Genomic DNA, 144,179 nt, shown 5'->3' with positions numbered 1-144,179 from the left:
GAGTGCAAAACCTTTTTTTAAAAATTTGCCTCTTCAAAAACTTGGTGCATCTTATACTCCGAAAAATACGGTAAATGTTCTTTTTTCCTCTGAAAGTTTTCTTTTCTTGGATTTATCCGCAGTTGGCCTACTTGAAAAGCTCAATAAATTGCATACCTGCAGGTGTCACTCATTGGCGGTTGTGACGCATATTTTGAGTGACAGAGAGCCGCAGCAGAGAGATGAAAGACACACATGTGGCTCCAGAGCCGTAGGTTGCTGACCCCTGCCCTACTGGGATTCAGGACTGGCTGATCCAGATCCCTGCAATATTAAGTGTCATTTTAAAGCATCCTTTAGATAACCTTGCTACCTTTAAAAACAATCCCCCCTGGGTCATGTTTGGCAATGCTATTTTGGTAAAAATAAAACCACCCGGGTTTCAGAAACTCGACAACCCGGAAACTGGAGTCTTGTTTTTGTTTTTGTTTGTTTGGTTTTGGTTTTGGTTTTGACAAACTCTCTTGCTAATGACATTGTAATTCAGACAATCCTTCTCATATGTTCTAAGGCTGCATAAATGTCTCTCAGTTCAAGTTTCCTCCCTCCTTTTATCAATTTTCTCCTTTTGGGACAAATGGGGATCTCATGTGAACCTTTGAGTGTATTGATAGAACGCAGGACAATTTAAAAAAATAAACAACTTCAAAAGCATGAACCATTCCTTCTGAGCTTTCCATTCTTCTTCTTCTTCTTCTTCTTCTTCTTCTTCTTCTTCTTCTTCTTCTTCTTCTCCTTCTCCTTCTCCTTCTCCTTCTCCTTCTCCTTCTCCTTCTCCTTCTCCTTCTCCTTCTCCTTCTCCTTCTCCTTCTCCTTCTCCTTCTCCTTCTCCTTCTCCTTCTCCTTCATCTTCATCTTCATCTTCATCATTTTCCCACGAGTCCTGGGTCCACTTTTTGGATCTGTATGCTCAAATGCATATATGCCATCTTGTATGCTCAAATGCAGCATCCGTGTCCAATTGGACATTTTTTATGTCTGCATTTATTGTATCTCACCATTTTTGCTTGGGCCTTCCATAGGGGCACTTGCCATCTACATAAAAGTGAAGGCGATGTAAGGAACAGTTACAGTAACAGAGCTGGAAGTGACCTTGGAGGTAATCTAGTCCAACCCCCTGCTCGCGCAGGAGACCTGTACTAGAGATTCAAATCACTAAACTGCCAAGCTTTCTGATCGACAAAATCCATGTCTTAGCCACTGAGCCACCTGTAGCCTTATCACTGTAGGTGTTTCTCCCACATTTTTTTCTGATATTGGCATTTGCTTTGCTCCCGAACTGAAGTTTTTTGAAAACTGAACTTCTCCAAACTAAACTTCCAACTTCTTGTTTATGTATTTTATTTATTTTCTATAGCCACCCATCTCAAACAAGTGACTCTGGGCAGAGAACAATGCTGAATAATTAACTCAATTTCAATATGGTACAAAAATGGATAGGATAGGGGTAGAGTAGGGGAGGGAGAGGGAAAGAGAAGGGAAGGGAAAAGAAGAGAATATAGAATAGAAAATAGAATAGAATTCAATTGTTAATTGGCCAAGTATGATTACACACACGAGGAGTTTATCTAGTGCATAAGCTCTCATTGTACATACAAACATGCAGGGCAGAGGTGGTATTCAGCAGGTTCTGACCAGTTCTGGAAAACCGGTAGTGGAAATTTTCAGTAGTTCGAAGAACCGGTAAATACCACCTCTGGCTGGCCCCACCCCCATGTATTCTCTGCCTCCCGAGTCCCAGCTGATTGGGTGGAAATTGAGATTTTGCAGTAACCTTCCCCTACCATGCCAACCAAGCCACGCCCACCAAGCCATGCCTTGCCCACCAAGCCACGGAAACAGAACTGGTAGCAAAAAAAAAATTGAATCCCACCACTGATACAGGGTACATACAAACATAAGCTCTCAGTGTAATACAAACCACAAAGTGATAAATCCTAAATCATATGATACAATCATAAATCATAAAAGACTAAATTGTAAGAAACCAATAGGACAAGGTAGTAGGATAGATGAGAAAGATAATAACAGCACAGCCCTACTACATACATAAATATCCTTACGCTAAAAGTAAATATATAAATGCCAAAAATAAATATTATAAAGCAACTAAGAAAAAAATGTTCTTAGATGATAATATAGCCCAGAAATGGGGCCCTGCATACGTTTGGGACCTCAGTCCTGGACACAGAACCAAATCATCAAGGCCTTACAAGCGGTCAATAGGCTGAAGGCAGTGGTGGGTTTCAAAAATTGTTCGAACTTACTCTCTTTTGTGGGAGTGGCTTGCCACCCACGTGACCGGATGGGAGTGGCTTGCCGCCCATGTGACCGGATATGAAGACGCCGACGACACTTGTCAGAACCACCTTAAATTACCTCACACACAGCATTGGCATGCATAAGAATATGATGTACACTTGTTTTTTAAAAGGCATCTTTGGTTTGCGTTAAAACAACTTCAACACACGCAATGTTCTGATTGCACCACAAATGCAGTAGTCATCCACACGTTTCACAGAGGCACTGAGTTTTATAAATATGAGCATGATAGTGTAGAATAATCATATCCAAGGACCAGTGGTGGGTTTCAAAAAATTTTGGAACCTCTTCTGTAGGTGGGGCCTGCTTTCCGGGTCCACTGTTGGAACCTCTTCTAACCGGTTCGGTAGATTTGACTAACCGGTTCTACCGAATAGGTGCTAACTGGTAGGAACCCACCTCTGGCTGAGGGCCATCCTGATCTCCAAAGAGAGAACAATAGACCGATGAGGCATGTCTCTTAGCCTTTTACCAAAGCCCTTAATTTTAACAATGTTAAAGTAGCATTTATTGTTTCTGGCAAGCAGCGAAATGTGAGAATATACAATGTTTGGCAGATGGAGATCTCCTTCTGAAACTTCATTTTATGCTAACGAACACCCACCTGCAAGCAAAATGTATTCTGATTTGGATGCCACCCTTTAAAATGAAATGTTAAAGAAAGGACGGGGGAAGGAAGAAAGAACAAGCTCTTTGAGAAGATGCATTACAGAATACACCGGAGGTCTTCTAGCCCAACTTGCTGCTCAAGCAGGAGGGCCTATAACCGTGATGGCGAACCTATGGCACGCATGCCACAGGTGGCACACAGAGCCAAATTTGCTGGCACGAGAGCCGTCAGCTCCCCAGTTGATTTTCAGCCTTCCGGAGGCTGTTTTCGCCATCCCCAGGCTTCAGGAAAGACTCCGGAGCCTATGGAGGGCGAAAAAACTCCCCCCTACACAAGAGGGTCATACGCATATGCGCAGGGGGCCACACATGCATGTGCAGGTGGGTGGGGCGCATTGGATTGTGGGTGTAGGTGCGCGCGCACAATTTTGACACACCTTTACAAAAAGGTTCTCCCTCACTGCCCTATTCCGTTCTGGACAAATGGCCCTCCAATCTCTTCTTCAAAAATCCAGTGATGTGGCACCCAAAACTTCTGAATCAAAATGTTCCTAAATTCTGGATTCTAATATTCTTGGTTGCTTTCCATTCAGTTGTGTCAGATTCCTAGACGTGTCTGCCTGGACATGTCCCTGTACTTTTCTTGGCAAACGTTTTCAGCAAGGCTTGGCCATGGCCTCCTGAGTTTGGAATGGTTTCAATCTATTTTTATTTCAAGAAGAAGGAGAACGGGAAGGGGAAGGGGGAGGGGAAGGAGGAGGAGGAGAAGGAGAAGGAGAAAAGAAGAAGAAGAAGAAGAAGAAGAGGAAGAAGAAGAAGAAGAAGAAGAAGAAGAAGAAGAAGAAGAAGAAGAAGAAGAAGAAGAAGAGATGAGCATGGTTTGCTTTGTTCTTCTTTGATGGGGGACCTTAGCATTACAGCTTTTCCAAGACAAGAAACAATGGATGGAAACTAATCAAGGAGAGAAGCAACCTGGAATTAAGGAGAAACTTCCTAACAGTGAGGACAATTCACCATGGAAACAGCTTGCCTTCAGGGGTTGTGGGTGCTTCATCGCTGGAGGTTTTTAAAGAAGACACCGGGCAGCCACTTGTCTGAAATGGTATAGGATCTCCTGCTCAAGCAGAGGGTTGGACTAGAAGACCACCAGTGTCCCTTCCAGCTTTATTCTGATTGATAGATGATCTTAGCACCACTTAGTCACTGCTGAGCTATCAAGGAAAACCAGTTGTCCCCTTACCTTGCATTGTATAGAAGAACATATACTTAAGGGATCATTGTTCTTGGGTACCATGGGATTGGAGGTGATGGTGTAGGGTTTCTTGCCTAAGCAAGGGGTTGGGCTAGAAGACCTCCAAGGTCCCTTCTAACTCTATTATTCTATTCTATTCTATTTTATTCTATTCTACTCTACTCCACTCCACTCCACTCTAATTCACTTCTAGTTGATTGCAGTGCTTTGGACAATGAATCAACAGGCAGTTCTTCAGCCTTGCTTAAAGCAGAGCATCCTAGTTCCCTCGCCTGTTCTTAATGTCAGTGGAGCTGATACATATCTGCTCTTTACTTGACAGCTGGGAAATAAATCATCACCAAGTAATGTTCCATCTAATCGAAATGATCTCCAGTAGACCAGCCATAATAAGTCTCCGTTCATTAAATAAAAGTGCTTATCCATAATTATCAGCAGTCCCGAAGTCAAAAATGGACTGACTTGGATCTCAGTAAAATATATTTTAGGAGGCCTCTTCAAAGCCAGTCTTGTGTGACTCTGGTCACTGATGGTTTATCCTGAGGATTTTTGAAACTTTTGAGTCAAACTAGGGAATAAATCGGTTTGAGGCACCCTGGAATAAAGACTTCCCTAGCTTTTCTGCTCTTCACACTCTGGGATCTTAACTCACACCGCAGTTGATTGTGTCCTGTTTTTCAGAAAGAACTGATAAGTCTGATAACGTTCCGGTATTATAAAGCGAAATTGGATCTTTAAGCTAGCAGCCATCTAATTGCTCTCCAAGAAACTCAAAGAGTTTTATCAGAAATTTATTCCACAACAAAAGAGGATTTAAAAGATTTTGGATGGTTGATTCATACAGAGCGATACTGAGACCAACTGAAGATTTGGCAAGAGTTTACGTTGAAATCTTTGGCTTAAACAGGACAGAGTTTCCTTGAAGGCAAAGAAAATTAAATAACAACAGCAATATTTTAGATAGCCAACTATGTGAAGCCTGCATTTAGCATCTTTCATTAATATAGTTTATTACTTCCACAAGGCCAATAAGATCCCATAGACTAGGCCTCCTCCGAATTCCATCAGCCGGTCAATGTCGACTGGCAACTACCCGGAGGAGAGCCTTCTCTGTGGCTGCTCCGACCCTCTGGAACGAACTCCCCGTGGAGATTCGTACCCTCACCACCCTCCAGACCTTCAGCGTTGCCCTTAAAACCTGGCTGTCCCGACAGGCCTGGGGCTAAAGATTTCAACCCCACCCAAATAGTATGACTGTTGTGCTTTTTAACGATGTATTGTCTTTATGTGTATAACTTGTTTTGTACTTCCCCCCCCCCCCCCCCGAATTGTGAGCCGCCCTGAGTCCCCTCAGGGAAAAGGGCGGCATACAAATAAAATTAAAATCAAAATCAAATCAAATTTCCCAATGCTTAAATATATTTTGATTTGATATAAATATATAGCAGGTATCTAATTATGCAAAAGCTGAATCAAACAATAATTATTCTACCTAATCTATTCTCTGTGTGTGTACTATCTAGTGCAGTAGTTTTAATGTCTATGTTTAGAATTTAAAAATGAATTTTTGATTAACTCTCTCTCTTTCACTTTTTTAATAGTCTAATTAACAAGATCAAACCTGGCATCATTAAAAAGATCAACCGTCTGTCAACACCAATAGCTGGACTGGTAGGTAGTAAAATTATATTTTTTGGCATTGTACGAGGAGGGATGGTTGGCACTGATTCTGATTAAAGCTTTATTGTCTCATAATTACATCTTACGTTGATGGAGCTAATGAAGGTTTATTGGTTGCCATTCATGCCAGTTAGCCATGACTAATAGTTCAATTTTGTAGTAGTTCCTATACACAAATGTCATCAAGGTGCAATATGTATCTTAACCCTAAAGAATATAATTTTTGTCTTCTGTTTCTCCTTTCAAATGCAATGTTTGGTCCAAAGAGAAGAGGATCTAATGAGAAATGTGGTTGTGGTCCATAAGCAGAAATAGCCCATAAGAATCATGAGTTTGACAGTTGTGGGTTCTTCCCTACTACTGCAACGTGCTCTACATGGGGCAGCCCTTGAAGAGCATTCGGAGACTTCAGCTGGTCCAGAATGCAGCCGCGCGAGTGATCGTGGGTGCACCTCGGTTCACCCACGTAACACCTATCCTCCGCAAGCTGCACTGGCTGCCTATTGGTCTTCGGATACGCTTCAAGGTGCTAGTCGTCACTTATAAAGCCCTTCATGGTATTGGACCTGGGTACTTGAGAGACCGCCTGCTGCCAATTACCTCCAATAGACCGATCAGATCCCACAGATTAGCCCTCCTCCGAATTCCATCCGCCGGCCAATGCCGACTGGCGACTACCCGGAGGAGAGCCTTCTCTGTTGCTGCTCCGACCCTCTGGAACGAACTCCCCGTGGAGATTCGAACCCTCACCACCCTCCAGGCCTTCCGCAAATCCCTTAAAACCTGGCTATTCCGGCAGGCCTGGGGCTAAAGAGCTTCTGCCCCCCCCTTCTCGAATGGTATGGTTGTTGTGTGTTTTTAAATTGTGTATTGTTTGTTTGTCTTTGTTATCCCCTGTTTGTACCTCCTTTCCCTTGACTGAGTTGTGAGCCGCCCTGAGTCCCCTTTGGGTGGCATATAAATGAAATAAATCCTAATCCTAATCCCTGATGGAAGAGGTGTTGGATACAGGCAGACTTTCAGTTAGATTCCTAGGCAACCTACCCAACTCAGTGGAAATGGTCCCAATTTAAATAAACCTGGATGATGTATACTCCAGCTGGTCCTCTATCTTGAGATGGCTTGGTGGCTTGATTTACAGCAGGCTCCTGGCACTTCAGGATTGGATGAGGTGGTCTCCTCCCTTCCGCCCCCTCTCTTCTTATGCCACATTCATTATCATTCCAAATGTTTATTCCCCCACCCCCCACCGCTTTGATGCATTAACCCCAATTCCACACTATGCATTTGTGAGTTTTGAAATCACACTCCCAAAGCCACAAGGAAGTATGTGAATATTTCCCAACAAAAGTAGGGTGGGGGAATCTTGTGAACTCTGACCATAATAATCATGAACCAGATCATGGTCCAGTGTACTTAAATTAAAAGGGGGGAAGGAGGAGGCAGCCTCTTCTTAAGCATTATACAATGCAAATCAACACATCAACTTCTAAATAGAGGGGAGAGCAGTGGTGAAATTCAATGTTTTTTTACTACCGGTTCTGTGGGCATGGCAGGGAAAGGTTACTGCAAAATCCCCATTCCCTGCCCACTCCTGGGGAAGGGTATTGCAAAATCTCTATTGATACCCCACTCTGGGGCCAGCCAGAGGTGGTATTTGTCAGTTCTCTGAACTAGTCAAAATTTCTGCTACCGGTTCTCCAGAACCTGTCAGAACCTGCTGAATTTCACTCCTGGGTAAAAGTTTCCTTAATGCTCAGTATTAAGAAGGCTTTTTAAAAAATTCATCCATCCATCCATCCATCCAGACTCTCAGATTATCTATCTATCTATCTATCTATCTATCTATCTATCTATCTATCTATCTATCTATCTATCTATCTATCTATCATCTATCTATCCCTACCTTTCTCTCTCATTTCTACCTACCTACCTATCTTTCCATCTTTCTATCTATCTCTATCTATCTATCTATCTATCTATCTATCTATCTATCTATCTATCTATCTATCTATCTATCTATCTATCTATCTATCTATCTATCCCATTCACCTGCCTGCGTGCCTGCCTGCGTGCCTGCCTGCCTGCCTGCCTACCTACCTACCTACCTACTTACCCACCCACCCACCCACCCACCCACCCACCCACCCACCCACCTACCTACCTACCTACCTACCTACCTACCTACCTACCTACCTACCTACCTACCTATCAATGAATAATTTTAAAAGATACAAGCATACTTTGGGTCATCCTATTCTCCAAAGCACCCGAGGGTAAAACAAGAAGCAATGGGTGGAAACTAATCAAGGAGAGAAGCAACCTACAACCAAAGAGAAATTTCCTGAGAGTTAGAACAATTAATCAGTGGAACATCTTGCCTGCAGAAGTTGAAATGCTCCAACACTGGAAGTTTTAAAGAAGATGTTGGATAGCCACTTGTCTGAAGTGATGCAGAGTCTCCTTCTTGAGCAGGGGGCTGGACTAGAAGACCTCCAAGGTCCCTTCCAATTCCGTTATTCTGTTATATCCACTGGACCACATTTTGGCCTTTCATCTGAAAGGGGGGTGTAGTTTTAACAACCACATATATGACCTTTCTCCAAAACGCTGCAAAGTACATTTTTGGGTGTGTGTTTGAAAATGTTTGGGGAGAGAATTGATGTCCTTGGTTTTTTTCAATTGGGCATTGTGCTTGCTGGGAGGGCAGCGTTCCAATTAGCAAACTCCATCTGTGCTGCTCTTTATATATCAAATGTTCTATGGGGTTTTAAAGCTGCAGCGAATAAACCCAGACGTTTGAGAAAAAGAAAAGAAAACAAGTGTTTGCCCAGAAAAGCTAGGAATTGCTGAAAAATAAATGATCAGGTCTACAGCCAGTGGTATGTTCTTAGGCAGCACAAGTTGTTTCTGAATATTCACCCCATGATCTCTTCAGAGTGACACCCCTCTGTTTTTCAGAGGAGACATTTAGGCGATGAAGTCATGTTTCAGCTTCCCCGAGGTCATGTAGGAAAAAATACTTTTTGTAGTTACTCATCGCCACCCAGCTCTTCCACTCTCAGCCCTAATAACACGATTGCAATAATTCCACCACTGCAATTCTGCTCCTGGGAATTACGTTTTGGGTTCAAAAAGCCCTTGAAACTTTCCGGGTATTGGGGTTTTTTGTTGTAGAAACTGTTCTGACCGAGGCTTTCCAAGAACTCCTGGTCCCAACAAAAGACCCCTTTTATTAATTTACTGTGAATTCTGCTCATTCACATCCAGCAAAGTCTTTCAAGGGAGGATTTACAGTCACAGACCTTATCTGGCTTGGAAAGCTGCCAGGCCGATATCTGCAAAACTTGGCAAGGAGTCTCGGAGAGTCACGAACCAATTAAGCGAACTAATTGTCTCCTGCAAACTCCACTCCCCTTTCGCTCCTCTTTTATTTCCTCTGGGAGGGGCCATTCCAGAGGTGGGTTGCTACCGGTTTGCACCTGTTTGGGAGAACCGGAAGTGGAAAATGTCAGTGGGTCACCGAACCGGTAGGGACAGCAGGCTGGCCACACCCCTAAACCAGTTCCCCACTCACTCATACCATTTCCGGCATGTTTCTTAATCCTTTTAAAATGTACGCATGCGCAGAACAATTTATAGGCAACTGTGCATGCATGCGTGCAGCCAACCGACAGTAACACCGGCAGCAACCCATCCCTTGGCCATTCATCATCCACCTCTGGTCTTACTCCCATGTCGCCCACTCTTCTTTCTTCTCTTCGTCTGGCAATTCTGTGCATGCTGCACCAGGAACAGGCTCCAGCTGTTCGTCTGACTCACTGATGTCTGAATCTGAAAGCAGCTGATAACTGGCATATGGCCCTGCCCCCCTCTCTGCCTCCGACGCAGAGCCCTCATCAGAGTCTTCGCCAGACTCCAGGACTGGCCCATGTTCCTCCCCAACCTCCTCACTCTCTGAATCTGGATGCTGGCGGACCGCAACAGAAACTCTTTTTTTCATGGAGCTGGAAGAAGGATATTTTCCCCCAAAAAACCTATTTAAAGGATGGTAATGCTAGGATTGCATAATGATGACTAAACAGATTTATTCTGCATGCATACACACAGAATGGTGCATAAATACTTTCCCGGCTTAGGTTATGATGTTATTGCTGCCCCCTTATTCACATCAATCAAATAAAAATCATCTCCTGTCAAGGAGGCAGGACCATCTGCAAGTGATTTCTGGGTGGTGGCTGTATTGGCCCTTTGATGAAAGCCAGGAGGATTTTTTTTAATAGAGGATAGAAAACATGGTCTCCCAACCCCCCAACTTCCCTTCCAAGGATTGTGGAAGCTACAGGGCTGTAGTAGGCAATCCAGCCTGGGAATGTAGAGGAATAGTCCTGACTTTGAGATAGATGAGTCATGTGAATTGAATTGAATAGAACAAAATAACAGAAGAGTTGGAGGAGGTCTTAGAGATTTTCTAGTCCAACCCCTGTTCAAGCAGGAGAGCTTATGCCATTCCAAAGCAAATGGTTGTCCAGTCTCTTCTTAAAAGTCTCCAGTGAGTGAGCATCTAGAGCAGAGGAGGTCAAACTCGATTTCATTGAGGGCCGCATCAGGGTTGTGTTTGACCTGGGGGGGCTGAGGTGAGTATAGTCAGGGTGGGTGTGGCCAGCTCGATGTCACTTGTGTTGGGGGGCACCTGTGGTGAAGAGGTGGGGTGCTCCTGGTTCGGCTGAACTGGTAGTGGTATTTTGGCCTGGGTCGTAGAAATGGCAGTGACCCAGGCTGGCCATGCCCCTGAACCGGTTCCCCGGTTGCCTCTGCCATTGCTGGTGCATTGTTCAGTAGTACGCGTGCATGCACAGTTCACTTTAAATTGTTCTGTGCATGCGCGAAGAACAATTTACATTGAAATGTGCAAAAGCACATGAAGCGAACTGGTAGTAAAACCAGGAGCAACCCACCTCTGCTGTGGTGTCCCAAGTTCTCTGCCAGCTAAACGGGCTCCCAAGCTCTGTTTTTGGCTGCGATGGCCTCCTGCAATCCTCTGCCGGTGAAAACGAAGCTCGCAAGGGCCATGTGCGGCCCTCCTTAGCAAGGTTTTCAGTGGCAGAGGCACCATGGGCCAGTCCAGGGCAGTCCTGTAGGCCACATCTAAGCACCCCATGGGCCGTATCCAGTCCCCGGCTGTTGAGTTTGACACCGTTGATCTAGAACTTCTGGAGGCAAGCCGTTCCATTGATTAATTGTTCTCACTGTCAGGAAATTTCTCCTTAATTCTAGGTTGCTTTTTTCCTTGTTTAGTTTCCATCCGTTGCTTCTCGTCCTGCCTTCTGGTGCTTTGAAAAAGCTGTAAAGCTACGATTCCCCCATCAAAGAAGAAGAAAGCAAACCATGTTTGTCTTTTCTTCTTCTTCTTCTTCTTCTTCTTCTTCTTCTTCTTCTTCTTCTTCTTCTTCTTCTTCTACTTCTACTTCTACTTCTACTTCTACTTCTACTTCTACTTCTACTTCTACTTCTTCTACTTCTTCATCATGTAATAAAAATAGATTGAAACCATTCCGAAATCAGGAGGCCATAGCCAAGAAAAGTGCAGGGACATGTCCAGGCAGTCTCTGGCATAACTGAATGGAAAGAAACCAAGAATATTAAAATCCAGAATTTAGGGACATCTTGATTTCAGAAGTTGTGGGTGCTCCATCATTGGTGCATTTCAATAAGAGATTAGAGGGCCATTTGTCCAGAGTGATATATAGCAGTGGTGGGTTTCAAAATTTTTAGAACCTCTTCTGTAGGTGCGGCCTGCTTTGTGCGAGTGGCTTGCCAGCCATGTGACTGAGTGGGAGTGGCTTGCTGACCATGTGACCGGGTGGGCGTGGTCAACTTGTAAAATGTGGTGAAACTCACTTAACAACACTCTTGCTTAGCAACCAAAACGTTGGCTCAGGAACTATGGCATTTGAAGCACACAAGTCTTAAAGCTGTGAAGTTACAAGACCCTTGCACCCCTAACACTTTAGGGAAAAAAACCCCAGGGGTGTTCAAACTTGACAGCTTTAAGATTTATGGACTTCAACTCCCAGAATTCCTCCTTCAGTCATGTTGGCTCAGGAACTCTGGCATTGAAGTGTGCAAGTCTTAAAGCTGTCAAGTTACAAGACCCTTGCACCCCTAACCCTTTAGAAAAAGAAATCCCAGGGGTGTTCACACTTGACAGCTTTAAGACTTATGGACTTCAACTCCCAGAATTCCTCCTCTCGCTCTTCATCTTGATGATGTGCAGATGGCCGGGGGAAGGGAGCTGGAACCGGTTCTAAATGGCACTGTAGATTTGTGGAACCTCTTCTACAGAAGAGGTATATAGGGTCTCCTGAAAATAGGTTGACCCCTTCTTCTTTGTGGCAGCCCCTCAAACATTGGAACACTGCTATCATGTCACCCTTAGTCCTGCAATGTGTTCTTCTTTACTATCTATGTAGGATAGAATGAGCAGGAAGGGTCCTTTGAGATCTTCTATTCCAGCTCCCTGCTCAAGCAGGAGAACCTACACCAATGCAGATAAATATCTGTCTAGCTAGACTCTTCTTTAAAACATCCAGTGATGGAGCGTCCCACAATTTCTGGAGGCAAGCTGTTCCACTGGTTAATTGTCCTCCCTGTCAGGAAGTTTCTCTTTAATTCCAGGTTGCTTCTCTCTTTGATTAGTTTCCATCCATTGCTTCTTGTCCTGCCCACCCTCTGGTGCTTTGGAAAAATAAATTGACCCCCTCTTCTTTGTGGCCACCTCGGCTCCTTTACCACCTTTCTTGCCACAATTGTGAAGTGGTTGTTACATTAGCCACACCGTGGTTAAGTGACTCTGGCTTCCCCATTGATTTAACTTGTCAGAAGGTCACAAAAGGTGATTATAGGCCCCCGGAGCACTGCAAACTATCATTAAAACTCACCAGACACAGCACTCTCCTCTCCTCTGTTTTTCTTCACAATAAGGAGCCCGTGAAGGAGGCTGGGCTGGGGCTGGGGAGATGTCAGGACTAGCACCCCACCCCACACCCCAGTCACGTAGGGCAGGGGTCCCCAATCCTTTGGACTTCAGGGACCAATAAATTCATAATTTTTAAATCCCGCAGACCATTAATATGATCTGGCTGGGTGGGCATGGCTAGGTGATCATGTGACTGGATAGGCGTGGCCAATTTGATGTCACTCACATCGAGGGGCGCCTTGCCGGTGTCTAGTAGCCCCTCCCCTCCCAGCCATTCCTTGCTTTCCTGCTCGGGCCCCTTAGGTCCCCAACAGGAAGCAGCTGTTGGAGCTAAGCAGCCACCATGAGAAAGAGTTGGCAAAACAGCTGTCTCAGTTCAAACTCGATCTGTCCGAGAAGGAGGCTCAGCAGAAGCACCTCACTGATGATTACGAGCAGAGGCAAGACCTGCAGGAATGCTAGGCCAGGTGCCGACACCTGGAGGCTCAGCAGACTGAGATGGTCAGCCAGTTCCAGGCCATGATGCAGTCCCACTGAATTAGGGCCCTCCGACTCTTTGCCACCAGCGGTGCTTCCCGCCAGCCTTCACCCAAAGCCCCTCACCAGGAGGCTTAAGCAGACCCCAAGTAAAAATTTCTGCCCCCCACCAACTGCACAAAAAGACCCCAAAGGGGGAGCTTCTCTGCAGCAACACAAGCGTCCATTGCACATATCTGTCCCAGGGGCCGTAGTTTGAGGACCCCTGATTTAGTGCAATATAAAAAATGCAAATAATTTTTGTGTGAACCATCAAAATTTTCTCGCAGACCACCAGTTGGTGACTGCTGCTGTAGGGAGCTGCTGAGAGGGAGGTGCTAAAAATGGGTCCCTCAATTGTAGTGCACCTGTACTTTAATCAGGATGTTGCTCCTGCTGGCCCTATTTTTGTGTAGCTACAGAAATGCCTGCACTTATTTTACAGGATTTTTTTAAAAAAAACTATAATATTTCCCACCCATGGGAAGGCAATGCCGTCTCGTCAAATTATAAAACCTTCAAAGACGATGTATAATTTGGTCAACTTTATACATGCAAGTTGTAAAAATTAATCTCCGCCATAACTGTCACGGTTTATGAACTGAAGTACTTCCAAATTCCCTTTTATAATCACGGGAAAAGATAAAAAAATGATGGAGTAGCCTCACTTGGCGCACTCCCTCCCTATGCAAAGCGGGGAAGGAGCATTAAAGCTTTAAAGGCTATTAGAGGCACACTTAATATGCTCCGAGGATTGCCCAGTAACTGTAAGACCTATTTGATTTATGTGTGAAACAAAAGTTGAATTGTAAATACTCTAGACCAGCCGTTGGCATTGGTAGCATAAAGCCCATTTTCACCATTAATACAGACAAAATAATGCTAAATACCAGCAACCAAGCCCCCAAATTAAGTACTGTATTTTTTATACTATAAGACACACTGGAGTATAAGACGCACCATGATTTTGAAGACGTACATTAAAAAAAGTTTTTGCACTCTGCAGGCCTCCCAAACCCTCTGCACACCTCATTTTTTTGCACACACAAAAAGAGCATACAGAGGCTTGTAAACTGCTCCTGGGGGCTGGGGGGGGGGGACAGCAAAAACAAGCAAAAAAGGCTCCGTTTTTTGCCCTCCCCAGCCCCAACGAGCGTTTTGCAAGCCTCCCAAATCTTCTGCACGGCTATTTTTGCAAATGGGCTGGGTTTCGCTAGGCCAAAAATGCTGTGTTCAGTGTATAAGACGTACCTAGATTTTCACACTCTTTTTTGGAGGAAAAGGGTGCGTCTTATACTCCGAAAAATACTGTATGTTTTCTAGGCATTACCAGGTACCAGGAGTGGGCTTCAAAAATTTTAGCAATGGGTTCTCTTACCCAGTTGCTGGGTAGGTGTCACCATGGTGGGCATGGCCTAGTCCGCCTGCTGGACTATGATGGGGAGGGGGGCATTTTCACCCTTCCCGGGCTCCGGAGGCTTTCCTCGAGCTTCTGGTCTCCCCCAAGGCTCTGGAGACCCTCCAAAGGGCAGAAATAGGCCAGTTTCCGGTCTTCTGGGAGCCCCATTTTTAGCCCTCCCAGAGCCTCCGTACAGGCCCTGAACTTTCCTGGCACCCCAAACAAGCCACGTGGAGACTTCTGGGTGGGGTGGGAGGGGCCAGATGGGTGAGATTTGTGGGTTCGCTGAACTGGGCAGATCCTTAACTAGAGGATCGCCCAAACTCGTGCAAACCCACAGCAACCCACTTTTGCCAGGTAATCCTCTAAAACTCAACAGATGCTTTGGAGAACCAGGATATGTTTCTGTACCCAAAAGTCCACATTGAATAGAATCCACCCGAGCATCTTTCTCAGGCCTTTTCTGTCCAGATGTTTCTTTGGTCCTGCCATGCCTGGTCACAAAAAAACTTTCCCACAATCCTTTCCTTCCGTTCTGCTCTAGCATGAATAGTGGGGCATGCTGAATAATTTAAATATTTCATCTGTGCTCAATTGCAGGGTAGTTGCAATTCCTAAGCCATTGCTATTAAAATTATATTTATCCCCTCCGGGATCCAATTTCCAAAGTGAGTGGTGAGACTAAGGTTTCTGGTTTAGGTTTCTAAGTTTGATCTTGTTGTGGAGAATTCCAGATATGACTGACATTGGACGGAGCTTGCCAGGGAGGGGAAGGAGATGGCCCTTCCTCTCTTGAGGTGCTTCTGGGTTGCCAGTTGAGCTTCTCTGTTGGTGTAGGGAAAGAGTGTCCTCACAACTCAGATTGGGAGGCAGCTTCCAGACCTTCCTGTCCCCGAATATAAAACCTGTTTGACTGTCCATCTCTAGGTTGATTGTGTTGTGCATGCATGATAAACATGGCCACTTCCTGAACAACTGGGATCACGTTCACCATGGTGGAAACACAAACAACTCAACATGTTGTGTTTGTGGCTGATTAAACCCAACAACGAAGGCATTCAAAAGTCCTGGGCGCACGCATTCTTGTTTTCCAGCGAGCCCGATGACAAGGGATTATGCCAGGGTGTTGGCAGCTCGTCCCCTGGCAGGCTTGAAAACCTAAACTGGTTTGGCCAGAAGTTGTGCATTCTAGTGAGTGCGAAGCAAAAAGAAAGGAATGGAGGACTGTCATCTTCTTTTTGCTGCCTCCTTGTTGTCGAATGTCCTTCAACGTAGGAGCCAGAGAGTAGGCGGCCCTGAGAATGGGTGAGTCAAGAATGCGCATACTTGCCCTGCCCTGAACACTTCCTGGCCAGCTCTCTGCCAGCCTGTCTTTCTTCTCCATTTCTAGTTTCAAAGTGAAGTTTTTTTATGATGTGCATCATTGGTGCTGATCAGCATTCCCTTCATTTTTGTTGGCGCTGGGTGGGGAGACGGCAAACTTATGAGCCAGCTCTGCCTTTATCGGCAGGCTGTGAAGGGTGGATTTGGTAAAGTTGGTAGCGGAGACAAAGGAGCCACCACCAGCTGCTACAGCAGCCCATGCCTCGGATAGAAATGTGGATGGGTCTCAGGGAGTGTCAGGATCCTCCAGCCCTCCATACTCTTAACCCCCTTAGATCAAGAGTCCCTAACTTCCAGGGCATGGACCAGTACTGGACCATGGCCTGTTAGGAACCAAGCTGCACAGCTGGAGGTGAACAGTGCGCGAGCAAGTGAAGCTTCATCTGTATTTGACGATGCTGCCCACCAACTCAGCTCCACCTCAGATCATCAGGTTTTTACAATAGGAGTGTAACCAGTGGTGCATTCAGCCGGTTCTATCTGGTTCAGGTGAACCCTTAGGTGTGGCAGCGGGAGGCTCCGCCCACCCACCTGAACGTCATCACATCCCGTTTTTTATGCTCTGTGCATGTATGGGAGGTCCTGCTCACATTTGTGAGCCAGTAGCAAGTGTTACGTTGATTTCACCCCTGAGTGCAAATCCTACTGTAAACCCCTACTGTAAACCGAGCGTGCAAGGGATCTAGCTTGCACATTCTTCTCTCCCCCACACATACACCCAGTCCATGGAAAAATTGCCTTCCATGAAACTGGTACCTGGTGCCAAAAAGTTTAGGGACTGTTGCTATAGAGCAGGGGTATCAAACTCACAGCCCGTAGGCCAGATGAATCATCCATTGGCCATGCCTACCCCCTGTTTACCAAAGGGGGGAAAAGTTGTGATACGTCATGTGACGACAACGTGACATAGCGAGTTTGACACTCCTGCTCTAGAGCGTGCCTCTCTGTAGAATCTGGCATCATTTTTGTAAAGTTGAGTTGAAAAATCCGGGCCACCCTAAGGAATAATTAGGAAAAAAGACTACAAAAACTTGACCTAAACTTTATTCCCAGCCACCCCTATAGCAATAGCAATAGCAATAGCAGTTAGACTTATATACCGCTTCATAGGGCTTTCAGCCCTCTCTAAGCGATTTACAGAGTCAGCATATTGCCCCCAACAATCTGGGTCCTCATTTCACCCACCTCGGAAGGATGGAAGGCTGAGTCAACCTTGAGCCGGTGAGATTAGAACCGCTGAACTGCAGATAACAGTCAGCTGAAGTGGCCTGAAGTACTGCACCCTAACCACTGAGCCACCTCGGCTCCTAATACAACGTAATAACATGTTGTTCTTGCAGAATCTGCGAATCCCTTGTGTTTCTGGGTCTGGAGTCTTGCATCCTAACTGAGGACATTGGAGAAAAAGAACTCCGGAGAATGAGCTGGGTCTTCTCCACTCCTCAGCCATAATTAGATCAAAGGGTGAGGTCAGGAGGATAAGAGAGAAAATGAAAGCAAGCTCTCTCAATTTCAGTTGTGTACACTTTCTCGGGTAGTTAATTTCTGTTTTCCTCTCTCTCTTCCCTCCCTCCCCCCATGGCAACAACTTCAACCTTTAGCCCCAGCCTCACCCTCCATTTCACCATCTGTTTGTCATTTCCAAGCCAATCGGTGGCAATGACTTTCCTTCCCAACCCCTAGGCAGCACTGCTGGGGAGGATGGTTGCCTAGTCTAAAACACCGGGTGTGTCCGTTTTGAACCTCCCTCTGGATTTGGCCTCCAATTGCACAACTGGAAACCTTTAGAAAAAGCCATAAAGACATGAAATTACATAGAATCTAAAGCTTTCATTAGGGCTTTCATTTTGGCTTTTCAAAGCCATTTGGGCAATATCTTTAAATCAAGCCATGCTCATTGTTGAGAAGTTTATTTGCTTATTAATCAAATTTGACATTCAGTGATGGCTGAAACTGCCAAGTCTAGTTTACATCAGTCTTGATTGTTCCTTTTCCTCCAGGTTAACTGGAGGCATTAGCAGATAATCACATTTCTGTTCATCCTATGGAAAGTCTTACTTGCCAATTGTTATAAAGCAGTGACAGATCAAGTTTCCCTGGGGATTTTTTTGTCTTCTTCTTCTTTTGTTTGTCTTTTCTTTTTTTTCTTTTTTTGCTCAAGTCTCGTTTTATCCTTTTGCCTATCTCATCTTGTTGAAGATAACACTGAGATCACAAGATTATTCGCTTTTTCAGCTGCTGGGCTTATGGAGGAATGTTTTGTGTTTTGTCTGTACAAATAATTTCAGACCCTGGAAAAGTGGTTCTTCAGTTCACAAGGCTGCGTTTTAAATCGGGCCGCTCACCGCCTTCAGGATGGGGGAAGCCACTAATTTGAGAGCTTCGCGAAGGATCAGGCAAATTAATAGGGAAGCAGGTTCTCAGTGATATCATGCTTCAATTATGAGCTGTTGGGAGGTTGAGTGGAGCAGGCCAATTCCTGTCTTTGAGACCCTTCTGGTCCTGGCCCTTCCCTGGAGCATGCTGATCCCAGCCAGCCATGTCTACAGCAGGAAGGAACCAGTGGCTTCATGACACCAGGCCTCTCTCCCCCTTAGCCAGGCAGACAGCAGTGAGTCTGGCTGGGTTATGGTAACCCAGTTGGGTTGGGAATTGCATTCATTCCAGTGGTGGGTTCCAGATCCCGTTCCAACCAGCGCCGTCCACACATGTGCACAGCGCGCACTTGCGTCTTAGCGCCTCCACGAGCCTCTGTGACACTCCAGCTGCTCAGCGGAGCGGAGGCGCTTTATGCACCATGCACATGCGTGGAAACACCGAAGACTTAAAAGACCGGTAAGGAGCTCGGGCAGGTGAGTCCTCCGGAGCACCATACCAGAATGGTATCCGGTGCTCCAGGCAGGCTCCGGTACACCCATACTGGGGCGTACCGCCTGCAACCCACCACTGATTCATTCTGTCCTCCTTTCACGAGACGAGATTTGGAGTTTTGTCTTTCCTCTCTGCCTTCAGCTCTTTCTCTAGACTGGGGGCATCAAACCCAAAGCCCAGGGGCCGGATCCAGCAGGTGAGGTGCTTAGATCTGGCTAGCAGGGCCAGGATTGGCCCATGGTGCTTCTGCCAGTGAAAACAGAGCTTGTGAGGGTCACATGCAGCCCTCCTGAGCTCGGTTTTCACTGGCAGAGGGTTACATATGAAAATGGCGCTCTCAAGGGCCGCTCATGGCCCCCATGAGCTCCATTTTCATTGGAAGAGAGTTGCAGGAGGCCGTCGCAGCTGAAAATCGAGCTCGCGAGGGCTGCTGCGTGACCTCCCTGAGCTCCATTTTCACTGGCAGAGGATTGAAGGAGGCCGTCGCAGCCGAAAATGGAGGTTGGGAGCACGTTTTCACTGGCAGAGCAGTCAGGCCACCACAGGCGCTCCCTGGCATAGGTGATGTCATGCTGGCAATCCCCATCCTGGTCATGCCCATCCCAGCTCCCAAGGTCAAACACAACCCTTGATGCAGCCCTCAATGAAATCAAGTTTGACACCCCTGCTCTAGGCCAACCGGGTCGACAGTGGGTGGGTTTTGGATTCCCTCAAGGTAGCCCTTATGGTGGAGTTAATGGAATCCTGTGCAGCACCCCCATGTGGATCATTTCTGATCCCACTGAGCCTTTGACAACCCAATAGAGTGCGCCAAGTTGAACTAAGTAGTAGGCCATTGGCATCATCCACCAGAGCTGTTCTCATGCTCTTAATAGGTAAACTAAATTACTAGGACCCGCCCTGAATATACACAGTGTATGCGCCGCAATTCAGCGCCAGAAAAATTGCAGAAAATTGCCTGCAAAAACTGGGATGGCTCACACAGGGAATACTGAATGGTTAGCGGCGCTTTTCATGTACGTCTTTCAGCTCCTTGGCAGCTGTCAAATTTACCGCTTCCTTAAGAAGAGGATTTAATCCCTGCAAGCCTCTCTTAGCACCTGGGTTAGCCCCTGATGGGATCTGGAGATGCATAATCTTTAATGCTACTGCACCTTCCTAAAGGAAGCAGCATCCAAAGCTGATCCTGGATTTCCCTGATCTTAGGATCAATTCCTTACTTCTTTGTAGGGAGTTGCCAAAAGATAAGTGAAGCTAGACCATAGTACCTTGGAAGGGGGAAAAAACCCAAAAACAAGGCAGTACAGTTTAAGTTAAAAAAATAGGGTGTGGCTGCAAACGCACAGCTTTAGCTTAACATGCAGCTCCACAACGCCATAGCTAAGTGCATGATTGTAGGGGCAGCCCAATGGATTTATTCTCGTCAAAGAGCTTGTTTATTATTTCACAAGCCTTAATTTGCTGGCCCAGATTCTACGGTTTCATGGCCAAACTTGTGATGTCCGTAGTACTTAAAACGAAAGGAATTCACAAAATAAAAAATGGCAGCCGCTGGGATATTTCATTATTGAGTTCAGTGATTGACATTTTAAAGGGAGTTAAATTTCTACCTATTAGCAGAATAGAAGGAAAGAGAATGATGGTCTTACTTGCTCTTTTTCTCCCTCCTTCCCTCCCTCCCTCCCTGTCTCTTTCTCTTCCTCTCTCTCTCTCTCTCTCTCTCTCTCTCTCCCTCTTTCCCTCCCGCTCCCCTCCCTCTCTTGGTCTCTCTCTTCCTTCCTCTCTCTCCCTCCCCCTCCCTTCCCTCTCTTGGTCTCTCTCCCTTCTTCTGTCTCCCCCTCCCCTCTCTCTTCCTCTCTCTCCCTCTCCCTCCCTCCCCTCTCTTGGTCTCTCTCTCCCTCTTTCCCTCCCGCTCCCCTCCCTCTCTTGGTCTCTCTCTTCCTTCCTCTCTCTCCCTCCCCCTCCCTTCCCTCTCTTGGTCTCTCTCCCTTCTTCTGTCTCCCCCTCCCCTCTCTCTTCCTCTCTCTCCCTCTCCCTCCCTCCCCTCTCTTGGTCTCTCTCTCCCTCTTTCCCTCCCGCTCCCCTCCCTCTCTTGGTCTCTCTCTTCCTTCCTCTCTCTTCCTCCCCCTCCCTTCCCTCTCTTGATCTCTCTCTCTTCTTCTGTCTCTCCCTCCCTCTCTCTCTATCTCTCCCTCTCCTTCCCTCCCCCTCCCTCCCTCCTCCTCTCTCTCAGAATAAGATTGATAATGGGGGATATTTCCTGGAAATGAAATATTGCTTAGCACACAGACATACAAAGATACAGACAAACACACATTGAAAATATTAACACTACCTTGCACCATTTTTCTTTAGAATACTAGAGAAATACAGGGGAAACCGTATGTTTCATTCAAGGCAGTGATTCATCAACGTGACGGAGTTGAAAAGGACAAACTACTGTTGAATTGACTGGGCTTTGAAGAGAAGGTGAAAGGGTGTAAGAGCTTGCAGGAAGGAAGAGAACAGAAAGGAACGAAACATTTATATAGCTAGAACTATGATACTGTCGTAAATGGAATTACATAAACTTGAAACAGCTTCAGAATTGTTGACTTTTCCAGAGATTTGTGACAAGGGTTGGTCAGTGTGTGTTTGTGTGTGTGTGTGTCTGTGTGTGTGTCTGTGTGTGTGTAAGAAAATATTTTTTGCGCATGTGTGAGGAACATGTCTGCCGAGCTCACCGCTCCGGCTCCGTACAGGAGAAACAACCAGTAGAGAGGAGAAATCGAGCTCTGGAACTGAGCCGAGAGAGGCTAAGGTAGAGTGAACTTTTTGCGGTCCTGGAGCTGGCAGTGGACTGGCGAGTTTTTACTCCCCAAGGCTGCCGCTTCTGAAAGACGCCGACACCGCTGACGCCGCTCAGCGCCGCGGCCCAGCTGTCTTGAGAAACCCGACCCCCCCGTGTCTGCTGCCTGACCGCCGCGGCCGCAACCGATGCTGTGCCGCTGGCTTGCCGACGCCGGCTCGAGAACGCCGCGGCTTGAGAACGCCGCGGCTCAGCTGTTATAAGACTCTGCGGCCGAGCTGCTAGGGGAGTCCTGATCTTCCCCCGATTATTGCTGGCTGCCGCGACCACTGTTGTCTGTTGGCTCGCTGGCCCGCTGGCTGTGAGACCGCCGCGGCTTAGCGGCTTAGCGGCTTGGAAGACCGTACGGCCCAGCTGCTTTTGGGGGGAGCCTGACTTAACTACGATTACCGCCCCGACTACCATAACCATCATTATGTCGCTGTTGGCCCGATAACTCTCTGGTTTGCTGAGGCCCCTTTGAGAACGCCGGGGCCCAGCTGCTGAATGGGGCACCCCCCCCCTCCTTCCACCTTGGATGAAGCTTTTTCAACCTTGGGCTTAGACTACTAGGGGGCTGGTACGATTGGTACGACTCTTGTTGTGAACTGACTTCTGCATAGGTGGCGCAGTGGTTAAATGCAGCACTGCAGGCTACTGCTAGATCAGCAGGTCAGCGGTTCAAATCTCACCGGCTCAGGGTTGACTCAGCCTTCCATCCTTCCGAGGTGGGTAAAATGAGGACCCAGATTGTTGGGGGCAATATGCTGACTCTCTGTAAACCGCTTAGAGAGGCCTGAAAGGCCTATGAAGCGGTATATAAGTCTACTGCTATTGCTATTGCTATATTGGGCCTTTGACCATCATGATTGGCCTTCCGGCTCTCGCTGCTGCTGCTGATATTTAGACCTACTCTGCCTTCACGCTGTAACCAAAAGAAGAGAACTGGTGAGGGAGGAAACTGCTTGAGGGGACGGAATTGAAGGAGAGTGTGATTGGTGATTAGAACATCTCCCCCCTGTCTTTTTCCATCAGAGACAGATATTCTTTCCCCACCCTAGGACTTAACCTGGAAATAACATCAAGGGGATGGCTGGAATTGAACTTAACCATCAGACTTTCTCCACTATGGTTAGCCCCTTGACTCCCCCTGTTACAGCCGCTGCCCAGATCCACCTTGTTCCCCATCCTCCCCTCCCTTGGACGATATTGGTCTCCTTAGCGGAGCTCCCATTAAGGTGCTACCCTCCTCAGGAGAGGTGGAAGGCACCTTTGGACTATTACGAACTGCGCAACTTTTTCCTATATTTCTTTTAATCGGTATGTTGAGTGCATGGGATTGTTTGAGATGATATGAATGATCTCACTTTTTATTATTATATAGTTGTATTGGTGTTTTTAACTTTTTTAGTGAGGACTGTTTGTGTGAGAGCTTGGGTATGAGTGATTCGGAGGACCTGGCGGGGTATGCGGGGGCCACCGGGGTGGTTGGGGGGGCTATATCCACGGGAGAGGGTCGGAGCATTGCGGTCATAACAGGGAGAGGCAGATATGGCGGGGACTTTAGGGCAGGCCATCATCGGGGAAGGAGGGCTCGCTGTGTTATAGAGATCCCTCCTTCCGGCCCTAGGAGTCCTACTCCAAGGTCAGATGGCGCGAGTACTCAGGACCCTGGTCTCAGGCTGCTGTCGCTAAATGCCAGGTCTGTCGTTCATAAGGCCCCCCTCATCCGGGACTTGATAACTGATGAGGGCGCAGACCTGGCATGTATTACTGAGACATGGCTGGGCACGGAGGAAGGAGTCCCCCTCGTTGAGATGTGCCCAGCCGGATTTCAGGTGCTACACCAGCCGAGAGCCCAGGGAAGGGGTGGCGGTGTGGCTATTGTAGTCCGGGAGTCTTTAGTACCTCGTAGGATCCCTGCTCCGGAGCTTGTCGGGTGTGAGTCCCTGCTGGTGAAGCTGGACCTCAAGGGTCAAGTGGGTCTGCTGCTTACGTACCTGCCTCCCAACTGCGTTGCAGCAGCCCTCCCCTCGCTCCTCGAGTCAGTAGCCGAGCTAGCAGTTGAGTTCCCTAGACTTATAGTTCTGGGGGACTTCAACTTGCCTTCGCTCGGTGAACACTCTGATGGAGCGCAGGAGTTCATGGCTTCCATGACAGCCATGGGCTTGACTCAAGTAATCCGAGGCCCAACTCACTCAGCGGGTCACACGCTCGACCTCGTATTCCTCTCGGAGCAGTGGAGTTACGATCTTGGTCTGAGGGGTAATGAGATCATACCCCTGTCGTGGTCAGACCACTACCTACTGAGGCTAGACTTCCGGAGGCCAAACCCCCACCGTAGGGAGGAGGAACCGATCAGCTGGTTCCGCCCCAAGCGACTGATGGATCCTGTTAGGTTCCAGACGGAGCTTGGGGTTATTCCTGATACCCTCGCCCACAGTTCGGCGGAGACCCTCGTCGCTGCCTGGCACTCGGCAGCTTCGGAGTCTCTAGACCGGATTGCGCCGCTACGGCCCCTCCAGGTCAGCGGCCCCCGGAGGCCTCCTTGGTTTACTGAGGAGCTCCAGGAGGTAAAGCGCCGGAGGAGACGCCTAGAACACTCGTGGAGGTCCGATAGGTCCGAGTCGAAACGGGCACTTTTAACAGCATGCACCAAGGAGTATATTCGGACTTTAAGAACAGCAAAATAACATATATTGCCTCCTTGGTAGCGTCCGCCGAGTCCCGCCCAGCCACCCTGTTTAGGATAACCCGCTCCCTCCTAAATAGGAGGGAGACGGGGGACTCCCTACAGAGTAAGGCTGAGGAGTATGTCCAGTTCTTGGCGGACAAAGTTGCCCGGTTTCGAGCGGACCTGGACTCCACCCCAGTAGATCCAGCCGAGACACAAGGAGAAGACTTGGCAAACCATCTCTGGGTTGAGTTTCAGGAAGTTGCCTCTGGGGATGTGGACAAGGCTATGCGAGCTGTGAGTGCCTCCACCTGCATACTGGACCCGTGTCCCTCCTGGCTGGTTCCCACAGCAGTGAGGTGACAAGAGGCTGGATCCAGGCGGTTGTTACCGCCTCTCTTCGGGAGGGGTACTTTCCCACCGCGCTTAAGACAGCGGTGGTAAGACCCCTCCTGAAGAAACCGTCCTTGGATCCAGCTGTTCTTAATAACTATCGTCCAGTCTCCAACCTCCCCTTTGTAGGGAAGGTTGTTGAGAAGGTGGTGGCTCTCCAGCTTCAGCGTACCTTGGAGGAAGCTAACTATCTTGACCCCTTCCAGTCTGGCTTCAGACCCGGTTACAGCACAGAAACCGCTTTGGTCGCATTGACCGATGATCTCTGGAGAGCTAGGGATGGAGGCCATGCTTCCATCCTAGTTCTCCTGGACCTCTCAGCGGCTTTCGATACCATCGACCATGGTATCCTTCTGCGACGACTGCGGGAGATAGGGGTGGGCGGCACTGTTTTGCAGTGGTTCTCCTCCTATCTCTCGGACAGGTCGCAGTCGGTGTTGGTGGGGGGGCAGAGATCGTCCCTGAGGCCCCTAACTTATGGGGTGCCGCAAGGGTCGGTCCTATCCCCCCTACTATTTAACATTTACATGAAACCGCTGGGCGAGATCATCCGAAGGCACGGGATAAAATACCACCAATATGCGGACGATACACAGTTGTATCTGTCCGCCCCGTGCCAACTCAATGAAGCGGTGGACGTGATGAACCGGGGTCTAGAAGCCGTTAAAGACTGGATGAGAGCAAACAAGCTGATACTCAACCCAGACAAGACCGAGTGGCTGTTGTGTTTCCCTCCCAAAAATTTGACCAACATACCATCACTCAGGCTGGGGGGACAAAACTTACACCCCTCAGAAAGGGCCCGTAACTTGGGAGTCCTCCTGGATCCACAGCTGACTTTTGACCACCATCTCTCAGCTGTGACCAGGGGGGCATTTGCCCAGGTTCGCTTGGTGCGCCAGTTGCGGCCCTACCTGAATCGGGAGGCCCTCACAACAGTCACTCGAGCCCTTGTGATCTCCAGGCTGGAATACTGTAATGTGCTCTACATGGGGCTGCCCTTGAAGAGCATCCGGAGACTTCAGCTAGTCCAGAATGCGGCCGCGCGAGTGATTGTGGGCGCACCACGGTTCGCCCACATAACACCGATCCTCTGTGAGCTGCACTGGCTACCTGTCGATCTCCGGGTGCACTTCAAGGTTCTACTCACCACCTATAAAGCGCTCCATGGTAGTGGATCTGGCTATTTGAGAGACCGCCTTCTGCCAATTACCTCCCTGCGTCCCATCAGATCGCATAGAGTTGGCCTCCTCCGTATTCCATCCGCCAGTCAGTGCCGACTGGCGACTACTCGGAGGAGAGCCTTCTCTGTTGCGGCTCCGACACTATGGAACAATCTCCCTGTGGAGATTCGTACCCTCACCACCGTCCAGGCCTTCCGCACAGCCCTCAAGAACTGGCTAGCCCATCAGGCCTGGGGATAAGTTTACTTTTGCCCCTCCCGAATGTTGAGTGAATGTTGAGTTTTACTATTTAATTTACTTTTGTGCACATTTCTTTTTGTATTGTCCTACACTCCCTTTCCTTTTTGACTGTAAGCCGCCCTGAGTCCCCTCAGGGAAAAGGGCGGCCTATAAATGTCTTAATAATAATAATAATAATAATAATAATAATAATAATAATAATAATAATAATAATAATAACTGCTGTAAAAAAATCGCGCAGACTGATTATAAATTGCGGCACAATTCAGTAGCACAAATGATCCATTGGAATTTGTGCAAAAATTATAATATTAAAACAGCAACAAACTGGTGGGAACATCAGCCTGAAAAAGTCACCGAAAATCAGATGGTCAAGATCTTGTGGGATTTCCGTATACAAACCGACAAAATACTGGCGCATAATACACCAGACATCACACTGGTTGAGAAAAATAAGGTCACAATCATAGACATCGCAATACCAGGTGATAGCAGGGTCGCCGAGAAGGAACATGAAAAAATCGCAAGATACCAGGACTTAAAAATCGAAATTCAACGACTATGGCACAAACCAGCAGTGGTAATTCCAGTGGTAATTGGCACACTGGGTGCTATTCCAAAAGCACTGGAATTACATTTAAAACAGTTAAAAATTGACAAAATCACCATCAGTCAAATGCAAAAAGCCGCACTGCTTGGATCTGCACGCATATTACGAAAATACGTTACGACGTCCTAGGCCCCTGGGTGGGGCCCGACTAGTAACCAATGCCAAATCCGGCGAAACAACTGGCCGCTGTGATACAATTGTACAACAACAACAACAACAACAACAACAACAACAATAATAATAATAATAATAATATGTATTCTACCAGTATATACAAACAAATAATTTGAAGATGCCAGAATTTATGGGGTTTTTAGGTATTTTAATTGCTTAAAGAATGTCAAGATTAACTTTCATACAGTTACAGATGTAGTCTTCCTCAGGTCACTATACAGGTAGTCCTGGACATACGGCCACAATTGGGCCCCCAAATGTATGTTGCTAAGTGAGACATTTGTTCAATGCTCTTTGGCCCCTTCTTACAGTACTGTATATCTGTAAGGGTTTACAGTTATTGTGGTGAGAATATTTTAGAGTCATTTTATTAATCAATTAAATATCAGCTCTTATTGTTATCTGTTAGAAAGGTAGGTAGGTAGGTAGGTAGGTAGGTAGGCAGGCAGGCAGGCAGGCAGGCAGGCAGGCAGGCAGGCAGGCAGGCAGGCAGATAGATAGATAGAGGGATAGATAATGGGATATACATGTATGTATGTATGTATGTATGTATGTATGTATGTATGTATGTATAGGGGTAGGGGTAGGTAGGTAGGTAGGTAGGTAGGTAGGTAGGTAGATAGATAGATAGATAGATAGATAGATAGATAGATAGATAGATAGATAGATAGATAGATATAGATATAGATATAGATATAGATATAGATATAGATATAGATATAGATAGATAGATATACTGTAGATATATAGAGAGATTATTCTACTTCTTGATTTTTGTTAATTAAAAGGCTTAATAGGGTACACCATACCATTCCCTTCAAGATTCAAAACCTTAAAACGCTGTGAAAAGAATTCATATGACCAAGGATTTAATCTTCTTTTTTTGATGGAGAAATCTCATGGTTACCATGATGAAATTTAGACTGCTGATAATCCAGAGCCACGAATAGGCTGTGACTATTCCAAAGAATGTCCCAAGAATCAGGTGGAAAGAAAAAATCGTATCAAAGGTAAATAGAAGGTTATGATTGTTCAGTTCCACGACAACTGTTGAGTAATGCAGCAAAATTGTGCTGAATAATCCCGTGTGTGGGCTCCCTCCCTCCCATAATTCTTTCTCTAACTAGATTTGAAAAGAAAAGAGAAGGGGAAGGAAGAAAAACTTCATTGTGCATGTTCATAATTTATTATACTCTGATTTTCTTGAAGAAGAAGAAGAAGAAGAAAAATACTTTTGGATATGTATTCTTAGCATCTACACAAATACACCATTTGCCCTATGTGCAAATATATCCATTCTGTAGAAGCTATAAATTAATTGATGCCGGGAGTGGGCTTCACATTTTGTTACCACCGGTTTGCCGCGCGGGTACCCGCCCGCTTTGCGTCCCTTCCACGCATGCGCCCGGCCTTCTGCACATGCGCTTTGCTCATGCGCCTGCCTACCACTCATGCGCCCAACTTCAAAAACGTGCCTAAATAGGACAGCATAGCGATTTCCGTTACCAGTTGTGTGATATTGGTGGTGGGGGGAGACACCCAATCCCACTTTAATATTTTAATTCGGCTTATTTGTTATCCGGTATTCATCGGTGTTCCTGTTATTACAATGCCATGATTTGTAAGGCTGTAATTGTGTCGTTCTCAGTATAAGCTACAGGTGTGTGCTGTTGAAGTGTTTCAGAATTAGGAAACACACACTGAAACAACTTGAAATCAGGAGAATAAATGCTTGAAGAGAAGTGTTTGTATAATTGACTGAAAGGTTTCAATTTGTTAGGGCCTACATATACTAACTAATTCACAGCTATTACGACTCGGTCTCCTTCCTGTCTGACTTTTAGCCCTGTTGAAAATCAAGTACGGTTTGTCCTTGACTTAACAACTACAATTGAGGCCAACATTATTATTATTATTATTTTTGCTTGTCACAGTTGTTACACGAATGGCTGTACTGGTTAGATGGGTAACAAAGTTGTTAAGGGAATCTGGTTTCTTCCGTTGACTTCGCTTGTCAGAAGGTAGCAAATGGGGTTGTATGAACCCCGGGACACTACAATGATGGCGCAGTGGTTAGAGTGCAGTACTGCAGGCTACTTCTGCCGACTGCCGGCTGCCTGCAATTTGGCAGATTGAATCTCACCAGGCTCAAGGTTGACTCGTCCTTCCGAGATGGGTCAAATGAGGACCCAGATTGTTGGGGGCAAGAGGCTGACTCTGTAAAACTGCTTAGAGAGGGCTGTAAAGCACTGTAGAGTGGTATATACATCTAAGTGCTATTGCTACAATGGTCGTAAATGTGAATCAGTTCCCAATTTTGATCACATGACCAAAGGGAGGCTGCGACGGTCGTCAGTGTGAAAGTCACACTTTTTCAGTGCCCTTATAACTTTGAAGGGTCACTAAATGAACTATCGTAAGTTGAGGACTACCTGTAGAAGCGTGAGTATGCGAATTAAGACAGAAGAGAAGCCAGCATTTGTGCTAGGACAGAGGTCAGCAGTCTTAAACATTCAAAGAGCCATTTGGACCCGTTTCCCACAGAAAAGAAAACACCAGGAGCCCCCAAACTCTTCCCGTGCCTGACTATTTCCTAAGCAGCTATAGAACTAGCATATGTAGTTGAATTAAATGTTCTGTGTTCTTCTGAAACTTCTCTTTTCTTGGATTTATCCATGGTTGGCCTTCTGGGGTCAAAGAGCTCAAGAAAATCACATTCTGGCAGGTGTCACATATTGGCAGTGACGCATATTTTGAACGACAGGGAGCCGCAGCGGAGGGATGAAAGAGCCACATGCGGCTCCAGAGCCGCAGTTTGCTCATCCCTCTGCTAGGGGATCAACTCCTGGTTTAGAGTGTGGTTTATCCCTTTCTCAAACACCTCTTTTCCCCCCTCCCGCCCCTGCTAAAAAAGCCCCCCACCCCCACCCCGGCTTGCAATGGTGCCCAGCTGGAGAAGGGTGATGTCAGTGGTTTGGTAGCACATTCCACAACTCGCATTGATGACGCGATTCCTGCCCATCCCTTTGCTTAAGCAAGTGAAGAAAGCAGCCAACTCAAGCGTTGCTCAGCTGGAATTGAGTGCAGGCCAGGAATTATTTTTTGTTTTGTTTTTTATTTTAAAAAAATACTTTACTGCATAACATGTCCTGTCTCTCACATGCCTTTCTCATGATAAGAGGTCCTTTTGTGCAAACAGCGCTGCCTCTTGCTTTGAGATCAAAAGAAATAACATATCGTCCCATGATTTGGTTGCTGGATTCAGACCGCCTGAAATCAATGGGGATAATTCTGCCCTGAAATAATAGGCAAGACTTATGGCTCGGGTTTTAGATTTTTGACAGTGGTTTGTTCTCCAAGCTTCTTTCAATTTAGTTTCTGGATGTTTTGTTACCAGACTAGATAACATCATCATCAGAATTTCCTTGTTCTATTCTGAGAATTTAAATATTAGCTGCAAACTAATAGCCAATCACATGACCAGCTGGCCACACTGGCGCACTGGGGCTTATGCTGTTATCGCTTCTCAGCTTCCCAATGAACAAGGGAGGAAGGGAAGGGTGAGAAGGAATGCAGACTCCAGACTTCGAGGAGGAGAGCCGTGAGAACTAAGGACACATCTGCAGGTGTTAGCCAAACCCAGACACTTTCTCATAACAATGCAACAAAACCTCAGTTGGACAATGTGACCTGCAATAATGGGGGGAGGGGGGAATTTCATATTGTAACTATGTGGCTTTGCGTGGGAATTAGGTAGAGCTGGTTTTGCCTTCAGTAGTGCCGAAATGATGTACTCGATGAAGTTTTGCACTGAGGCATTGGCATGTCTCGAATGTGGTTGTTTTGGTTGCGATTGTCAGTCGGGACATTGACACACACACAAGGCATTCATAAGCTAAGGAGAATAGGACAAGAAAATCCTGCTGCTGATTTTACCAAATGTTGAGAAATTAAATTGAAACAAGCTTGGAGATTAAACCACTCTCCAAGACTTTGGGAACAGTGCAGAGAAGAGCAAGTAAGATGATTAAGGGCCCGGAGACGAAAAGATACGAAGAACAGTTGGTGGAATTGGGTCTGACTAGTCTAGTGAAAAGAAGGAGTAGGGGTGACATGATAGCAGTGTTCCAATATTTGAGTAGTGTCCACAAAGAAGGGGGGTGTCAACCTATTCTCCAAAGCACCAGAAGGCAGAACAAGAAACCATGAATGGAAACCACTCAAGGAGAGAAACAGCCTAGAACTAAGGCGAAACTTCCTAGCTAGTGGAGCGGCTTGCTTTTAGAAGTTGCGAGTGCTGCCACAATTGGGAGCTTTTAAGAAAAGACTGCACCACCACTTGTTTGAAATGGCATAAGGTCTCCTGCTTGAGCAGGGGGTTGGACTAGAAGATCTCTAAGATCCCTTCCAATGCGATTATTCTATATTCGGTAAACACAGCTATGTGTCTTGGCACCTACAACCTCATGAGCGTGAAAGAGGAGGCGGGTGCATAATTCAGCGGGAAGACAGCACTCAGGGAGGGAAGCACCGAAGCTGCAAGATGGCGTGAGTGAGCCGATAGTTGTTCTTGATGATGTTATCCATTCAGTTGTGTCTGACTCTTGGTGACTCTATGGGCCGAGGTCTCTCTACATCTTGTACTACTTCTTTGAGTTGTTCTGTGCTCCGTGTTCTGTGTTCACCATGTTCTTCGGTGGCCCGATTTCCTTTTAACACGAACTTTCCAAACTTAGCTTTCTCCAGCCAGCCAATACTTATCTTTTGATAACTGCAAACTGGGAAGCTTTTAGGCAGCCCTTCGATGGATTGCTAGTTGGAGCCAAGCTTGAGTATCAGAAGCGGAAACATTCTGGAATCCAGGAATCTCCGAGATGTTTGCAGAGCAAACAGCAGTTGGTGGGCTGCCCTTTAGTATGGCTGCTTCCCCCCCCCAAACCATGTGGGAGTGTGCTGACACCCCACCCCCCAAAGAATTAGCATCCTGGGCACCTGCCCAGCTTAGCCACATGCTGTGCCAGGGAGCAAAGGCTGCTGGAGTTATTACAGCCCAGGGTAATCCGTAGACCTGTTTACAAGCAAAACTCCGACCTCCCCTCCGCCATGGACTTTGGTCCCTTGTCCTCTCTCAGCCCACAAAATAGGATCCAGAGAGGACAAATACAAATATTTGTGGCCACGGAAATGAATTTCAAGCGTTTCTAATCCCCGACTGGCCTGCACAACGGCCTTCTTTTTGTGTTTTCAGAGCAGGGATATTGAGTCCTTAATTGAGCGTAGTTTGTTTTCGTCTTAACCTCTTGTGCCTGGAGAGCGAGAAAACATCTATTTCCCCATTCCCCCTTTCCAGACACGTGGGAGGATTGTCATTTTTCAAACATTGCCAAACGGGGCTTCCCTTTGCCCCAGCTGGCCAGCCCAAAGGCAGGAAGGAGAGACCGTTACAACCATTTTTTTATTTTTTCGGTGCACAACATATGTGCAACGAGATTGGATGAGCTCCCTCAGTGCACACATATACACACCCAACACAATACAACTCACAGTGAAAACAGAAAACCCCTAACCCACTGATAGTGAACCCTTTCAGTGCGCAAACTGGAACATACGCGCATGCCTGTTTTTCGGCCATTTTGGCAGTTTTTCGGGCTGTTTTCAGGCCATTTTGAGCCATTTGAGATCATTTTTGGGCTGTTTTCAGGCTGTTTTTAGGCTGTTTTCAGGCTGTTTTCAATACATTTTTTGAGCCATTTTCAGGCCATTTTACCAATAGCAATAGCAGTTAGAGTTATATACCGCTTCATAGGGCTTTCAGCCCTCTCTAAGCGGTTTACAGAGTCAGCATATCGCCCCCACAGTCTGGGTCCTCATTTCACCCACCTCGGAAGGATGGAAGGCTGAGTCAACCTTGAGCCGGTGAGATTGGAACTGCTGAACTGCAGATAACAGTCAGCTGAAGTAGCCTGCAGTACTGCACCCTAACCACTGCGCCACCTCGGCTCTTTTCTGGTGCTCCAGTGCCCACGAAGACCAGCTGGAGCACTGGAAACCAGAAGAGCAGCTGGTGACAATACGCGTGCCAACAGAGTGGGCTCTGTGTGCCACCTATGGCAAGCGTGCCATAGGTTCGCCATCATGGCCCTAACCTTATAAATCATATTAACAGACACCCAGTCCTATTGCACCAGTGTGACCGTGTTACACATTGCACAGCCCCTGCAAGTCCATCGTACTACATAGTGGTGATGTTATTTTGCATTCCGGAGTCTTGACAGCCCACTGCTCTTCAGCCAGTTTGTGTGGCTGGCTATGCTTCCATATCTCCTTCCCGATGGTGGTAGGAGGGTAAGGAAGTGCCAACCAGGGTGTGAGTTTTTTGCTGAAGGGTTTTTGTTCTGTTAATGACTAGTTTTACTTCAATTGCAACATCACAAGGGCTATCAATAGATACAAACTAAATGCAATCCGTTCAAATCTTGATTGCCGGAAATACGATTTCAGCAATAGAGTGGTAAAAGTGTAGAACACCCTACCTGATCTTGTTGATAGTTCCTCTAACCCCCATACCTTTTACCTTCTATCATGGACCTTACACGTTTCTTAAGAGGTCCCTAAGGGGGCGTGCATAAGTGTACCAGAGTGCCTACCATTCAGTGGTGGGTTTCACTGGGTGGATGGGGCCAACTTGAAAAATGTGGTGAAACTCACTTAACAACGCTCTTGTTTAGCAACCAAAATGTTGGCTCAGAAACTATGGCATTTGAAGCACGCAAGTCTTAAAGCTGTCAAGTTACAAGACCCTAAAGGGTTAGGAAAAAAAACCCCAGGGGTGTTCAAACTTGACAGCTTTAAGACTTGTGGACTTCAACTCCCAGAATTCCTCCTCCAGTCATGTGGGCTCAGGAACTCTGGCATTGAAGTGTGCAAGTCTTAAAGCTGTCAAATTACAAGACCCTTGCACCCCTAACCATTTAGAAAAAAAACCCGGGGTGTTCAAACTTGACAGCTTTAAGACTTGTGGACTTCAACTCCCAGAATTCCTCCTCTCCCTCTTCATCTTGATGATGTGCGGATAGGCAGGGGGAGGGAGCTGGAACCGGTTCTAAACGGCACTGTAGATTTGTGGAACCTCTTCTATAGAAGAAGTTAGAACTGGCAGGAACCCACCCCTGCTACAATTCCTGTCCTACTGGCCCATTTATATGTACTCTTTTTATGTGTTTATGGCTATGTTTTGCTTATTTATATCCATTTATTTGTGCCATTTTTTCATGCTTGTTTCCTTGCACTTGTTGACAAATAAAACAAACTAAACAAGCAAACAGTTTATGATTGAAACGTTTTTTGGGAGGGGAAGGATCAGGGACTTACGCTAAAGAGTTAAGTCAGGTTGGCATTCCCAGCCATGGAGAACCTCGCTTCCTCCACCTCTCTCGGCAGGGCTGGAGGTAAGCTCTCCCTGGAGCAGGTGGTGGTGGTGCAAATAAATGCTCAGCCACACCCAGTTTGCCCAGTGAAACCACAGATTCTGCTCTGGCCTCGCCTTCTGCTTTGCCTCTTTCTCTCCTCTTTCTCTGCTCCGTCCTCTGGTAACCAAAACCCACTCGCAGGTGGTGCTTTTTGCAATCCTCGGTGGCATAGAAACGAGAGTTCCTCCTCCTTCGCTCCTCCGTTGGCAACCATTCCTGGGTGGGTGAATGTCAGCAGCCGGAGTTATTTTTAAATGTGAGAGGTGAGGCTTGTCATGCAAAGCTTTTTTTTTTTTTTTAAAGAGGGCGTTTGTGTGCAGAGCTGACACCGAGGGGGGGGGGATGCTGCTCCTCACTGGCGCTCCTCACTGGCCAGCCCCATATTTTTTTTTTATACCTGCTAATCTTTAACCTGCCTGTCAGTCAAGCCAGCTGCGGAGTGGCTACCGGGGGCCACAGGAAATGTTACGTGTTGTCGGCGATACTGAAGACCAGTCTGAACTTTGAGACCTGCACGCTTTCTGCCACGCTCCTAAACTAAGCGGACGCCTTCTGCTCTCTTCTTTCGCAGGATAATATCAACGTCTTTTTGAAAGCTTGTGAGAACCTGGGATTAAAAGAAGCTCAGCTTTTTCATCCGGGTGACCTTCAGGATTTATCTAATCGAGTTACCGTCAAGTAAGTACGGCTAAGTCCTCGGCTTTCTGTGTGTGCATGTTGTTGAATCTTGTTGAGATTGACAAGTTGAGATTTGCTGTTAAGTTCCAAAAAGCTAGCCCGATCTTCAGGATTCTCTCTCTCTCTCTCCCCCTCCCTCCCCCCTCTCTTTCTCTCTCTCTCTTTCTCTCTCTCTCCCTATAGATATTTCATCTTTATCTTTGTATCTCTCTATCATCTCTCCCTTTCTATCTATCATCTATAGCTCTACCTTTTTCTCTATATCTATCTAGCATCTATCTATCTCTACCTTTCTATATCTCTCTATCATCTCTCTCTCTTCTATCTATCATCTATCTATCCCTACCTTTCTTTCTCTCTCTCTTTCTACCTATATCTATCATCTGTCTGTCTGTCTGTCTGCCTGCCTGCCTGCCTGCCTGCCTGCCTACCTACCTACCTACTTACCTACCTACCTACCTTTCTATCTATCTCTCTATCATCTCTCTCCTAGCTATCTATCATCATCATCTATACCTCTACTTTCTCTTTCTCTCTCTCTTTCTTTCTATCTGTACCTAACATCTATATCTACCTTTCTATCTCTCTGTCATCTCTCTCTTTTCTTTCTTTCTTTCTTTCTTTCTTTCTTTCTTTCTTTCTTTCTATCTATCTATCTATCTATCTATCTCTACCTTTCTTTCTATCTCTCTAACTCTCTCTCTCTCTGTCTATCATCTCTCTCTCTCTTATCAATCATCTATCTATTTATCATATGATGTAAACTGTGGTAAACTACTTGACAAATTGATACAGGTAGTTGTCGCCTTGCAACAGTTCATTTAGCGACAGTTTTGAAGTTAACAGCAGCAAGGGAAAAAGTGACTGGTGACCCTTTTTCACACTTACGACCATTGCAGTATCTGCATAGTCACGTGATCAAAACCTGGGTGCCTGGCAACTGACTCACACTTATGACGGTTGCAGTGTCCTGGGGGGGTCGTGTGATCGCTCTTGGCCACCTTCCGACGAGCAAAATCAGTGGGGAAGCCAGATTCACTTAACAACTGTGTTACTCACTGAACAGTCGGAGCGATTCGATTAATAATTATGGCACAGAAAGTGGTAAAACGGAATGACAAAATTCGCTAAAAGAAATGTCAATCCAGAGAAGAAATGCAAAACTTGAGTGGAAAAGGTGCTTTTGCTTTAATCCTGAGTGGTTATTCTGGGCCGAGATTTCTATATTCTATTTCTAGGGTTGCCTTCAGACAATCTTTCTGATATAACCCCCGTAAAACTATACATAGAATGCAGGCTCTCTCCTCTGCAGAGAAATATGGGTGACATGCGAGCTACATGATAGCTGCTGGCTTCACTCAGCAACGGTAGACCAGGAAATCGTTTGGTTTTAACTTTTACCTCAGCTTTACCTGAAACTCTGGGCGACCACACCTTTAACCTATGACATCCCTTTTCTGAGATACGGCATTCGTCATCTCAACCCTCCCTAACGTTGACCCAAAAGTGACGAAGGAGAATTCCATTCTTCTTCCCCAAGGAGAGCTTTTTCTCTGCGCCACCAGAAAATGCTCAGAAAGTTTTCCTACGAACTGTCTATCTCGGTATGTGCCTGCTTCATTTCAGGAAGGGCGTACAGACCTAACAAAAACGAATGTCAAGGACATTGTAGCCAGCTTCAAAAAAAAAAAAAAAAAAGGACCTGCTTAATTGTTCAAACAATTATTTTAGATTTGCTCGTTGAAGCGCGTTGTGCAACCTGCTTGAGAATGCCAGAAAAGGCGTGCGTGGATATGTACATAAACGTACATGGTTTCTAAGTTTCAGAATAGAATAGAATAGAAGACTTGATTGGCCAAGTGTGATTGGACACACAAGGAATTTGTCTTTGGTGCAGATGCTCTCAGTGGACATAAAGAGAAATAAAACAGAATACATTCATCAAGAATCATAAGATACAACGCTTAATGAAAGTCACACGTTACTAATAAGCAATCAAATTATACTAGGAAAAAAAACAATATACATTTTAAAGATTCAACCAACATGGTTATAATCATAAGTGGGAAGAAATAGGTACTAGGAAGGAAGAGAAGAACAATAGTAATGCAATCTTAGTAGGTAATATGACAGTGTTGCGGGAATTAGTTTTTTAGCAGAGTGATGGCATTTGGGGAAAAACTGTCCTTGTGTCTAGTTGTTCTGGTGTGCAGTGCAGTTTTGAGGGTAGAAGTTGAAACAATTTATGTTCAGGTTGCGAAGGAACTGCAGATCCTTTTCACAGCCCTCTTTTTGACTCGTGCAGTATACAGGTGTGATGAAAGCAGTGACTGGCAAAATTCCTCATAGTTTGTCAAGACTAGGAATGTTCCTGGGGGATTAGGGAAGAAAACAATTCGGCAAACGGTGGCATTGTGGAAGAGGACACCAATGAAGGCTGTCACACTCTCTTTCCACTTTGCCCTCCCTTTGCTTTGTGAGAAAGCAGCACGTGAAGAAGGGTAAACACCTTTGCGAAATCCACCCGGCTAAATCTTTTGCAACCTGGAAAACCGAGTCATCGTAAGCCACCTGTCCCACAACCGCTGCTTGAGGTGTGTAGGAATTGCTCCCAGGCGACCAATCTGGGAACGCCATGGCACCCCTTCCTGTTAGGGGAGAAACAAAGCAACAGCCGGCAAGTTTCCCTAACAAGTTTCTTTTTCCAGGAGACAACGTGTGGGCCTGGCGAGAAGGCCTGGCAGCTTCAGATTTGCATTCCTGCCTCTCTCTCTCTGTGTGTCCCCTCCCGCTGCGGGAGTAAAATGAGAAGGCGGTGCAATTCCCTCTCGGACTGCTGGAAATGCTGTCAAACTGGCTGCTGCATGTATAGGCGATGAGAGTGTTTTCTGTCACAATCTTCCCTCGGTTGCGGTGTCAGAAGCCATGTATGTAACCATCTCGAGGACCTGTTTCCTTTTCCCTCCCCAAAGCTTTCGACCTGGGTGCAAGAGAGGGAGAGGAAGAAAGAGAGAAAAAGGGAGAGAAGGAGGGAGAGAGAGAGAGAGAGAGAGAGAGAGAGAGAGAGAGAGAGAGAGGTTCTCTGTGAATGTTGTGTTGCAGAAAAGAACTCAGAACGCAGAATAATAGGGTTGGAATGGACCTTGGAGGTCTTCTAGCGTCCAACCTGCTGTCCATGGGCAGGAGATCCTGTACCATTCTGGATTTTGTTTGAGCTGGATGAGATGCCTACAATTGTGGCCACACATGTCTCCTGACATGTGGCAGAACGTTTCATGCTCATATAGGCCTTGCACATTGGGGACAGCCCACAACCTGTTAGATGTCAAGGTCCTCGTCAAACACGATAGCCGAACATCATCACATGTAATCAGTGGTGGGTTCCAGATCCCATTGCAACTGGGTACGGTTGCAACAGGGCCTGGCGCTCTCCACATAACATATGCGGTGCGTGCCATGCGTCGTACCTTCCAACAATGCCTCTGCAAGCCTCCGTGACACTCCAGCTGCTCGGTGGAGTGTCGTGCAGGCGCTCTACGTGCCATGCGCATGCGTGGAAGTGCCGAAGGCTTTAAAGGACAGGTAAGAAACTCGGGCGGGTCCTCCAGAACACCATACCAGAATGGTACCCGGTGCTCCGGGCAAGCTCCAGTACGCCAATACCGGGGCGTACCGCCTGCAACCCACCACTGCATGTAATTATAGAAAGAATCATAGAACAGAATAATAGAGTTGGAAGTCAACGTGGAGGTTTTTTAGTCCAATCTCTTGCCCATGGTAGGAAATCCTATATCATTCTGGGCTTTTATGGGGCTTCCTGGCATGGATACGCGTAAGCATAGGAAGTCTTACAGAACAGAATAATAGAGTTGGAAGAGACCTTGCTCAACCCCCTGCTCAAGCAGGAGACCTTATGCCATTTCAGACAAGTGGCTGTCCAGTTTCTTCTTAAAAGTCTCTAGTGTTGGAGCACCCACAACCTCTGGAGGTAAGTCCTTCCACTGATTAATTGTTCTCACTGCCAGGAAATTCCTCCTTAGTTCTAGGTTGCTTCTCTCCTTGATGAGTTTCCATCTGTTGCTTCTTGTCCCGCCTTCAGGTGCTTTGGAGAATAGCTTGACTCGTTCCTCTTTGTGGCAACCCCTTTTGTATTATGGTCCTGTAAGAGTGTTCCAACTTCCCAGATCTCACCTCTTTTCCCCAAACTGGAAGGCAAGCGGCTTGCCTTTAACACTTTCAAAAGAGTTTTTCGAATCTTTCTTGGCCTTCATGAAGAAAAAATGCTCCTCTGTCCAGACTGTCATGGTTCAAGAATGATCGGCTAAAGCTGCTGCCCCAATTCCATGGCCATTCAGAAATGGTTCCTTTCTTCTGGGTTGGCTTAATCAAGGTTGGAATGATAAGTCTGCAACAGGAGCTCATCGGAGGTGGCAGTCCCTAGCAGAGAAAAGCAACGGAGATCAGGCAGCTTAATAGTAAATCCGTTGTGCAAGAGTTGTGTTGAAACTTTCCTAGGAACCGCAGGCCCAAGCAGTGATTGTGAGATTGCGGGCGAAACTGGACGAATGGATTGATATCCAGGCTACTGATAGTTCTAGAGAAAAGGCAGTCTTTGTTCTTGTGATGAATTGGTTCTGATTGAGGCGTCCCAAGAGCATGAAGCAAACTCCTTGTCCTGACAAAAAACCCTTTTATTAATTTACTGTGAATTCTGCTCATTCACATCCAGCAAAGTCTTTCAAGGGAGGATTTACAGTCACAGACCTTATCTGTCTTGGAGAGCTGCCAGGCCGATATCTGCAGAACTTGACAAGGAATCTTTAAGAGTCGTGAACCAATTAAGTGAACGAATTATTTTCTGCAAACTCTACTCCCCTTTCGCTCCTCTTTCATTTCCTCTGGGAGGAGCCATTCATCGTCCACCTGTGGCCTTACTCCCAAGTCGACCCCTGTTCTTTAGTTGTTCCCTTCATCTGGCAACTCTGTGCATGTGCACACTGGGAACCGGCTCCAGCTGTTTGTCTGCCTCACTGATGTCTGATTCTGAAGGCAGCTGATAACTGGCATACGGCTCTGCCCCCATCTCTGCCTCTGACACACAGCCCTCATCAGAGCCTTCCGCAGACTCCAGGACTGGCCCATGTTCCTCCCCAACTTCCTTACTGTCTGAATCTGCGGCCAGCTCTGCTGGCTGCTGATGGCCCATAACAGAACTCTTACTCCCACAGCTGTTTCCTTTACTCTCGAGCTGTGTTTGAAAACAGAGCCTCCCTCCCTCCATCTTAGCTGGGATATCTAAAGTACTTGGTGATGTCTTCCAGATATGATGGGTTGCAACTCCAGCCAGAACAGTGGAAGGCTGTGATGAAAGAAATAATGCATATCCTTCAAAATCCCCCCCACTTCCCCCCCAAGAGGGAATTTGGAAAGCTACTGCCTTTTACTGACATGGGTTTCCCATTTTGCAAACATTGGAACCTGACGCCTGTTTTAATCAGCTGGGGGGAAATATATATATACCGAAAACTAGATGGACAAAGAGAAGGAGGAGTGCATCCAGACTTTTCTTGGCACTGACTTTCCGTACAAGCAGCTTGGGCATTAATCTCCTCTTTCGGTAGGAAATGAGCATGTCTCGAAGTCAAAGAGCCAAGATTATTATAGGGTGCAATGTGAAACTCCAGCTAAAAATACTTGCAGGCGCTTGGAGAAAGCTACCCAACATCCTTCGGTCTTTTTGCGTCATCCTTTTAGGTGCTGCACCCAGAGGTTTCAGGACCTTGATGTGGTTTTTCTATTTTCCATGCACCCTTTTGTACATGTTGAGATGTTTAATTTGAATTATCATATTTTTCGGAGTATAAGACGCATCTTTTTCCCGCTTAAAAGAGCGTGGAAATGTTGGTGCGGCTTATACACTCAATACAGCCATGTTTGGCCTCCTGAAGCCCCAACCCAGCATCCCATTTTTGCAAAAAACGGGCCATTTTTTGCAGGCTTCAGCAGGGATGGGGAAGGCAAAAATGCCCCTGTTTTGCAAAAAATGGCTCGTTTTCTGCCCTTTTCTCGCAAAATCGGGGACGTTTTTGCCTTCCCCCAGCCCTGCTGAAGCCTGCAGAATGCTCTTGGGGCCCAGGGAGGATGAAAACTTTTTTTTTCTTACTTACCTCTTCGAAAACTTGGAGCGTCTTATACACCGGTGCGTCTTATAGTTCAAAAATACAGTATTAGTTTCAACGTAAGAAAAAATCTTGCTCTGAGGATTGAATCCTATATATGTGCTCTCATTAACTGTGGGAGTAACCAAAGATTTTTTCTGCTAGTTCTAAGCATGTTTGCTTTGAAGTGTTTCTTCAAAGATAGCCTTATGACCACAATTGATCCCAGAATTCCTGTCGCTAAGTGAGACGCTGGTTAAGTGAATTTTACAGTCCTTGCCACAGTTGCTGAGTGAATCACTGCAGTTGTTAGTAATGTGATTGTTAAATGAATCTGGTTTCCCCATTGACTTCGCTTGTCAGAAGGTCACAAAAAGGGGATCACATGACCCCGGGATGCTGCAACTGTCATAAATACGAAACAGTTGCCAAGCATACGAATTTTGATCATGTGACTGTGGGGATGCTGCAAAGGCCATAAGTGTGAAAAACAGTCATAAATCACTTTTTCCCGTGCCGTTGTATCTTTGAACAATCACTAAAATCATCATCATCATCATCATCATCATCATCATCATCATCATCATCATCATCTTTTAACAACCCCATAATCCCTTGCAGGGTGGAGTTTGGGCAACGGAATGGATCTGAGTGTTTTACTGGCCTGATACCCTTCCTGTCGCCAATGAGGAGTTTTGTTCAACAGATATATTCTCATTGTGTGCAGCGAGAGAAATATCTCCCTCTACCTAGGATGGAACTCACAGCCTCCTGGCTGTGAGACGAGAGTTCTACCTCTAGGCCACCCGCACCACTCTTTGAACGGTCATTAAATGAACTGTTATAAGTCGAAGACTTCCTGCAATTGGGCTGGATTCCCTGTGAATTCCTAGTGAATGGTGAGGAGATATCCCGAACGAGGCCTTAAGCCAGATGTCTCTCCCCATCTGGTTTGCCACACAAGTATTGCGAGCATTTCTTCATCTAAGGCAGTGTTTCTCAACCTTGGCAACTTGAAGATGTCTGGACTTCAAGTCCCAGAATTCTGGGAGTTAAAGTCCAGACATCTTCAAGTTGCCAAGGTTGAGAAACACTGATCTAAGGAATGCATCCGTATTAGGAGGTGACCGTCAATAGCTTATTGTCGTGATGACGAACCTCTGGCACGTGTGCCACAGCTGGCACACGGAGCCCTCTCTGCAGCCACACGAACCATCACCCAGCTCAGCTCCATTGCGCATGTGCATGCGCCTCCCACCGGCCAGCTGATTTTTGGGCCTCTGCAGTGCGTGCAGGAGACTAAGCGCATGTGCAGGAGGGTGGGCGGCTCGAACGTGCATGCGGGGGAGTGGGGAGCAGCACACACACACCCTGTGGCCTGTTTTTGGTCCAAGGAGGCTTCAAGAAGGCCTGCTAGGCCCAAAACACGGCGCAGGAGAGGGTTATGCACATACATGGGGGAGTGCGGGTGGGGGGCGTGCACGCATGCGCAAGAGGGCAGGGCACATTGTATTATGGGTGTAGGCACACGCGTTGATTTTGGCACGGAGAAGGAGGAAAGTGTTAGCCATCACTGGCTTATTGCATAATAATGCAAGACCTTGAATTTTCTGCCTCAGCCTGTCTGTTTCTTATTTTGATTTATGAACTCTTAAGCAATTCTCTTAATAATTAGTCTGAATTGCTTTAATTCTATAGATGTCTGACTCTGCAGTCTTCCACGGATTATAGTAATTAAGTACCTTTGAACTTTGTGGAAGGAATTTACCTGTGAAGCAGATTTAGGATGAAACTGTGAATTGTGTGTCCAGATGTAGGTTTATCGGCTAGTTGTTATCTTAACAGTGATAGTCCAAAAGCTCTTTTCTCGGATGGAGTATTAAATGCGTGCGCAGATCTAATGTGCTTGAAATTAAATTCTGAAATTCTGGAAGAGGAGTGGTGGCAAAACCGTAAATAAATTAGCAAAATAAATTGCTCCAATAGAAATTTCACATCTAAGCTGTTAAAGATTGGCAGAAATGCATATATGCACCAGTTGTTCAAGCAATAGGAAAATCTGAATAGAAGCCCAAAGGTGCTTTTCTCTGGAGGCAACTGGACTTTTTTTGTTGTTTTTCTTTGAAGACATTTTGCTTCTCATCCAAGAAGCTTCTTCCTGAACAGGAGACTTTTCCAGTTGGAATTTCACTGAGAACTTTGCCTTCCATGGTCTTGAACGCAGTCAGATGCAACATGGATGTCACAACAATTGTAGGAAATGCTTCCCAGTGGAACCATTAATAGTCCCCAACCCTCCACAGTAGAGTAATGTTTTCATCGTAGGAAGGGAAGGATGTCTTTCTTATTGACCTTACTGTGCCACAAATCCTCAAACATCTTGAGATGAAAACATTAGTTGGACTAGAAATTCACTTAGAACTGGGGTGGAGGTTCATTCTCCGAGCTGGTGGGTTGGTTTCTGAACATTCTGTTGCCATGCTAGGTAACATCTTCAGTGGAGTTAGGGGAATGTCGTTTCCAGTGTTCTTCACTTAGAATTACCACCACCCCTTTTAAAGGTTAGGAAGAACTCCACTGTTTCAATCCAGCCTTCTGTAGAACTGAAATTAGCTAATCTAGTGAAGAGAAGGACTAGAGGTGACATGATAGTAGGGTTCCAATATCTTAGGGGTTGCCACAAAGAAGAAAGGGTCAAGCTCTTCGCCAAGAGCCGAGGTGGCGCAGTGGTTAGGGTGCAGTACTGCAGGTCACTTCAGCTGACTGTTATCTGCAGTTCAGCAGTTCCAATCTCACCGGCTCAAGGTTGACTCAGCCTTCCATCCTTCCGAGGTGGGTGAAATTAGGACCCAGACTGTGGGGCCAATATGGTGACTCTGTAAACTGCTTAGAGAAGGCTGAAAGCCCTATGAAGCGGTATATAAGTCTAACTGCTATTGCTAAAGCACCCGAGGGCAGGACAAGAAACAATGCATGGAAACTAATCAAGGAGAAAAGCATCCTAGAACTAAGGAGGAATTTCCTAACAGTGAGAACAATTAACCAGTGAAACAACTTGCCTTTGAAAGTTGTGGGTGCTCCATCACTGGAGTCTTTTAAATAGAGACTGGATAAGCCACGTGTCTAAAATGCTATAAGGTTTTCTGCTTGAGCAGCAGGTTGGACTAGAAGCCCTCCAAGGTCTCTTCCAACTCTGTGAAGTTCTGTTAAATCCAGAGGGGGAGAAAGTTGCTTTTTGCTTGCTTTTTGCTTTTTCCGATTCTGTGGACGAGTCGAAATTGAGGGGAGGGGTTTAGGGTGGAGGGGAGAGAGTGACAATGAGCAAGCTTCATCTCTTTGTGTGACAAGAACTTATCTTGATAGCACTTCCCAAGTTGCTACAGTAATGAACTGTTAGCAGCAAATCCTTTTTAGAGGCCATTTTCATTCTAGATTTAATCCTAGATTCAGTTGTATTTGAATTATTAAAACAACCCCATGTTTTGAACTCATTCATTCACTGTAGACTGAAAAAGGAAAGTTCTCTTGATGTACTGTTAATTATGGAATCTAACATCGGCGTACTGCAGTATTTTTTTAAAAGCTTTACATCTCCATGTAAACGTTAAATGAAGTATAACTGAATTTCTAAATCACAGGAATTGTCAGAGAACGTCTCCTGTCTCCACAGAACTTTTCAACGCATTTGTCTCTCCTTCTATATTTCTACTTTACGGCTATTTATTCATGTGTAGGAATGTCACATGAGTACTTTCCATAGCTTATCTATACAATAGGATCATGAGATTATCCATGTTGATCAGTGGCTAAACATACGCAATGCATGTAGAATGTAGAGTAGGGAGAGATGAATAATGCTTCAGTGTCGAGATGAAGAGGGATAGATGTGTCATAGATTTATATAGCTTTGTCTTTGTTGTGCCTTGTTTTAATCTGACTACAAAGTTTGTTATCATTGAGTATCTTCCTTAATAACTGCCTTTGGCAGCCAGCTCTTCGGAAAGTCATAGCATCATAGAGTTGTGGAGATGGAAGGGATCATGAAGAGCCAAACTGCTGCAACCTGCAGAAAGACTAATGAAGAGGTGTCATATGCTAAATAAATGAAGCTTTGAGAGGTGGCTGGCCAGCATCCTTGGAAAAATCTCCCATGAAAGCCTGCCTCTCTTACTCTCAGTTTTTTCTTATATTGAAATGAAACTAAGTGGCTGGAGCTTGGATTATTTCTGGTACTAGTTTCTCTGGCAATGAAAAATAGCTCCTAAACATTCATTCTCTCTGTCTCTCTCTCCCTCCCTGCCTCCCTCCCTCCCTCCCTCCCTCCCTCTTTCTTTCTTTCTTTCTTTCTTTCTTTCTCTCTCTCCCCCCCCCCCAGTTATGTATACGAACACTGATATCAATTCTCTTCTCAGGTTCTTTTCCAAATGTCTTTTTGTTAGGAAAGGAAGAAACCATGTTCACTTACTATAATAAGAAAATGAATTTCACTATCAGCTGAGAATCCTTACAGGAGTTGGATGGCTGGAGGTTTTCTGTCTAATCCTCAAAGGAATGTGGTGCGGTGGACTAGAGGTGGAGCGCTCACCTCACAATCAGCAGGCTGTGAGTTTGATCCTAGGTAGATGCAGATATTTCTCTCTCTGGGCGCAATGAGAATATATCTGCCGAGCAAAACTCCGCATTGGCGACAGGCAGCGTATCCGGCCATTAAACACTCTGCTAGCTCCATTCAGTTACCCAGACTCCACCTAGCAAAGGATTATGGGGTCGTTAAAATATGATGATGATGATGATGATGATGATGATGATGATGATGATGATAAAAGCTACCTGCTTGATGTTGTTGTTTTTCAAAAGTGGGGACTCTGTGGCCCTCAGATGTTTCTACCATCATTTTTTTAAAAATATAGTAAGGTCATTCCTGGTGATTAGAAGGTTGACTGACCATGAATTAGAAAGTTGTGTGTATAGCCGAGGTGGCGCAGTAGTTAAATGCAGCACTGCAGGCTACTTCAGCTGACTGCAGTTCTGCAGTTCGGCTGTTCAAATCTCACCGGCTCAGGGTTGACTCAGCCTTCCATCCTTCCGAGGTGGGTAAAATGAGGACCCGGATTGTTGTTGGGGGCAATATGCTGACTCTGTAAACCGCTTAGAGAGGGCTGAAAGCCCTATGAAGTGGTATATAAGTCTAACTGCTATTGCTATTGCTATAGGAGTGGGTGTGAGAGACCTTGTCAGTGATGGTTACTACCCAAAGCAGGGAAGAAACGGAACCTGGATGGCTACTCCAGGTTAGTCTTATTCACCTTAACATATATGGGATGATGACGTTCTGTCCCAGTAACAGTTTTGATACCATCCAGATTCTGTTTCTATTCTTGTCTTTAAGTAACCAAAGGGGGAAAAAAAGAAGAATGTCCAGAAATGTCTTTTGAAGATCTTATAATGAACGTCCAATCAGTTTCCCTTCTCATTTAGCACGGTTTAATCCCAGAGGGTGTGGATCTGTTTTTATTCTGTCTATATGTGTATATGTTGGAACATGTTCAAAGGCTGCTTTTCGATCAAGCAGCTACAATAAGGAGGAAAGTATTTATCACCCAGCCCCTGTTTTGCTGACGGCAGAAATGTTTTGGGGCATGGAAACTGAAGAGTCTTCCACCCTAAATCAGCTTCTCTTGTTTTCTCTTGTTTTGAAATTTTCCCAGACAGTTCTGTCATTCTGATAATAATGTCTGTAGAGACCAAGTCACATGACAACCTCTGAAAGAGATTTTCTCTTTCAGAAAGTCACTTTATTTTTTTTAAAGACGTTAGTGGGGTACAATGGCAGGAGTCCTACTGCTGCTTCACACCCATTTGTGCACTTGAAGGTTGTTGTTGTTGTTAGTTGCAAAGTCGTGTCCGACCCATCATGACCCCATGGACAATGTTCTTCCAAGTCTTCCTGTCCTCTACCATCCTCTAGAGTTTATTTAAGCTCATGCCTACCGCTTCAATGACTCCATCCAGCCACCTCATTCTCTGCCATCCCCTTCTTCTTTTGCCCTCAGTCTTTCCCACATTAGGCTTTTCTCCAGTGAGTCCTTCCTTCTCATTAGGTGACCAAACTATTTGAGTTTCCACTTCAGGATCTGGCCTTCTAAAGAGCAGTCAGGGTTGATCTCCTCTAGGACTGACCGGTTTGATCGCCTTGCAGTCCAAGGGACTCACAGGAGTCTTCTCCAGCACCATACTTGAATGTCACTCTCCCAAGTTTTCTGCTGGTATCCTTAGAGGCATAACAGAAAATTCTTGTGGATGACTCACACACGATGCTAATTTCGGGCAGCAGAGTAGATCGATAGCTATGTGGATAAGAACATCAGTGTAGCTCCACCCATGATTGGCGTGTCTAAAAATAGGCCCACAAATCGGCCAGGACACTGGTGGGGACTTTAACAACAAAGTGAGATGTTTTGATCAATGGAATAGGGTGAAAGGTCTGTATTTCATTTTCTATTTGCCCCCAAAAATAAAAAGTGGCCTTAATACATTTACTAAAATCACATGTCAGACATTCTCCTGCACCAGAAGTTCTTCAGGAAATGCCAAAAAGTCTCACTGCAATGGATGGCTAATTTCTAACATTAGGGATAGCTGTGAAATTGCTTATTGGCTCATTTGAGAGAAAATAAGCCATGTATTAAGATTTGTAGATTTTTGTAGATTTTATTAATATTTGTAGGCCGCCCTTTTCCCTGAGGGGACTCAGGGCGGCTCACATAAAATCGGGGGAGGGGAATACAGACATTAAGATAGAAACATATAATAAAATAGTAAACAACATACATTCATCATTCGGGAGGGGTAACTGTCTTTATCCCCAGGCCTGACGGGCGAGCCAGTTCTTAAGGGCTGTGCGGAAGGCCTGGACGGTGGAGAGGGTACGAATCTCCACGGGGAGCTCGTTCCAAAGGGTCGGGGCTACTACTGAGAAGGCCCTCCTCCTTGTAGTTGCCAGCCGACACTGGCTGGCCGATGGAATACGGAGGAGGCCTAATCTATGTGATCTTATTGGTCGCAGGGATGTAATTGGCAGAAGGCGGTCTCTCAAGTATCCAGATCCACTACCATGTAGGGCTTTATGGGTGACTAATAGCACCTTGAAGCACATCCGGAGATCTACAGGTAGCCAGCGCAGCTCGCGGAGGATAGGTGTTATGCGGGTGAACCGGGGTGCACCCACAATCACTCGCGCGGCCGCGTTCTGTACTAGCTGAAGTCGCCGGATGCTCTTCAAGGGCAGCCCCATGTAGAGCACATTGCAGTATTCCAGCCTAGAGGTTACAAGGGCCCGGGTGACTGTTGTGAGAGCCTCCCGATTCAGGTAGGGCCGCAACTGGCGCACCAGGCGAACCTGGGCGAATGCCCCCCTGGTCACAGCCATTAAATGATGGTCAAACGATAGCTGTGGGTCCAGGAGGACCCCCAAGTTGCGAACCCTCTCTGAGGGGTATAGAATTTGACCCCCCAGCCTGAGTGATGGAATATTAGTCGAATCTTTGGGAGGAAAACACAGCAGCCACTCGGTCTTTTCTGGGTTGAGCACAAGTTTGTTAACCCTCATCCAGTCCATAACGGCTTCAAGGCCTCGGTTCATCACGTCTGCCGCTTCATTGAGTTGGCACGGGGCGGACAAATACAATTGAGTATCGTCCGCATATTGATGGTATCTAATCCCGTGCCTGCGAATGATCTCTCCCAGCGGTTTCATGTAGATGTTGAATAGTAGGGGGGATAAGACCGAGCCCTGAGGCACCCCATAAGTTAGGGGCCTAGGGGACGATCTCTGCCCCCCCACTAACACCGACTGCGACCTGTCCGAGAGGTAGGAGGAGAACCACCGCAGCACGGTGCCTCCCACTCCCACCTCCCGCAGTCGTCGCAGAAGGATACCATGGTCGATGGTATCGAAAGCCGCTGAGAGGTCAAGGAGGACCAGGATGGAGGAGTGTCCTCCATCTCTGGCTCTCCAGAGATCATCGATCAATGCGACCAAAGCGGTTTCTGTGCTGTAACCGGGTCTGAAGCCTGACTGGAAGGGGTCTAGATAGTTTGCTTCCTCCAAGGACCGTTGGAGCTGGAAGGCCACCACCTTCTCAACAACCTTCCCCAGGAAGGGAAGGTTGGAGACTGGACGATAGTTATTAAGAACAGCTGGATCCAAGGATGGTTTCTTCAGGAGGGGTCTCACCACCGCCGCTTTCAGTGCGGCGGGGAAGTTCCCCTCCCGAAGAGAGGCGGTAACAACCGCCTGGATCCAGCCTCGTGTCACCTCACTGCAGTTAGTAACCAGCCATGAGGGACACGGATCCAGTACACAGGTGGAGGTACTTACAGCCCTCATGGCCTTGTCCACATCCCCGGGGGTAACGTCCTGAAACTCAACCCAGAGCTGTTCTACTTGATCCTCCTGTGCCTCGGCTGGAACTGCGGGGGTGGAGTCCAAGTCCGACCGAAACCGAGCAATTTTGTCCGCTAAGAATTGGGCATAATCTTCAGCTCTGCCCTGCAAGGGTTCCCCCGCTTCCCTTTTATTCAATAGGGAGCGGGTTATCCTAAACAGGGCGGCTGGGCGGGACTCAGCGGACGCAACCAAGGTGGCTATGTGAGATCTTTTTGCTGCCCTAAGAGCCCTGGTGTATTCCTTGGTGCAGGTGGTTACCATTGCTCGGTTCGATTCGGACTTATCGGACCTCCAACGGTGCTCTAGGCATCTCCTCCGGCGCTTCATCTCCCGGAGTTCCTCGGTAAACCAAGGAGGTCTCCGGGATCCGCCGCCTCGGAGGGGCCGCAGTGGCGCAATCCGGTCGAGGGCCTCCGATGCTGCCGAGTGCCATGCAGCAACCAGAGTCTCTACCGGACTGTGGGTGAAAGTGTCAGGAATGACCCCAAGCTCTGTCTGGAACCTTGACGGTTCCATAAGACGCCTGGGGCGGAACCACCTGGTCGGTTCCTCCTCCCTACAGTGGGGGTTTGGCCTCCGGAAGTCGAGCCTCAGTAGGCAGTGGTCTGACCACGACAGGGGTATGATGTCATTCCCCCTCAGACCAAGATCACAAATCCACTGCTCCGAGAGAAATACGAGGTCAAGCATGTGTCCCGCCGAATGGGTTGGGCCTCGAATTACTTGGGTCAAGCCCATGGCTGTCATGGAAGCCATGAACTCCTGCGCCCCATCAGAGTTTTCACCGAGCGACGGCAAATTAAAGTCCCCCAGGACCATCAACCTAGGGAACTCAATTGCCAGCTCGGCTACCGACTCGAGGAGCGAGGGGAGGGCTGCTGCAACGCTGTTGGGAGGCAGGTACGTTAACAGCAGACCCACTTGACCCTTGAGGTCCAACTTTAACAGCAAAGACTCACACCCGACAATCTCCGGAGCAGGGACCCTACGAGGAGCTAACGACTCCCGGATAACAGCGGCCACACCCCCACCCCTTCCCTGGGCTCTCGGCTGGTGTAGCACCTGAAATCCTTCTGGGCACAGCTCTACAAGGGGGACTCCTCCCTCTGGGCCCAGCCAGGTTTCAGTAATACATGCCAGGTCTGCCCTCTCGTCTAAAATTAAGTCCCGGACGAGAGGAGCTTTATGTACAACAGACCTGGCATTTAGCGACAACAGCCTGAGACCAGGGTCCTGACTACTTACGCCATCTGGTCTCGGAGTGGGACTCCTAGGGCCGGAAGGAGGGATCTCTGTAATGTAGCGAACCCTCCTTCCCCGGTAATGGCCTGCCCTAAAGTCCCCGCCGTATCTGCCCCTCCCTGTTACGACCGTAATACCCCGACCCTCTCCCGTGTCTCTGGTCCCCTCAACCACCCCCATGGCCCCCGCAGCTCCCGGCAGGTCCTCCGAATCACGCATACTCATACACTCCCCACACAATCCCCACATAAGTTAAAAAACACAAAATTTTACAACAATATGATCATAAAAAGTGGGACATCCATTCATCTCATGCATATCTCATACATATCCCATACAAAGAAAGAAGAAAAGATGAAAGAAAAGAAAGAAATTAAAATTTGCGCAATTGATTAATTTAAGGTGCGAGTTCAGATGGTAAAAATTGGCTCTCAATGTTCAGAGTTGAAGTGGCTGGGGACCAGTTATAGTTCAAATACAGTATGTGGGGGAGTGACTTATAACCCCTCTCTTTTTCTATGACTTTGTTAGTCAGAAGGTCCTGTGGGGGTTCAAAGCAAGTACGCAGTGCAATCATCATCTGTCCACCCGCGGTACAAATCCAGAGTCTTCCTTCTGGAGGTAAAACCACTCCAAGAGGTTCCCAGAGGCACACCATTGAAAATAAATGGGATAGAGAGATGGAACAGGTGTTGTAGTTGCCAGGAGACACCGTCGCTGTTCTTAAAATGGAGCTTGCTCCCTCAGTAATAATTAGCCAAGGCAGCCCGAGAAGCACCGGAGTCTCTGAGGCCAATGGGATCATCCAGATCTGCAAAATCCAGGGGTGGTCTCCCCAGTTCCGCGATCCCACTGCAGGCAAACGGGGGGTAGAGGTGGGGGAGGCAAAGGGGCCGGCAAAACACGACACCACTGCCGCCGAGCTGCTATTCCTCTCCTCGCCGCCAAACAGCTGATGTAAAAGAAGCAGCACGGAGATCGCTAAAGCCGCCCAAACCCCCACAGTCCGCAGCTGCAGCGTCCTGACGGCCCGGAGATGGTCCTGGGGGTGGTCGCACAGTCGTGGGGCGCTCCCGTCACAAGCAGGCACAGCTAAAAGATGAAACAGGCGACGGAGCCACCAAAGAACGCCGCCGCCATTTCCAAGCCAAAATTCCCCTCCTCGCCGCCGCGCGGCCCGACCAGCACGGCAACCGCTGAAGACGCTGGAGCCCTTGCGGTTCGGGGCTGTCCCCAGAGAGGTAGCCCCTACCGCTGACTGATCTTTTTGGGCTCCCTGGGTCTTGGGCTTCCCAAACGAGCCTCTTATATTATGTTTTAAGGTTGTTACTCGCGGTTTTTCCTGCATTTCGTCGGGTAGTTTTTAGAGCGGACGGAGCCTTGCAGCCATCTTAATCTCTCTGTCGATTCTCCATCTTATTATTCAGCCACATCTTCAGCTGCCATCCATGAGGCTTCAGCCACATCTTCAGCAGCCATCCATGAGGCTCATTCAGAGAAGGAGGGAAATATTCAAAGTTTGTTTTCCCAGATATAGTAAAAAAATAATAATCCAAAATACATTAAATGCCTTTAATTTCCATCAACTATATTTATCCTCTGTTTACAATGTTTGGGTGAGCAATTATTATAACTGTGAAGCAGTTGAAATTAATGTATTGAAACCTTAATACGTTCATACATTGTTTGGGCTCCTCTAATATTTGAGGGGCTGCCACAAAGAAGAAGGAGACAACCTATATTCCAAAGCAGCAGAAAGCAAGACAAGAAACAGTGGATGGAAAAATGGATTGACTATACACAAAACAAATACGGGACTAAGAAATTCCAGATAGCCTATGCTTAAGATTAGGAATAATCTAAACTGCTCAAAGTTTGTGCAACAGGAAGAAGCTGAGTTCAATGCAGAGATGTTATTGACTTTCTTTTTTTTTAATTTCCTTTGTCTTAATATATTTTAGACTGTGTTTGTTATAAATCTACACCGTGTACGGGCTCTGGGAAGTCGGGGGGGGGAAGGGAGGTGGGGTCTTAGGGGGGAGGGGGGGTGGGGGATATATAGTATGTGTTAGATTTTAAAGTAACGTGATTGCACTTGTATACTGTTGCTCTTTAATTCCAGTGTAAAAATAGGACAAGCTGAATATATTAATAGATAGTAGAAATACACCGAAGGGAGGAGTAGAGGGATAGAAGAAAGAGGGGTAGAGAGGGTGGGAGAGAGGATTGGAGGGAGGGTGAGTAGTAAGGGAGGGAGTGTATTGGGAGAGAGGTGTGGTAGAGGGGGAGGGGAAGTAGGGTAGAGGGGAATGATGGTGGGAAGACGGACAGTTGGAGGGGGGCGAAAGAAAGGGTGTATGGAGGGTCAAAGAGGTACACTGGGTTTCTATTTTGGGGGGTATTATTGACAAGAGGAATGGCGGTGTTTATTGTTTAATGTTATATGGCCCCGGTTCTGTACAGTATATGTGTGACTGTACGAAAATGAAAATGGAAAATAAAGCATATTTACAACACAAGAAACAGTGGATGGAAACTAATCAACGAACAAAGCAACCTAGAACTAAGGAGGAATTTCCTAACAATGAGAACAATTAACCAGTGGAACAGCTTATCTTCAGAAGTTGTGGGTGCTCCATAACTGGAGGCTTTTAAGAAGAGTCTGGGGAGCCACTTGTCTGGAATGGTATAGGGTCTCTGGCTTGAGCAGCGGGGTTGCACTACAAGATCTCTAATGTCCCTTCCAATTCTTTTTTTTTTTTTGGGTTCTCTCTCTCTCCAAATCAAGAGAGACAAGCGTAATAGACAAGCAAGGAAATCCTGAAAGCTTATTTTCTTCTCTTTGAAGGAAAGATACAAATGGTTGACATGCATAATCTCATAACGGAGGCATCCTATACGCGGTCACTGTCAGCCTCTGTTTTGCTGCTTGCTTTTCGGCTGCCATTGAAACAGGGAGGGAGGGCATGGTATTTGGGTGAGGGAAATAATCTGTACAGGAGGACTGTTGATTGGGAGTTGTTCTCATCATTGTCTGCGCATGTGGAAAGGAGGGGAGGTTCCTGCCAAGGCTAACTGTCCGGCATACCAACCTGATGATGATTTTTGAAGATGTCTCCCACCTGACAGCTGTGGAGATATTGGATTGGACTATGGACTGGGGTTACCAAGGGGAGGGGAATGGGTCACGTATTGATATCTAATGCTTTCGCGCGCTTTTGCTCAGATCCAGCTTTGCTTAGCTTCTATTTATTTATAACCAGTAAAAGTACTCTTAATTCTGCAAAATGGAGTTGAGTGGTTTCTTTCTTGGTTATTAAATGAAGCAGCAATTGACAGTCACATGTCAGTTGCATAATGCAAATAAAGAAAAGCATAACATAATAAGCTGTACGTTATCAGCAGATGGCAAAGCAGGGATAATAAACCTCTATCTCCAAGGTTCAAAAGGCAAGAAATGCACAAACTAATTAAAAACTGCTCATCTTACAGGGTAAGAACCAAAGGTGGGTTCCTACCAGTTTGGCCCGGTTAAAGCCGAACCGGTATTGGCAGGCTGGTCTGGGTCGCAGCAGCTACCCAGGCTGGCCACCCCCCAAACTAGTTCCCCGGTTGCCGCTGCCGCCATCTTTTTTTTTTTTTTAGTTCTGTGCACGCACAGAACATTTCCCATTTAACTTTGCATGCACGCACACCAGTGGTGGGTTTCAAAAAATTTTGAAACCTCTTCTGTAGGTGTGGCCTGCTTTCCAGGTCCACTGGTGGAACCTCTTCTAACCGGTTCGATAGATTTGACGAACCGCTTCTACCGAATAGGTGCGAACTGGTAGGAACCCACCTCTGGTGTGCACAAGGAAATCAGCAGTAACACTGGCTGAAACCCACCCTTGATAAGAATCACAGTAATTTCCTTCCCCCCCCCCCAGTAGTTTCTTCTTTTAAATTCAGATTGCTTTGGGGGCATTTAAAAATAGGAAATCTCAAGCTTTTCTGCTTTCCAAGAAATCCTTTAGTGATATCTTTGCCTTCTCTTTTGTGCTTTTGATTTATCCTGCAATTTTTTTTATTTCAGTCTCTAGAAGATTAAAAAAAAAAGTACCATACCTATTTTGGGCAAAATGGATGGGTTTGGGAATTCACATGTTTATTGATGAGGTCATTTTTTTTGTCTTTCGTTTTAAAAACAGATGAAATGTTTGTTTTTAGCTTCTTTAGCAAATACAGATTTAGCCAACATCTAAACTTGTGATTTTTAAACCGTCTGTATTGAGATTCAACCCTGACTGCTCTTTAGAAAGCCAGATCCTGAAGAGGAAACTCAAATAGTTTGGCCACCTAATGAGAAGGAAGGACTCACTGGGGAACAGCCTAATGCTGGGAAAAACTTGAGGGCAAAAGAAGAAGGGGACGACAGAGAATGAGGTGGCCGGATGGAGTCACAGAAGCAGTCGGTGCTTAAATGGACTCCAGGGGATGGTAGAGGGCAGGAAGGCCTGGAGGAACGTTGGCCATTGGGTCGCGATGGGTCGGACATGACTTCGCAACTAACAACAACAAATTGAGATTCAAGTCTTTTCAGTATTCAAGGTTTTAAAGTTCCTCACTGTCTTGTGTCTGGACTCAGCAAGAGGCACTGTACTATAGTCTGATTGCCCTGGGTGGAAAATACAAATTTTGGTTTTATCGTGTGGGCAGTACTTTGTGTTCCAGCCCAACAACTTTTTAAGTGATAAGCAACGGGCATCCACATTTCAGAAGTTTAACGTTTTTGCCTTCTTTTGTGGAAATGGAGAGGACCAATTGTCCCAAAGGTGCTTTTTCAGGAGGCAACTGGACTTTATTTCTTTTTCTTTGAGGAGATTTCCCTTCTCATCCAAGAAGCTTCTTCAGCTCTGACAGGATAGTAGGGAATGAAAGGATTTATACTCCTTGCAGACAGCTGATCTCTTGCATCCTTTTAGAGGGTCGTTGAAGCACTTGGAGGTTTATCTGTGTCCTCAGGGTCACCTGAGTGGTGATCCTGATTCCTGTAGTCTGTAATTTTTTTCCCCTCTGGAGATCTGTTCCTATTCCCACACCATTCAAAGGGTGTTCATCCCAAATTGCATAGCTGAAAGTCAGTAGAGTCTTAAAAGAATCTTTAAGGCATCTATAAACAGGTGTGGGAATAGGAATGCCCATGGCCGGATGTGGATGTGAGGAATCTGTCTTCATGACAGTGAAAGATTGGGCCATGGGATGGACTTGTGGGTGTTGGGGCAGGATTTTGAACTTTCAACTGGAAGCTTTCAGATTCGGGTTTTCCCAGATGCACCAATATGGCATCTCTAATAAAGTGGAACTTTGAAGAAACTCAAGCCTTGGAGTTTTATTTCGTTGGGGGGTATTTCTTGGAACCCTGACACTAGGCTGCCTCCTGGTGTGATGAGGGGAAAAAATGGCAGAAGCCTTCCTGCTTGCATCCTTTTTTCTTTTTTTTTGGTTCAAAAGTTTTACTTCTTTTAAAACAAACATTTCATCATTCCTCAATCAGTAAAACATCGAAGTACAATTTTTTTTGTATGCCCCTCCCTCCCTCCACCCCCCAACCCCCCTCCTCCTTCCCCCCCCCTGACTTCCCAGAACCCGTACACGGTATGGATTTTTAACAAACACAGTCTAAAATCTATTGAGAAAAAAGAAACAAAGAGATTAATGACATTCTACATTGGCCTTAGCTTCTTCTTGCTGAACTAACTTTAAACAATTTAAATCATTTCTAATCTTAAGCATAGGCTAACTGGAATTTCTTGGTCCCGTATTTATTTTGTATATAGTCAATCCATTTTTTCCAGTCACGTTTATATCTCTCATTTGAATGATCTTTAAGATATGCCGATATTTTAGCCATCTCGGCTAAATTTGTGACTTTCAATGTCCATTCTTGAGTTGTAGGCAAGTCTTCCTTCTTCCAGTATTGCGCCACCAACAGTCTTGCTGCCTGCATTCTCCTGCTTGCAATCTTGAACTGCTTTCAGTGTGTGGGGGGAAGGGGTGGGGGGCTGTTTGTGCAGGCTAACCATTCTGATCAGAAATGGAGCATTTCCGGTATATTTTGTGTGTCTTTCTGACTTCTCGCCTGAGGTGAATAGTGAATTAAAATGGATTGAATATCCTTTCCATGAATGGAACTGCCAGTTGCCCGGAAGAAGGTTTTCTAGCCTGTGGATTGCTCTTCTCGTTCTGCCTCGCCCTCTTTCTTTCCTGCATTGGTCACCCAAGTGAGTCAAGGCACAAATGGATAAATTCATTACTAAATAGAAGGGGAACAGCAGATAACAGTTGTGATTAGTCAGATCAGCTCCCTGGGTGTAAAACAAACCACTGTTTGGTTTGGTGGCAGCCGCGCCTCAGATAGAAAGTCCATACAGAGAGTGGTAAGGACAGCAGAGAAGACTATCTTGCTTCCCATTATTCAGGATACTGCTTATAAGTTCTATGTGCTTAGAACTCAAAGCGTGGTTAAGAGATCCCACACACCCATTTTATGTTTTGTTTCTGTTGCTCCACTCTGGGAGGAGGTTCTGAAGTATCTACAGCAGGGCTACCAGATTCTGTAATTGCTTTGTTCTTTATGCCACCCGCCTGATAAACTCGCAAGATTCATTTTTCTGGCCATCTACATGCATACATCCAAACTAGACTGTGTCTCTGTGTTATATATTATATGTCGATATAGGCATATTTATTTATTTGTTTGTTAGTTTGCTTATTTGTCATGTTTATGTAGTGTATATTGGAGGTGGTGGCACTTTGAGGGCTGTATGTAATGAACTTTCATTTCAATGTGTACCGATTGATATACATTTAAAGCCACAATAAAGTTATTCTAAGTCTGAAGTCTAACCAGGGCATCTGTTCTGACCAAGCCCTGCTGACTGAGGGTATTGTTTGAGATTGGGGCGGGCGATGGGCAGAGGAATGTGCAGCTGTGCAGAGCAGTTAAAAGTATGGGCCAAAGCTGTGGGCAGAACGATAGGGAGACACTGAAGGACTGACCAAGTCAGCCTTCAGATGTCTGGAAGTTGAGTCATGGCAACTGACGTCTTTTCTTTCTGGTTTCAAACGCTTTGCTCCAAAAATTAGTCTGAGCAAGTTGGTTCGGGGGACCCCATATATGTCCTCAAGTAAGCCATTGCTCCTATCTCCTAGGTGATTCATATTACAGTGGTGGGATTCAACTAGTTCGAACCTATTCAGGAGAACCAGTTGCTAACTTTCTAAGCAGTTCGGAGAACTGGTTGTTGGAAGAAATCTCATTTTGTTTCCTCCCATTTTACAAGGGCTAATCCTGTAAGGAAGGCAGGAAGGGAACATTCTGGTGTTCTTTCTAGCCTGATCTTTATTGTCCTGCTTACAGAAATTGCCTCTCCAGTTAACCCTTATTACATTGTAACAGCTAAGGCAAAGCGCCCATCTACGTGAGTGATGTTGAGTTGGCCATGCCCACCCAGTCACATGACCACAGAGCCCCACCTACCCATCTGGTCATTAAGGCAGAGAACTGGTTGTTAAATTATTTGAATCTCACCACTGATCATTACGTGTGGTTTCCCTGGTGAACCTGTGTAATGGTCTTGAACTTCCGGGGAGCTGATACAAGAACAGCCTATATAATGGGGAACAGGTTATATCTTGAGGGTTAGGATTAGGGTTAGGCCTGTTCTAAGCAGATGGAGGGATGCGGTGGCTCAGCAACTAAGATGCTGAGCTTGTCGATCAGAAAGATCAACAGTTTGGCGGTTCGAATCCCTAGCGCTCACATAACGGAGTGAGCTCCTGTTACTTGCCCTAGCTTCTGCCAATCTAGCAGTTCGAAACATGTAAAAATGCAAGTAGAAAAATAGGGACCACTTTGGTGGGAAGGTAACAGCGTTCCGTGCTCCTTTGAGGTTTAGTCATGCCACATGACCACGGAGACGTCTTTGGACAGCGCTGGCTCTTTGGCTTTGAAATGGAGATGAGCACCGCCCTCTAGAGTCGGGAACGACTAGCACATATGTGCGAGGGGAACCTTTACCTTTTAAGCAGATGGGATCCATGCAAGATCTTGTTTGTGTCATCTGGAAGATAGTTGAGAGGCCACTGTTCTTCGGAGCCACTCATGATGAGACCCGTTTAGGATTCCGTATCAAGACCTTTGTCCATAACAGGCGGAGAGCACTAAGGAGAAAGCTTGCTACTCATTTCTATGGAAGCTACTGCAAAAAAAAAAAAAAAAAAAAAAAGCACTTCAGGGCCTTTGTCTTCAGTTTCATCAGTGACTCTCCAAGAACAGAAAAGCTTATATAAGAGCCAAGAGGAAATATCGTTGAAAAGAAAGAGAACAAAGAAAAAAACTAAGCAGAAATCCAGCACATTTTATAAACCCGCTGCCGTTATCCCAGTGGAAATGTTCCTAGCAATTTCAAGCATCTCAACAATTTGTTAAGCTGATGAGACTCAACAAACTTTTTAAGGGTTTCAGAAGGCTTCTGGATCCTCGATTAGCCATCTCAATCCTTCCCCTGAATGCCTGAGCATTTCCTTGAATAAACCCTATTTAAACCAGCCCCTTCAGCTCTCTATGAGTCCTAGCCTGAACTACCCAATGCAAAATCTGTTTTAACCAGGCCACGTGGTATCCTGCTGCTGAGTTCAGAGCAATCAAAAGAACATTCTTCTCCTGTTCCAACTGTAAATATAATAGAAATATTTGCATTGGCCGGGAGAAGGAAGCACTTTGAAGTCCTGGTGTCTTAATTTCCTTTTACTGTTTTTATTTCTCCGTTAAACAAACGGTGGGTTTTGCAACCTTCACCCTTGGGAACAATAATAAAATGTTCAGAATGTTAAGTGAGTGAAATTAAATTATGCGTGGATTTTCAACCCCCCCCCCCCCCCGTGCACTTGAATTAGTCAAATATTAATCCATCATCGGGAATAAAAAGTCACAGAAATGTTTATGGCACGCATAAAATCGTATCCTTCAGTGGTTATATAGATTTGCAACCGTGCGTAGAATATATGAACTTTCAACATATTTCTCCCCTCGGATATCCTGGTTTTTTTTTAAATTCTATCTATGTTTTCATTTATTTCATATAGTCATTTTATCAATCAATTATGGTATCTTGAAGTGAAATGGATCTCCTTCTAAGTATGATTTTTCTCTAAAATTGATGTTGCACATTCACAACTTGTATTCAGCCGGTTCGGACTAGTTCGGGGAAACCAGTAGCTCTGACAATCAGCTGACCCTGCCCACACACCCCTCCCCTATCTTGTCTTTTATTTCCTGCTTTCTAGCTTATCTCAATTGTGTGACACAGCTGATTCCCCACCCCAAGCTGTTTTACTTATCATTGCTGATTTGGAAGGTAAGCAGCTGAGCTTCTATACGCTCGATTTTCAATGGTGCGTGCGGGCTCACCGAATCAGTTGTTAAATTGGAAGCTTCCCACCACTGACATTCAAGAAGTGATTCATTTCTCCAACTGGTCCAGAGATGTGGCAGTTCAAGAGTGGGCAACCAACCTACACATTGTCAAAATTTGGAGATGAATTTTCTGCATCTACCATAAATTATCTGATTATATAAATTAGCAGTTTTAAGCAGGACCACTAGAAACATGTGATCCGCATGGTGCCTCTCTTTGAAGGATCTCACTCTTGTACCGTCAGAACAGAACAGAATAACAAAGTTGGAAGGGATTTTGTAGGTCACCTAGTCAAACCCGCTCACCCAAGCAGCAGACCCTGCATCATTTCTGACAGTGTCTTCTTGAAAGCTTCCGGTGATGAAGCTCCCACAACCTCTGAAGGCAACTTCTGTTCCATGGGTTGATTGTTCTTATTGTCAGAAAAATTCTCCTTATTTCTGGGTTGACTTTCTCAATGATCGGTTTCCATCTGTGGAAATTCCTTATCTGGTCTTCAGATGCTTTGGAAAATAGGTTGGCCCCTTCCTCTCTGTGTCAGCCCCTCAAATATTGGAACACTGCTATTCTCTCTCCCCTGGTCCTTCTTTTCACTAGAGTAGCCATGCCCAGTTCCTGCAACTGTCCATTGTATGTTTTAGCCTCCAGTCCTATAATCATCTTTGTTGCTCTTCTCTACAATTTTTCTAGAGTCTCAACTTCTTTTTTATAGTGTAGTGACCAAAATTGGATGTGTATTCTAGGTGTGATTTTACTAAGGCTTTGTTGTCAATGATGTGATGTCTGGTCTTTGGAAATTGGATTGCTATTATCATCATTCCTCAATTCCAGGTCATGGTTGCAAGTTCAGTTTTGCTGGATGCAATGTGGGTCAGTCACTAGGACCAGACCAATTTTCCACGCTTTTGGACTCATGCTGGTGAGAGAGAAGTTCCCTGAAGATGGGCTCCAACACTAATCCAAAAGCTTGGAAAACTAAACCTCTGGGCCCGATGACCAACCCAGATTTACATTATCCTGGGACACACATGTTCACCTTCATTCACAAGTTCATTTTCTACATGACTAAACAATAGTGAATGTTAAATAAGAATTCTGTGCCAATGATCCATTTTTCCCCTAGCGTTGGAGGAATGTAAAGTAGTAAACTTTCTGTCAATATAGAGAAACACAATTTTTTAAAATATATAATATGTATTTATAACAATTTTTCCCTACTGTTGACAATATACTTGAAGATCCATCTTATCTTACAACGGTCCTACTTCTTCTTCCCTCCCTCTTTCCTTCCCTTGTTTCTTCTCTCCTACTCCCCTTCCTTCCCTCCCTCCTTCTCTCCTTCCCTCCTTCCTTCCCTCCTTTCTTTTCTCCTTCTCTCCTTCCTTTCTCCCTTCCTTTCCTCCTTCCTTCCCCCCTTCCTTCTCTCCTACATTCCCTCCTTCCTTCCCTCCTTCCTTCCCTCCTTTCTTCTCTCCTTCCTTCCCTCCTTCCTTTTCTCCTTCTCTCCTTCCTTCCCTCCCTCCTTCCCTCCCTCCTTCCTACCCCCCTTTCTTCTCTTTCTTCTCTCCTTCCTTCCTTCCTCCTCTCTATTATAACTGAAAAAACCAGGCAGGTCCTTTAAAACACTGTAACCTTTTATTCAGTAGCTGAAGTAGTGTAACAAAACTCGCAACAATGTATTAAATGAAGCCGGCTGGGCGGCTGCAGGAACAGCTGAAACAATAGAGCAATCAGCAAGGTTGTTGCTTTAACAAGACAGTTAACTGTTTAAACGGCTTGCCTTTTATACTGCAATCACCTGGCTCGTGTTACAGCTCGCGCTGATGACAGCTCGGCAACTGACAGGCACGTCTGATTGGCTAAGACGCACCTGGCTGCTTCCGAGCTGTCATTCGTAACAGCGAGGACTTTCTTCAATACACAACACTTCTTCCCCCCCAGCTGTGCGCAAGCACGCGTAGTCTTTTAAATAAGCAGGGGAACGACGGATTCGCTCAGACCGCCTTAATTCTATTGCAGGCGGATCCTGGCAACGATGTCCTTGTGGTAATTGTGGAGGAATTGCATAACTAAAAGGTGAAGTGTGTGGATGAGACATGGTGGCAGATGATGCTGGAGGGGCATGAGGCTGGTAGTCTGCCTCTGAGGGGTTTGGGCTATATATATAAGGATCTGGAACCCTTGGAATGGGAGGAGCATTTACACCGGCTAGATTTTGTTGAACTTGCAGTTGAAACCCTTGAACATCCGCTTGAGAAGCTACGGCTGCTGTCTTCCGTTTCCTCAATTGATCCAGGTGTCTTCGCCATGAGGATCCATCGGATAAGTCAACCCTATAGGAAACGGGTCCTGTTATTTGTGATATAACTGCTGGAACCCATCTCAAGTCCCCTCCATAATTTCTAGCCCAAACTAGATCCCCCAGTTGGAAAGAACGGGATGGGGTTGGAGGCCCCAGGTTGCCAGACTGAATTCCTGAATAGACGGGATGCAATCTATCCAGGGTGGTCCGCAGGCGCCTGCCCATCAACATCTCCGCGGGGCTCTTCTGTGCTTTAACAAGACAGTTAACTGTTTAAACGGCTTGCCTTTTATACTGCAATCACCTGGCTCGTGTTACAGCTCGCGCTGATGACAGCTCGGCAACTGACAGGCACGTCTGATTGGCTAAGACGCACCTGGCTGCTTCCGAGCTGTCATTCGTAACAGCGAGGACTTTCTTCAATACACAACACTCTCCTTTCCCTTCTCTCCTTCCCCTTCCCTTGTGTTTTAAAGAAACACAATTATAAACTGGTAATTTGAGATTTGTTGTAACGAGTGTTGGCTATTCAATCAGCCACTAGAATTGCAGAATTGTAAAGAAGTCTTGAGAAGATTTCTTCTTGAGAAAATTTATTCTGAAGGGAGTCCAATTTTTTTTATACAACAAAAATAGTTGCTTTTTATTTTTCTAGTGAAATTCTCTATTGGGCAAAATGTATTTCTTCCAACTTAATTGATAGATGGGAGTTTTGTGGGATTCTATATTTTAAATTCTTCTGAAGAACTTGAGGACTTTGAAATTCCCAATGAAGAGATGATCCTTCTCCCTTTTGCTGTGCTTTTGGTGGGATGTAAGAGTTCTCCAAGCATCTGGACTTTCTGCTTTAAATAACACTTTCTTTGAATATTATGTGATGCTGAGTATTAATTGTGTGATGGTGGTGGACTATGGCAGACAGGTTTGTTTTGCAATTACTGTTCTGTATTAGTTGTGCTAAACTATTCATCTAAGTTAAATTTGTGTATGTGTTTATTTCTTGCAGACAAGAAGAAACCGATCGAAGAGTAAAAAATGTAAGATATGCATTTTCCTTTCGTTTTGCTGTTAGTTTAATGCACATATTGATAGATTAAGGGAAAAAAATAGGTTTGACACTTTTATCTACCGTATTTTTTGGAATATAAGACACACCGAAGTATAAGATACACCGAAGTATAAGACGCACCAAGATTTTGAAGAGGCAAATTTAAAAACAAAGGGGTTTTTTTGGGGGGGGGGGGGGGTTTCCCAAAAAATGAGCAAAGAACGGCCTGTTTTTTGCAAAAATGGGCCCGTTTTTTGTCAAAAAAAAGGGCATGCATAGCCTTTAGGAGGCTTATAGTGTGCTCCTGGGGGAGCAAAAAATGGCCTGTTTTTCGCTTTTTCTACCCTTCCCAGCCATGAGGAGCACTCTGAAAACCTCCTAAAGGCTATGCACGGCCATTTTGGTGAAGGGGGCAAGGTTTCAGAAGGCAAAAAATGCTGTATTCAGTGTATAAGACGCACCCAGATTTTCAGCCTCTTTTTGGAGGGAAAAAGGTGCATCTTATACTCCAAAAAATACAGTAGTTTGTTCTTGTTGGCATAAGTCCAGGATCAGCATAGCCATAATGCGAGTTGGTTGCCTCTGATGGGTTCATTAACTTTTAAGATTCCCACTGTAAAGTAAATGTTAGATAAAGGTAGAGATTTTCCCTGGCCAATCATGTTCAACTCTATGGTGTGGTGCTTACCTCCGTTTTTTAGCCGAGAGTGCCAGTGTTGTAAAAAAAACACTTTCCATGGTTATATGGACTGCATGGCTATACACCAAAGCACACGGAACGCTGTTTACCTTCCTACCAAAGTGGTACCTATTGATATACTCACATTTGCATGCTTTTGAACTGTGAAGTGAGCAGGAGCTGGAGCAAGTAACAGGAGCTCACACCACCACATGGCGCTTGGGTCTTGAACCGGGCTGTCAGCTTTCCAGTCAATAAGCTCTGGGTCTTTAACCACTAAGCCATCCTGCCCAGTGGTGGGATCCTGCTAGTCAAACCCCTGCTGTTTTAACAACTGATTTAGTGATTGCGTGCTCTGCTCTGCGTGCTCTGCACGCGCACTTGTGTGCACAGTTTTAAGAATGCTTTCCTTCTGTGTTACTGCTGGGGAGTACCACAGCTGAGGTGCAGCAATCTTCTCTGCCGTATGAATCAGCTGAGAAGATATACTGTATTTTTCAGAGTATAAGACGCACCTTTTTCCCTTAGAGGCTGAAAATCTGGGTGCGTCTTATACACTGAATGCAGCATTTTTTACTTCCCGAAACCCTGCTCCCCTTCACCAAAATGGCCATGCATAGCCTTTAGGAGGCTTCCAGAGTGCTCCGCGGGGCTGGGGAGGGCAGAAATGAGCAAAAAATGGGCTGTTTTTTGCTCGTTTTTGGACCCCCACCCCACCCCCAGGGGCACTCTACGAGCCTCCTAAAGGCAATTCATGCCCTTTAAAAAACAGGCCATTTTTGGGAGGTCTGCAGAGTATAAAGAGCCAAGGTGGCGCAGTGGTTAAATGCAGCACTGCAGGCTACTGCTAGATCAGCAGGTCAGCGGTTCAAATCTCACCGGCTCAGGGTTGACTCAGCCTTCCATCCTTCCGAGGTGGGTAAAATGAGGACCCAGATTGTTGGGGGCAATATGCTGACTCTCTGTAAACCGCTTAGAGAGACCTGAAAGGCCTATGAAGCGGTATATAAGTCTACTGCTATTGCTATTGCTATTGCTATTGCTATAAAACCTTTTTTTATTCACCTCTTCAAAATCTTGGCGCATCTTATACTCCGGTGCATCTTATACTCCAAAAAGCACGGTAAGTCAGTATAGCGTGTGGGCAGGCAGGTGGGCCCAACTGATCGTCGTTTTCACTCTCAGTTGATCGTTGGACTACTGGTTTTCCTGAACCAGTCAGAACCGGTAGAATCCCACCCCTGATCCCACCCCCACGTAAATGTTATGAGAGACTTATTCTCAATATAAATAACTAGCAAGCTTTCACTGGGAGGAGCAGTGGTGGAGGATCCAATTTTTTGTTTAGCTTTCCTCTTTTCCAGCTGAGTTTCCAGGATTTATTTCAGCTGGAAGAATGAAGAATTGGGGAAGTATTAAGCATCTGCTTCAGGAACATCTGGTCCTACCTGTTTCTTTTAAGTATATCAGGTGGACCTGGAGAGGCCTTAAGGGAGAAGGTGGTGGCATAGAACACCATTCACTGCAGAAAAGATACTGTTGTGGAAGCATTGCCTGTAGCTGTTGAAAGGGTTGATTTCTGAATGATGTTCATGTGACCAAGGCATAATAAGAAATTATGGGTGTTGGCAGTTGGTATCACTAACAGTATTAGTTAATCCTGGCTAAGGATCTTGGGGTGAATGTTTGTGAACTAGAACAGAAATGATGATTTTTAGCTATCAATTTGAAGCAAATCTTTAACAGAAGAGTTGGGGAGGTGTAGTTGCAATAGCACTTAGCAATAGCACTTAGACTTATATACTGCTTCACAGTGCTTTACAGCCCTCTCTAAGCAGTTTACAGAGTTAGCCTCTTGCCCCCAACAATCTGGGTCCTCATTTTACCCACCTCGGAAGGATGGAAGGCTGAGTCAACCTTGAGCCTGGTGAGATTCGGTCTGCCAAACTGCTGGCAGCTGGTGATCAGCAGAAGTATGGTTATGGTTATGGTTTATTAAACTTGTATGCCGCCCTATTCCCAGAAGGGACTCAGAGCGGCTAACAAACTCATAGGGAAGGGGGGTAACACAACGAAAGCAAAACAAGACAAACAATTATTGTAGCCTGCAATACTGCACTCTAACCACTGCTCCACCGCGCCGGAATGGGGATAGAATTGGAAAGATCCAGTTTCAGGCTGGAAGGTCAGGCTGACCTTGCCAATCTCCCTGGGTGACTTGATTATCACGTTCATTGTGGGGAGATGTGGAAATAGAAAGGAGCCACTTGGGTTCTTGAAGGACATAAATCTAACACCTAAATAAATAACTAGGAATCTGTAAAAAAGGTGTGCTCTGAACGTGAAGGCCTTTCAGAAGTTCTACTCTAGCTCATGACATTCTCCCATGTGACAGCTCTACTTGAAGATCTACTCTGGTTAAGGTTCCCTTCCAGGTAATAGTTGCTGGCTGTTACCTTTAGAACATTTCCCTTCCAGACAGTTTAGGCCTAGGTATCATTGAGACATATCCCCATACCAGTGGTGGGTTCCGGATCCACCACTTACTGCCCCAACGCTCCGCAACAACTCCGCGACGCTCCAGCTGCTCGGCGGAGCATTGCACAGGCACCGCATGCTCTGTGCACGTGTGCTGAAGCCCTGAAAACTCCAAATATTGGTAAGGAGCATGGGCAGGCGGGTGGGCCCTCCAGAGCACCGTACCGGAATGGTGCCTGGTGCTACCGGCAGGCACCAGTACTCTCGTACCAGGGCGTACCAGTCGTAACCCACCACTGCCCCATAGACTGAGATCTGCTGAGTTGGCTTAAAATTCAAAGATTCCTCGAAGGAGGGTCTTTTGTGAAAATGGGAAAGAATGGACAAGCCCTGCCCTGGATGCAGAACGTAGCCCAAAGAGACCACTCCTCATATTCTGCAATGTGCATCTCTTGGTTAGCTTTCGATTAGAAGAATGTTAGAATGGAGAATAATAAGCTTCTGGAACCCCGTTTAATCATTCTAACTATTCCCCATCATTCTGTCCTTTTAAAGGTTTTGATTACCTTGTACTGGCTGGGCAGGAAAGCAGCCCGCAGCCCTTCTTATCATGGACCCCACCTGGATTTGAAAGCCTTTGAGAAATTGCTTGGACAAGCTTTGACCAAGGTAAGGCCTCGGTGGAAGGATCGTTTTAGAAATGACAAACGTCGCAGGTGCCTCCGTCTCTCTGGTAGCACCTTGTTCAGCATCTACCTTGGTCGACAAACCTTTTTCAAGGCACTTGAGGGTCAAACTGACAATTCAAATGGATTCTCGGTGAGAATAGAGTAGAGTAGAATAGAATCAGAATGGAATGGAGAGGGGAGGGGAGGGGAATAGAATAGAATAGAATAGAGAATGTAGAGGAGAGGACAAGACAAGACAAGGGAATAGAATAGAATAGAATAGAATAGAATAGAATAGAATAGAATAGAATAGAAGAATGGAATGGAATGGAATGGAATGGAGAGGGGAGGGGAATAGACTAGAATAGAGAATGTAGAGGAAAGGACAAGACAAGGGAAGGGAATAGAATAGAAGAATGGAATGAAATGGAATGGAATGGAGAAGGGAGGGGAATAGAATAGAATAGAAGAATGGAATGAAATCGAATGGAGAGGGGAGGGGAATAGAATAGAATAGAGAATGGAGAAGAGAGGACAAGACAAGACAAGACAAGGGAATAGAACAGAATAGAAGAATGGAATGGAATGGAGAGGGGAGGGGAGGGAAGGGAATACAATAGATTAACAAAGTTGGAAGGGACCTTGGAGGTCTTCTAGTCCAATCCCCTTCTTAGGCAGGAAACCCTATACCATTTCAGACAAATGGTTATCCAATCTCTTCTTGAAAACTTCCAATGTTGGAGCATTCACAATTTCTGGAGGCAAGTTGTTCCTAAACGTGAGGAAACTTCTCCTTAGTTCTAAGTTGCTTCTCTCCTTGATTAGTTTCCGCCATCTTTTCTGGTGGCTTCTCACTCTGAATTCCCAAGGGAAACATCCCAAGGGTCTAGGATAACTCAACGCAGTCAACTCACCACGCCCGTTAATTGAATTGTGCATGTGTGCAAAGTGCGCATATGAGCAAGCCGGCAGTAAAGCCAGCCAGAACCCATCTCTGCTAAGCACGGGTTTGGGCTAGAAGACCTCGAAGGTCCCTTCCAACTCTGTTATTCTATATTCTGCCATCTGGGACAGCGGCAATGAGAAGAAGCTTTGGTCTCTCAATCCTGCAGTCTACCTGCTGAATGTCAACTCCTTTTTTGTGCTATTTTCTCCTACAGGCCCTCGGGGAATCTTACAGCCCCAAACAAAGTGGAAGGGACAGCGGATACGGGGATTTTTGGTGCGCTGAACGCATTGATCCTCTTTCATTGTCCACTAGCCACAAGCGGGACGATTCCTTAGACAGCTTGGACTCTTTTGGCTCCCGATCTTCTACCAGCTTCTCTTCGGATCTCACTCTAAAAGGCGGCAGTGAAGGTGATTCCTGGGCTTTGGGTTAATCCTTTTTATTTGAGAAGACAGACCTTGGAAACAAGCCCAGCGTTGTTTGGCTCCATTGTTGCTTTCGTTTTTAATGTGATATTTTTTCGCAGATTGTCCTTTAGATTCTTTGTTAGGCTGCCTGAAGGCACAGAAGATTTAATGATGAGCAACTGATTAAAAAAAAAAAGCATCCTAAGTTATTTATTTAAAACATTTACAAATTGCTTCTCATTTTCTTAAAAAAAAAATTCAAAGCAATTTACAATAAACTTCAAGCTGTTCGCTTCTAACAGTGGCTTAAAATAATTGGTAACGCATACATTAAAGCATTGCATTAGATATACAGTAATGAATGCAATAAAAATACAAGAGAATTAAAACATCATTTTTTAAAAAAAAAAAATACCCTAGTGTGGATGCACATGCTAAAAAAGCCTTACAACCCCTTTACAAACACCCCCTGTTTGAAGTTCTTTTTTTTTTCTTTACGCCTGCAGCCTTATCACCCTATGATTCTTCTCACACTATTTAGAACTCTTCGTTCCTTTACTTGGACGTAAAAATTATAGCATTCGTTTCAGCTTTACTTAATATATTTCATCATTCAGAACTCTAAAAATACTTACATCAAAATTCCAATGCTTCAGTTCCACTCCAGCTAATTTCCTTTTCACACTCACTCACTCACTCACTCACTCTGTGGGAGAGTTTTTTTCAATCCTTTCCAAACCCAACTTTACTTTCCATCAAATCCCTTGATTTTACAACTGAACTTTCTGGTTTTTCTTTGAAAGTATTGATTTAAAAAGTTGGGTTCTACTTCAGTGTTAGAATAGATAGATGGATGGATGATAGAGAGATACAGATACAGATACATACAGATACACACATACAAACTCATCGTGTTTCCCCAAAAATAAGACAGGGTCTTATTTTCTTTTGACCCCCGGAATAAGCACTTGGCCTTCTTTTCAGGGAGGTCTTATTATTTATGGGGTGCAGGAGGCGGCGAGCATAGTCACCTCATGGCTGCTGCTGTGTATTTTCAGTGGAGGGCTTATTTTAGCGCATGTGCTCAAAAGCCCAATTGGGCTTATTATCCGGGGAGGTCTTATTTTCGAGGAAACAGAGTATATATAGCCTGGTGCGTGTGTGTGTGTGTGTGTGTGTATGTGTGTGTGCGTGTACACACACACACACACACACACACACACTGTTTACCAGCATTTAGTCATGCCGGCCACATGACCTTTACCTGTTTGTTTCCAACAGAAAGCAATGAACCAGTGAGTATTTTATTTTCACCTTGTGGGTTCCTAATTCTTATCCCCAAAAAGCTGCTTTTTCAAGAGACAACTGAACTTTCTGGTTTTTCTTTGAAGACATTTTGCTTCTCATCTGAGAAGCTTCTTCAGCTCTGATTGGATGGTAGGGAATGGAAGGTGAGAGCAGAAGAAGCTTCTTGAATGAGAAACAAAATGTCCTTAAAAAAAAAAACAACAGAAAGTCCAGTTTCCTCTTGAAAAAAGCACCTTTGGAAACAACCATGACCTGGATGACTGAGAATCTCCATAGATGTTTCCAGTTCTCAAGTTTTAACGTCAGCTTTCTCCTTTCTTATATATATGTAAAAGATTTTGAGAGTGACACCGATTCTGAAACCCGCGCCAGAATGCATGATCCCGGGAAAGACGACATGTCCTATCGCCGAGTTGCCTTAATTGAACCCAAGCCGGCTGCAGAATTCAACCGCTTCCTGCCCAGCAAAACCAAGGCACCAACTTACATGCCAGCGCCCTTAAGAAAGAAGAGAATCGAGAAGAACGAGGATAACAGAAGAAGCTGGGCGAGTCCTGTCTTTACTGAACCGGATGGAAATTTTTCGAGGTATTCTTGTCAAGCTCAAAAATCTCAAATGATCTGATTACAGCAAAGGCTGAGAAATTTAGTTTAGTTTAGTTTAGTTTTATTTTATTTATATGCCGCCCTATTCCCTAAAAGGGACTCAGGGCGGCGAACAACTCCAACGGGAAGGGGAACATGCAAATACAAAATAGACATTTAAAATAACCAACAACCACACCTGTCGAGAGGGGAGGGGAGTTCATCAACCCCAGGCCTGCCGACACAGCCAGGTCTTAACGGCTTTTCGGAAAGCCAGGAGAGAGGTGAGGGTTCGAATCTCCGTGGGGAGTTCGTTCCAAAGGGCCGGAGCTGCAACAGAGAAGGCCCTCCCCCGGGTCGTAGCCAGATGGCATTGGCTGGTGGATGGAACCCGGAGGAGGCCGACCCTGTGCGATCTAATGGGTCTTTGGGAGGTAATTGGCAGCAGGCGGTCTCTCAAGTACCCAGGTCCAATACCATGAAGGGCTTTATAAGTAATAACTAGCACCTTGAAGCGTATCCGGAGACTGATTGGAAGCCAGTGCAGCTCGCGGAGGATAGGTGTAACGTGGGTGTATTGAGGTACACCCACAATCGCTCGCGCGGCTGCATTCTGGACAATTTGATGCCGGTAGGATCTCAATGCACCACATTTCTTTCCTGATGCTATTTTCTTTTCCTGCGGATTCCCTTAGTGGTAGTTTAGCAGAGGTGCCAAACCCGCGGGCCAGATGCGTCATGCACTGGCCACGCCCACCCCCAAGTTAGCATAGGGGGAAAGTCACATGAGGTCACATGACGATGACATGACGACGCAAGTTTGACCCCCCTGATTTAGCATTTCATCTTTGTGAATGGTAGGGGCTTAATTTAAACCTTGAGGACAAATTGTGACCGATCTTGTTGCAGATGGGAACACTTTGCTAAACCAAAATAAACTGGGAGAATTAGAGACCCAATAGGGGAGGAGAAGGGAAAGATACTGTTGTGGCCTTTTGGCCGCCTGCCCTTCCAGCAACCAAGTCAGATGAGGAGGAGTCGTGGGAGTCGGGGCCAGCATCAAGGCAACCTGAGAGCTCCGAGGGGGAAGAGGGAAAGAAGTGAGAGAGGGGCAGACAGAGGCAGAGAGAGAGAGGCAGAGGCAGAGCCTGGGCCGTCCATCAGATGGAGAGTGAACAGCCCCCAGGTCTGGATGTGGCTGATGAGGAAGAGGAGGAACAGCTGGGTCCAGTGCCTGACCCGTAGATGTGCAAAAGGCAGAGGAGAGGAGAGCAGTGGAAATCCATGGGCCGATCTTTAGGACAGAAGTGCCACCACTGCTAGCGAAGCCCCACCCTAGCCCTGGGGATAAAAGGCAGGGGCAGAGATGAATAGGTGTGGCAGGCAACTATTCATCTCCCTGCCGGACAAACTTGTTAGCCTGCTGTGTGTGGGAGAGAGAGACTTTTTGCCAGAGCTGTTGGCGCGCCTAATAAAGGGAACCTTTGTTTAACTACAGAGGGTTTGTCGTGTTTGGGAGCCGGTTCAGAACAGATACTGTATTTTTCGGATTATAAGACGCACCCAACTATAAGGCGCACCTAAATTTAGAAGAGAAAAACAAAAAAGCGGGGTTTGGGCTCCTGCGCGCTGCATTTTCAGCCCTTTTCGGGTTCCTTTTTTCGGCCCCTTTCCAGTCTTTTTTCTACCCATTTTGAGGCTTTTTTCAACCTGTTTTCATGGCTTTTTCAGCCTGTATTTATGGCTTTTTTTGGCCTGTTTTCGAGGCTTTTTTGGGGGGGGGGTCCGTTTTCGAGGCTTTTTTCGACCCGCTTTGTCCAAAGATTGCAAGTCTTTGTTTGCTATGGTTTTGCATATCACAGGATTCTAGTTTAAGCTGTGGATATCAATCGTGGAGGACGCGGCAGCGGCGGCGGCTGAGGCTCTCCCGGGGCCGGCGAAGCAGGCTTGCCCGGCGGAGGCAGGCCGCCCTCTTCTTCCTCAACAACATCTCCTTGGACGGGCGGCCTCCGCCGCCAGTGCCTCCCCTGGAGGAAGAGGCAGGGAGGGCGGGCGGGCGGCGGCTGAGGCTCTCCCTGGGCCAGCGAAGCGGGCTTGTCCGGCGGCGGCCGCCGCCCATCCAAGGAGATGTTGTTGAGGAAGAAGAGGGTAGCCTGCCTCCGCCGGGCAAGCCCGCTTCGCCGGCCCCAGGAGAGCCTCAGCCGCCGGCGCTGCTGCGTCCTCCGCCGGCATCGGTGGCCCCGCTCGGGCCCCCTGTGGGCTTCCTGCTGGCCCCCGCAGCTGTGCTGGACCCTTAACGCGGGCTGCTGCTGCTGGGCAGCCCGCTTTGCCGCTGCCGCTGTCAGCTGGAGGAGTAGGGCTACCTTTGGAGGCAAAGAACGAAGCATGTAGAACGCCCTTCTGTTGCCACGCTGTTGTCGCAGCGGTGATGACGCACGGTGATGACGTTGCGGCTTTAGCGACGCGATTTAATCTCCGCTATTTTGCGTAGCGTGGTTTTGTCGTGCCACGGATATCAATGATATTCTGTTGCTTTCATTGAGATGTTCTCTGAGCTTGGTTGCTTTCTTGAAGATGTTTCATTACCCAAGCTAGTTAACATCATCAGTGCTTTTCTTTTGCCTGTATTCTTCAACTACTATTTGGGCTGATTTTTGCAGAGAATCCAACTAGGTGATAGTGGCATTGCATGACCACTGACGATCTTTTGGCCTGATGGTAGCATCTCTTGGGAAAGGAAAGTGCGAATGCTTCAGGTGTTTATAGAGGACTTGCCAAAATATTGGTCCTTGGTAAAAAAAATAGTTTCTGCTCCCCTTTTGGTAACCATTAAAAAGAATTAGAAAGAGATGAGGTAGCTCAGTGGCTAAGATGCTGAGCTTGTCAACCAGAAAGGTTGGCAGTTCATCAGTTCGAATCCCTAGCGCCACGTAACGGAGTGAGCTCCCGTTACTTCTCCCAGCTTCTGCCAACTTAGCAGTTTGAAAGCATGTAAAAATGCAAGTAGAAAAAATAGGAACCACCTTTGGTGGGAAGGTAACAGCATTCAGTGCACCTTTGGCATTTAGTCATGCCGGCCACATGACCACGGAGACGTCTTCGGACAGCGCTAGCTCTTCAGTTTTGAAATGGAGATGAGCACCACCAGCCTAGAGTCAGGAACGACTAGCACATATGTGCGAAGGGAACCTTTACCTTAGAAAGGATTTGGGGATCATTGTCCAGTTGAACCATTTATCAGCTCCAGCACTCTAGAATAATCTGTTCCTGAAAAGCATGCTGTAAAAAATGTCTCTTTAAGACTTATCTTCCATCCTTGTTTTTTTAATAATGATTCCCATAATTTTATTCTCTTAGAAGGTATTCAACATTTCTGTACCTGATTGGTACAATGGGTTGGCATCGATAATTTATTTAATTTGATTCACAAGTCAGTAATTCTAAGCCAAAGAGGCATACCGTCGTCTGTACTCAATAGCTAATTTTTTTTCTGTTTGCATTTGAAAATTCCAACTTCGACGGATGTTTTGTGCAACAACCACAGAAGAATTTTGGGGCCTGGGATGGAACGCAAGTCAGCAACTTACATTCTTTCAGACTTCTCCAACTATTTGGAGGAGGAGGAAGAGGAGGAGGAGGAAAAAAACACGGGAATCCCAGACATCGAAACCGATGACCTTTACGCTCGCAAAATAAGTGCTGCTGTATCAGCTGTAAAAGTCTCCTCTCATAAATTTCTCCCTAAGTCTTGGGCTCCGGGTGAAGAGTTACACTGGAAAAAAGCACAAAGGATATCTTTTTCCAAACAGTGGTATAAGGAAATTCAAGGATTCAGGTTTGTCATCTTGCATGCTCTTTCTGCATCCAGCCCAATTTCTAGAAAACCGCATTTGAACTCGTTGGAGTCAATGCACAGAGGGGGAGTCCATTGCTGCCTGGGGCGATCACAGTGAATAGTTTACCCGTTCGTCTTTGCCTATGGTTTCTGTGTGCACTGTTGTCGTTTGATGAAATGGATTGCTGCGCCTAGTTTTTGTGATGGGACTTATTTCCCTGCCTTTTCTCCTTCTCCCGATATGGGATCCTATACAGTAGCATGGGAGATGCCGAAGACGAAGATGCAAGAGTCCAGCCTGGCCATAGCATCGCGGACAGCTTGGGCATCATCAGATGCCAAGAAGACTCTCAACCTGTTAAGCCAACAGCTGGAATTGCTGCAGGCGAGATGCGTGGCCCTGCCTCTGAGCTGCCAAGGTTCCTACCTTTGCATGAGCCCGACTAGCTGATAAGTAAAAGCATTTTGTGGCTTGCTTAAACGGGGACGTGAAATACGCAAGGCTGTCTTTCTAATACGATCTCTATACCCGAGCATTCGGAATTGATGCTACCAACGTGATCAGGATTGTTGTGTGTCTTCTGGTTGCCACTCCCGTGCCCTTTATAATGGCTGGCCTGCTTTGCTGTTAAGTTAGACGTCTCGTCCTTTTTTTTTTTAAAGAACAGAGCATCCCATTTAACCTTGCTTCCTTGTATGTTTGTGCACCTTTCTAGAGTGTCTGCATCTTTTGGTCTTCCTTTTAGTTGAGTGCTTGTTTATTGTGCAAACCTCTCTGGGTTGTATCACTTCAGCAGCTGAAGGCCTCTTTGGATGGGATGTTCCTTAACAGACATTTTTGAAAACCTACAGCTATGATAGTTAAAGGAGAGGAGAAAACATTGTGATCGTTTTTCTCTCTCTCTCTCTCTTTCCTGCATCTGTTTCTGATGTGGACAGATTATTTTTGTTTGTGGGAAGAATTCCTTCACTCACGTGCCGAAATGAAAGAGCCCAGAGCCGATAAATTTGCCGAGGGTCCTAACCTTCGCTAAGGTTGTGGTCTCCGTGACCGACGCCATACTGCAAATCTAATGTGTCTATGTGTATCTTTTATATCTCAGCCAGTTTTTATTTCTTCGAGCCCTGCAAAAATATTCCGAGGACTGTCTGAATTCTGATCATAGAACCAAAGCTGACCCATCGTCAGGGCCTCGCCTCATAACGTGCAGAAAATATAATTACCTTAGGCCAGGCTATGACCAAAGAATCCATGAGCTTAGAGACTTTTATCCAGATCTGGAAAACGATGATTTGTTTGTCCGTAAGACTGGCGCCTCCCACGCGAATCCAGTCGTTCTCCAAGATTTTGAGTATTTTAGGAGGTCTTGTCAACAAAGGCCTCGTGTCGAAGGAGAAATTGTTCTCCAGCCCAGAGATGGGGAAGACGAAATAATTCCAAATTTAGAAAAAGATGACTTCACCGTTCGCAAAGCTCAACTGCAAAGAAAAGAAGTGCCTTTATCTGGGGGGCCCGACAAATACCAGCCTGCTCTTTTCCCGGATCCTTGGACTCTGCCCCCCGAAATTCAGGCCAAATTTCTATGCTTGCTGGAGAAGTCCACCCTCAAGAGTGAGTGTGAGCGGAGGGGGAAAGTCTTATCTCCTTCTTCAAGGCAAAAGAAGGATGATATGTTGACTCGGAAAATGGAGCTGCTCAGCCTAGGAGGTGGTGTGCAATCCAAGAGCTTCTGCCCAGGAGCATGTAGCAAGGAAGATATGGAAAAATGGGAAGCCATCCGAGAGGCCAGCAAAACCAGGCATAAGAAACGGCAAATGGTTGAAAGGTCAGCTCACCGCCATGCATGGATCTTGCTTGTATCTGAATATTTGGAAATAGTGCTTGGAAGCGAACCGTGGTGTTTGTTTTTCAACAAAGCATGTCTTGGTGTGGCGTTTAAGCTCGATGTTCATGTCTTATCTCCATAAGTTCTGTTGTTGCTCATCAACTGCTCGCAATCCATCCGTCAGAAGTGACAGATCTATTTGTAGATTGTGTTTGTTGTTTTGGAGTGGTGTGGTGGCCTAGAGGCGGAGCTCTCGCCTCACAGTCCAGGAGGCTGTGAGTTCAATCCTAGGTCGAGGCAGATATTTCTCTCTCTGGGCACAATGAGAATATATCTGCTGAACAAAACTCCGCACTGGCGACAGGTGGGGCATCCGGCCAGTAAACCCTCTGCTTGCTCCATTCAGTTGGCTCCACCCTGCAAGGGATTATGGGTTTGTTAAAAGAAGATGATTGTGTTTATTGTACTCCAAGATTGTGTTTATTGTACTGGTTAAGAATACTGGTTTCTATTGTTAACAAGAGCTGGGTACCTCTTAGTGTGCAATGATGCTAAAAAAAGGATGCATATTTGAAGTCTGTAGTTGAATAAACATAAGCCATAATCACTGTCAGACTTTTTCTCTAAAAGTTCTTATATGAATCTAAAGCTCTTCCGTATAATATTAAAAACCATTAATGCAGATAAGACAAAAGGAAGATGCATAGACTCCTTTTCCAATTTTATTTTCCCCACAAAGGGCTTCATGTGTTGCTGCGCAACCTGTAACTCCTTTAATTAGATCTTCAAGTAGAATCTATATTTTGACAATCTGGTTTGACTATGCTTTAATTAATGTCTTGTGGACACGGTGGCTCATTGGCTAAGATGCTGGAGCTTGTCAATCAGAAAGGTTGGCGGTTCGAATCCCTAGCGCCACATCACAGAGTGAGCTCCCGTTACTTGTCCCAGCTTCTGCCAACCTAGCAGTTCGAAAGCACATAAAAATGCAAGTAGAAAAATAGGAACCACCTTTGGTGGGAAGGGTTACAGCGTTCCGTGCGCCTTCGGTGTTTAGTCATGCCGGCCACATGACCACGGAGACGTCTTCGGACAGCGCTGGCTCTTTGGCTTTGAAACGGAGATGAGCACCACCCTCTAGAGTCGGGAATGACTAGCACATTTGTGTGCAAAGGGAACCTTTACCTTTACCTTAATGTCTATTAAATCCTTTCAAAATGTGTGCCCCTGGCAATTACACCGGCTTAATATTCGCCTTTTAAAAAAATAGTTTCTATAACACACACTCCCTTCCCCCCCCCACCCAAGCCTTGTTATTCTCTGAATTGTCCAGAATTGTTTCCTCGTTGCTCAGAAAATATGCCCAGTTCCAAATAAGTTGACGTGTTTGTTGATTCTCGAGGGAGGGGAGAAAGGCAGGCAGGCAGGTTTCCACTGATTTTTGTTTTGATCTCACCCCCCTCCTGTGGGAGGATTTTTCCAACCTTTTCAGAAGAAGTTTGGATTCTAGAGAGCCTCAGGTGCCAATTATTGGCCCCCACCACTCGCCCTGAAGAGACAGCCCTTGATCAACCTTAATGGGGTTTCTGATGTCCATCTGGTAAAGTCCTTCTCGTCTTACAATGACCTCACCCATTCCATTCTCCTTGCGCCAGTCACGAGTTCTTCTTTAAGCGTTCCGTGTCTTTTGCTCACCGCGTCATTCCAATTGGACCTCATTGTGCATGTTTCATTGGAAAATAAGCATCTGCCAGCTGGTCGTTTTCATAAATTCAAATATTTGATTTAAGGCATCTGTCAGAATAAACGCTCAATCACTCCATCCATGTATCGACTTCTCTGCTGGAAACGGCTTCTTTCCTGGGCCCACCAACTGGGCAAGGGGACCGGCACTGAATTCACGTGGTCTTTCAGCAGTTCTGAAATTAGTAGGTAGTCCTTGACTTACAGCCAGTGGTTTAAGCGACCGTTCAGAATTACGACGGCTCTTTAAAAAGTGACCTACAGCCAGTTTGCACACTTACAACCCGTTGTCGCCTTTCCATGGTCGTTTGATCGAATTTGGGTGCTTGACCAGTGGCATGTATTTATGAAAGTTGTGCTGTCTTGTGTTCATGGGGGTCGCCATATGTAACCTTCCCAGCTGGCTTTTTGCTAAACAGAGTCAATGGAGGAAGCCAGTTTCGCATAACGACTGTGTGGTTCACTTTACAACTGCAGTGATTTGCTCCCCCCCCCTCCTGCACAACAGTGAGAAAAAAGTTTGTAAAATGGGGCAAAACTCACTTAACAACCGGTTTGCTTAGAAATGTTGGCCCTATCGAGGACTACTTATATCAGTGTTTCTCAACCTTGGAGACTTGAAGTCCTATGGACTTCAACTCCCAGCATTCCCCAACCACCTGTGCTGGCTGGGGGATTCTGGGAGTTGAAGTCCACAGGACTTCAAGTCTCCAAGGTTGAAAAACACTGACCTATATTCTAAAAATCTATCAAATCTAAGGTAGCTGCAGCTGCTTGTTTTCCCCCTGTGTGTGAAGCGTTTGATCTCTCTGAATATTTGTTGAAATACGGTAGCAAAAATGTTCTGTGTACCATTGTGATGCAACCGTTGGCATTCCCATAAGTGAACACCTTGTACATCTGCATGGTCCATATCAAAACATTGGGGAAGTATTGGCAGAAAAGTGACCCCTTGTGTTTAGGGTCAGGTTTAAAAGTTAAAACGGTGCTTTAAAATGTGAAAATGTTGAGTTAGTCGCAGGGACCTCATACGCTTTTTCAGAGTCAGTCGCTGCTTTAGCTGATCAGGTGGGCAATGAACCTGTGGGGCATCATTACAACGTGGCAATGCCGTTGGAACGGAACGTATGAAACTTTGTCTGGTTTTCTGATTTCCTTCAGGCTGTTGCAAAAGATTTCTGAGGAACATGGGTAAGTGGAATGACCGAAGCATGGCAGTCTGTGAACGCCCCCTAATCCTCCCGCCGAAACCCCTTGTAACTCCGCTTGACGGCCATGGATGCATGTGCTTTGGCGTGCTCAACTGGCTTGCAAAGCCCCCTCGGAAGCATCTTTGGGGCCTCTCCCCAGGGGCTGCTGCTGCTTCTGCTTCTGGAGACCCACAAGAGGCTCCCTTGGAAGCTGGGTGGAGGGAGGTGAGCTCTAGGCATAGCTTTGCAAATACAGCCCCGGTTGTGGTGAAGGTTGGCAACTCTGCTCCTCTTTGGCTAAAGACTCAAAATATGTCATGGGCAAAAATGAAAGTATACCTGTTGCTGTGTAAGCCAGTTGTCACAAGCCATCGTGCTGATGTTGTCTGTAAGTCGGGGAGATGTCCAATTGCATGCAGCATTTTTATCCCAAGTCTCCGAAACAGCCGCACTCCCAGCATTCTTCTAAATCTTAAACTATTCGATTTTTGACGTTTTACTGTATGGGTTAAAGTCAGAGGTGAAATTCAACAGGTTCTGACCAGTTCTGGAGAACCAGTAGTGGAAATTTTGAGTAGTTCAGAGAACCGCTAAATACCACCTCTGACTGGCCCCGCCCCCATCTATTCTCTGCCTCCTGAGTCCCAGCTGATTGGGAGGAAATGGGGATTTTACAGTCTCCTTCCCCTGCCATGCCCACCAAGCCACGCCCACCAAGCCACGCGCAAAGAACCAGTAGTAAAAAAAAATTGAATCCCACCACTGATTAAATTGTACGTCTCTGTGAGGAAGATGGCTGGTTGAGCAGTTTAATAAACAAACAAATGTTCCAACCGAAAGCCAAACCTGCCTCATTCCGTAGAAGAATCCCCAAAATGTTTGAGGGGGCCGCAGAAAAAGTAGCATCAGAGCCCAAACAGACCAGATAAAGGAAATAGTAGAACATGGATTGAAAAAAAAAACACTTTTAAAGAGATCTTACACCCACATGTAAGATAGAGACGCGGCGGCTCAGTGGCTAAGACACTGAGCTTGTCGATCAGAAAGGTCGGCAGTTCGGCGGTACGAATCCCTAGCACCGCGTAACGGAGCGAGCTCCCGTGACTTGTCCCAGCTTCTGCCAACCTAGTAGTTCGAAAGCACAGAAAAATGCAAGTAGAAAATAGGAACCACCTTTGACGGGAAGGTAACAGCATTCTGTGCACCTTCGCCATTTAGTCATGTTGGGGACATGATCACGGAGACGTCTTCAGACAGTACTGGCTCTTCGGCTTTGAAACGGAGATGAGCACTGCCCCCTAGAGTCGGGAACGACTAGCACATATGTGCGAAGGGAACCTTTACCTTATATCCACATAGCCAGCAATGTAGGCCTCCCAAAATAATATTTCTTGGTACCTCAACAACAGCAGAAGCTACAGTACTGGATGCCTCTCAGAACAACTTAGAAGCCACACAATAAGACCCCAAATCTGTATTTCTTGGGGTCATTATTGCTTTCTAATCCATGCACACACCATACTTCTTACATTTGGCAATTGTTTAAAAAGGAAATCGCAACCTATGGGAAGGACAACTTTATGTTGCCATCCCTGACTCTTAATTCCTGCTCTTTCTTCTCAGTTCTAGTAAAGAATTTAGAGAGAATAAAAACAGTGCCTCTTACCTAGGTTCAAAATTATTCTCGGTCGGTGAACATGTGCCAAACTGGCTCTCCCACACCACCCTTTCAAAACTTGGAGGGATTTAAAAGAAAAGACGCCAAGAACCATTTTCTCAGCATGAAATTAAATGGCCTGTTCTCTCCTGAACCCTGGATGGAAATCTGGCACCCAAGAGCATGCTAGAGTCCAAGATGGGCCTGTTTCAAACTCAGAACACTTTAGGCACCTCTGTAGCACCGGTTCTTTGGGCCTCGAATGCCTCACATGCTTTCCTGGGCCAAGCAGATGCAGTGGCGAATTGCAAAGGCACGGAAGTAGATGGTGTCCACAGCTATCCACAGTGTCATGCAGCTTAAAAAATGTTCCCTTTGTTAACAGGGAAGCAGAAATGAATTTATATATATATATGCTTCCATCATCTGTCAATCGGCTCGTCACAAGAGTCCATCACGACAGAAACCCAATGTTTTTTACTGTTGCCTTTGTTATATTTGTGTTTTTTATTTGTGCTGATAAATAAATAAAGGGAGACTAGTATAGATCTATTTCAAGCTATTTAGCTCTCATCAGCTAGCCATACCCAGTAAGGTAGAAATAGATCTACCGTATACTAGTCTCCCTTTATTTATTTATCAGCACAAATAAAAGGCACACACACACACAAACACACACACACAAATATATATATATTGTTGTATTTGTGCTGATAAATAAATAAAGGGCATACCGGGGGTTGTAAAAATCTAATACATTAGATTTATATACATATATATTTATATATTTATATATATTTATATACATATACACATACATACATACATACACACATACATATATACATATATATGTGTGTGTGTGTATATATATATATATATGTGTGTGTGTGTGTGTGTTTATTTGCATATATATATATGCATGCACGCACGCACGCACGCACGCATGCATGCATGCACATGCAAAGCATTTTCTTGCAAAATATGTTTCCGATTTAAAATATAGAGGCAAGAATCAATAGGAGAAGGAAATTTTCAGACAGATGGATGGACGGACAGATAGATAGACAGATAACAAAGATACGGTAGGTAGGTAGGTAGGTGGGTGGGTGGGTGGGTGGGTGGATGGATGGATGATAGATGGATAGATAGGACAGGATAGACAGACAGACAGACAGACAAGACAGATATCATAGATAGATACCGTCGGTACAGTAGATACAGGTAGGTAGGCAGGCAGGTAGACAGACAGACAGACAGACAGACAGACAGACAGACAGATAGATAGATAGATAGATAGAACAGACAGACACTAGCTACATACTGTATATAATGAATAGATTAATGATGAATGATGGATGGCTAAGAGAAAGAGAGGGGTGATGGATGAATAAAAGATAGATAATCCTGAAAAAAGAGAGAGAGAAAGAAGGAAGGGAGGGAAAAAGAGAGAAGGAGAGAGAAAGAAAGGAAGGAGGGAGAAGAAAAAGTGAAAGTGAGAAAGAAAGAAAAAGAAAGAAAGAAAGAAAGAATAATAAGCCAGGAAATTCTGGTCCAGGCTGAGCTTCTGAGAGTTGCTTTGGCTGATGCTGTTACTGCTGATGGGCATGGGGGCTGCCTTGGGGTTGGGGAGGGGCATGTGAGGACTGGGTGAAGATGCATGAGTCTTTCATCACTTCTTTGAAGTCTTCTCTAGCAGAGGAGTTTGGGGCGGGAGGGGGCAGCAGGATTTGAAGAGGACCAGATCTGCAATCAATCTAGAGATTAACTCCATCCTCCTCACAGGTTATCAGCTGCCAAAATCAGCAAGGTGTCACTGCGAGGGGACATATAACTCTTGACTCTGATATGCTTAGATCTTTGTTATTAATTGAAAAGTTATGAGTTTTGTCATGTTACTCTTCTTCTTCTTCTTCTTCTTCTTCTTCTTCTTCTTCTCTTCTTCTTCTTCTTCTTCTTCTTCTTCTTCTTCTTCTCTTCTTCTTCATTCTTCTCCTCCTCCTCCCTTCTCCTCCTCCTCCTCCCCCCCTCCTCCTCCCCTTCCAAAACAAATATAAAATAACTATATTAGATTTATAATCTTCCTGGGTTTTTCTTTCTCCACGTATACAATCAGGCTGTCTCATTTAACAGAATTTTCTTGGGAGATGAAGAAAGATTAGTCCTCAGAAAAACTTCTTTTTGCTTGTTTTCCGGGATTCGGAAGGGATCTCCCATCTGGGGGAAGCATTCAGAGCACAGCAGATGGGCTTGTGCATGGCTTGTTAAATAAGCCATAATGGCTACGTAAGCCATAATAGTGGTAGGATGAAGCTATAGGATGAAGCCATTAATTGATAAAACACAACTTCACATGGTATTATGCTCAAACTGTGCCGTGTTATTCTTTAAAATATGGGATTTGTTTCATTCTTGCCCATCCATACCTACCTCCTTTGTTCAATGGAGGAGCCACACAGCTTCATGGTTCACTTTAGGGGATTGTAGTAATGCAACTGTCCCCCACACATAATGGACAAGCACAAGACGATTTAGATTTAGGCCCTCCATTGTTTCACAGACTTTCACCTTTAGCTCCCTGCATTGTGACGTCAAAAAAAAAATGGAGTGGTGCGGTGGCCTAGAGGTGAAGCTCTTGCCTCACAATCAGGAGTTCGATCCCGGTAGAGATAGATATTTCTCTCTCTGGGCACAATGAGAATATATCTACTGAACAAAACTCTGCATTGGCAACAAGAAGGGCATCCAGCCATTAAAACACTCGACTAGCTCCATTCGGTTGCCCAGACTCCACCCCGCAAAGGGATTATGGGGTCATTAAAGATGTTGATGATGATGATGATGACATCAAAATCTTTAGTGGAGAATGGTGGGATTATGGAGAGAAACCAGAGCAGGAAGCGAGAAGCAGCTTGCTCTGTAATTCTTAAGATCAAATGCAAAGGCGGTGTTTTGTTTTTGTAGTAACGGTCCTGCCGTCTTTTTTTGCTTGGCATATTTTAAGGCTACAGGAAATACAGGACTTCAGAATCTTTTCCCCCTGCCTCCTGCGTGCCAAGAGAATCCTGACCATGAAGTGTGGAAGGAGACGCTGGGTGTGACCAAATTTGCTTTGATATTCATGTAGCAACTTTCAGAGTGTCTTGAGTTTCAGATTTGGAGAGAGGGAGAGAGAGAGAGGCCTTGCTAAATAACGAGCACAGAACCCTGAAAAAGGATTGTGGAATGGCCATCTTCATCTTTATTTTCCCTTCATTAAAATTCATAAAGTGTTCTATAAAAGGATAACCCACGGAAGATGGTCAGGAAGGGTTAGTTCAGCAACCTGTATTTCGTTTTAAATATAAGAAAACAAAATCTGATGGTAACATCTGTTTCATCACAGTGTGCCAGATGTGGCTTCTCCATCTCTGGAGGCTTTTTTTAAAAAGAAGAAGCTGGTGAATCACCTCTCTTAAATTGGCTTCGCTCCCCCTTGTAGAGGGTTGGATCAGATCATCAGAGGTGGTGGTATTCTTACCGTTCGGATTGGTTGGCCTGAACCGGTTGCAGAAATCACGGCTGGCCTCGCCCATCTGCCCCAGCTCTATGGCATCCCATTTAGGCCCTTTTTTTCGGCAAAAAGCGCATGTGCGGAAGGCTAAGAGCATGCACAGAGGTGGCACCTGTGAGCGAAGCGAGAGCATGCGCGTGCTCACATTTATGAACCCGTAGGGAAGGGAATGCCACCCCTGAAGATCATCCTTGTGGCTCCTTCCAAATCCACAATTCTGTGATTCTCTGAGATAGCAATAGGAGTAACAATGGCACTTAGAGTTATATAGTAGGCTGCAGAGTCAGACATCTTATAGAAATAAGGCAATTCAGATGAATTCTTAAGAGAATTGCTTAAGAGTTCATCAGTCAAAACAAGAAACAGACAGGCTGAGGCAGAAAATTCAAGGTCGTGCAGTATTATGCAATAAGCAATTGAAGGTCATCTGATACAGATGTATTCTTTAGCAATAGCTATAGCACTTAGACTTATATACTGCTTCACAGTTCTTTACATCCCTCTGTATAGGCTGACTCTGTAAACTGCTTAGAGAGGTGAAAAGCACTGCAAAGCAGTATATAAGTCTAAGTGCTATTATGCCTATATTCAGTACCAGGTACACCATCTGAACATATGACCTCTTTAGATGCTTGGTGGGTGCCCAGCCAGGCTGACCACATGACCCTAGCAATCACAATAGCACATAGACTTATATACCACTTCATAGTGTCTTTACAGTTTTTCTCTACAGAGTCAGCCTTTGCCCCCAACAATCTGGGTCCTCACTTTACTGACCTTGGAACGATGGAAGAGTGAGTCAAGTTGAGCCTGGTGAGAGCTGAACTGCCAAACTGCTGGCAGCCGGTGATCAGCAGAGGTAGCCTGTAGTACTTGCCCTCTAACCACTGCGCCACCGCAGCTACTTGTGTAGGAGGATTTGTAGGAGATGGCCTACACACCACTAAAAACCTACCTCATCGTAGATCCCCTTAGCCCTGTTCCTGCTAATCAGATTGCTAAATCGCCTCTTGAAGGAGGAAATGGTCTGGGAGTCTAAAAAGTCCTTTCTCTACCTTCAGGAGTAAATCCTTGAACGACGTCCGTGCAGATGAGCTGCAAACGATCCGGCAGATGCTTACGAGAGCTCCAGAAATAAAAACTCAGCTGCGGGAACAAGACCAACAGTGGCAAGATGTAAGTGCCCTCTTTGCTGTCCCTTTGGGTGGTTGTAGAAGACGGTCACAGCAAACTGAATTTGGGTGGCTATCCAGCAGAGCTGGCAGCAGATTCGGACAGTGAGGAGGTTGGGGGAGGAACATGGGCCAGTCCTGGAGTCTGGGGGAAGGCTCTGATGAAGGCCTGTGTCAGAGGCAGAGAGGGGGGCAGGGCCATACGCCGGCTATCAGCTGCCTTCAGAGTCAGACATCAGGTAGGCAGATGAACAGCTGGAGCCTGTTCCCAGTGTGTGCATGCACAGAGTGCCAGACAAAGGGAACAGCTAAAGAACAGGGTCGACTTGGGACGATGAATGGCCCCTCCCAGAGGAAATGAAAGAGGAGCGAAAGGGGAATGGAGTTTGCTGGAGACAATGAATTTACTTAATTGGTTCATGACTCTCCGAGACTCCTTGCCGAGTTTTGCAGATATCGGCCTGGCAGCTCTCCAAGCCAGATTAAGTCTGTGACTGTAAATCCTCCATTGAAAGACTTTGCTGGATGTGAATGAGCAGAATTCACAGTAAATTAATAAATGGGTTTTTTTTTTGTCAGGACAAGGAGTTTACTTCATGCTCTTGGGAAGCCTCGGTCAGAACATGCAGCCATTATTAACCTTGTGCCTATTAGTAGCAGGAGATGGGATGGCACATAGGTTGGGTTTCTCCTTTAGAAGTTTCAGCCAGCGGGAGGAGGACTGAGGGTGGAACAGAGTATGGGAGATGGATTAAAGAGAACTTCAGAAGATGCCTTCTCTAGCTTTGGTCTCCATATCTTCCAATGGAAATGCTAGAGAAGAAAAATCCCACTGCTCTCCTAGCATTCCATTGGGAAGATATGGAGACCAGAGTTAGACAACATAGGATTTTTCTTCCAATGGTGGTGCGTGGCAGCAGAAGGCACCAGATGAGAATCCAGCAAGGTGCATTCTCTGTCTGAGAAAGAATAGACAGAATCAACTGACAGCTGCAAATAACAAACATGGCAACAGCAGATATAAATGGATTAGCAGATCGTGATAAATAAAGACCATGCACGATTAAAGGACTAAGTGTTGTTGGAGCCAAAAGACAACAGAGAAGAATTCAAGATACCGTATTTTTCGGAGTATAAGACGCACCTTCCCCCCCCCAAAAAAGAGGGTGAAAATCTGGGTGCGTCTTATACACTGAATACAGCATTTTTGGCCTACCGAAATCCCGACCCCTTTGCAAAAATGAATGTGCAGGAGGGCTTGGGAGGCCTACAAAGTGCTCCTTGGGGCTGGGGAGGGCAAAAATATGCAAAAATTGGACAGTTTTTCCTTGGTTTTGCCCCCCCCCCAGTCCCCAGGCACACTCTACAAGCCTCCCAAAGCTCTGCATGTACCCCTCCCTTTTTTTTGCAAAAACGATGCGTGCAGAGGATGTGGGAGGCCTGCAAAGTGCAAAAGCTTTTTTTTTTAATTTACGGCTTCAAAATCATGGTGCGTCGTATACTCCCAAAATACGGTAGTTCTCAAGACAAGAAGGTGCAACCCTGAAGGTGGCCAGTTCTTAAGAAATTGTCTACCAACACATGTTCTCATGGGCTAAAGTGTTGGAAGGAAAATCCACCTGGTTCAGTTCCAAGCTGGGAGAAAGACGCTGGAAACAACATGGAGGCTGATTGGAAAGATGGTTTAATGGTGAATCAGAACCACCAGAGTTTTGTGATTCTGGTGCAGCTGACAAAATGGTTGATGGATCTTTCTGAGTTTCTTTGGCTTTGAAGTTTGGGACGATCCTGGGGGTGATGCAATGAAGGGGCTCGTGTTCTGAAAGGGAGTCCGACTATTCCTATTGTGGCTAATGATTCTCCACCTGTGTTGGATCTTGGGTGGAGTGTTGCCTTCTAATCCTACCATTCTGCCTTTGTCAGTTGTCAAACATTGCTGCAAGGAGTTTCGAATATCCTTTCTGGATTACTAAATCTGCATTTCTAAAAGCTGGCCTCCTCAGTTTCTGCTTGGGGGCAGGGAGACTGAGACTGGTTTCTGCCTCCCTTATGATTCCCCACCCCCATTTCTCCTTTAGGGGAAATATTCTATCCTACTTTTTAAAAAAAGTATTTCCCAAAATATTTCATTCTTCTGGTGGTGGGGCAGCAAAGGTGGGTTCCTACCACTTCGGACTGGTTTGGCCGAACCGGTAGTAACTTGGCGGCCTGGTCTCAGGAACCAGCAGTGAACCAGGCCCTGCCACATCCCTGAACCAGTTCCCTATGGGGCTGCCATCTTGTTTTTTGGTTCTGTGCATGCGCAGAACAATTTCATTGAAAAAAATTATTTCCCCCCATTATTAAAGGGTTTGTGCATGCTCAGTCCCCCATTTGAATTACCATATTTTTCGGAATATAAGACCAGCTTTTTCCCTCAAAAAAGAGGCTGAAAATCGGGTGTGTCTTATACATGAATACAGGCAATTTTTGCCTCCCCAACCCCACTCCCTTCACCAAAATGGCTTGTGCACAGCCTTTAGGAGGCTTTCAGCGTGCTCCTGGGGACTGGGGAAGGGCAGAAATGAAGAAAAAATGGGCCGTTTCTTCTTAATTTTACCCCCAGCCCCCAGGAGCACTCTATAAGCCTCCTAAAGGCTATGCATGCCTTTTTTTTTGATAAAAATGGCTGCTTTTGCCCCCACCCCCAGGAGCACTCTGCAAGCCTCCTAAGGGCTATTCAGGCCCTTTTTCTTTTGAAAAAAGGCCTGTTTTCACGAAAAACAGGCCATTTTTGGGAGGTCTGCAGAATGCAAAAACTTTTTTTTTAATTTGCCTCTTTGAAATCTTGGTGCGTCTTATACTCCGAAAAATACAGGTACCTATTGTTTTCAGTGGTAGAATCAATCAGAACACTAAAACAAGAGTTGGTCCATGAATGTAATAATCCTTACAGACAGGAACTGAGGCCTTTCTGGACTAAACGCCATAGAGCAGTGCAAATACGGTACACCCAGGTAATTCAAGATAACGTGGAATGCTCCTGAGCTGGGTGATTAGGTTAATAAATAATATATTTAGTACATATACCAGATCCTGTTGCTGCTTTGAATAACAATGCCAGTAAAGGTTGGAAGCCTGTTAGTGTTCATGGAGAAATTAGGAAGGAATATTGGAATGTCGTGAGCTTCTTTTCCAAAGCAGCAGGTGCATTTCCTCCTGCAAAACATTTTTTAAGCCTTGGGAAGCTGAAAGGCTGCCATTGTTCAGATCGGGGACAGGCTGGTGAGAAGACATTTGAGAAGGCAACAAACCAGGTATCTCAGGTGAAAACCATCCGTGGCGCAGTCTTTTCGCCAGGGAACGCGGCCCCTGAATGTTCAGCTTGGAGGAGCTTTACCGAACGTTTGCTTGATGTGGGTTTCTTTCTGCATAGGATTTGGCGAAATGGAAAAGTAGGCGCAGGAGTCACACCTCTGATCTGCAAAGGAAAAAGGAGGAGAGAGAAGAAATTGAGCGAAAGAGTTGGAAAGCTCAGAACGGCGCAGCAAAACCCTGAGAGAAATGCAGAGAGACAGGTAATTCTAGCCAGCCATGTCTTTAGTAGCTTTAAAAGCTTAATCCTTTTTTTAACGTTGGCTTGAATTCAGCAGCAACTAGATTTAACTGATTGCCTTTGAAATTTATTTACACGCCCTCAGTTTGCCGGCATATTTAATTTTCAGTTCTCCTCACCGGGAGTCATTTGGTCATTGTGTTTCTAAATAATTAATGGATAACCATCTAATGTCCATAGCATTAATTTACCAAATATGCCAACAATTTCAATGCACCTTTTGAAAGGGACCTTTTAATTTCAGCTTCGTTGAAAGTCGCCGTATTAGCAGGGTTCATTTTCAGCTTCCTCATTTGTTTTGAGGTGGTTGTTTTTCGTGACCCGTCAAATGCGCGCCCGACAAATGCGCGCCGAAAAATCCGCGCCGACAAAACCGCACCCGCCATCAACAAACAACATAGTGGGGTACAAAAACAACGTTATAAAGGGTTAGGGTTAGGATTAGTATTATAATGTTGTTTTCGCATCCCATTATGTTGTTTGTTGATGGCGGCGCGGTTTCATTGACGCGGTTTCGTCGGCGTGCATTTGTCGAGCGCACATTTGTCGGTGCACCGTTGTTTTTTGCATTATAGTATTTGTCTCTGACGCAGGCCCCATTTTTGCATTTTTAATATTATATAACTATTGAGGAGAATTGGAGGGGCGGAAGGGGTGGAGTTTTATCCTGCAAAAGAGCCTTTTAAAGGTTTTCCCTGACCTGTCTCATTTGTCCTAGTTTGATGCTATCAGGTATCCTGGGTGAATACAAGGGGCCCTTCATGCTTCCTTAAGAAGGAAAGCACCAATAACATTCTGTTTATAGATAGTCCTTGACTTGCGACCACAACTGAAGCCAACATTTCTGTTGCTAAACAAGACGTGGTTAAGTGGATTTTGCCGCATTTTACAACTTTTCTTGCCACCGTTGCGAAGTCATGGATGCATTTAGTACCATATTTCCCTGAAAATAAGACCTAATCAGAAAATAAATCCTAGCATGATTTTTTCAGAATGCTCGTAATATAAGCCCTACCTTGGAAATAAGCCCTAGTTAAAATTGTCAGCCAGATGGATGCATTTGGTACCGTATTTCCCTGAAAATAAGACCTAACCAGAAAATAAGCTCTAAGGCTTTGATGGCTAACCTTTTTGTCACCATGTGTCGAAAGTGTGCATGTGCAGAAGCATGCCTGCACACCCACACCCATAATGCAATGAACATGTGACACACCCTGTGCACCCCCACATATGTGCATGTGACCCCCCCAATGTTCCCTCCACGCATGCACGCATGACCCCGTTTTGGATCTAGTAGGCCTCCTTGCAGTCTCCTGGGACCAAAATCGGGGTGCACTGCATTCCCCCTTGCTCCCCCCACTTCCCCATGCATACATATGCAATCCCCCCCGTGCATGTGCATGCGTCTCCTGTATGTGAAATGCCCCCCGTGCATGCACAGCAGAGACCCAAAGTCAGCTGGCCGGTGGGAGGCGCATGCGCATACGTGTTAAAGCTGAGCTGAGGTGATGGCCCGCATGCCCCCAAAGAGGGCTCGGTGTGCCACCTGTGGCACCCATGCTATAGGTTCGCCATCACTGCCCTAAGGTGTCTTTTGGAACAAAAATTAATATAAGATTCAGTCTTATTTTTGGAGAAAACCCCTGATGGTCAAGCAGCATGGGCTATTTTACCCTTTCATTTGAAATGTCCACCAATCCTCTTTATCTGACATAGATTTTTTTTTAAAAAAGTCCAGAGAAAAATGTGCCACGAAGCATCAGGAAAATAGTAGTACATGTTACTATGGGGGCAAAACAGTTGTTCTAACCTAGGCTTCCTGATGCAGTAAAAAGCACACACATAGTCCCCGAAACCCTCTTTTTTATTTCAAAGGCTATGAATTATATTCATTCACAGCCCGTAATGAGTCCCAAAGTTGTAAAGAGTCCTACAGTAGGCTGCCAAAGTCTTTCGGGATAAGGCTGATAAGCGCCCACTTTTATCTTCCTGGAAACACAGCCAAAGACTTAAGTGGCAATTAGCTTGACACGGAGCAGAGTTAGAACAGAGCTTCAGAAGGTAAACTGACCAGCATGAATCAGGTTGCTTCCTGCAAAGGCTCCCGCGCCTTTGATCCTCCTTTATGTCCTGTGGGAGGAGCCAATCATGTCCAAACCTTAGTCCCGAGTTGTCTCTTCTGTCTTAACTGTTCTTGCCTTCTGGCAGCTCTGCGCATACGCGCAGTAGGAACAGGGGGAGCCTGTTCTGCTGCCTCGCTGCTGTCTGGCTGGAGGTTCCAGAGGCAGCACATAACTCCCAGATGGCCTGGCCCCCTCTCTGCCTCTGAGACAGAGCCCTCGTCCGAGCCTTCCCCAGACTCCAGGACTGGCCAATGTACCTCCCCAACCTCCTCAGCATCTGACTGTGCTGCCAGCTCCGCAGGCCGCCAGCAGACCACAACAACAAAGTGTTGTAGAACGGGCCCTGAATCTCACTGTGCCCCCTTTGAATTGACATAATTGCAATCTTACAAGTTACACCACACACACCACACACACACACACACACACACACACACAACTTTTGAGGTCATCGGTTACCCAGAGCTATCTTGCTTTTCTTCCAGAGAGAGGCGAGATCAAGCTCCTCTGAGGAATTCTTGGCAGGAGACGGAACAAATGTATTTCTCGAACGATGACGTCTTTCGGGAAGAGAAAGCGTCTCCCAAAGTTTGCATTCCAACCGAGGCAAATGGAGGCTTGAAAAGGGAAGACGACCAGGAGCCGAGGAACCGGAAATCGGAGCGTGGGGTGAAGGATGAGTCTCTCACCTCCGTAGACAGCCTGGCCGGAGAAAAAACGGAGTCCCCTTTGCCCAGTTCCCAGTCCGCCAATGCCCAAACTGGATCTGGCCGCGTTTCAGCCTCCCTATTGAGGAGTTATCAGAAGACGGACACAACCAGGTTGACATCGGTGGTCACCCCGAGGCCGTTTGGAGCCCCTATGAGAGGAATCTCCTCGCTTCCCAGGTCCTTTACGGTAAAAGCTGCCTTGTGTCTTAAGATTTTGGGGGAGCACCTGTGGCTCGTTTTACACTTTAGCCGCTTCTGTATCTGCAGTTACATATCTAAAATATGAAGGAGGAGAGATGATATATGAACAAAATGAGTGGAACAACTTGTCTCCTGTGGTTGTAAATCCTCCACCACTAGAAGTTTTAAAGAAGAGGTTGGATAACCATTTGTCTGAAGTAGTATAGAGCATGATGGTGAAACTTTTAGAGACCGAGAGCCCAAACTGCAACCCAAAACCCACTTATTTATCGCAAAATGCCAACAAGGCAATTTGACCTGAATAATGAGGTTTTACTACCTAAAATAATGATAAACAAGAAGAGTTCAGCTAATTGTTTTAAGAAAAAACATGACAAATGCACTTTTATGCCCCTTCACTTTTTTCTGTTTTTGAAATATTACACTTAGCAACAATAACAAAAAAAGAAAAACTTTTGTAATATCATTTGTTTCTTTCTCTCCCTCCCTCTCTCTTTCCCTGCCTCTCTCTTTCTCTTTCCCTGCCTCTCTCTCTATCTCATTATCTCTGCCGCGCTCTCTCTCTTTCCTTCCCTCTTTCTTTACCTCCTTCTCTCTCTTTCCTTCCCTCTCTCTTTCTCTCCCCTGTCTCTCTTCCCCCTCTCTCTTTCCCTCCCCCTCTCTTTTTCCCTCTTTTTCCCTCCCCCCTCTCCCTCTTCCCCCTTCTCTCTTTCCCTCCCCCCCTCTTTCCCCCTCTCTCTTTCTCTTTCCCTGCCTCTCTCTCTACCTCATTCTCTGTGCCACTCTCTCTCTTTCCTTCCCTCTCTCTCTTCCCTCTCTCTTTCTCTCCCCCTGTCTCTCTTCCCCTCTCTCTTTCCCTCCCCCTCTCCCTCTCTTTTTCCCTCTTTTTCCCTCCCTCCCTCTCTCCCTTTTCCCCTCTTCCCCCCTTCCCTCTTTCCCTCTCCCTCTCTCCCTCTTTCCCTCTCCCTCTTTCCCTCTCCCTCTCTTTCCCCCTCTCTCTTTCTCTTTCCCTGCCTCTCTCTCTATCTCATTCTCTCTGCCGCTCTCTCTTTCCTTCCCTCTCTCTTTCTCTCCCCCTGTCTCTCTTCCCCTCTCTCTTTCCCTCCCCTTCTCCCTCTCTTTCCCTCCCTCCTTCCCTCCCCTCTTTCCCCCTCTCTCTTTCCCTCCCTCCCTCTCTTTCTCCCCCCTCTCTCTTTCTCCCTCTCTTTCCCTCCTCTCTTCCCCCCCCTCTCTCATTCCCTCTCTTCTTGTCATGAAAAACCACAATGGCATATTGGATGTAATCTGCAATTTGCCTGAGTGTTTCAGGAGTATTAGAAAGACAAGATCTATCTCCTTTAGAATTCGAGATAGGTATTGAAATTGGTAACAGCAAATTAAATGTTCCCTCTACTAGGACCGAAAGTTCATTCTTGTTAGGAATCTGCTTGTTACATAATATGGTTGGGTGTCTATAGACACACAAGCGCCTTATGGAGATTTCCAACAGAAGTGGTAAACTACTCACGTAGAAGAATCAAAAGGTGATATTTCACTTTGGATTTGTAACTATTGTCCATTATTTCTATATCAACACATCACACTAAATGTTTTAAATTCTTTATTTGTTTGTAACATGTACCTACCTGTCTATATACTGTATTATATCCTTTCAAACTTAGTCTTTTAATGAAAAGAAGAACTAGAGGTGACATGATAGCAGTAATCCAATATCTACCTGTATCTACCTATATTCTGCCCTGCTCTCCTAGAAGGAAGGCAAGGAGATACATCTCACCACTTAATGCAAACAGGAATTCATGCACAATTCTCAGCTTTGGAGCAATGCAGAGATAGCTGCAAGAAAAGTCAGATCCAATTAAATTAGGGACACATGTGTTTCCCTTGACAGAGGTGGTATTCAGCTGGTTCAGATTCGTTCACCTGAACAGGTAGCGGAAATTGTGGGTGAGCCTGCTCACCGGGCCTTGGCTCTATGCTGTCCTATTTAGACATGTTTTGAGGCCAGGTGCATGCACGGAAAGCATACGCGAGAGCAAAGCACATGCATGGAAGGCTGGCGCGAAGCGAGCGGGGGGCCCATGCAGCGAACCTGTGGTTACAAAATATGAAACCCACTGTTGTTCCTGATCCCTACACTACACTAGCTGTGCTTGGCTTTTTGAGGAATTGGGTACATCTAATCTATTGAAAAGAAGTATTAGGGGGCGAGGTGGTAGCAGTGTTCCAATATATTCCAATAGGACAAGAAGCAACGGATGGAAACTAATCAAGGAGAGAACCAATCTAAAACTAAGAAGTTTCCTGACAGTGAGAAAAATTAGCTAGTGGAGCTGGCGAGCAATCATTATAACTGTGAAGTAGTTGAAATTAATGTATTGAAACCTTAATATGTTCATACATTGTTTGGGCAGTTCACCGACAAAAGGACAACCGACAAAAGCGCGCCCGACTAAACCGCAGTGACAAAACCACGAGTTCTGAACCGCGCCGACGAATGAGCACTGAATCGCGCCAACAACAGCACGCCAACAGAAGGGCGCTGTAAACCTAAACCTAACCCTAAACCTAACACTAACGCTAACCCTAACCCTAAACGTAACCCTAACCCTAAACCTAACCCTAAATCTAACCCTTACCTTAACTTAAATCGCCCTTCTGTCGATGCGCTGTTGTAAATCGCCCTTCTGTCGACGCGCTGTTGTCGGCGTGTTGATGATGTCGCGGTTTTAGCGATGCGGTTTTGTTGGTGCACTTTTGTCATGCGCGCTTTTGTCGGGTCACGTGTTTGGGCTCCTCTAATATTTGAGGGGCTGCCACAAAGAAAGGAGACAACCTATATTCCAAAGCAGCAGAAAGCAAGACTAGAAACAGTGGATGGAAATTAATCAACGAATGAAGCAACCTAGAACTAAGGAATTTCCTAACAATGAGAACAATTAACCAGTGGAACAGCTTGTCTTCAGAAGTTGTGGGCTCCATACTGGAGGCTTTCAAGAAGAGATTGGATAATCATTTGTCTGAATGATAGGGTCCTCCTGCTTGAACAGGGGGTTGGACTAGAAGACCTCCATGGTCCCATCCAAATAACTATTCTATATAACCTGCAGATGATTAGCAAGGCACCTAGGGATGGAAAACCTGGGAAGATGTTCAGTAGATGCTGGCCAGACCAATCTGGTGATGTCCTCTTTTAAATACCTTTCTTCCAGATGGATGCAGCTGTGAAATACAATGGAGGACTGGAAGGGCCCAGGGGTGCTCAGTCAGGGCACAGCAGGGGCTCTGAGCCCAGAACAGGAGGAGTGCAAAGCCAAGGCAAGATGGAGCACCAATGCAGAAGAACAGCAAAACCAGAAGAAGCCACTTGCTGGAGGAGCAGAGAAGTGGAACGCCCGAGTCGGAGCCTAAACCAATCATCACACCAGTACCAACTCAATGACTGTCACATCTTCTGCCCCAAGGAGAGAACTCTTTCAGCGACTGAGGAGTCAAGACGGCACGTAAGTTGAAGGGGTGTTCTCACCTAGGCTTCCCCAAAAACCCCTTTTATTAAACGAATGTGAATTCCTCTCATTCACATTCAGCAAAAGCCTGGTAAACAGTCTTTCAAAGGTGAATTTAGGACCACAGACCTTATCTATCTTGGAAAGCTGCCATGTAAATATTTTCCAAATGAGGTGCTGTGCAAGGAAAGACTTGGCACAGAGTCTCTGAGATTCACGGACAGATCTTTACACTCCTGAAATGAACAAATGAACAAATTGTTTCATGCAAAAGCCCACTCCCCTTTTGCCCCTTTTATTTCCTATGGGAGGGGCCATTCACCGTCCACCTGTGGCTTTACTCCCAAGTCCACCCTGATTTCTTAGCTGTTCTTTTCTTCTGGCAGCTCTGCAAATGCACACATTGGGAACAGGCTCCAGCTGTTCCTCTGCCTCACTGCTGTCTAGGTACAATGGCAACTGTGAACTGTCAGATGGCCCTGGCCCCATCTCTGCCTCTAACACAGAGCCCTCTCTGAGCCTTCTCCAACCTCCAGGGCTGGCCCATTTTCCTCCCCAACCTCCTGACTGTCGACCCTGCTGCCAGCTCCGCTGGCTGCTGGTGAGCCATAACAAGAGCCTCCCATTTTTCCAAAAGAACTAGACATTATTTGTAAGCTGGAGAAAAAACATGGGTAACTTTCCTAGAAATGGTAATTTTGAGATAGATGTCAGCCTTGTGAATAAATGGGAGGTTATTCTATTGAATCACAAATGTGATGGAAGAGTTGGACTTGAAACACTTTTCTAGGACTCTGTGGCTCATAAACTTTGGTACTTACTGTATTTTTGGAGTATAAGACGCATTGGAGTATAAGACGTACCAATATTTTGAAGAGGCAAATTAAAAAAAAAGTTTTTGCACTCTGCAGACCTCCCCAAAAACAACTCTTTTTCATGAAAACGGGCCTTTTTTCCAAAAAGGGGCATGAATAGCCTTTAGGAGGCTTGTAGAGTGCTCCTGGGAGGTGCCCCCCCCCAAATGGCCCATATTTTGTGAAAACGGGCCCATTTTTGTCAAGGGCTTGAATATCCTTTAGGAGGCTTATAGAGTGCTCCTGGGGGCTGGGGGGGGGCTTAAAAAAATGAGCAAAAATATGGTCTGTTTTCACTCATTTCTGCCATTCCCCAGCCCCCAGGGAACTCTCTGAAAGCTTCCTAGAGGCTATGCATGGCCATTTGGGTGAAGGGGCTGGGTTTCGGGAGGCAAAAAATGCTGTATTCAGTGGTAATAAGACACACTCAAATTTTCAGCCTCTTGTTGCGGGAAAAAAGGTGTGTCTTATATTCTGAAAAATACGGCATATCCTATGTGGTGGACTTGTAGCAAAAGCAGAAAATATTGGGAGAAATTACATTGCTTGTTGGAAAAGATAATTAAACAGACTATAGATCCAAAACCAGAATATATCTGTGGGCATAATACCAAAGGATTATGATAAAGTGATTACTATTTAATTTTGCATATACTGACAGCAGCAAGTATTTGCAAAATACTGGAAAAATGAGAACATTCATCAGATGAGGATGTAATTCAAAAACTTTAGATGCGCTTGAAATGGACAGACTACTTTAAAAATAAAAGATAACGAAGACACAGGATATTACTTGAGATGGAATAGAATTTACGATGGTTAGAGATAAGAATTAGAAATTAGAGGAAGAAAAGACTATGAATGTATGTATACATTAAAAATAAAGTGGCTTACAACTGCAATCCTGTCGGTATAGTTAACAAAAATGTAAATAAGCTAATATAAAAGATTCTCGGTTTAAAATTGCTTAGTTATATTATTACTATTGTTTAGTAGTACATGTGTTTATTAGTGTCTTTTCTGATCTTCTTTTTTTTTTGTAAATGACATACCCCGACAAATACACTGTATTCAAAATGTTTATGAATAAAATATATTTAAAAAAAAGACTTTCTCTAGAGAGGTCAGAAGGGGATAGAGAGGGCCACAGCTCGTGAAGAACAGTTGAGGATACAAGAAGTCGCTTCAGAGGTTAATCCTGTGGGAAATGCCTTCCTTGTTTCACTGCTTGTGGGGTTTAGTCCAGGAAGGCCTCGGTTTCCTGTCTTTAAGGACTGTTATATTCATGGACCACCTCTTGTTTTAGTGTTCTGATTGATTTCTAACACAGCAAACAATAGGTACCATATTGTTCGGAAGATAAGGCGCACTGGAGTATAAGACGCACCAAGAGGCAAATTTTTTAAAAAAAGGTTTTGCACTCTGCAGAGCTCCCAAAAACTGCCTGTTTTTTTCGCAAAAACGGGCCCTTCCCCCCCCCCAAAAAGAGGCATGAATAGCCTTTAGGAAGCTTGTAGAGTGCTCCTTGGGGGTGCCCTCCCCAAAATGCCCCCCTTTTTTGTTAAAGCAGGCCTGTTTTTTATCAAAAAAAGGGCATGCAATAGCTTTTAGGGGCTTATAGAGTGATGCTGGGGGGGGGAGCCCTTTTCCCCCTCATTTCTGCCTTCCCCAGGCCCCCAGGAGCTCTCTGAAAGCCTCCTAAAGGCTATGCACGGCCTTTTTGGTGAAGGAGGCAGGGTTTCAGGGGACAGAAATGCTGTATTCAGTGTATAAGACGCACCCAGATTTTCAGCCTCTTTTTTTGCGGGGAAAAGGTGTGTCTTATACTCCGAAAAATATGGTAGGTTTCTTGAATCACTTAAGATGTCAGGAGAGACAGGACATAAACAGTGAAGGCCCCTGCTGTGCTTGAAACAATCTAAAAAGACTAGTTAAGGTAGTGTGAATGAATGACTGTTGACATTCTCTCCTTGGTGTCCTTCCTCCTCCTCCTCCTCCTCCTCCTCCTCCTCCTCCTCCTCCTCCTCCTCCTCTTTTTAGGAGCAGTACAGTGATATGAGAATCAGTATAAATCAGAAACCAGGCAGCAGTCGTACTTGGATTTGCTGTGTCCCAGAATCCTTCTTGTGTCTTCGTGAAATCAATAGAAGAAGGTAAATGCCAGTATTTAACTCTTGCAATTTTGGGGGAAAGGAAAGAGAAAGAAGGGAAGGGAAGGGAAGGAAAGAAGGGGAGCTGGAGAGGAAAGGAAAGGGAAAGGAAGGGAAAGAAAAGAAAAAGGGAAAGGAAAGGAAGGGAAAGGAAAAGAAAGGAAAGGAAAGGGAGGGAAGGGAAGGGAAAGGAAATGGAAGAGAAAGGAAAGGAAAGGAAAGGAAAAATTCAGCTTGCAAGAATGTAAAAAATGTAGGGAGGGTGGACATTGATTTGCTCTAAGTCTCTGTTGGTTCCTTCTAAAGCCTCCAACAATTTGATATTAACATTCAACTGCAAGACCATCTCATCTCCTAGCAGCTTTTACTCTGGACCTCAGGGCAATGCAGGAAATTAGGGCTAACTTTCCAGCCTGGAGTGCCCCATTCCAACATTGATCTTCGCTTACAAAAGGCTTTCTTTTTTTTCCCCAGAAGAAACACCCCTTCCTTAGTGTCGCAGAAATTTTCATGGCACCATCCAGCATTCCAAAGGGGCACTTTGCAAAGGGGTGCCCGCTTGAGCCCAGAGCATTACTTCATCGCACCTCCATCCCACACCTGCTCAAAGGGCGCCCACTCAGCCAGCCTTCCCGTGCAACCCCTACCTCTGAAAGGGAGGCAGCTGTCTTGAGGCTTTAGGAGAGAGGCTTTTGTTCACGCTAACATGCTGTGTGGAAATCTGACTCTGGGTTATTTGGAGGTCTTAGGTGCAGTGGTGGGATTCAAATAATTTGACAACCGGTTCTCTGCCTTAATGATCAGCTGGGTAGGCAGGGCTTGGTGGTCATGTGACTGGGTGGGCATGGCCAACTCGACGCCACTCACGTCAATGGGCGCTTCGCCTTAGCTGCTACAATGTAATAAGGGTCAACTGGAGAGGCAGTTTATGTAAGCAGGGCAATAAAGATCAGGCTAGAAACAAGCACCAGAATGTTTCCTTCCTGCCTTCCTTACAGGATTAGCCCTGTAAAGTGGGGAAAAAATAAAAGGAGATTTCTTCAACAACTGATTCTCCGAACTGCTTAGAAAGTTAACACTGATTCTCCCCGAATAGGTGCGAACTGGCTGAATCCCACACTGCTTATGTGGCTTCATTGCAGAGGTGGGTTCCTACCAGTTCGGACTGGTTGGACCGAACCAGTAGTACTTGGAGGCCTGGGTTGCTGGAAACCGGCAATGAACCCAGGCTTGCCACGCCCCCCAGACCGGTTCTCTTATGGTGGCGGCATCTTGATTTTTCGTTCTGCGCAAGTTTCACTGGAGAAATGTAATTTCCCCCCACTTTCTAATGTTTTGCTCATGCGCAGACCTTTTTAGTTGCAAATGTGCACCTGCATGGAACCGGCAGTAATGTCGGCCGCAACCCACCTCCGCTTCATTGGTTTTTCTCTCAATAGGAAGCCCTGCAGATTTTTGCCAGTTAAAAGTTGGGGACGAAATCCTATCCCGGGAGCACCGGCATTTCATACCTGGAGCAGGACGAGTGGGAAGCAGCCATCAACCAGGCCTTGGAAAATGGATGCCTCGTCATGGACGTCAGGCGGCATGGGAAGAAGGGTGCGTGTGTAATTTACACTGAGGGGAATGCGAATTGTCCTCTTCTCTATATTGTATTATGGTGGGTGACATCTGAATTCTTAACGGGCTTCAGTAAGAGCTGGTGGTTGTTTCCATTCAAAAGTATCTGTGGTTCGTATTTCTGCTCTTGTAAAAAATATATTAAAAAGTATCTGTGGCAAGAAATATATTTATTATTTTGTCATCGTTGCATGAATTGCAGGGCACTAGTGGGTTGAGCAAGTTTACTTTCTAGAAACTTGGGATGTCCTGAAAATGTCCTGAAGTAAAGATGTTCCTGGAAAGGGTTGATTCGCAATGTGCTTTGAATTTTGTCTATTCGTTAGATAGGGACGCGGTGGCTCAGCAGCTATGACGCTGAGCTTGTCGATCACAAAGGTCGACAGTTTGGTGGTTCGAATCCCTAGTGCTGCATAACGGAGTTGAGCTCCCGTTACTTGTCCCAGCTTCTGCCAACCTAGCAATTTCAAAGCATGTAAAAAAAATAACGTAGCAAAATAGGAACCACCATTGGTGGAAGATAACAGCATTCCGTGCACCTTCGGCATTTAGTCATGACCATGGAGATGTCTTCGGACAGTGCTGGCTCTTCCGCTTTGAAACGGAAATGAACACCGCCCCCTAGAGTCGGGAACGACTAGCACATATGTGCGAGGAGAACCTTTACCTTTATTCATTGGATATGTGTGAAGATGGGGGTCAACTCAATTTCAGTTGAGGGCCACCTCAGGATTGTATTTGACCTTGGGAGGGGGAGGATGTGACCAGTTTGACGGCATTCGTATACGGAGTGCCCGTGATTGGCCTGAGTCCTCCGCTAGCAAAAACAGGCTCCAGAGCTCTGTTTCCAGCCGCAATGTCCTCCTGCAACTCTCCGACAGTGAAAATGATGCTACGAGAAACCGCACAGTCCTTCCAAGCTCTGTTTTTGCTGGCAGAGACACCGCAGGCCGGCCCTTCACTATTTCCAGGACAGCCCCTTGGGCCAGATCTAAATGCCCTGTGACCCAGATCTGGTCCTCGGACCTTGACACCTCTGCTCTAAGATCCACTTCACTTCCCAATGTTTGAAATTATTCTAATTAAAATAAAGTTGCTGTTAGTAACTTGCTTTTTTTTTGTGTGCAAGCTTTAACTAATTCTTGCTTTGGGGACAAAGTGGTCTATAGAATCGTGCTGATAGTAAACTTGCTGTTAATTGTGCACTCTTTTGACTAACTCCTTGCTTTGGGGAAAAGGCGGTCTTCTCATAAAAAGCCCTCACAGGTTATTCCACATTAACATCCCAAATCACTCCCTCCTTCTCCTGTCCTCTAATATATATATATATATATATATATATATATATATATATATATATATATATATTTCCCCTCCTTTTTTGTGTTGTTGGGATGTATTTTGGTCAGTTCCCGGTACACGTTGACATTCCCCCCTGTCTCCTTTTTTCAATTTCTTTTGATCTCCACATATCAATCAGATTGGGGCAAAGACCAGCCTTTCCCGCCATTTGCAAGGCACAAAATCCTCAATCTTACCAGTATGGCTACCAACATTATAGGTACCCCTGAAAACAAATGGATTGATGCCACATCAGGAGACCGCACTTCGACACAAAGTCAACAGACGTCAGAAAAGGAGGTGCACAGCCATTTGAAGAATGATGTAAGTGTGGTCGTGTTCCTCCAGAAGAAAGTCTTTTCAACTTCTAGTCATAGCAATAGCAATAGCAGTTAGACTTATATACCGCTTCATAGGGCTTTCAGCCCTCTCTAAGCGGTTTACAGAGTCAGCATATTGCCCCCAACAATCTGGGTCTTCATTTTACCCACCTCGAAGGAGGGAAGGCTGAGTCAACCCTGAGCCGGTGAGATTTGAACAGCCGAACTGCAGAACTGCAGTCAGCTGAAGTAGCCTGCAGTGCTGCATTTAACCACTGCGCCACCTCGGCTCTATAGTCATGGCGATTACAAGGCATAATGCTGTCCTTTTCCCCCTTAAATCTGGATATGTATCATATCCTTCTGTTGGGGTATTTATTAAAGTGACCTGGGGACACGGGAATATCTTAGTGTATTTTGAGAGCCATTTGGGGGATAGTGGTTAAGGACATTGACCAGGGATGGGCTTCAAAAATTGCAGCAATTGGTTCGCTGCCCCGTTGCTGGGTGGGTGTGGCCATGGTGATTGTGGCCTAGTCAGCTTCCTGCACCACGGCGGAGGGGCTGTTCTCCCTCCCCAGGCTACGGAGGCTTTCCTCGAGCCTCTGGGAGGGCGAAAACTGCTTCCCCTGAGGTCCAGAGGCCGGAAACAGGCCCATTTCTGGACTTCTGGAACCTCCGGTAGGCCTGTTTTTTGCCCTCTTCAGGCTCTAGAGGCTTTCTCAAGCCTCTGGGAGGGTGAAGCCTGCTTTCCCCAGGCTCCAAAGACTCTCCGCAGGCTGGAAACAGGGCTGTTTCTGGACTTCCGGAGCCTCCGGTAGGCCCGTTTTCCCCCCTTCCTGAGCCTCCGCATGGGCCCTGAACTTACCTGGCATGTTGAACAGGCCATGTGGAGACTCCTGGGATGGGTGGGATGGGTTGGGAGGAGCAGGGTAGCAATAGCAATAGCAGTTAGACTTATATACCGCTTCATAGGGCTTTCAGCCCTCTCTAAGCGTTTACAGAGTCAGCATATTGCCCCCAACAACAATCCGGGTCCTCATTTTACCCACCTCGGAAGGATGGAAGGCTGAGTCAACCCTGAGCCGGTGAGATTTGAACAGCCGAACTGCAGAACTGCAGTCAGCTGAAGTAGCCTGCAGTGCTGCATTTAACCACTGCACCACCTCGGCTCTCAGGGTGGGTGTGGCCAGCCATGGGTGGCATTTGGGGGTCCCCCAAACTGGGTAGAATCCTATCTAGAGGATTGTTCGAACCCGTGCGAACCCACAGCAGCCCACCCCTGACATTGAGCTAGAAACTGCGAGACCGTGAGTTCTAGTCCTGCTTTAGACATGAAGCCAACGAGGTGACTTTGGGTTCCCTAAAATTTCAGCGACTAATCCAAGCAGTTGCCGGGATTCAAAAGCAGGCGTGCATCCACAACCATTCAATATGAACTAGTTGCCCAAGTGTTTTGATCGCACGACCATGGGGATGCTGTCACGGTCGTAAGTGTGAAAAAGCCAATAAATCACCTTTTCCAATGCCGTTGTAACTTCGAACGGTCACTAAATGAAGTGCTTTAAGTTGAGGACTACCTGTATGTTCATTAGAGTGGTGCAGTGACCTAGAGGTGGAGCTCTCGCCTCTAGGAGGTTGTGAGTTCAATCCTAGGCAGAGGCAGATATTTCTCTCTCTGGGCACAATGAGAATATATCTGCTGAACAAAAACTCCGCATTGGCGACAGGAAGGGCATCTGGCCATTAAAACACTCCGCCAGCTCCATTCAGTTGCCCAGACTCCATCCCGCAAGAGATTATGGGGTCGTTAAAAAGAGAGGACTACCTGTACGATCCGGTTCCACCACAAAACCGCGCCCGACTAAACCGCGCCCGACTAAACTGCGTCGCTGACGTCATCAACAGGGCGACAACAGCGCGGAGACAGAAGCACGCTGTAAACCCTAAACCTAAAATTAACCCCTAAACCTAAACCTAACCCCCCTAAACCTAATCCTAAACCTAACCCTAAACCTAACCCTAAACCTAACCCTTAACTTAACCCTAACCTAACCCTTAACCTAACCCTAAACCTAACCCTAACCCTTAACCTAACCCTAACCCTTAACCTAACCCTAAACCTAACCCTTACCTTAAGTTGAATCGGCTTGCTTTCAAAGCACTATTAAAGCGCCCTTCTTTCTCCATGCTGGCTGTTGTCGCCCTGTTGATGATGTCAGCGACGCGGTTTAATCGGGCGCGGTTTAGTCGAGCGCGGTTTTGACGGGTCACGGTACGATCCTTCTATAGAACTGAATTGCACGTAAAACTTAAAATGCTCTTCTGGGCATCAATTTTCAGAGGGAGATTAAAGCCATTCTCTGCTGTTTTTCCATTTTCAGGGTTCTGAAACAAAAGTCAATGGAATGCAAAATGATACAAGCTCCTATGAACGAAAAGGTAAAACTATCAGGTGTACTTGAAGTCAGGGGTCTTAATTTTTATTAGTTTAGCTGAAGAAAGAGACCAGTTTTATAAACCAGTGGCTCCCAACCTTTGGGACACCAGAGACCAGTTCTGTGGAGAGAGGTTTTTCTGTGGACTGAGGGAGCATGGTTTCTCGTGCTGTTTGCATCCTACGGATGGGGCTTTGCTTATTTGTACGGACTGGTTACTGGGATGCTGTAGACCAGTTCTAATCCATGGGCCAGGGTTGGCGACCCTTGCTATAAACAGTCAAAAATGAATACTTTTTTATTTGCTGCTAATAAAAACATGAGGGACACAGTGGCTAAGACGCTAAGCTTGCCGATCAGAAGGTCGGCAGTTCGGCAGTTCGAATCCCTAGCGCCCCATAATGGATTGAGCTCCCATTACTTGTCCCAGCTTCTGCCAACCTGGCCGTTCGAAAGCATGTAAAAATGCAAGTAAAAAAATAGGAACCACATTTGGTGGAAGGTAACAGTGTTCTGTGCACCTTCGGCAGTTAGTCATGCCGGCCGCATGACCACGGAGAGTGGCTTAATGACACTGGAGATAGTTTCAGCTCCAGCGGTTTGAGCTCTTGCATTGCAGGGCGGGGTGAGTTCCTGCCATTCGTCTCAGCTTCTGTCCATCTAAAAGTTCGAAAGCATATTCTATGCAAGTAGAACCGGGAAGGTTCAGAGCCATCTGACTGCCTGCACAGAGCACCTGCTTGTCTCCCCACCAAAGTGGTACCTATTCTATACATATTCTATGCAAGTAGATAATAGGTACCACTTTGGTGGGGAGACAAGCAGGTGCTCTGTGCAGGCAGTCAGATGGCTCTGAACCTTCCCGATTGCGATGCCCACTTGTGAAGCAGTTCTGGGAAAGAAAGGGGCTTTGGTGACACTGCAGGAAGAAGAGTCTTTCTCTCTGTTGTGAAGCCAGCTCGCCCTCCTGTGGCGCACCCTGGGAATAGCAATAGCAGTTAGACTTATATACCGCTTCATAGGGCTTTCAGCCCTCTCTAAGCAGTTTACAGAGTCAGCATATCGCCCCCACAGTCTGGGTCCTCATTTCACCCACCTCGGAAGGATGGAAGGCTGAGTCAACCTTGAGCCGGTGAGATTAGAACCGCTGAACTGCAGATAACAGTCAGCTGAAGTGGCCTGCAATACTGCACCCTAACCACTGCGCCATTGCTCATAAGATGTCCTATAGCAGGGCTGGTACCTTGTCAAGCCAAATTACTAGTCTGCAACACATTGTAGTATCCTGGCTACTGTAACAACACCAAACAACAACAGCTACTATTATACCTTGGATATTTTCAATAAAATTAGACCACACCACACTGACCTGTTTATATCTCCATATTTTTTTCCAAATAGACACAGAACCTATTTCTTTGAAAAACTTAAAAAGGCGTTCCCAGTTTTTTGAACAAGGTAAAATCAATCAGTATTCCTCCCACCCCCCGCACCCCCAAAGCTAACATTTCATGTAATTTCATGAAATCGTGCCTCCCCCGCCTTCTCTTAATCAGCCTGTGGTGTTGGGTTCTATCATGCCAACTTTCTTACTCTCTTTCCATTCTTTTCCTTAGGAGAATCAGGTTCCTTTTGCAATTCATGGGTGTATCTTTGTGGTAATGGAATTTGTGTGTTCCTTTCCCCCCCTTCAAATCTTTGACACTCTTGATAAGTTCAAATCCTGTTCGTAGCGAGCACCAAATGTAGTACGGAAGATTTTGTCATCCGATTCTCAAGCTTTTCTCTTACATGCTGAAATTTGGCACAAATCTTGTGTTTTATGAAATGACCGGTCTGAAACAAATGATCAAATGTAAAAGTCATATTTATTATTACAATTGGTGCAGCGGTATGGAATACCGTATTTTTCGGAGTGTAAGATACACTTTTCCCTTCAAAAAAGAGGGTGAAAATATGGGTGCATCTTATACACTGAATACAGCATTTATGGCCTCCCCAACCCCGGCCCCCTTCACCAAAATGATCGTGCATAGCCTTTAGGAGGCTTTCAGATAACTCCTGGGGGCTGGTGAATTTTGTCCCCCCCCCAGCCCCCAGGAGTACTATATAAGCTTCCTAAAGGCTATGCATGCCCCCCTTTTTTTCAACCCCCCCACCCCTATTTTCATGAAAACAGGCCATTTTTGGGAGGTCTGCAGAGTGCAAAACCTTTTTTAAAAAAAATTGCCTCTTCAAAACCTTGACGTGCCTTATATTCTGGTGCGTCTTATACTGCGAAAAATACGGTAGCTAGCTAAGGAACAGATGCCTTGTTTCCATGAGGCAATTTTAATCCTTCAAAAACTAAATGAAGTGTTTTGGGCCAGGAATCTTATAACTGAGTTCTTGAGAGTTTCTAGAAGTGTGTTTTGCATGTCACACGTCACCCTTTTCACCCTCACATCAGAAACCTGTGCTTGTTTTATTTGTTGTACGTGGAATGTTTTGAAGTGCTGAAGACAATATTTCTCATTGATGTTCATGTTATGTATTACACAAGGTCTTTTCTCTCTTTCCAATGTTGTTTTAGCATTGTCTTAGTTTCTTCAGAATAATGTTTCCATACAAAAGATGAAAGGCCACTCTTAGTCATAGTTATATCTTGCCCTCAGCATCTCTCACAGGGGTTCTTTTATGGCAAGGTTTTGTGCCTGAGCTGGCAAGAACTTCAGAAGTGCAGGCCAAACTTCTCTAAATGCACAATGTGACTTTATCCAAAAAAAAAAGTAAAGGAGAGGAGAGAAGGAGAGGAGAGAGGAAAGGGAAGGGAAAGGAAAGAAAGAAAAGAAAGCAGCTAGAAAGTTGCAATTTGACTTCTTTGTCCTTTTGGAATCATCTTTTCCCTAGTACCAGGTTTTTGAATAAGGAATGGGACCCCATTTTTAATTTGGTTTTTCTGAGGCAGCTGAACATTTTGCATTAAAGGTTGATTTTTAGCCTTTGCACTTGACGGTGGCAAAAAAAAAATTCTCTCAGGAAAATTAATTTCTCACCTACCACCCCAAAAGAGAAAAGACTGCCCAACTGACAGTTGAAAAAAAAATAAAGCACAGAAATATCCTTATTTGCCTTCCTGCTTTAACTGTTGTGGGATAGCAAATATACTTCAATTATTAATTCATTGCAATTCATGGAAAAGTTTAGGAATTTGTCCATGCATAAAGATAATGCAGGAAGATTTACTGATTTTTATCTTGGTATTTTGATAGATAGATAGATAGATAGATAGATAGATAGATAGATAGATGGATGGATGGATGGATGGATGGATGGATGGATGGATGGATGGATGGATGGATGGATATATGGATATGGAGATGATAGATAGATAGATAGATAGATAGATAGATAGATAGATAGATAGATAGATAGATAGATAGATGATAGATGATGGATATATGATATGGAGATAGATAGATAGATAGATAGATAGATAGATAGATAGATAGATAGATAGATAGATAGATAGATAGATGATAGATAGATAGATAGATAGATGATGGATATATGATATGGATATGGAGATAGATAGATGATAGATAGATAGATAGATAGATAGATAGATAGATAGATAGATAGATAGATAGATAGATAGATGGATATATGATATGGATATGTAGATAGATAGATAGATAGATAGATAGATAGATAGATAGATAGATAGATAGATAGATAGATAGATAGATGATAGATAGATAGATAGATAGATAGATAGATGGATAGATGATAGATAGATGATAGATAGATAATAGATAAATAGAAAGATAGATAAAAGCATTATACTGAAGAGTTGATTTGTATCACATCACTAAGTCTTATCAGCAAGATCACCTAAAAGTTAAAATATAATCTGAACACAGATTATAAATTGGGAAGCAATTGTGGAAAAGCAAAGATGGAGGCCAACACTGCTTCTCAAACTGTCTGGCATGGGAAGGAAGGTTCGGCCAGGTGGGGGTGGTGGCCCAGGCTGATGAGGGAGGAAGTGGGGAAATGAAGGCTGACACCGCAGGAGGAGACAATAAGAAGTCCAGGTCCATGAAGGAGAACCATAGATTACAGTGCGACAGAGCAATTTGGGAGGCCCCGGATCTGGGTCAAGAGAGCTAGGTGTGTGTCCCAATGTAACCATTCTGGAAAATTAAAAAAAAAAGGATTATAAAATTAGCAGTTCTTGAAGTTTGTGGCTCTTCAGGACTGGGATTTTTGCATGAGACAACTGGTGCCAAAAGGATATAAAAAGAGTCACCTGGAATGCTGGGGCTAAATTCCATGTCTGTCTCATGTTAATGCTTTTGGATAAACTACTTATCTGTTAGCCTTGAACTTTCCCTTAGTGTCCGCGGCAATGATGATTTTAAAAATAAAATCTCGGGCCCCCTTCCTCAAAATTGCTCAAAATTCTAGACGTCACCCCATCAGCCTGCCAAGGTTGGTGTGACGTGTTTGTTTTCGACGACCAAAAATGTTTGATTGGTTGGGGATTGGGATATCATTTTGCAAAGAAGAAGATGGTTGGGAATGATGCAGGAATGTGAATTCCCCTGCAAAACAGTATTCTAGCATTCTTGGAAATCATCTTCTTAAAAACGGTCTTCTCAGAGATTATTTTTGGTGTCCTAGCACAATAATCAAGGCAGGTACCACTAATACTTTTATTGTTGCCTATGTATGGCAGACTTGAGTAGAAGAAGGTGCAATTCATGGTGTAAGTATGAAATCAATGCAGTTGGCCTTCGACTTACAACCATAATTGAACCCAAAACCTCTGTTGGTAAAGCAAGAGAGTTAAGTGAATTTTGCCCCATATAACTACCTTTCTTATCACCGTTGTTAAATAATCACTGCAGGTGTTAAGTTAGTCACCTGGTTGTTAAGTGAAACTGGCTCCCCATTTGACTTTGCTTGTCGGAAGGTTGCTAAAGGCAGTCATATGACCTCAGGAGACTGCAACCGTCATAAATATGAATCTGTTGCCAAGCATCTGAATTTTAATCACGTGACCATGGAGACACGACAACCGTTGAAAGCGTGAAGATCGGCCATAAATCACTTTTTTTCAGGGCCGTTGTAACTTTGAATGGTCACTAAGCGAGCTGTTGTAAGTCGACAACTACCTGTAGAAGGCTTTTCCTTTCTGTGACCTTAAGAGCTATTTGTCTTTTGGAAGATGTTAGATGAGTCAGAAAAAGGGGTGGTTTCAGGGCAGCCTTCTGATTTGGATTGAAATGGTTTCTTCAAAGTAAGAGTAACAAAGATTTTCCACTCTCTCCTTGTTTTTGTTCCTTTTTTAAAAAAAATCTTATAAATCATCCAGGAGGCCAGGAACCTGCAATACTTGACGTAAGTAATACTCCATTGTTATTATTATCAGTAACAATCAGTCAAGCAGATGGGTTAGGATAGAGTTGGCATTTGTATCCACCGAGCAAGTCCTTCCCAAGAACCTGAGAGAGGCAGATGCTCCTTCCCTCTTCTTGACAATTTGTTCTCCAAAGTTTTCCTCTCCCTTCTCATCAAGTGGGTTAGATTGGATTCCAGGTGGAAGCTTTATGATTCCCTGAAGGCTAAAATCTATGGTTGTAGGGATTGGGTATGTCCACTTTAATGAAAAGAAGGAGTAGGGGGTGACATAATAGCAGTGTTTTTGTAACAGCAATGGGCTGTTACAAAAATGAGAAGGTCAAGCTATTCTCCAAAGCACCGGAAGGCAGGACATTAAAGAATGGATGGAAAATAATCAATTTAGAGAACCAACCTAGAACTAAGGAGAAATGTCCTGACCGTGAGAACAATTAATCAATGGAATGACTTGTCTCCAGAAGTTCTGGGTGCTCCATCACTGGAGCTTTTTAAGAAGACATTTGTCTGAAATGGTACAGGGTCCCCTGCTTGAGCAAGGGGTTGGACTTAGAAGACTTCCAAGGTCCCTTCCAACTCTACTTATTGACCTGCAAAAAGGTTCAGTACCCATGTTTCCTATCAGAAGGTGAACTCCAGCCCACCCAGCATCCTTCTTTTGCAAGCCATCTGCGGAGAACCCTCTGGGCCTGCTAACCTTTTGTTTCATGTTGCAGCTCCCTGTCCCACCGATTACGCCTTCCAGCCGCTGGAATTGGGATCAAGAGGAAGAAAGGAAAAAGCAAGAGAAATGGCAAGCGGAGCAGGAGCGCTTACTCCAGGTCTGGATGAATAGCAATAGCAATAGCAGTTAGACTTATATACCGCTTCATAGGGCTTTCAGCCCTCTCTAAGCGGTTTACAGAATCAGCATATTGCCCCCACAGTCTGGGTCCTCATTTTACCCACTTCAGAAGGATGGAAGGCTGAGTCAACCTTGAGCCGGTGAGATTTGAACCGCCGAACTGCAGATAACAGTCAGCTGAAGTGGCCTGCAGTACAGCACTCTAACCACTGCGCCACCTCAGCTCATGAAACTGTGTGGTTGCCCTTCCTGCTAGAGCAGAACTTCCTGACTAAAGCATTTCTGGTTGCTGACGTTCCTTCAGGGCCTCCCTTCTAGGTTAAGTAGTTGAGGATGGAAGCCCTGCCCCCAAAATGCTACCTACAGGTAGACCACTGGCAGGTAGGCGATTCTACCCGGATCCATTTGGCTCCCCATCCAGCAGCTACAGTATCAGCGGATCCTTCACCGTGTGAAGTTGGGGATGGTTTGGTGGCTGAATCTTCTTCATAGATCCTGGCGATCCACCTAGAGGAAAGAGCCAATAAAGGAGGATGTTTGCAGCTCAGGGTTGTGATAAAATCAGGTGCTCGCTTCGGCAGCGCATCTACTAAAATTGGAACGATACAGAGAAGATTAGCATGGCCCCTGCGCGAGGATGACATGCAAATTCGTGAAGCGTTCCATATTTTTTTTCTGTGCTGCTGCATTGTCCACAAGGAAAAAAAAATTGGTTACAGAATTATAGCTGAGCACTTGTACCAATTTTTGGGAGATATTTCTAACAATTTTTGGAACATTATATTTACTCATATACTTATCTGCTTTTCACCCACGTAAACAAGGGAGTGACCCTAATAGTTTGAGGATATGTACTGTATTTTTCGAAGTATAAGACAGACCGGAGAATAACACGTACCAAGATTTTGAAGAGGCAAATTCAAAGAAAATTTTTTGTACTCTGCAAACCTCCCCAAAACAGCCCACTTTTTTCACAAAAACAGGCCCATTTTTTTGTCAAAAAAAGGGCATGCATAGCCTTTATGAGGCTTGTAGAGTTCTGCTGGGGGCTGGGGTGGCAAAAACGAGCAAAAAACAGCCTCTTTTTCACTTATTTCTGCCCCTTACAGTCCCCAGGAGCACTCTCGAAGCCTCCTAAAGGCTATATGTGGCCATTTTTGCAAAGGGGATGGGGTTTCGGGAGGCCAAAAATTCTGTATTCGGTGTATAAGATGCACCCAGATTTTCACCCTCTTTCTTGAGGGAAAAAGGTATGTCTTGTACTCCGAGAAATGCGGTATTTTCTTAACAGGGATGTTATTATCCACTATTAATGTCAGTACTATTTTTTTAAAAAATATATTGTAAAAAGTGATGTCTATTGTTGGTCTATGACCGTGGTAAAGATATATTCTATTCTATTCTGTGATAAAATCACAGTGATTTTATCCAGACATTAAGACAAGGTGCTGTCAAAAGCTTGGGACAAGTAATGTGTCATCCAGCTATGATGCTTGTTGGGGGACTCAATGTAATTGAAAAGGTGAAGTAGGCCGGGTGGTAGTGGAGCTATTCCACACACAGCACACTGGCACTTACCTCAGGGCCCCCACAGTCAGACCATCCATGCCCCGACACGCGCCTCATGGTGGCATCACCATTGACAACCATTGGCAGCAGGAGCCCACATGGCCACCGGCCCACTTCTCTTGTTTGCTTGCGGCCACAATGGAGCAAGAGACTGAGTGGTGTGTTGGTGCCACAGGCGCGAGGCGAGATGAGGCGGGTGTGAGGGCATGGAAGGGCTGGCGGTGATAAGGGTGCATGGGGCAGGTCCACGCCCTTACCTCGCCTTGAGGCCGCAGGTCCACTCCCACACTTTGCCCCTGGGGCGCTGCTCCTGCCCTGCCACGGGCAAGCAGAAGAAGGGGGCTTCCCGTACATGGGAGAAAAAAAAAATTAAAACACCCCCAAAAATAAGCCCTAGTGCTTATTTTGGCCCCCAAAAGAAAATAAGGCCTGGTCTTGTTTTGGGGGAAAATAGGGATTAAGGTGGGAGGGAGGGTACAAAAATGATAACGAAAGTTGTCCTCCAATGATGAGACTGGAGAATAACCTCCAAAATCCCTTCCAGTTCTGTTATTCTATGTAACAGTTATAAAACGGTTGCAACACGGATGTGGTTATGGGGTGGTTGCACAACTTGTTTAGTGTGCGTGCAAAGGGTTTTGTGCCAGGTAGTTGGGAAAAGGCCATTGCCGTTTCCTTTGAGAGACGAGGTGCAGCCAGAGCCCAGGAGGCCAAAATGCCTACAAGCAGCTACTTCTATCTCATCTCAGGGTGTTTAATTCCCTTGCGTTCCCATCCATTCCTTACTCCAACCCTTTGCGGGGTGCTGCTAACCAAAGGGGAACAGCTTGCTGGATGTGTCAGCAGGGAAAATACCTTGCTTCCTGGGGTTCCTCTTTGCATTTGTACTAAGACTTTGTCTTGATTTGCTTCTCCCCATCAGGAGCAGTATAAGCGTGAGCAAGAGAGGCTTAAGGAAGAGTGGCGGAAAGCCCAGCAGGAGGCGCAAAAGGACATCCCCAGTTACTTAAAGGAGGTCAGTTCTCAGCAGTGGTGGGTTTCCAAAAATTTTGGAACCTATTCTGTGGGTGTGGCCTCCTTTGTGGGAGTGGCTTGCCGGCCATGTGACCTAGTGGGAGTGGCTTGCCGGCTATGTGTTTTCTTTCTTTCTTTCTTTCTTTCTTTCTTTCTTTCTTTCTTTCTTTCTTTCTTTCTTTCTTTCTTTCTTCCTTCCTTCCTTCCTTCCTTCCTTCCTTTATTTCTCTCTCCCTCCCTCCCTCCCTCCCTCCCTCCCTCCTTCCTTTTGTCTTTCTGTCCCTTTTTTCTTTTTTTCTTTCATCTCTCTCTCACTCTTTTTCTTTCTTTTTTCTTTTTTTATTTATTTATTTCTTCCTTTCTTTCTCTCTCTCTCTCTCTGTGTGTCAGTCTGTCTGTCTGTCTGTCTCTGTGTGTGTGTGTGTGTGTGTCAGTGGTGGGTTTCAAAAAATTTTGGAACCTCTTCTATAGGTGTGGCCTGCTTTCCGGGTCCACTGGTGGAACCTCTTCTAACCGGTTCGGTAGATTTGACGAACCGGTTCTACCGAATAGGTGCGAACTGGTAGGAACCCACCTCTGGTTCTCAGCCTTTCTGTGGTTTGACCTCTCTGGCAGGAATCTGCTCCTGAGCTTGTCAAGGCCGTTTCTAAAGCAATGCATTTGGAAGGCGGAAGTGCAAACCGTTCTTTGTTGAGAAAAAGCTGAATACAGAGAAAGCATAAACCTCACACACAAAACTCCAACAACCTTGCAAAGTGTTTTGGTAGCCAAGAGAACGGTGTGCCTGGACAGGTAGCATAAACCCGGCAAGAAAACTCTTTGCCTTTCCTTAGGTGTCAATAAAAAAAAAATCACGAATGAGCTGCCAAAATCTAGGAATTGTTCTCAGAGTTGGAAATTAAAATTAAAATTGGATTATTATAAAATATGGAATAGAATGTAGAATGGAACAGAAGCCAAAACAGGAAATAGAAGTCTTTTTTTTTTTGGCTTTTTTAAAACTAGTATTGAATAAAAATTAACCAAAGTTACTAATTACTATTAAGCTTAAAGCGTTGACCATAATGTGAATATAATGGTGATATGAACACATTATTATTGTTACAACTGTGAATTCAACTGTTATTACACTATTACAGGTGTTAAAAACGCTAGGAAGGCAATGTAGAATAGAGAACTATAGAAGCTAAATGTATAAGTTGATATAGAAGGCTGTAAAACTATTTTATATTGTAAAAAAAAAAGAAACTTAAAATTAGGAGAACTTCTGTTCTAACCACAGTAGCTGTGTTCCAATATCTGAGGGGCTGCCAGAAAAAAGAGAGGGTCAACCTATTCTCTTTTTATTTCTGTAACATCCATCCATGCTTCCTTGAACCTTCTACGGTTCAAGACTGTCAAGTGACCAAGCCTTCTATAGGCTTGCACCAGACAAAGACTGGGGAGTCTCATAGGTCCAAATCTACTCTCAGCCACGGGTTTTCTGTGTGTTTTCAGGCCACTCCTTCTCTCCCTTTAAACTAAGATTAGTAGGAGCCTGGAGGCCAAAACATACAAGAACCGTTGCATGGATTGGGTCTGTCTAGTGAAGTGAAGGACTAGGGGTGATATGATAGCAGGGTTCCAATAGCTCAGGGTTTTCCACAAAGAAGAGAATGGGTCAACCTTTTATCTGAAATGGTATAGAGTTTACTGCCTGAGCAGGGGAGAGATTAGAAGGTTCCCTTCCAATTCTGTTATTGTGTTATGGCCTACAATCTTCACATGCATGTGTTACAAATAAAACACCCAAAATTTGCAAAGAAAACAATGGAGGGCACTCTCTAAAATTCCTGATGAATTTGATGTAATTACACACCAAATGTTACAGATCAAAAATGCAGTTAAACTTGGTTGGCAGAAAGACGGAACCCCAGGAAGGCCCAGCTGAAGAAAATGCTGGTTTGTTTCAGTGGTGGGTTGCAGGTTCAAGGTTCATTTTATTTATATGCCGCCCTATTCCCAGCGGGACTCAGGTCAGCGCACAAACCCAAGGGAGGGGAAGGGAAACACAAAGAACTACAACAAAAAGTACAAGGGAATTTAAAACAACCAACAGCCACACGATTCGAGAGGGGAAGGGAACTCATCGACCCCAGGCCTGCCGACACAGCCAGGTTTTAACGGCTTTTCGGAAGGCCTGGAGAGAGGTGAGGGTCCGAATCTCTGCGGGGAGCTCGTTCCAAAGGGCCGGAGCCACCACAGAGAAGGCCCTCCCCCGGGTAGTAGCCAGATGACATTGGCCGGTAGACGGAACCCGGAGGAGGCCTAATCTGTGTGATCTAATGGGTCTTTGGGAGGTAATTGGCAGCAGGCGGTCTCTCAAGTACCCAGGTCCAATACCATGAAGTACGCCCCAGTACGGGCATACTGGTGCCTGCCCGGAGCACCGGGTACCGTTCCGGTACGGTGCTCCAGAGGCTCCACCCGAGCTCCTTACCTGTATTTGAGCTCTTCGGCGCTTCCGCGCACGGAGTGCACGGCACCTGCGCGATGCTCTGCCGAGCAGCTGGAGCATCGCGGAGGTGTTGCAAGAGGTAAGGATGCATTCGTGCATTCATGTGGTGGACACCGGGTTCCATTGCACTGTACCAGTTGCACCGGGATCCGGAACCCACCACCGGTTTGTTTGTTTGTTTTGGATGCACAACCTTATTCATTTCAGATTGATTTGGCCAGATTCATCTTTGAAAGGTACAGGATTCACTTGGTTGTTTCTGGTTTCGACCAGATAGCCTAAAATAATATTAATCTAATCAAGGTTCAAGATGCTTTGGTCCTAACTTTCTCTTCTGTGGGTGAAGGTTTGTTCTCCGAGCTTGTGGGTGGGTTTCCAAATGTTTCATTAACAGGCTAGGTAGCATCTTCAGCGGAGTTTGGGGAATGTCAGTGTCAGTGTTCCATTTATTATGGTGTCAGGTCAAGTCGTGGGATGGGTCTGGTGATGGGTCATTAGTGAGAGTCTTGTGATGGTTCTTGTGATGGGGAAGTTACATCAGATGAGGGCCATTGGGAAATGAAGTGCTGATGGCGGGGGGGGGGGTTGCGTAAGTTGACTGAGGGTCAGTGCTGTCTCTGGTTGGCTGTGTGGATTTGGATTCTGAGTGGTGCTGGTTGTAGGTCAATATGTCCCTTGATCAGTGGTAGGATTCAAAAAAATGCTACTGGTTCTGTGGGCATGGCTTGGTGGGTGCGGCAGGGGAAGGATGCTGTAAAATCTCCATTCCTTGCCCACTCCAGGGGAAGGATACTGCAAAATCACCATTTCCTCCCCACTCCAGGGGAAGAATACTGTAAAATCTCCATTCCCTCCCCACTCCAGGGGAAGGATACTGTAAAATATCCATTCTCTCCCCACTCCAGGAGAAGGATACTGTAAAATCTCCATTCCCTGCCCACTCCAGGGGAAGGATACTGCAAAATCCCCACTTCCTCCCGATCAGCTGGGACTTCATAGGCAGAGAATAGATGGGGGTGTGGCCAGTCAGAGGTGGCATTTACCGATTCTCCAAACTACTCAAAATTTCTGCTACCGGTTCTCCAGAACTGGTCAGAACCTGCTAAATGCACCACCTCGGCCCTTGATGGAATTATTTGTAGAGTGCCACGCTTTGATGAATTTACAATCGTGGGTGGTAGTGTGGCCAATGGTTTTTGTGTTGCTCCAATCGAACTGGTGCCGTTTGGTGTCGGTGTGAATAGAGAGTAAGATTTTGGGATCATGGTGTTTGATTGCCAGCCAGTGTTGTGGATCCTGGTTTTTAATTCATGTGATGTTTGTGCCACATAGAACACTGACAATGGTATCCCCTAAACTCTTCTGAAGATGCTACCTAGCGTGGTAATGAAATGTTTGGAAACCAACCCACAAGCTCGGAGAATGAACACCCTCATCCTATAGCCGATCTACAGATATTCGGCACTATTTCTCTTCTGCGTTTTAACTTCTGCAAAACTTGTATTCTTTTCTAGGAACAGACTAACCTGACATCCCCTGCTATGACTGGGAGTTTACAGGAGGCCCCAACTTCTTTGTGGGAAAGAAATGGAAGTAACAGGACTGCTTATCTTAGTTCTGAAAGAAATTGGGAAGTGGAAAGCAAGCCGGAGAATCAGGTGAAAGATGGTGAGCTAGTGAGAAGCAGCTTACAACAACAAGGAGTGTTACAGGTGGAGCAAAAGAAAAAATTACAAGAAATAGAAAATGGGAAGGAATGGAATGGACAAGACACAGTGTACTATGCAAAGGAACCAAGTTATTCAGAAGAAGTACCTCAAAAACCACAGGAAGAACCTGTCAAGGAATCAAGGCATTGGGAAGAAACATCTCAAAATCTTCTGATGGACCCAGTTAAAGAACAAGAACATGGTGAAGAAATATCTCAGAATCTGCTTTTTGAACCCATCAAAGAACAAGGGTATCAGGAAGAGACATCTCAAAAGTTAGTGCTGGAACAACTCAAGGAACCAAAGTTTTGGGAAGAAATATCATACAAAACCCACGTAGAAACAATCAAGGATTTAAGATACCAGGAAGAAACATCTCCAAACCTGCTGATGGACCCTATCAAGGAACCAAGGCATCAGGAAGAAGCATCTCGGGACCTGCTGATGGAACCTATCAAAGAACCAAGGTATTGGGAAGAAGCATCTAAGGACCTGCTGATGGAACCTATCAAGGAACCAAGGTATCGAGAAGAAGCATCTCGGGACCTTCTGATGGAACCTATCAAGGAACCAAGATATTGGGAAGAAGCATCTAAGGACCTGTTGATGGAACCTATCAAGGAACCAAGGTATCAGAAAGAAGCATCTCAGGACCTTCTGATAGAACCAATCAAGGAACCAAGGTATCATGATGAAGCATCTCAAAAGCTGTTAATAGAACCTATCAAGGAACCAAGGTATCGGGAAGAAGCATCTCGGGACCTTCTGATGGAACCAATCAAGGAACCAAGGTATTGGGAAGAAACATCTAAGGACCTGCTGATGGAACCAATCAAGGAACCAAGATACCAGGAAGAAGCAACTCAAAAGCTGTTAGTGGAACCTATCAAGGAACCAAGATACCGTGAAGAAGCATCTCAAAAGCTGCTGGTGGAACCAGTCAAGGAGGTTTCCATGCAAAGATTTCAGTATCAAAGGTCTGTATTATTCTATTCTACAATCTTAGATTTAAGGTTTAAGAAAGAAATTGTGGCAATTCCATAAAAGCTGGATTATTAATACATGATGTGACGCAAAACCATAGTACTTTATGGACTAGAGTCCAGAATGGACTTGTGCCATCTTCTCTTAGCTTCCAGACAGTAAATAGATGTGATTTCCCCCACTAGTTCCCAGTATTTCTGGATGGAGGCTTGTCCCAGTGTGCAGTGAGAGTCTTCCTTACTGCCCTCTCCACTTAGTAAAACTGAGGAAAGGGCTTGTCAGGGTGCCCCACTAGATTACCTCCACTAGACCGATTAGATCCCACAGATTAGGCCTCCTCCGAATTCCATCTGCCGGCCAGTGTCGACTGGCGACTACCCGGAGGAGAGCCTTCTCTGTGGCTGCTCCGACCCTCTGGAACGAACTCCCCGTGGAGATTCGAACCCTCACCACCCTCCAGGCCTTCCGCAAAGCCCTTAAAACCTGGCTGTTCCGACAGGCCTGGGGCTAAAGAGCTATTGCCCCCATCTCGAATGGTATGACTGTTGTGTGTTTTAAATTATGCATTGTTATGCTTTGTTTTTTTAATTTTTTTGTCTGTATCCCCCTTCCCTGGTTTGAGTTGTGAGCCGCCCTGAGTCCACTTCGGGGGAAAAGGGCGGCATATAAATATAATAAACTGAACTGAACTGCCCACTTCCAGGAAGTATTCCTTCCTCAGATTCCTTAAGATTGAATTCTCACTGCCCCTAAAACCATAGTGTGATGAGAAATGGGTTGCTATGGGCCCCTTTTCTTCACAGGCTCCTAAACTTAGGTATCTTTGGTGCTGCTTTGGAAACATTTTATTCCTTGATGCCTATATAATTTTGATGCTGCTTTATTATCTCATTCAAAAGCCCACACATCAATCATGTTCAGTGATTGCTTTTAGATTATCTCAACACATTCTACAAGTCACAATCTTACTACTAAAGGGAGCTTGCCAGGGAAACACTAGTTGCCAAGCTTTAGCAGCTATGTAGGCCTGAGGCCTGATGGTAAAAATTGACATGGGAAGTTCAAGTTAACTATTTGCTAGATTGTAGTGTACACCAGTGTTTCTCAACCTTAGCAACTTGAAGATATCTGGACTTCAACTTCCAGAATTCCCCAGCCAGCGAATGCTGGCTGGGGAATTCTGGGAGTTGAAGTCCGGATATCTTCAAGTTGCCAAGGTTGAGAAACACTGGTGTACAGATCTGTATTTCTAATTCAGATGCTTGTCAAAGTTTAATTACGAGCTCCCCGTGGAGATTCGTATTCTCACCACCGTCCAGGCCTTCCGCATAGCCCTTAAGACCTGGCTAGCCCGTCAGGCCTGGGGCCAAAGATAGCCGCCCCTCCCGAATGATGAATGAATGTTGCTCATTATTTTTACTTATGTGTGTCTACGTCATTGTTTGTATTCCCCCTTTCCTGATTTTATGTGAGCCGCCCTGAAGGGCGGCCTATAAATGTTAATAAATATCTAAATATCTAAAATTATGGAATTTGTGATCCAGAGGACTGTATACATTTTTAGTGAGATAATCAAACATGAGGGCCACTCCTAGCCTGGGCAATATTTGTCCTCTGGTGATTGCACAGAGAATGAATCACATCAGACAAGGAATGTCAACTGGAAGGAACCAGGAGACGCATCTTCTTTGTCATGGTCCCTGTCCTTAGAAGATTCTCTCTTCCTCAAGACTCTTGTATGTGAAGGGCCCAATTTCCTGGCTATCTATGGTTATGATTTTATAATTGTTCACAACCCAGTTATTGGTTTGAGATGGGCAGCCATAAAAGATAAATGGATGGATGGAAGGAAGCTCTTGGACTTTATCCCAGCTAACTCTTGTTTGTGGTCTCTTTATTCCAGACATTATGAATCACCAAGAGTCTCCAATGAGCAAGGAAATCACTTCAATGTCGACAGGTAAGAAACAGTGAGTTTTTACTAACAGTATTGTTTGGGATTTCAAAAGGAAATAGTGCTTCCTGGTCTTTCATTTCTGGAAAGTGAATCACTTTTGAGTGATTCCATTCTTTTTTTTATTATTTTAAATAGATTTTTATTTCTCATATATACATTCACAATTATGATCTCATAACATACAAATAATAATATGTATTTGTAACAATTTTTCTCCCCTACAATTGACAATATAATTGAAATTACTTTCTTACCATCCCATAAACCCATCTTATTTTACAACAATCCTACTTTTTCTTCCTTCCCTCCTTCCTTCCCTCCTTTCTTCTCTCCTTCTCTCCTTCCTTCCTTCCCTCCTTCCTTCCCTCCCTCCTTCCCCCTTCCCTCCCACCTTTCTTCTCTCCTTCTCTCCTTCCCACCTTCCTTCCCTCCTTTCTTCTCTCCTTCCTTTCCTCCTTCCTTCGCTCCTTCCTTCCCCACTTTCTTCTCTCCTTCATTCCCTCCTTCCATTCTTTTTTTAGTTACACCGTTTCCTAAATATGTGCTTTCATGCTGGATTCATGGTTTGGTCCAGGGGAGGAACACACCAGGACAAGCTAGTGCTGTCCAATCTCTTAGAACTTCCATCAGTGTCATCTAGCATGGGCATCAGTATTACAGATATGGAGTCCCCCATGTTTGGAAGCTGATGGAATGGCTTCCTTTGCTTTAATCTCTGGGCCATTGATCTCAAGGTTCTGCTCTTCAGGCTGGGATCTCCTGCCCAGGGGTGGGATTCAAACATTTTAGCAACTGGTTCTGTGCTGATTGCTGGGTAGGCATGGCCATGGGGGCATGGCCTACTCGGCCTTCTGCACAGTTTTCACACACACACACACCCCAAGGCTCTGGTTTTCTTTGAGCCTCCGGAAGGGCAAAAATGGCCTCCCTTGGTATCCGGAGGCCCATCGGAGGCCGGAAACAGGCCCATTTCTGGACTTCTGGAACTTCCAGGAGGCCCATTTTTCGCCCTCCCAGAATCTCCGTGCGGGCCCTGCATTTACCTGGCACAACAGGCTGCATGGAGACTTCTGAGAGGGAAGAGGGGGTGGGGGGGTGGGCAGGGCCAGCCAGTCCTTCCAACTACCAGTTCGGTGAACCAGATATAAAATTAGCATCTGGTTCACCCAAACCAGGGTGAAGCAACTGAATTCCACCCCTGCTCCTGCCACCAGGTATGGATGAACTCCTCTCATCGCTGGATGGGGAGGAGGAATCTGGAATGAACCCATCAAGGATCTCTGCAGCCACTTCAGTGCTGACCTCTACTACATTAGAGTGAGGTGCAGCTTAGATTTGCGTGCTTCGTTTGCAGACACTGAAGATGCAGAGATACCATTTAATAAAAGCCAGCCCTGGACGTTTCCGCAGAGAAAATGCCATTCTGGTTTTGTGCCTTAGGATGAATTTTCCTCCTAGAAAATATATATATACTCAACATCTGCAACGGATTGCAAGAAACTGTTGGCAGCCTATATGTAAAAAGCCCAGACCAAAATCTTGAGATTCTTGGAATAGGCAAAACCACATGTTAATTCTATTCTTGGAATCTCTTGAGTAATACTAGAGTTATATCTTGAAAATTCCTATGAGAAGTCATATTTTCTGCCGTGAAGTTATTACTTTCCATTTTTCTGGGGCTTCCTTGGTACCTTTAGAAATAATCCTTGAATCATCAAAGTTTTTCAGCACCCTTTGTGTGTCCAGAGAGGGTTATGTCTGTTTCAAATGGTATCCTATGAAGAACCTGTATAATATAATTTCTCCATTTTCCTCCCCCCAGAAATAAATCCAGATCAACTACTGATTTAGACAATCCTCAGACCAGTGGTAAGTGCTCTCATGGAAAGAGGGGGGGGAAATAGGCAGAGAGCCAGAAACCTGTAAAAATAGGAAGTCCTCGAGTTACAACAGCCCATTTAGTGACCATTCAAAGTTTCAACAGCACTGTAAAAAGTTGTGACTATTTTCCACACTTGCAACTATAGCAATAGAAATAGCAGTTAGACTTATATACCGCTTCATAGGGCTTTCAGCCCTCTCTAAGCGGTTTACAGAGTCAGCATATTGCCCCCAACAACAATCCGGGTCCTCATTTTACACACCTCGGAAGGATGGAAGGATGAGTCAACCCTGAGCCGGTGAGATTTGAACAGCCGAACTGCAGAACTGCAGTCAGCTGAAGTAGCCTGCAGTGCTGCATTTAACCACTGCGCCACCTTGTAGCATACCCATGGTCATGTGATCAAAATTTGGGTGCTTGGCAATTGGTTCATATTTATAATGGTTGCAGTGTCCTGGGGTCACCTGATTGCCTTTTGTGACCTTTTGACAAGTAAATTCAACGGTGAAGCCAAATTCACTTAATAACTGTGCTACTAATGGCAATAGCACTTAAACTTATATACTGCTTTGCAGTGCTTTACAGCCCCCTCTAAGCAGTTTACAGAGTCAACATGTTGCCCAACAATCTGGGTCCTCATTTTGCCCACCTTGGAAGGATGGAAGGCTGAGTCAACCTAGAGATTTGAACTGCCAAATTGCAAGCAGTCAGCAGAAGTAGCCTGCAATGCTGCACTCTAACCACTGCGCCACCGCGGCTCACTAACGTAACAGCTGCAATGATTCACTTAACAACTGTGGCAAGAAAGGTGTTCAGCTGGGGCCATAATATGTGGTTTTGTCTTTGTTTTTAGTTCACATTTTATTAAGGTTGTTGTCTTGCTTTGCTTTGTCAATGTTAAACCTTTTTTTTCTTTTGGATTTTGTATTTTCATCTTTGGAACAAAAATTTTAAAAAAATCAAATTAGGGCTGAAGAAGAAGTTCTCTGAGCAATCTTGGAACACCACCAACTCGCTGAAAAGATCTCAGAAGGAACAGGGCTTGTCAGCTGCTGAGTTGGAAAGGCAGCAGATTCTTCAGGAAATGAAGAAAAGGACCTCTCTGCACACGGACAGCAGCTGGATCCGGCAACGCAACGCCAGCGTTCACAAAGAGCCCTTCAGTCTGACCGGCACTAGAATGAGGAGGTAATGGTGCTGGTTGTCACCTTTAAAGCCCTTCATGGCTTGGGACCACGTTATCTGAGGAACCGTCTCTTGCTGGTCACATCAGCCCAACCCACCAGAGCAGGGAGGCAAGGAATGTTACGGGTCCCATCAGCTAGAGAGATACATCTGGTGGGACCCAGGAGAAGGGCCTTTTCTGTGATGGCTCCCTCTCTCTCTCTGGAACATCCTCCTCCCAGAGATTAGAATGGCCTGGGAAACCCAGAGTGGGATGGAGCCCATTAAATGGCTCGTATGCAGTGGTGGGTTCCTAATCGGCTTACTATCATTTTGCTGAGAGGATGTTTTGCGCGCGCCCATGCTGTGCATTGCTGTGCATGGACAGTTGATTGAAAACTGTCCTGCGCATGCGCAGAAGCATGCCAGCGATGGCAGAAGAGACCGGGGAACCAATTTGGGGGCATGGCAGGCTTGGGTCACTCCCAGTTCCAGCGACCCAGACCGCCATACCACTACCTGTTTGACCGAACCGACCCGAATTGGTAGGAACCTACCACTGCTCATATGATGTCTTGCCATTTTGCTTCTCATCCAAGAAGCTTCTTCAGTTCTGATTGAAAAGTGGGGAACGGAAGGATTTATATTCCTCGCAGACTTAGGCTTAGGCATAGACGTAGAATAACTTTATTGTCACTTTAAATCTATGCTAATCGGCATACTTTAAAATGAAATTTCGTTGCATACAGCTCTCAAAGGGTCCCCCCTTCCAATATACACCAGATAAACGTGACTAAATAAATAAATAAATGTTCATATAGCCACATATATTGTGTGACACAGAGAAACAACACAGTCTAGTTCGAATGTATACATGTGCATGACGAGAAAAACAAATCTTGCTAGTTTACCAAACAGACAGCCTAAGGGACAAAGCTGTTATAGAATCGGGTATTCCTGCTGGAAATACTTCAAAACCTTCTCCCAGAGGGGAGCAACAGAAACATCATAAAATGGATGTGTGGGACCTCTAACAATGCTTTGAGTTCTAAGCACACAGCTCTTATAATCAGTAACCTGAATAATGGGAAGCGAGCTTCCTATAATCATCTCGGCTGCCCTTACCACTCTCTGTATGGACTTTCTATCGGAGGCACTGCTGCCATTAAACCAAACAGTGATGCAGTTTGTTAAAACGCTCTCAGTTGTGCCTCTGTAAAAAGTGGCCAGAACAGAAGGAGCTGGTCATTTGCATTCTTTTTAGAGAGTCGTTGAGGCCACCTGGAGGTTTGTCTGTGTCCTCTGGGACAATCATGACCTGGATGACTGAGACACCCCCTAGACCTCACCAAAATTATTCTCCAGTTATAGTAGTATCTTTTGTGTAGAATGATCAACTATAGCCACTATACATTTTTCTTCCAGAGGTGAGAGCTTAGATAATCTTGACTCTTCAAGAACAAACTCCTGGAGACCTCATTCCTGGATGAACCAGTCTGCATCTTCCACATCTTTGTCGAGCAGCCAAGAGTTTGGCCAGCATATTCCTCCAGTGGTGTCCACCTCCAATCGGGCCTACATGCGCACCCCATCTTCCAGTCTTCCCTCTCCTTCCTCTGCATCTATGACAACATCTTCCTTGCCCCATATCCCCCCATCACCTTCTGTTCCTCAAGCTCCGTCGCCAACCTCTTCTCAGTCTGGGACGCAACAGCGCAACAGGTATAAGAAGCATCTACTGAATTCTTTTTGTTTCTCCCTCATTTTGGGGGGGATGAGGGCGGGGAGAAACAACCTGGCAACCCTCGATATCATCTGTGAGTTCCTCACAATGATAATTAATGGGTATGTTATACTACAAAAAAAAATATACAGGCAGACCTTGCCTTACGACCACAAGAGAGTCCAAAATTCCTGTTGCTACCCTGTTTTCCCAAAAATAAGACCTCCCCGGATAATAAGCCAAATTGGGCTTTTGAGCGCATGCGCTAAAATAATCTCTCCTCCAAAAATATTACAACACAGCAGCAGCCATGAGGTAACCATGCTTGCCACCTCAAAAATAAGAAGACCTCCCCAAAAATAAGACCCTGTCTTATTTTGGGGGAAATACGGTAAGGTTGAGAGTTAAGTGAGCTTTGCCCTATTTTATAACCTTTCAGTTGTTAAGTGGATCACTGCAGTGGCACAGTTGTTAAGTGAATCTGGCTACCCCACTGACCTTGCTTGTCAGAAGGTTGCAAAAATTAATCACAGGATCCTGGGTCACTGCAACCGTCATAAATATGAGTCAGTTGCCAAATGTCTGAATTTTGATCAAGTAACCAAAGAGAAACTTCAGTGGTTATAAGTGTGAAAAATGATCGTGTCATTTTTTTCAGTGCCGTTATAACCTCAAACAGTCACTAAATGAATGGTTGTAAGTCAAGGACTGCCTGTATGTCTTTTTCTAAAGCAGATCATCCGTCCTCTTGGTGCACCGTCCACTGTTCTGAAATTACTGTGATTCTGGCATTTAATACTACTAGAGATGGTTGATTTATTGGTTTTAGGGAGATTTATAAACATCATACCTTCATTTGAAACAATTGTATGTTTTTCCCTGCTTTAGTCACTCTGCTTCTGTTAACAGGAGAATAAGCATCATTTTTTTCAGCAAGTATCTAATTACGGTGATTGAAAACATATAGTGAGTGCCAACAGAACACCTCTGCATCTGTTTTGCTGTTCCTTTTTTCAACGTTGCTGAACCCTTTTGTTTTCAATCATTTGTGTTAGAAATTCTATGTAAAAAACATACCATGGATAAAATGAAGAGTACAGTCACCATGTTCTTTACTGCTTAACTGTTTTAACTCTGACCAGGAATCTCTACTTAGAACAAAAGACCATAGAGTATATACCATTCATCCAAACCTGTAAACACTGCCATCTACTGGCTGAATGCTACTCTAGTTGTTGTATAGAAAAACATTCCAACAATTTGATTGTATCATTTTCTGCAAATAAGAATTTACAAGAGTGCTCAAAGTTACTTGATTATTCCTTTCATGACGGATGTTGTTTTATATACTTCATTGGCCTTCTTTGAACCCGAGACCCCTGCCTGAAAGCCTAAAAGAGGAGAAAGACTCCCTAGCCCAGAAACATCTCTTTACCAGATTAGGCAACTAGCTGAGCTGGGTCTTCAGTCCCATTCACCACCTTTTATATCGCCTAACTTCAAAGGCATTTCTGTTGGGCACCATGTTGCCTAAATAAGAAGCAGATGCTACAGTTTGAAAACTTTCTACAAGTTCAAACCTATGGGCTGTTTCTTACATTTAGCCATGCATAGTTACAGTTATTGTATTTTTCGGAATATAAGACGCACCTTTTTCCCTCAAAAAAGAGGCTGAAAATCTGGTTGCGTCTTATGCACTGAATACAGCATTTTTTGCCTCCTGAAACCCCGCCCCCTTCACCAAAATGGTCTGCAGAGTGCAAAAACTTTTTTAAAAAATTTGCCTCTTCAAAATCTTCGTGCGTCTTATACTCCGGTGCGTCTTATACTTTGAAAAAATACAGTACATGATTTAGGCTAACTCTTGAGTTGCATAATAGCTATATTTCATTTAAAGCTTGGGGGTGGTAACGCTTTCTGGTGATTTTATTTCCATCTGAAAGAAGAATATTTCTGCTTTTCTCCTTGCAGTCCTGGGGTTTTGATTCACTGCTCCTTCTGCGGCCCTGCCTTTTCCTTGTTCGGTGGGTGGTATTCTGCCATCTGCTTCTCAACCCCATTCTTGTTCTATATTTAGGTCGGTGAGTGGAAAGCGAATGTGTTCCAGCTGCAGAAACACTCTGGGCAAAGGAGCGGCTATGATCATCGAATCTCTTGGCCTTTGCTATCACTTACATTGTTTTAAGGTGAGAGGGGCAACCGGTGAGAGGCAGGGGCACGTCCTGCCCGTTTGAATGGCAGCCGATAACCCACCCACCCCATCCTAGCTTTGCTAGCCTCCTTTATGTGACTGTGCAAGATCCAAAACAACAAAATCCGTCTGCTAATGGGGAACCTTCCACGATCAACTGTTGCTGGACTCTTTGATGTGCCATAAAATGTTTAGTGCTCTTTTTTTTGGGGGGGGGGGGACAAACAAGGCTGAAGCTTCTCCGATGGAGAATGCATTAAGATAAGGCAGAACAGGTAACAAGGGTTTTCCCTCTTATGTCTCAGGCTTCCTTCCGTATTCACTTCCTTGCACACACTGATCATTTCATTTTCATTTTACTTTATTTGTATGCCGCCCTTTTCCCTGAAAGGGACTCAGGGCGGCTCACAACTCAAGGGAGGGGAAAACAGACAAAGTTACAAAACATAAAGACCATACACAGTTAAAAAAAGCACAACAATCATACCATTCGAAGTGGGGCTGCAAGTCTTTAGCCCCAGGCCTGTCGGAACAGCCAGGTTTTAAGGGCTATGCGGAAGGCCTGGAGGGTGGTGAGGGTACGAATCTCCACGGGGAGTTCGTTCCAGAGGGTTGGAGCAGCCACAGAGAAGGCCCTCCTCTGGGTAGTTGCCAGTCGACACTGGCCGGCTGATGGAATTCGGAGGAGGCCTAATCTGTGGGAGTGCCATCACAGCAGGAAAAGGACACCGCTGCCCCTGCATAAAAGAAACCAACTTTTGCACAGATCTCATGTCTTCTGCCTGTGCTTAGATATAAATGCATACCCAAAATACTGAATTGCTCATATGCATCGCAAGCCATCCCGAATGGCCTTTGCAAGACGTTTTAAAGCCATTAAATGTATGCAGGCAGTCCTCCTCTTATAACCAGTTGCTCAGTGGCTGAAGTGGCGATGGACCTCCCAGGGCCACCGATGAAGCCAAATTCAAAGTTCTGGCGATCACGTGATCACATTCCGTGCACTCACCTGCCAGCCAGCATTTAGGGCTATTTGCAGCCTTCCACCATCATGGGAACTGCGATTTTAAATTTTTAGCCAATAAAAGCCATTTACTTCTGCTAAGTGGCAAAAAACAAAAACCATCCAATTAAGGCATAAGTATATCATTTTTCATTTCCAAATTTTTTTTTCCCCTAGCCACCGATAAAACAAATCCCATATCTTATAAAATTGTTCATCCTCTTGCTCTCTAATTTCAAATGTCAATTTACTCATTTCAGCACAGTCCATTATTTTTCGGATAACTTCTTCCTGTTTTGGTATTGTTTCGTTTTTCCAGTTTTTTGCAAATACAATTCTGGCTGCTGTTAACACATTTACAATCAAATATTTTAAGTCTTTGTTGTAGGTTTCTGGTATGATCCCCAATAAAAAGGATATAGAGTGGAGTGGAGTGGAGTGGAATAGAATAGAATAGAATAGAAATTAGAACAGAACAGAGCTCGAAGGGACTTTGGAGGTCTTCTAGTCCAGCCCCCTGCTCAAGCTTATGCCATTTCAGACAAGTAACTGTCTAATCTCTTCTTTAAAAACTGAAGTGATGGAGGACCCACAGTTACGAAGGCCAGCTGTTCCACTGGTTAATTGTCCTCACTGTTAGGAAGTTTCTCCTTAATTCCAGGTTGCTTCTTTCCTTGATTAGTTTCCATCCATTGTTTCTTCCCTTCCCTTCTGCTGCTTTGGAGAATAATTTGAGCCCCTCTTTCTCTGTGGCAGCTCCTCAAATACTGGACCACTGCTATCATGTCACCTCTAATTCTTCTCTTCTTTAATCTAGCCAGACTAGACTATTAAATGCAATCCCATTTTACCTGCATAAAGTAATGTTTTTTAGCATTGAGTTCAGGCCAACCCAACTGCCGGGGATATTTGGTCACGGTTGTCCTCTCGCTGTTCTTTGATGCATTTGAAACAGGCACATTTATGATGAAGCGAAATGCAGCCGGAACTCATTTAAGAAAACTCAATTTAGCTGAACTCCAACGCAAAAGAATCTGCATGGGAGTGTTCAAAAGAAACAGCTTTGTGCCAAAAAAACGTTGCTTTCTCCATGTGCCATACGTTCAATTCTGTTTCAGAAAGCAAGAGGCGACTCTCTACGGATCTCCCTGTCTGTGTAGCTTTTAAGTCTGGTTTATTTCTCCCCTCGCGCCACGATTCCTTCGCGTAGCAACAAGGATACCCACCCGCCCTCTTCCTCTTGCTCTCAAAATCCCTGGCTGACAACTCGCCTTCCAATCCTCACTGCGACCGGGTCTAACTGTCCGATTTCTCTGCACAGTGCGTTGCTTGCAAGGGGGACCTGGGTGGATCACAGGCTGGAGCAGAAGTCCGTATACGGAACAACCAACTCTTCTGCAACAGCTGCTATCTCAGATTTAAAAGTAAGATGCTCTTTCTCTAACCAGTTACAATTATAAGCCCCCTGATCCCGAAAGGTTTTTAAGGTTTTTTTTTTCCAGAAATTAGATGCTTTGGTTGGTTAGACAGTTAGCTATCGAAGTTGGATGAGCTGGTCTACTCTGAAGCAAGGCGTTATTTTTCCATTAAGAATCGTGGTGGCGCAGTGGTCAGAGTGCAGTATTGCAGGCTAACTCTGCTCATATTGACAGTTCGATCCTGACCAGCTCATGGTTGACTCAACCTTCCATCCTTCTGAGGTTGGTAAAATGAGAAGTCAGGTTGTTGGGGGGACCAACGTGCTGACATTTGTTGACTATGTTTTTTTTAAAAAAATTGGTTTTTCAAAATATAAAATGCAAAGAAAAATATAAAAGGAGTGGAAAACTAAGAAAAGGGAGGGAAAAGAAAAGAAACATAGTGTAAAGGGAGAAAAGGAAAGAAAAAGGCACCAACTGCCGACTTTTTTTGGCACAGTAGAAGAGAACAACGTTACAACCGCAACTTTATCCTTTTACACAACAATATTTCGAAACATTAAGCCAATTTAGTTAACAAAAACAAAATCAAAATTCCTTCTTTCTTTCATTGCAAGCACAAAATTCGGAAGCAATTTCAGAATAGAAACAAGGTTAGAGGTATTCCCTTCTTTGGATAAAAGAACGGGGTGGTGACATTTGTAAGTTGCTTGGAGTATGCTGTAAAGAACTATGAAGCGGTACACAAGTCTAAGTGCTATTATAATTTAGAAAGGCGTGTCATATAAACGGTGCAATAAAATAATGGTATGTAGCAGAAAGCTGAATTTCATAACTTTAAAGGCACTACAGCTTAGATCCAAGAGCCAATTGTGCACCAACTAGGAAATCGGAGGAAATGGCCTTTAAAGTCCCTCTGATTGGAGGGGGGGGGGGGAGAAATAACATGCCTTTTTAATTGTTTACATTTCATTTGATGTACAACAAAACAAAAACTATAAAATAGCCTGTTTTGTGTTAAGTGAGGACTAAGTCATAGGATGTATGTGGGGAAACTCTTATTTAAAAGGCATCGCCCGGGTATTTATTTATGGGGAGCGGGGGGGAATGTCTGGACCAAACATAATTTCTAATGTTGGATTTTCCCCCTTACCAGAGGGTGTCCCCTTGTGGAGTACTGTGAAGCCATTACCATGGCAACTCCACTCCGCTCTACAGTAGAAGCCATTTTAAGGCGGTACAGTAGAAGCCATTTCATGGCACAATAGGCTGTATCTTAACAGAACACACAGCCTGAGAGGTGTTAGGGGTGTCTTACACACACAGAGTATTTTTTTCAAGAAAGTAAGTCATCTGTGTACCAAGTTTGGTTGAAATTGCTCAAGGCGTTCCAGAGTTAAGCTGGAACATATGTGCATGCACACACATACAGAGAGAGAGAGAGAGAGAGAGAGAGAGAGAGAGAGAGAGAGAGAGAGAGAGAGAGAGAGAGAGAGAGAGAGAGAGAGAGAGAGAGAGAATGTGTGTGTGTGTGTATGTGTGTATGTATATAGATAGATAGATAGATAGATAGATAGATAGATAGATAGATAGATAGATAGATAGATAGATAGATAGATATAGAGAGAGATAGATAGATAGATAGATAGATAGATAGATAGATAGATAGATAGATAGATAGATAGTTAGATAGATAGATAGAGATAGAGATATTGTTACTTTAAGCTTTCTAAATCTGAATTTAATTTGTATTTTTTTTCTTTCTGATGATAGCTGGACACACAACCGCCATGTGATCCAAATATATGAAGAGGAAGCCTCTGCAACAGACAGAGAAGGAAACGGCTGCTTCAAATCTAAAAATATTCGGAGTGGGGTGTGTTTTGTAGGACCAGGAGTTTGCCTGTCTAGATCATGTAGAAGATGCACTAAACTGCATCCTTCGTTTAAAAAAAAAAGCCCCTATTTTGAAGTATTTATGAGAAAGCCATCACATTCTAGAGAGCTGCGCAGAACTTTGTGAGAATTACATTTGAAGACACGCAGAGGTGGTTGCAGTCTTTATCTCAAGTTAAGCTACGCTTAAGTAATATTTCCCTTTCGAAACTGTCCACTTCACTTTATTCAATATCCCTTTGTGCTTTAATGGTGAAATCCAGCTGGGGAAATTTGTGAAAGATTCTTTATCGTCCCGTGTTTGAAAAATGTAACTCTCCGTGCACCTCATAAACAGGTTAATATAACTGAAGAATTTTTTTTCCTTCTGTTTTCTTTTGTATTTGTAAATAAAGTTGCTGATGCTGCACTTAGACCCATTGGTCAAATGCCTTTGTTATGCCTCAAAAAAATTGTGCAGGAAGAAGTTGTAACTTGAGCGGTATTTCCAAGCTAACATCCCAAAGGCATGGGTCACGCATTCCTTCAAGGTGGCAAAACTTTAAATTCTAGATTTAAAAGGTACATAGAAAATAAACTTAACGGGAGTTAAGTAAGAAGTCTGACAAACTTCTGCATCTGTCTAAAACAGGGCTGTCAATTCAAGGCCCGCGGGCCGGATGCGGCCCACTGTGCTTAGATCTGGCCCCCGGGCCACCCTGGAAACAGCCAAGGGGTGGCTTGTGGTGCCTCTTCCAGCAAAAACGGAGCTCAGGAGGGCCTCGTGCAGCCCTCCTGAGCTCTGTTTTCACTGGCAGAGCATTGCAGGAGGCCATCACAACCAGAAATGAAACTTGGGAGCCAGTTTTCGCTGGCAGGGTGCTCCGGTTGCCACAGGTACCCCCCGCATGTGACATCAAGCTGGCCACACCCACCATGGCCATGCACCTCTGGCCCTTCCAAGGCAAACACAACCTTGATGTCGTCCTCAATAAAATCGAGTTTGACACCCCTGGTGTACAACATTCAAAATAAAAACCAAACACTGAGAAATGAAATGCCTTCTACCCTATTCTACCCTACCCTAAGAGCCGAGGTGGCGCAGTGGTTAAATGCAGCACTGCTGGCTACTTCAGCTGACTGCAGTTCTGCAGTTCAGCTGTTCAAATCTCACTGGCTCAGGGTTGACTCAGCCTTCCATCCTTCCGAGGTGGGTAAAATGAGGACCCGGATTGTTGTTGGGGGCAATATGCTGACTCTGTAAACCGCTTAGAGAGGGCTGAAAGCCCTATGAAGCGGTATATAAGTCTAATCGCTATTGCTATTTCCCTGAAAATAAGACCTCCCTGGATAATAAGGCCAATTGGGCTTTTAAGCTCATGCGCTAAAATAAACCCTCCCCCCAAAATAAGCCCTCCCCAAAAATATTGCAACACAGCAGCAGCCATGAGGTGACCACACTCGCCACCACCTGCCCCTCAAAAATAATAAGACCTCGAAAATAAGGCCAAGCACTGTCTTATTTTTGGGGAAACGCAGTATTAGTTGGCCGAAGATGAAGTAGCCTTCTAAGAGTGGCCTGATTCACATCTAAAAATAAGACCATATTGGTTCATGTAACTAAAAGAAAGGAACAAGCTATGTTTTGGCTTTAGTGGATTGTGTGAGTGCAGCTTCCCTCTGATATAACAAATAGTCAAGTCTTGTTTTGAAGGCTCCCCTTAAGCAAACACATCTGTTATGGCCATCATGACTAGATAATGAGCAATCCACACCTATGTTATTTATAATGATAAACCTTCCAATGTGTGGCTTTATTGTATAAAAGTAACTAGAAACGTCATTGGTTATGACGCCGAAGTTTCCAAATGAGCCTCTTTTCATTAGGTTTGCAAATCTGGAAGATCATCTTGTGCCTAAATAAGACCATGTGGACTTTCTGACCGAAATGGTTTTTGGGAAACCGTGAAGAAATATTTTTGCCCACCAAAGGCAAAGAAGAGGGAGTATATTGTTATATCTTGAAAAAATTCAAAGATTATCTTCAGGTTTCAGAGCCTTTACATAGAGATGGAAGTAGAGATTATTTGACCATTGTACTTTTTGCAAAGAGACAGGCAAATCAACTTATAAATAATCTGATGACTGGACAAAGGATCTTACAAGTATTTGTCTTGAAAATCAAGATTGCAGGTGACATTAAAAAGCAAAGAATAGGAGTTAATATTTTATAAAACAACTTAGAATCCAGATTTCTTTTCTTTTTTCCAAAATAATTTTTATTAACCATATTTAAACATTAAAAAACAAAACACAAATTTCCACTCATTACAGCATTTCCGTATCGGTATCATTAATATCAGTCATATTTACATAAGCTCTATGTCTATAGTTTACTAATCTATATTATATAGTCATTTAGATTATAATAATATTTACAAATATATACAGTATTGTCATATTATTGTAGATAATATCTATTTCTTATACAATAGTTTTAGATCTATCACCCAACCATTTATACCATCTACTCCATCTACTCTGATTCTTTTCGCCTTTCAGTTCCAGGGTCAACCTATCCATCTCTGCACAGTCAAGTATCTTTCTTACTATCATTGCATCTGAAGCAGGGGTGGGTTTCAACCGGTTCGCGGTGGTCCCCACAAACCGGTTGGTCGGTGAACCCGGAAGTAAGTAACTTCCGGGAATGGCGAAGGGCCCACCTGCCCGCCCTCCTTACCGGTCTTTGAAGGCTTCTGCGCTTCCACGCAGGTGCATGGCACATACAGCGCCTGCGCGATTCTCCGCGAGCAGCTGGATGGCACATACAGCGCCTGTGCGAGTCTCCGCGAGCAGCTGGAGCATCACGCAGGCGCTAAGATGCATGCATGAACTGCGCACGTGTATGAGGACGCCGCCGGCCCCGTTCCAACCGAACCGGTTGGAACAGGATTAGCAATCCACCCCTGATCTGAAGGGATATTATTCTGTTTCCGATTTTGAGCAAAAACGGTTCTAGCTGCAGTTAGTATATGTAATATTATATATTGAATTTTTTTACAAATATTTCCACCTAATATGTCCAATAAGAATAGTTCCAGTTTCAATACAATCTTTGTTCTGTAATTTGTTTCAACCATTTCTTTATTTTAGGCCAATATTTCCTGGCTTTAGTGCAGGCCCACCACATATGATAGAAGGTTCCCTGTTTATAGCTACATCTCCAGCACTCAGGGAAACGATTTGGAAATACTTTGGCCAATCTAGCTGGAGGTAAATGCCAATGCTAAAACATTTTGTACAGGTTTTCCTTGTAGGCTGATGGCATCCTTAATTTTTTTTTTTTCTCCCATAATTTATCCCAATGATCTAATTCAATATTATAGCCAAAATTTCTGGCCCAGCTTATCATCGTCTCCTTCATTGTTTCTTCTTCCATTTTATATCTTAAAAAATATTTTTTTGCATTTTTTAAAATTTTTAAACATTAAAAAAAACATTAAAAAATCTCATCCATTACATACAGCATGTCATTTGGTTACAAGTGTTTTTGCATCCATATTCTTAATTACATATTCAATCACAGATTTTTCCATGTAATATAACTAAATACCTCACTTTCATTGTACAACATATATTCAATTATGATTAATATTTCTTTCTTTTCAATAAACTAATTTCCTTATATTCTTGATTGTCTTTTTAATAACAATATACCTTTATATAATCACTTATCCCATTCTGAATATTTTTACAATATAAAAAAATTTACCAACTATTTATATTTGTATATCACTATTTTCAATTATGTATAATCCCACCAATCATCTATCGAGTATGCTTATGTTCATTATTGTCCTTGTACATCATACATTCAAACAAAAATGTTATTCTTTCATTTTTCAACAAGGTATTCTAAATACTCACTTCATATATATACCATGAAGTAATCAAATATATATATATATATATATATATATATATATATATATATATATATATATATATATATATATATAATATATTATATATTATATATTATATATTATATATTATATATTATATATTATATATATATATTTGATTACTTCCTTATTAAAATTATTTATCAACAATAGGATATCTTTATAATATATACTTAGAGTTATACATTATATTAACAATCCTCTATCAAGTATATATAAATTGCTTATTTATCCTTATCCATTTTATATATTAAAAAATAATTGTATGCTTTGGTAATCATTTTTCCCCATCCCTTGCAATATTTTGTCCAGTTCCAATTGTTTTCCATAAATGCCATACTGTTCTACATCTTTCTGTCTACAGATTTCTTTTTCTTTTAATGACCTGTAATGGCCCTGTAATTGCTTGCATCAGATGGTGTGACTGAATGAAGCTTGAACATTTACTGGCCAGATGCCCTTCCTGACACCTGTGTGGAGTTCACAGCAAACAATTACTCATTGCGTCCAGAGGGAGAAATGTCTGCCGGTACCTTTGATCAGACTCCCACACTCCTGAATGTGAAGTGAGAGCGCCACCTCTAGGCTCCCATGCCACTCTAGCATAGAACCCAGAATAAAAACAATGAAATATCTATAAAGATTCTAAATCACCCGGTTCAGGCTTGTCCTAAAAGTGCTTTTCAAAAAGGCAACCGGACTTTCTTGATTTTTTTTCCTTGAAAATGCTTCATTTCTCATCCAAGAAGCTTCTTCAGTTCTAACTGTTTGGTGGGGAACATCATTCCCCAGCATTCAGTCCAGGGGTGGGTTTCTCGCCCCGTTCCAACCGATTCGGGGCCGGCGGCATCCTCGTGCACGCGCGCAGTACACGCATGCATACTAGCCTCTGCGCGACACTCCAGCTGCTCCTGGACGATCGTGCAGGCGCTGTATGCGTCCTGCGCATGCGTGGAAGCACAGAACTCGTCAAAACCAGGTAAGGACCGCGGGCGGGCGGGCGCGCCCTTCGCCGTTCCCGGAAGTTACTTACTTCCGGGTTCGGCGACCAACCGGTTCGCAGGGACCGCCGGGAACCGGTTGAAACCCACCCCTGATTCAGTCAGAACTGGAGAAGCTTCTTGGATGAGAAGGAAAATGTTTCCAAGGATAAACCAAAAAATCCCAGTTGTCTTTTGAAAAGCACCCGTGAAATGAGCAATCAAGTAATTTTGCTAGAAAAAAAAATCCAATCCCAGAGCTAAAAAGGGAAGAGAAAACATCTCCACCAAAAGTGGAACCAACAATCATGGCAAAGAAGCAGCGAGTAGACCGGCTGTTCATACATTTTTGCTATGAACAAGGAGAGGACTTGAGATCGCCCACAAGAGCTCCCAACAGCTGTTCCTCGCAAAGAGACTACAAGACAGAGGTCTCTAGTGGCTTTTGAGCATTGGGAGAGAAGAGAATAGCATTTTCCCTAAGAATTCCATCTATTCAGTGTTGTTGGGTTTGGTCGGATGCATTAGGTTCTTTTCTCCTTATGAACCGAAAGGTATTTTTCACTGACAAAGCGATTTTACTGTCATTGCAATAAAATGTAGCCAAACTTCTCCTTTGAAAGTTGGTTAATGATTTCACTCAGCTCACATGACTTCCAGCTGACAAGGGGAAAATATATATACAATACAATACAATAGCAGAGTTGGAAGGGACCTTGGAGGTCTTCTAGTCCAACCCCCTGCCTAGGCAGGAAACCGTATACCGTTTCAGACAAATGGCTATCCAGCATCTTCTTAAAGACTTCCAGTGTTGGGGCATTCACAACTTCTGGAGGCAAGTTGTTCCACTGATTAATTGTTCTGACTGCCAGGAAATTTTTCCTCAGTTCTAAGTTGCTTCTCTCCTTAATTAGTTTCCACCCATTTCTTCTTGTTCTACCTTCAGGTGCCTTGGAGAATAGCTTGACTCCCTCTTCTTTGTGGCAGCCCCTGAGATATCGGAACACTGCTATCATGTCTCCCCGAGTCCTTCTTTTCATTAAAATAGACATATACTATTCCAGCAACCGCTCTTCATATGTTTTAGTCTCCAGTCTCCTAATCCTCTTTGTTGCTCTTCTCTGCACTCTTTCTAGAGTCTCCACATCTTTTCTACATCGTGGTGACCAAAACTGAATGCAGTATTCCAAGTGTGGCCTTACCAAGGCATTATAAAGTGGTATTAACACTTCATGTGATCTTGATTCTATCCCTGTTTATGTAGCCTAGAACTGTGTTGGCTTTTTGGCAGCTGCTGCACACTGCTGGCTCATATTTAAATGGTTGTCTACTAGGACTCCAAGATCCCTCTCACAGTTACTACTATTGAGCAAAGTGCCACCTACACTGTACCTATGCATTTCGTTTTTCTTGCCTAATGTACAGCCTTACTCTTTTCACCATTGAACTTCATTTTATTAGATAGTGCCTAATGTTCAAGTTTGTCAAGATCCTTCTATATCTTTAGCATATCTTCTGGAGTGTTGGCTATTCCTGCCAGCTTGGTATCATCTGCAAATTTGATGAGTTTCCCATTTATTCCCTCATCCAAATCATTGATGAAGATGTTGAAGAGTACTGGGCCTAAAACAGAGCCTTGGGTACTCCACTGCATACTTCCCTCCATGTAGATGCAGTTCCATTGAGGACTACATGTTGAGTGTGGTTGGTCAGCCAGTTATGAATCCATCTGGTGGTGATGCTGTCTAACCCACATTCTTCTACTTTATCTAGTAGTAGGCTATGGTCTACCTATCAGTACCTGCCTTACTGAAGTCCAAATAAACTATATCGACGGCATTCCTCTGGTCCACTAATTTTGTCACTTTGTCAAAGAATGCAATAAGATTAGTCTGGCATGATCTGTTTTTGACAAACCCATGTTGGCTTTTGGCTATTACTTTGTTTGCTTCTAGGTGTTCGCTAATATGCCAGGATCTCTTTTCTGCTTCCATTTTTGATGAATTGTATAAAGGAGTCCCTGCGGATTTTACTCCCCTAGTCATGGCCGACTATGGAGAGCTGTGCTTATCTCCATTTCAAGGCCATTGGCCCAAGTCTGTCCGAAGACATTTCTCTGATCATGTGGCCATCAGGACATCATGGATTGCTGTTACTTTCCCACTGAAGTGGTACCTATTTATCTATTCACATTTACATCAGGGGTGAAATTCACTTACCTTCACTACCGGTTCGCAAATGTGAGCGCACGCACCCCCTCCGCGCATGCACAGGAACTTCCACGCATGTACCGAGTGTCATGACATCCGGGCAGGGTGGGTGGAGCCTCCCACCACCACCGCTACCGGTTCACCCAAACTGGATAGAACCGGCTGAATTGCACCACTGATTTACGTGCTTTTGAACTGTGAGGTTGGCAGGAGCCAGGACGAGGACGGGAGCTGACCCCGTCTCAAGGAAGCCGGGTCTCAAACGGAGACTGCCAGCTGGAAAAAGCCCAGCCACTTAACCACTGAGCCACCCACTGCCCCTATTTTGATGAGTAAATGGTGAAAAAAAAATATTTAGATGTTTATGGGAGATTAGTCATCTAAATTGTGGAAATATTCAAAGGGCATTAAAGTACGACATGACTGGGAAAAGCAAACCGTTGACTAATCTTTCAGTCTTTTTCTCATTCACCCAAACATGTTTGTATCGGCTCCTGGTCATCAGTCTTTGGTTTAGCGTTTTCAGCGTATTAAAAAATGCTGCAAGCTAACATCTGTTTTGGAATGTGTTTCTGTTAGCTCCTGTAAAATAAACAACATGATGGGTGTTGTTTGGTTGTGTTTTTTCTTTGGTTGCTTAATCATACTTGATACAAAAATGTGACAGGTTTGTCTTCTCAGATTTTAGTTTGTGGTGTCCTTGATAAAGCTTTTTATCTAGGTTGGCACACAGTTAAATATTTTTGGAAGCCCTGGAAACATTGTCCTCCTCCCCAATGGTGGCATTGAAAATTTTTTGCTACTGGTTCTGTGGGCATGGTGTGGCTTTGTGGGAGTGGCTTTGTGGGCATAGCAGGGGAAGGATACTGCAAAATCTCCATTCCCTCACCACTCCAGGGGAAGGATACTGCAAAATCTCCATTCCCTCTCCACTCCAGGGGAAGTATACTGCAAAACCTCCATTTCCACCCCAATCCAGGGGGAAGGATACTGCAAAATCTCCATTCCTTCCCCACTCCAGGGGAAGTATACTGCAAAACCTCCATTTCCACCCCAATCCAGGGGGAAGGATACTGCAAAATCTCCATTCCCACCCCAATCCAGGGGGAAGGATACTGCAAAATCTTCATTCCTTCCCCACTCCAGGGGAAGTATACTGCAAAACCTCATTTCCACCCCAATCCAGGGGGAAGGATACTGCAAAATCTCCATTCCCACCCCACTCCAGGGGAAGGATACTGCAAAATCTTCATTCCTTCCCCACTCCAGGGGAAGTATACTGCAAGACCTCCATTTCCACCCCACTCCAGGGCAAGGATACTGCAAAATCTCCATTTCCACCCCACTCCAAGGGAAGGATACTGCAAAATCTCCATTTCCACCCCACTCCAGGGGAAGGATACTGCAAAATCTTCATTCCTTCCCCACTCCAGGGAAAGGATACTGCAAAATCTTCATTTCCCCCCCACTCCAGGGGAAGGATACTGTACAATCTCCATTCCCACCCCACTAACCTGCTTTCCAGCTCCATTCTCCTGTGCAGGGCAACAGAAGAAGACCCAGCCAATCAGCTGGGACGCCGATCAGCTGGGACTTGGGTGTGGCAGCAAATAGATGTGGGCAGAGCCAGCCAAAGATGGTATTTGCCAGTTCCCTGAACTACTCAAAATTTCCGCTACTGGTTCACCAGAACTGGCTGAATATCACCTGTGCTCCCCTCCCCTCTTTTTTTTCCTCTCTTGCACTTCATTATCTTCCCTTTTTTGGTTTTAATTTTCAAACATTTGGCATTGTTGCATATCTGGAAATTTTGACTGTGGGACCAAAATGAGGAATGGTTGGTTGACTCTTCCCTGCCTGAGCTTTGTGATGGAGTTTGGGGTTTGCCCCAAAAGGATGTGAATAAAATTGCCTCAAGTGTGCCATGACAATAAGGGGCTCATGCAGGAAGTGGGTTGCAGGAGATTTGGTACCAATATAGATCCCAAGAGAGTCATTTCAGGTGGAATCTGTCTCAGGGCTTCTGTTCTCGTCTTTCTTCAATAACGACAAATTGTCTCCCTCCCTCTTGCCATGGTCTAGACCAGTGTTTCTCAACCTTGTCAACTTGAAGACGTTTGGACTTCAACTCCCAGAATTCCCCAGCCAGCATTCGCTGGCTGGGGAATTCTGGGAGTTGAAGTCCAGACGTCTTCAAGTTGACACGGTTGAGAAACACTGGTCTAGACGGAATTATATTTGTCTTGGGGCCAGAAGTTCAGAGGAGGGGATCAGTCTCCCCTTCACTGATGCTCTCGGCTCAGGTGGAGTGGCATTTGCATAGCCGTGATGAAATGTGGAGCAAAGGGGCAACCTTTGGGAGGAGGCAGAGGGAACACCTTTTCTGGAAGAAGCACTGGAGCAGAAAATAGGGAGGAAGAAATTGCTGCAAACGAATCTTACGAACCACTCTGAATCGGTGCTTCTGATTGTTGCGATAATTTTTTTTTATTTTCCATTTTCATAGCATATAATCACATGTATACTATTACATAGTCAATATCATGTTGTATTATTAAGTAATTACATCAATTCATCTTACCATCAACTACCAAAGAAAGAGAAAAAAAACAGTTATTGGCTCTTCCGCTCTCCATACAGCATATTTATACCTTATACGACACTTTCTTCCCCCTCTCTCCTTCCCCTTTCTACATCCTTTCCTCCCTCCATCATTTTCTACTCTACTTCCCCTTCCTTTCTCCTTCTCCTCTCTCCCCTTACCACTCCTCCTTGTACACCTCATCTTCCCCCCTCCCCCTCTCTCCTGTCCCTCTCTTCCTATCTTTCTTCTCTCCTCTGCTTCCCACTCTTCCTCTCATTCACTTGGTGTATTTCAGCTTCAGAGCAAACTCCCTTTTGTGTTGATGGTATTTGTAATTCCATTTCAATATACATAAAAAAGAAAAAATAGCAGTATACATGTACAATCATAATACCTTAAAGTCCAACACCCCTCCTCCAACTTAGTAAACTCCGCTCCCTCCCCCCCAACCTCCCCCCCTGACTTCCCAGAACCAATACAAGGTAGAAATCTTTAACAAATACAGTTTAAAATATACTTAAAGAGAAAGTAGATTCTGCTTCTGATTGTTGATCTACCATCAGGAACACTTCAGGGGATGGAGACAATTCTCTCTTCCTGTTTGTGGTCCACCAGTGGCCAGCAGAGCTGGCAGTAGATTCGGATAGTGAGGAGGTTGGGGAGGAACACGAGCCAGTCCTGGAGTTTGGGGAAGGCTCTGATGAGGGCTCTGCATCAGAGGCAGAAATGGGGCCAGGGCCATCTGATAAGCTATCAGCTGAAATCAGTGAGGCAGAAAAACAGCTGGATTCTGTTCCCAATGTGCGCATGCTCAGAGTTGTCAAATGAACTTGTATTATAACTTGTCTGGCCTTCAGGTGCTTTAGAAAATAGCTTGACCCTCTCCTATCTATGGCAGCCTCTCAAATATTGGAAGACTGCTATCATGTTTCCCCTGGTCCTTTTCTTCACTAGACTAGCCATTCCCAGTTCCTGTAAACGTTCTTCCTATGTTAAGTTCTCTCTTCCATTCCACTGCTTCCTTACTTGTTCTCAGTTGATTAATGGTTCCTATATCATATAAAATCTTAGAAGATAAAAAGGGAACAATTTAGATAGCAATAGTAAAATTAATGGCAATTGTATTGTATTTTGTATTTTGTATTTTATTATTTGTATGCCGCCCTTCTCTGGGAGGACTCAGGGCGGCGAACAATTCAAGGGGGGAAAAAAGGGGGAACATGAAAGACAAAATACAAATAATAAAAGTAGACAACAGTCGCACAACCATACATGTCGAGAGGGGAGGGAACTCATCACCCCCAGGCCTGCCGGCAAAGCCAGGTTTTGACGGCTTTTCGGAAGGCCTGGAGAGAGGTGAGGGTCCAAATCCCTGCGGGGAGTTCATTCCAGAGGGCCGGAGCTGCCACAGAGAAGGCCCTCCCCCGGGTAATAGCCAGGTGGCATTGGCTGGTAGATGGCACCCGGAGGAGGCCAACCCTGTGAGATCTAATGGGTCTGTGGGGGTAATTGGCAGCAGGCGGTCTCTCAAGTACCGCCTGCTGCCAATTAACTTCCTTTCTGGGGCAAACGTCTGCTGGTCTCTTTATGAAGTTTCACAGGTAACTTTTCCACTGGAAGTACTATTTCATGTAGAAAAAGTGTCACAGAATAACAGAATAACTAGAGTTGGACGTGACCTTAGAAGCCTTCTAGACCAACCCCCTGCTCAACAATAGACCCTATACAGTGGTGGGATTCAAATAATTTAACAACCCGTCCTCTGCCCTAATGACCAGCTGGGTAGGCGTGGCTTGGTGGTCTTGTGACTGGGTGGGTGTGGCCAACTCAATGTCACTCAGGTCAGTGGGCACTTCGCCTTAGCTGTTACAATGCAATAAGGGTTAACCAGAGAGGCGGTTTCTGTAATCAGGGCAATAAAGATGAGGCTAGAAACAACACCAGAATGTTTCCTTCCTGCCTTCCTTGCAGGCTTAGCCCTGTAAAGTGGGGAAAAAACAAAAGGAGATTTCTTCCAACAACCGGTTCTCCAAACTGCTTAGAAAGTTACCAACCGGTTCTCCCGAATAGGTGCGAACTGGCTGAATCCCACCACTGACCCTATACCATGGTACAATCTCTTCTTTAAAACTCCAATAATGGCGGACCCATAGCTTTGGAAGGCAAGTCATTCCACTGATTAATTCTTCTCACTGTCAGGAAATTTCTCCTGATTTCTAGGTTGCTTCTCCTCTCGATTAATTTCTGTCCATTGCTTTTTGACCCGCCTTCTGGTGCTTTGGAAAATAAGTTGACCCCCCCTCTTCTTCATGGCAGCCCCTTTTATATTGGAACCATAATATA

At 45.1% G+C, this 144,179-nt stretch overlaps 1 protein-coding gene and 1 non-coding gene across 2 annotated transcripts; both read left to right on the top strand.

Annotated features, from left to right (window-relative positions):
- Positions 1-35,166: 35,166 nt before the first annotated feature.
- LMO7 (LIM domain 7) lies at positions 35,167-132,533 on the top strand. Its single transcript, XM_032226500.1, is given in 29 exon segments — positions 35,167-35,299; positions 63,915-63,945; positions 67,669-67,782; positions 68,942-69,140; positions 70,781-71,033; positions 79,596-79,625; positions 85,896-86,010; positions 89,422-89,509; positions 89,512-89,563; positions 92,210-92,621; positions 95,848-96,138; positions 99,036-99,088; positions 99,090-99,148; positions 100,585-100,633; positions 100,635-100,744; positions 102,246-102,430; positions 104,811-104,868; positions 106,266-106,322; positions 110,224-110,249; positions 110,984-111,088; positions 113,603-113,695; positions 117,706-118,877; positions 120,788-120,844; positions 122,664-122,710; positions 123,692-123,911; positions 125,313-125,609; positions 127,688-127,796; positions 130,126-130,228; positions 131,996-132,533. Coding segments are annotated over 25 exon segments (4,026 nt in total). The 5' UTR covers positions 35,167-35,299; positions 63,915-63,945; positions 67,669-67,782; positions 68,942-69,140; positions 70,781-70,818; the 3' UTR covers positions 132,019-132,533.
- Positions 111,677-111,783, top strand: LOC116515142. The gene has a single exon (XR_004256198.1). It is a non-coding gene; the product is annotated as a U6 spliceosomal RNA (small nuclear RNA).
- Positions 132,534-144,179: the final 11,646 nt, after the last annotated feature.

The sequence above is a fragment of the Thamnophis elegans genome, chromosome 11 (assembly GCF_009769535.1).
Source record: "Thamnophis elegans isolate rThaEle1 chromosome 11, rThaEle1.pri, whole genome shotgun sequence".
NCBI classification, from domain to species: domain Eukaryota; kingdom Metazoa; phylum Chordata; class Lepidosauria; order Squamata; family Colubridae; genus Thamnophis; species Thamnophis elegans.
Note: the sequence above shows the minus strand (reverse complement) of the source record. Positions and strands in the feature narration are given on the sequence as shown.